Raw genomic sequence first — 109,444 nt, forward strand, 5'->3', positions numbered from 1 at the left:
GTTCAACATACATAAATCAATCATTGTAATCCACAATATAAATAAACTGAAAGACAAAAACACATGATTATCTCATTAAATGCAGAAAAGGCCTTTGACAAAAATCCAACACCCCTTTAAGATAAAAGTCCTGTAGAGATGAGGGATGTAAGCATCATACCTCAACACAATAATGGCAGTTTACAACAAGCCTACAGTTAACATCAACTTACATGGAAAGAAACTCCAAGCAATTCCAGTAAAGTCAAGAACAAGACATGGTGTCTACTCTCTCCAAACCTATTCAATATAGTACTTGAAGTCTTAACTAGCTCAATAAGACAACTGAGGGAGATCAAAGGGATACAAATTAGAAAGGAAGAAATTACTATCTCTATTTTCAGATGATATGAGAGTAAACATATGTAATAATAAAAAATCCCCTAGGAAACTCCTACTGATAAACACTTAGAGCCAAGTCACTGGATACAAAATTAACTCACGAAAATTAGTTGCCTTCCTATATACAAATGACAAATGGACTGAGAAAGAAATCAGGAAAACAATACCCTTCACAATAGCCTCAAAAATACATGACATCTTGGAGTAACTCTAGCCAAACAACTGAAAGACTTGTATGATAAAAAGTTTAAGACATTGAAGAAAGAAATTGAAGAAGATACCAGGAGATGGAAAGATCTCCCATACTCATGGACCAGTAGGATTAATATAGTAAAAATTGTCATCCTACAATAAGAAATCTACAGACTCAATACAATCCCAATCAAAATTTCAACACAATTCTTCCCAGATCTTGAAAGGACAATTTTCAGCTTCATATGGAAAAAACATAAACAAAACAAGACAAAAAGAAAAACAAACAGGATAGCTAAATCAATCCTGAATACTACAAGAACTGCTAGAGGAATCACCATGCTCAATCTCAGATTGTACTACACAGCTATAGTATAAAAATACCATGGTATTGGTACAAAAATAGATATGTCAATAAATGGGAATCAAATTGGAGACCCAGACATAAATCCCCACTCCTATGTACACCTGATTTTTTATAAAGAAGCTATAAATACACACCTAGGAAAAAAGACAGCATCTTCAGCAAATGGTGCTGGTCAAACTGGAATGGCGGCATGTAGAAGAATGCAAATAGACCCATACTTATCACCCTGCACAAAACTCAACTCCAAATGGATCAAAGGCCTCAACATAAGGTCAGATGTACTTACTCTGACAGAAGAGGGAGTAGCAAATAACCTTGAACTCAATGGCACAGGAAAAGACTTTGTGAACTGTGGGAGGGCCAGCTCCCACCTTTTCAAGGGTTCTTAGGAGGAGGAGAGAGGGATAAGAAAATATTAGATAGAAAGATGGTGAAGAGAGAAAGACAGAAAGCACAGGATAGTTTTGGGAGGACCTGGGGTCAATACCTAAAGGCCTTTTCCATTTATTCAAAAGGGCATTTTATAACAATGCCAAGGGGTAGGGCAAAAGACCTCCCCTTTGCTAGATCAAAGCACACCACACAGCCAAATGTAGACCCTTCCAAATACCTGGTAACTATGCCCGTGGTCAAATCATCCCCTTATGCAGCCCTGCTGGGTAAAGCAAGCTCAGACTCTCAAACCCTGAGTAATTTGGGCCTCCACACTGAACAGAACACCAATAGCACAGGCATTAAGATCAAACAACTAATAAATGGGACCTCACAAAACTTAAAAGCTTCTGCACACCAAAGGACACCATTGTTCAGATAAAATGACAAGCTATAGAATGGAAATTTTTTTAAGAACTATACTTCTGATAGAGGGCTAATATCCAAAATATATAAAGAACTCAAAAAACTAGATATCAAGACATCAAATAAGCCAATTAAAAATGGGGTACATATTGAAACAGAATTTTCAAGAAACAAAACTCAAATGGCTGAGAAGCACTCAAAGAAATATTCAACATCCTTAGCCACCAGGAAAATGCAAATCAAACCTACTTTGAGAGTTCATCTTATACCTGTCAGAATGGGCAAGATCAATAAAATAAACGACATCTCATGTTGGCAAGGATATGGAGTAAGAGGAACACTTGTCCATCACCAGTGGGAGTGCAAATTTGTACAGCCATTGTGGAAATCAGTGTGGCAGTTCCTCAGAAAGATGGGAATCAATCTATTTCAAGATCCAGCTATACCACTCTTGGGCATTTAACCAAAGGATGCTTTGTCCTACCACAGAGACAGTTTCTCAACCATGGGCATTGCTGCTGTATTCATAGCCAGAAAGTGGAACAACCTAGATGTCAGTCAACGGATAAATGGATAAAGAAAATGTGGTATATTACTCAACCATTAACAGAAATGAAATCATTCAATTCACAGGTAAATTGATGGAACTAGAAAAAGACATCCTGAGGGAGGTAACCCAAGCCCAGAAAGACAAATATGGTATATATTTGCTTATATGAATATATTAAGTCAAAGATAAGCAAGCTACAATCCATAGAATCACAGAGGTTAAGTATAGAGGAAGGGACTTGGGGGAAGGGACAGTTATCCATAGGGAAAGCAAATAGAGATAATTCTGGATGGATGGTGAGCACTGGATCAAACAAGGAGGGGGCTGAGGAAGGTAATAGGGAAGGGAAAGCTAAAATTAAGCATCATTTGAAGGTTGTATGGAAACCTAATAGAGTAAAGGCTTCCTAAAAGATATACACATATGAAGGTGATCTAAATGAAATCACCAAGTAACAGGGGAGACAGAGCCTTAACTGGACATCTCTCATCACCAAATGAAGCTTCAGTACCAGGAATGGATTACATCCAATCAAGTTGTTGGACAAAGGGGTCGCCTGAGACACAAAAAAGGAGAGATGTAATGGTATTTGCTCTGCCCATGACCTTGGGCTATAAGGCCTGAAGAAGGCTGTGCTTCAGGCCCCTTCTCCCTGCTGCCTGCTTCCTGATCTGATCGGACTGCCAGGTGGATTCGCTTCAGGTCAGAACAGAGGACAACTTCAGCTGGTCACTCGGTTCTGTATTTGTGAGTGTATTTCCTCAATTTATATTTTAATAAATCCCTATTACCCATTAAATAGACTCACCTGGATTGTTCTTAATAAACCCAGGCTATTGCAAAGGCTATATAGGTTGCTTTCCATAAAGAGACACTATGGTCCCATTGTTGAAAATAAAACCAATACAACTCACTGGACACAAAGTTGAGCTGGTGCCTACATAGAGCCTTCACCCCTACTGGCTAGTGTCTTAGGTACCAGAAGGTGCTCTGCAGGCTACCAAAGGAGGAATGTGAACACCAACCCAGCTACAAACCTTCAGTCTACAAGAGTGCCCTGCCAGCAAGATGCACTAGTGCAATGGTGGCACAAAGCTTGTAGGAGTAACCAACCAATATCTGATTTGACTGAAGGCCTATCCATGAGATGGAACCCATACCTGGTGCTGCTTAGGTGACCAAGAACCTGAGACTGGATATCCCGGGGACCTAAGGGGAAACCAATACTACTGTTTAACAAAAGAGACACAGAGATAAAATGACTCCTAATGACCTTCTGCTTTACTTGTAGAACAGTGCCTTCCTCCTGCAAGCAGATGGGAACAAATACAGAAACCTAGGCGATATGCTGAGAGTGAGACCTTGAAATGCTCTACCCCGGGAAGAGCCAGAGGGGATGGAGGACACCAAGGAAAGAGGCCTTCAAAACACAGAAGGATAGATGCACATAGGAACTCAGAGAGACTGAGGCGGCATGCACAGGGCCTTTAGGGTCTGTACCACATGAGGTCCCAGAGCTGAAAAGTGGACTCCAAGGGAGTCTCATTGAGGGGAAAAAAAAAACCACTCTTAAGGGCAACCGCATGCCCAGCAGGAGATAGACAACTGAAAAACAAATTCAACAGCATCTTTGGAGGTTCCTTGTCTTAAAATGTCTTCTCAGGGTTGCCTTGTTTAATTATTTTTTTTAACTTTTATTTCACTGATTTCATTTATTAACATTATAACCCTTCTACTTTGCATACGTATTATGGTTTCCTGTTTTGCATTTTCAGTGGGATTCCTGAATGTTTCTTCTGCCTTGGTGTGTGCAGAGGTGAGGAGGTGAGAGGTAGGTGAGGGGAGTTGGGGGTGTTTTTCTTCTGTTTGTTTGTTTTGTCCTATTTCAATGTGTTTGTTTTTTGTTTTATCTTATTATATGTTGTCATTATCCCTTAGATTCTTGTTTGCTTTCTAATGAAAAGCAGAAAAGGGGTGGATCCAGACAGGAGGGGTGGTGGGGAGGAACTGGGAGGAGGCAAGGGAGATAAATTGTAATCAGAATATACTGTATGAAAATAAAACCTATTTTCAATTTCTGGGAAAGGAAAACAATTTTGAGGAAATAAACAAACTGATAAAAATATAAGGCTATTGATAACTAAACCATTTACATAGGTTATAATAGTAATAAGCCCTCTAAAGACATACCATAGAACGGGTGTTTCAAATCAATGAAGAATTTGTTTGTTTATTTTTTCTGTTTGTACTGGGTAGCCTGCTACGAAAAAAACAATCAGAAGCTCTACCTCATAAACTGCATTAGACTCTAGAGAGGCCAAGATTTAAACATGATAAACTTTAAGGAAGAGACATTAAGTTCAAAGACACAGACAGACTTATAGATAAAATGTTAAAAGAAAATATGATAATTCAAACAGTAACCAAAGCAACAAAAACAGTGGTCTAGATATCAGACAAACTATTTTACATTTAAAAAAAAAAAGGAATGGGGTGTAGCTCAGTGGTAGAGCAACTGTCCAGGATGTACAAGGTCCTGGTTTGACCCCCAGCACTGAACAAAAAGTAACACAGAGGAAGTAGAGCTTTTTAGAGTGAAGGAAACAATTTCTTAAGAAGCTACGATTACAAACATCTAACAGGAAGGAACAGCTACCAGGACGAACGGAATAGACACCCAACAATGGCGACTGTTCCATGCCCCACTTTCAGGAGCAGATCCTAAGGAGATGGATCAACACTACAAAACAACTAGAAAGAGCAGACATCCATCAGAACATCCCTCCCAACAACAGAACTCTGTGGAAAATGGTCAGGCAATTCCTCAAAATACTTCAGTGTATTTTGTATGTATGGGCATTTTGAGGCCATAAAAATGATTTAATACTACATATTAGTAATGGTTCTACAACTGTGTGAATATACTAAAACCCACTCAATCTTCTCTTCCAAAGGGGAAATTTATGTTATGTAAATTATAGCTCCATTCAAGCTGTTATAAAAATAAACAGATGGAGACAATATGACAGTCCTCTCATTTGTTAGGGCGTGTGGAATATGAGTGTTACTGTTTAAACTTTAACTTTTAGGTTATAATGAAAGTAAAGGGATGCTGAGATGATATGGGAAGAACATGTTACTTCCTTACTCCCGGTAGTACAGAAAAGTGGTGTTCAATAAAATGTTTCCCATGCTCCCCTAAGCTTCCCAGCCTCCTTGATGAATATACTGGTCTCATGTGACTAGTTCAGGCCAATGAACTGTGAAAGTGATATCTGGCACTTCTAGGAAGCCAAGGTGATCCAAAGCTCTTTATGCTTATTTAGTCTCTCTTTCCCTGATAAGAATACCTTGGAATACAAAGGAAAAGATGGCTATAGTACTGGACAGAGGGAGTGTGGCATCAATGAAAAAAAATAATGCTAATTACCCCAATTAGATGGAATGTTTTGGCATAGAACGATTAGTAATAACCCAGTGGGCTCTCTTGTTGGCACATACATATACTCTAAGCACACTGACTGTGGAGAAAGGGCATGGTAGGATTTAAGATCACCTTGGGCTACACAAGAGTTCAAGGCCTGCCTGAGCTAACTAGCGTGCTCCTGTCTAAAGAAAACCTAAAGGCTGGGGATTTCCTTGCCCGGCATGTGCTAGGTTCTGGTTTCAAACCTGAGTATGGGGTGGGGTGAGGTATCCAGAAAAAGTGGGAAAAGAATTTAAAAATAATGTTTAAGATCCTAGAATGGGGTCATACTTTGTAGAGGTATGTAGAAGCCATTACTGAGAAGAAGTGAGTAGAAACAAAGAAAGGTATAATCTACAAAACAGAAAGCAGGGAAGAAAACATCTGCAATAGATGTGTCCAACTACTTCAGATCACAACAGAAAAACAATAGGGTAGGGTCATTTAAAACCTAGCCAACAGTTATTTGTGCTACTATTTATAGGCACTGAGCGTATATCACTCATCCTCACAGTGACTGTACAAGAGACATCTTGTTTCTTTGTAAAAGGGGGCAGGTGGAGGAGGACCGGAGTGAAAGCGACTTCTGGATAACTGCTACAATCATGGACTCACAACAACTGCAGAAAATCAAGGCAGTCAATATGCCAGCATGGATGGGGAAGGCAATCAGTCCCTACCCTGAGCTGGGGAACTACCGACAGCGAGGAGCATGGGAGTGCTTTTCTTTAAGGTCTGGTCCTGGTGACCAGGTAAGGTAACCAGGCTCCAGTAGTTGGCCCCACACCCATGCACTAATAGGGCTCAATGGGTTATATATAAAACAAAAACAAAAACAAAAAAGAATAAAACAGAGCCTTGGCCCTGGAGAAGAGCCTGAACCAGGCCCTTTTGGGTCTTCATGCCCTGGCTTCTGCTCCCACAGATCCTCACCTCTGTGACTTCCTGGAAAACCACTTCCTGGATGAGGAGGTGAAACTCATCAAGAAGATGGGCAACCACCTGACCAACCTCCACAGGGTGGCTGGACCACAGCCAGCACAGACTGGTATGCCCTCGCCATCTTGGAGAGGCGCACTCTCAAGCATGACCAGGAGGCCTCACCTTCCAAGGCGGCTCCCTCCTCTGCTCTGCACCAGCCAGCCTCAGGACCTTCACTGCTCTTGAGCCCCTCCCAAGTCTTGGGACCAAGTGAAAAATAAAGCATTTTGAAATAGCAAAACAAAACAAACAAATAGAAACAAAAATATTCGAGTACATCTCATACATATGCAAACACAAAAAGTTAACTCTTGAGGAACTCTGTAAGACTAGACGATTTAATCTCTGTATATATTTATCACTTTTAGTTCCTGTAACCAAAAAAACAAAAACAAAAAACAAAAAACAAAACAAAACAAAAAAAAACCCAATGGAGAGAAGACTGATTTCTCTCACAGTGTCAGAGTTTCAGTTCTTGATCAGCCATCTGAAATGGAGAGCAGAGCACAGCAGCATGTGCAAAGGAAAAAGAGGTAGAGACCAGGGACATCTCAAAACCCTCCCCCTCTAGTCTTACCACCTCCTCCTGAGAGTCAGCCAGTCAGGATCCAATCACTTCCCCCAAAGCCCCATTACTGACAGCAAGCCTTGAGACAGAACATTTCAGATTCAAATCATAACATAAAAATTTAATGCCAATTAACCTGAAGACCTGTCAGGAGCAAGGCGCACTCTGAGCAGAAATCCATGGCTTCTGGAAGGGGACCAAAGCATGCCAGCCCTCACTCCCCTCACATGGTGGATTGCTCTGAAACCTGGAGATGCCAAGAGCAGAAAGAAAAGCATGGGACACTGTTCTCACTCCAGCAACCTCCCAAGCAGACAGAACAATATTGGTGCGTACATAATGCAGGGAAATAAATAGGACTTGGGAAGCCCTTGTGAGCTGGAGATGGGGCTCAGTTGGTAGAGTTCTTGCCTAGCATGCTGGGATCCCTGAGCCCTTTATCCTCAACCAGGTATGGTACCGCATGCCTGCAATACCAGCACTCAGAAAGCCAGAGGATCAGAAATTCTAAGTCATTCTCTGTTACCTATTGTGTTAGAAACCTGTGTTCACAAACACATCGCAGTGTGGACCCCTTATATCTGGGTGAGTCCTTCCCTGCTCATCTGACAAAATGCAGGGCGGGAAAACTAAACCTTCTTTGGTCCCTAAAAACTTTCCCAGGCCATTGCCCTATAAAGCAATGATAGGCTCTCTTTCCAAAAGGATCAAGATCTTCCACGATAGTCTGTGAGGATTAGCAGGAAATGATGTGAATCCAGAACTCACACCATAAACTCCCAAGTCAGTAACTGGGATCAATCCCAGAAAGTCAACCTCTTGAGAAAGGGAAGCTGGGTCTGGGGTTCACGCGTGTAAACAGGAGTCTGGGTTCTTTTCCAAGTCAATCAATTAAATGTAACTGCAATGCTACCCAAAAGTTTCTTGATTCTAAGTCTATTTTGGGGACTGAGTTTCTTTGCAACAAGACAAATTTAGAAATATTCACAGGAGTCTGGAAAGGGTCAACAGTACTGAGTCATGTTGATTTCCCAGTACAAGGGAAATGTTGAGCATCGTGGATGCTTCTCAGCACCTTTCCCTGTAGGGATCACTAATCCCCTATCCTGCTCTCTTCCCTACCCTGGCATCCAGAATATGACACAGGTCACCCAGGTCTCAACAAGAGCTTGCTGTCACTCTGCCGAGAAGAAATGCATGGCCAGCAACTTTCAACTCTGCTTTGTAAAGGGTCTGTAAAACCAATCCACACAAAGGGGCTGAGGGTGACATTGGCAAAAGTCAGGGCATGGAGGCTGGCGGAAGCAATCTGGGGACCGCAGGGATCTCTTGACAGCAGAGAGATATGAAGGAAATGCTCAGTGGCTAGAGAGAGACTGCCCAGGGAGAGGTGCCGACAGTTTACTGGGGATAGGGGTCGGGATGTGGGGAGACGATGCTCCTCCATGCCTCAGGAAATTGGGTGTCTCAGGTCCAGAGAAACTCGTACCACCCTGGATGTCCCAGAGCCAGGGCAGGGTTGTGATAAATTAAGGGCTCCCGAAACCCCAAATTGGGAGACAGCCACAGGAGAGGCCAGGGGCCTCAGAGACCTTAAGCTGGGGCGGCGGGGGGGGGGGTGTCTCTGCTTGAGACACTCCTCCCTCTAACCTATCTCTGCCACCACTAAGCAGTCTCTGCCACCACTAAGCAAGCAGTCGGTCACATCCTGGCTGAGGGGCTGAGGGATAGGTCTTCCCAGCGGGTGGAGGTGTGGACCCTGGAGAGGCTCCTCAGCCACAGGACATTGCACCCAGCTCCACTTAGGGACAGACACCTGCAGCAGCCAAGATGGATTTTATTTTTTTGTTTTGATACAGGGTCTCACAGTATAGCCCAGGCTGGTCTAGAATCCACTATGCTGTCCAGGCAGCCTTGAATTCATAGCACCCCTCCTGCCTTACCCTACCTGGTGCTGGACTAGCTGACATCTGACTTGAACTTGGTTCTTAATCAAATGTCAACACCAACTACAATGTTTCCATAGGAAAATCAGAGATATTAAAAGAAAACCAAGCCACCAACAAGCTCCCAAATCATGACATGGAGATTTCTTATTAGGTATGAATGTTGGGTTTAGCTTAGGTTCGTTTCTGGCTAGCTCTTTTAACTTAACTTAACCTGTTGCTCTTCATCTACCTTTTACATGGAGCTTTTTACTCTCCTTTCCTTCTGTACGTCTCACTTTCCGTGGCCTTCAGTGGCTGGTTGGCGGGTGGCTGCCTGGCTTCTTGCCCGGGCAGGTCCCCCTCTCTCCCTTATTCTTTTTTCATTCCTCCTCCTCTTGGTTTTCTTTCTCTCCAGCCTAGATTCCTCCTCCTACTTATTCTCTCTGCCCACCAACCCTGCCTGCCCCTCTCCTGCCTAGCTATTGGCAGTTCAACTTTTCATTTGACCAATCAGGTGCCTTAGGCAGGCAAGGTGAAACAAATGCCACTCATCACACAATTAAACAGATGCAGCACAAACAAATGTGACGACACATCCTTACAGCATTAACAAAGTCAACAGAAGCAAATGTAACACACACCTTCACATAGTTAATGTTCTGCAGCATAAACAAATATAACACATCTTTGCCTAGTTAAAATAATATTCCACAACAATGGTATGTTAAATATATAACAATAAGAATAAACGTAAGTGTATAGTGAGACATATATGTGCTTTTCATTTATGTATGTGTGTATGGTATATATACATGTTCATGTAGGCATGTGTGTGTGTGTGTGTGTGTGTGTGTGTGTGTGTGTGTTTGTATGAGCCAGAGGAGTTCATTGATTTGGATAGGCTGGCTGTCCAGTAAGCCCCAGTGATCCTCCTGTCCCCGTGCTTCTCCCCAGTGCTAGGTTACAGAAGACCTGAGTGTGAGGAATCCAAACTCAGGTCTTCGTGTTCGCACAGTAGACCTCATATTTACATAGTAGATCAACAAGCCATCTCCTTGAGCCCTGCTCAGTTTTTGAGCACTCAGCAGTTACTAAACACATGCCAGCTTTTCACCACTGTGCCAAAGTAGCTGAGATAAGCAACTTATGAGGTACATTTGTTTGCTCGACTTTTAGAAGTTTCAGACTAGGGTTGATTGGTGCGATGGTTTGGGGAGGTCTATGGCAAGACAGTGTCACTGTGGGGAGTTTGCAGTGAAGACAGCTGCTCATTTCAGAGCAACCAGGAAGAAAATGGCGACAGGAAGGTGCAGAGGACCCAGTATGTATTCAAGGACATGTCCCCAGTGATCTAATGCCTTACATTAAACTCTGCTTTCTAAAGGTCACATACCTCCCAAGAGCGCCATTATGTGGAGACCAACCTTTCTTTTCTTTCTTCTTTTTCTTTTCTTTCTTTCTTTCTTTCTTTCTTTCTTTCTTTCTTTCTTTCTTTTTTTTTTTTTTTTTTTGAGACAGGATCGCTCTGTCTGTCATTTTGGTGCCTGTCCTGGATCTCGCTCCGTAGACCAGGCTGGCCTCGAACTCACAAAGATCCACCGCCTACCTCTGCCTCCCGAGTGCTGGGATTAAAGGCGTGCACCACTACTGCTCAGTTTGAGACCAACCTTTCAACACAAGAGCCTCTGGGAAGCATTTAAGATCAATCTTTACCCTCCTTTATGTTGCAGTTGGGAATTTAATCAATTACTAAATGACAAATTGTCCATACCCACTTTTCCTCTCTTAGTCCAGTCAGAAAGCCTCTTTAACAAAGCCCCATCACATACCACACACCGGATGACACACATTTAGTTTCCCTTATTTACTGTGCACACACCACATATGCATGGCATGCCAGAGGACAACTTTGCAAAGTTATTCTCCTTCCACCTTTCCATGGCTGTGAGGCTCCAACTCAGGACATCAGGTTTTCATAGCAAAAAGGGCCACCTCGTCAGCACAACATATATATTTATTACTAACACAGCAACAGGAAGCCCTTCAAGATTCCCAGATGTAGGCTGTAGGTTCAGCCAGTGCTTGCCTGATAGCAGAGGACCTGAGGTTCTAACCCCAGCACTGTTTTATCACGCAGCTGATTGATTCAAGTTTCTAACTATAACATTAAGGAGCCAAACTGGGTTTTTATGATTCAGTTTTCCCTCCTCAAAAAAACTTATTCTTCTGTAAGGTCTGTATCCTTTTAAACCCCTGAAAGCAGAGGTAACCAATATTTCTGGGCGCAGATGACAGACAAGAGCTTTGGTTTGGGGTTGTGCCCTCTGCAGCACACACCAGTCCTCAGCCTGCAGTCGAGCTGCAGTCTATCATAACCTGCTGCATGGACATTTGCATGAATGGTAAGAGCAGGCTCTGGGTCTGTGAACTCTGTCCTGAGATCCCTGGAAATGAGCGCTCCCCAAAGATCCTAACAATGTCCACTTACCACCCCTTCCTCCACTCTGCCTCTGAGCAGGGTAGGTGCACCAGGGTGGGGGCTGGAACTCTGCCAGGATTGTGCCAGGGGAGCTAAAGCACCTGCCTGTCCAGTTCTGATGCTACTTCTGGCTCAGTACTGCCAGCAATCAGTCCCTTTCTGTGGGACTTGGCTTCCTCAACTGCAAGGTACAACTGCTCTAATGTCTTATAACTCAAATTTCAAATGCTTGCAGTCTAGCTTTTCAGATGAGAAATTAAGGGCTCCAGAAAGGGGGGGGAAAGGCTTTAAGACCCTCCCATGCACAGCAAGAATAGTATTGTTTGAATCTTATCTTTTTTTTTTTTTCTTTTTGGTACTCAGTGAATTTCATTTGGCATGTATGCCTGTTTGGACACAAAAACATCTGCTTCCTATTTTGGATGTTGGGTGTGTGGTGTGTGCTTGTGTGAAATAGACTATTCTAATTTTTATTTCATTAATCAGAAAATATTTGCTAAAGATGAAAATGATCCATCTTCACCTTACTAAAGCATTTCAACGGTGCTCTTATACCCAAGCCTTGTTTAGAATTTGCAGAGAAGCAAAAGAAGTGTCTGAGGTCAAGTGATTGGTCTTCAGAGAAAAGGAAGCAGGAAAGGGAAGTGTGTATGTATCTGGTGAGAGGGCTTAGCAGGTGTGTGACTTCGGTCAACCCCAACAGCCTGTGTCTGGTTCCTGAACCCATAAGAAGGTGGCAGGAGAAATCAGCTCCCAGAAGTTGTCCTCTGAGCACCACCTGTGTGTGCCACAGCACGTGCACACCCATACTGTTTTGATAGGAAAACGAAGCCAGGTAGAGTGGTGTAAGACTATGATCCCAGCAGCAGAGATGGAAGCAGGAGGATCAAGAGTTTAAGGCTTTCCTTAGCTACACAGTGACATGGTGGCTAGCCTGGGCTACATGACACACTGTCTAAAAAATAAATGAGACAGTGATTCAAGTAGTACCTAACTGTTTATTAACCAGGCATCTAGTGTGAGCAGGAGGCAATTTCATGGAGGACCAATGGCATCATAACAGCAATTTATTTTTGAAAGTATCTTTAAAACTTTCTAGATGAGAGCTAACATGTCACGCTTACTACTACATGCCAGGCACTGCTCTAACTAGACAAGCTCACCACTGATTTGATCTTCACAAATCCTCCTGGGAGGACACCGTGTCACCATCCCGATTTTACAGAAGAGGAAACTGAGGTCAATTCACTCACTCAAGGCCTAGGTCTTAGTTAGCTACTGTGCTGGTTACTGGATGATCAAGCCTGTAGGTGGAGATTCTGACAAATGAATGTCGACTCTTCCAGAACCCTTCAAATGACTTGACAAGCCTCTACAACACCTGACACCATTGTGCTGAGCTAGTATTTCCTAAAGCAAGTTCATGGTTTTGATAAGAGTCAACCAGACTGGGGGAGGGGCAACCTTCCTTGAGACTTAGAGAGGTTCTGTAGAACAGTCACAGGTAAGACAGCCACCGAATTTTGCCTGACTCGGCTGTGCCAGCCACACTTACCTCTGAGAATCCTCTTACCTGCATGCCAGCCCACACCTTTTATAATGCCTATTCATATTCTGTGTTAAGGCAGGCAGGCTTTCTAGGTTAGAAATGACCAACATGATGCTATTCTCTGCTAAGTTGTGCACTAACGTTTCTAAAGCGTGTTTCAGTGTTCTGTAACTTACCAACGTCAACTAGTTACCGATAGAAGGGAATTCAATGGGAAGACCTGACTTCAGAACTCAGGCTAATCTGCAAGGCCATCTTGGCATAGAATGACAGCTTGATACCTTCCTGGACTTGAGATGAACACTATCCCATAATGCGATGCCCCCTCAGTTTGGCTACAGATTCCTTCACCTCAAAATTCTACTTGTTCTCTCATCCCTAGCACACATCTCCTGCTAGCCCCCACACCTCACTGTTATAATTGTCCACATCCAACTACTGCTTTCCTTGGTGCTCAGATTTCTGAGGTGACAGTCTCCCTTTAATTCCAACTGAGTGGCTGATCTTAGAAGCCACAGCTAACTGTGCCTGGTACTGCCGTGCTCGTCGGAATTCCAGTGTCTGCAGTCACTCTTTCCCTGGGCTGCTGGAACTATGGTTGATAAAGCAGTGTCCGTGTAGGAGGTGAGCATCTAGCTGAAGAGGCCAAACTTACCTGACACACAGGAAACAATGTACAAAGTACAGAATCATCCAAGTTCAAGTCAGGCTGGGAAAATTGAAAAGAACTTGGACTGGATTGGAAAGACAGTGAGCTGAGAGTACAGGGGACCTAGAATGTGGCAGGCAGGCAAATGTGCAGGGACCAAGACTCTGAAACAGGATGGCCAGGTGTATGCTAAGGACACAATCCCCCCAGTTCTTAACTCATAACTGGCTAGGGAGCACAGAGTATGCTAGTAAGCTAGCTTTTGCCACCAAGACCAAAACTGTTAGGGACCAAGATGTCAGGAACCAAACATGAACCATAGAAAGTACTAGCTAGACCAAAGAACTACTCATAAGCCCCTTCCCAGAGCAGTAACCAGAGGCCTCCCAAGGTAAGAGAACATCCCACAGTCAGGTGCCATGACAACCGAAGATAAAGAGCATTCCAGGGTCAGGCAGCCTAGCAACAGAATATACTGCCCCTGACCAGTGACCTTAGCCGATATCTCGCAGGTGCACTATCTGCCTCACACGTCTTGCACCCCTTCCATGTTCTACACGCCCCTTTTCCCTTTCCCTCCTTCCTGCCCCTTCCCCCCTTATGCTATATAAGCCATGTGGAGAACAATAAAGATTGGTGGCTTGATCAGAATACTGTCTTGCTGCTGTCTCTTTGTGTCGCCCTGTCCTTTCATTCTCTCCCACAGGATTGGTGGCCCCGTTGACACCCCGCTGGCCGGGGCATCTGGCGCCCAACGTGCGGCTCGACCCTTGCCTCGTCGGGAGTTGAACGTCCTTCTCCAGGAAAGTCCAGACATCTGGTGGAGATTTAAAGCGATCACCCATCGAGACCACCTGACTTGGCGTCCTGGTGATCCGGGGGAAAGCAGGAAGGACGAGGTGAGTCTGAGCTATAGACTTCACCATGGGACAGGGAACTTCTCAGGACTTGTTTGTAAAGGGCATTAAAGATGCCCTCCAGACACAAGGGATAAGGGTTCGTAATAAAAAGACCTCATAAAATTCTTTAGTCACTTTAGAGGATTGTTGTAACTGTTTTCCCCAAGAAGGGACAATTAATAAAAAATGCTAAAAAAGAGAGAGAGAGAAAAGGCAGCCAGCAGCTCTGGCAGGGTGTGAGTTGTGCACTATGCGGGATGTTTGTTTGTTTATGTGTGTATATATGTATGTATATGTATGTGCTGTGTGCTGTTTGTGTGTGTCTGTATGTGCACGCGGTGAAAGGCAGAAGGGAGCTGGGAGGGCTGAGGAATGAGAGCGTGCGGCGCCTCTCCGAGGCTCCTTCGCCTTGGCGGAAAGAGCCGAGCCGGCTTGAGTGCTCCGGAAAGAGCCGAGCCAGCCTGAGCGCTCCCTTAAAACCGCGCAATGGCAGCGGCAGTGGCCAGGTCCACAGTGTCTGGTCGGTGGTGAAGTGACCTTGCTGCTTCTTTCCCCACGGCTCCTTTTACCCTTGCATTGCTTGAAAACCAGAGCGAGGCTTGGTTTCTGAGGCTTGGTTTCCTTTGTGCGGGAGTTGGCTGCGCCCACGCCATCGGTCTGGCTATTAGTGCAGCACGGCCACAGTGCCCCAGCTCAACGTCACCACTTGGCCACTACCAACCACCCCATGTCCTAGATGTGGCCATGGTTTTCATTGGGCGAGGGAATGTAAATCTAAAACCGATGTTCATGGTCGCCCTCTCCCTCCCCGCCCGCTCCCTCCCTGCCTGTCGGGAAACTTTCCCTCCGCTCCGGGGAGTGCTCCATGGGGCTTCGCAGGCCACTCCCCAACTGTCTGCTCCCTCCAACGGGCAACCCCAGGCAGCGCAGGACTGGACCTCTGTGCCGCCACCGACACAATACTAGATCCATTACAGGGCCCCCAGGTCATCCCTACTGGAATTTGGGGCCCCCTGGCCCCAGACACTCATGTCCTTATCTTTGGCCGTGCCTCGTCCACCTTAAAAAGGTGTCCAGATCTACCCCGGAATTATTGATAATGACTATACAGGAGAGATTAAGATTTTGGCCTCAGCACTCCAGGGTCTTGTTGCCTTCTCCCATGGCACCTGCCTTGCTCGCCTGGTTACTTTCCCTGCACTTTCCTCTGACAACCCATTCAGTCCACCCAGCCCCAAGGAACTGCTCAGATTGGCTCATCAGAGGCTTATTGGGTTCAGCCTATTTCTCACTCTCAACCCACACTTACCCTTAAACTAGATGGTAAAAAAGATGTCCGAGCTTTCCTTTGTCTCCCCCCCCCCCCCCCGAGACCGCCTGTGCCATGCTCTCTTTGTCCTTAACTTCCTCACCCTGGATGGTGAAGGTCGATCAGTGGCTGACTGTCATTGACACCCCTCAGCAGACGCCAGACGCCCTTTGGCCATGTGGCGAGACCCCCTTACAGGCGTTTGGAATGGTCCAGATCCTGTACTTATCTGGGGCCATGGCTCTGCTTGCATCCTTGATCAGGCACATGATGCCCCACGCTGGCTCCCTGAGCGCCTGGTCCGATCTGTAAATTTACCTAACATTCCCAGGGGACAGGCTGTTCCCCCTGAGGACTCTCCTTCTTCTCTTTCAGATGCTAAAGCTACCATCAAAGACTGAGACCTCAAAGAGATGGAGATCACCCACAAAGCTGCCCATTATGAGTCAGCTGGCTGCCTGGGGTCTCATACTCCTCCTCCGAGCCACAGCCTCTCTGGCCCATCACAAAATACCAATCGCCACCAGCCTCTAAACCATACCTGGCAGGTGTTGACGGAGCGACAGGATGTCATCTGGCAAACCTCCCTAGTCACCCCTGGCCCTTGGTAGTCAGACCTGTTTCCAGACCTCTGTAAGCTCGCATCAGGCTCTACGGCCCCTTGGGGTCTACAAAACGACTCCCCGCCTCCCCACACACCGCCTAACCGCCCCCTACAGGCCCGTGCCCCGCCTGGATGTAGCAACGCCTTCCATCGCTCCTGCCTCACTAGGCCCACCCTCTATGTCTGCCCTGGTTACCATTGTCCCCGCTCGAGTCATTACACCTGTGGTAGTCGCCCTGAGCGCCATTGCAAGGCCTGGGGCTGTGAAACCACCGGTGATACATACTGGGGCCCTTCCTCGTCCTGGGACTTTATAACTGTTAGGGCCAATTACTCCCGCCCTAAGAATCCCTGGACTATTAGACCTGGGTGCATTAATTCATGGTGTCATCCTCTTAGGATCCGATTTACTGACCCCGGAAAGAAGGCTACCAATTGGGAGCGGGGCTATGAATGGGGCCTCTTACTCTACCAAGATGGCCATAATTCAGGTGTCATCTTCTTCATCAAACTTTTAAAACAGCCTGTTAATTCCCCTAATGCTGTTGCTATAGGTCCCAACTCTTTTCTTGGCAACAATGATTTTCCTACAACCAATATATCTCAGACATCCATGGGTTTTTCTCCCATGTTCCCACCTCCCCCACCAACTACCAAAGATATGATTACCACCCTTATCACAAAAACCTACCAGGTACTTAATACCTCCAAGCCTGATTTGGTTGACTCCTGCTGGCTTTGCTATCATTCTGCCCCACCATTTTATGAAGGAGTGGCTGTTGATTTAGATTTCTCCCTAACCACTGACCCACATGATTGTCGCTGGCAACAGCCACCCACATCTCGCCTTACACTCTCCCAAGTTATGGGCTCAGGCCGCTGCCTTGTCACCCAAGGCGCTATCATTCCCCCTGTTTATCAACCACTTTGCAATGTCACAGACAACCTAAGTACTTCCCTTAAGTCTGGATATCTTCTCCCTGCCAATGATACTTGGTGGGCCTGTACTGATGGCCTAACACCATGCATTTCTCTTCATTTAAATAATCCCTCTGCCCCCTTATTTTGCATATTGGTTCAGCTTATCCCTAGGCTAACCTATTATTCTCCAGATCAATTCTCCAGAAGATGGGAAGAGAAGACTCTGGCAGAGACAGCTGCCCTCGCACCCCCCCATCGCTTGAAAAGGGAGCCTGTGACTGCAGTCACTTTAGCCGTGCTCCTGGGGGTGGGGGCTGCAGGGGCCGGTACGGGCATAGCCTCCCTGGTCTTATCTAATCAACATTATTCAGAGCTTAGAATTTCCATAGATGAAGATATAGCACAGCTTGAGAGAGGCATTTCCGCCCTTGAATCCTCCCTCACCTCCCTTTCAGAGGTGGTCCTTCAAAACCGCCGAGGGCTTGACCTCCTCTTTTTACAGCAAGGAGGCCTCTGTGCCGCTCTTAAGGAAGAGTGTTGCTTCTATATTGATCACACAGGAGTAGCAAGAGATAGCATGGCTAAGGTCCGTGAAGGCTTAGAGAAGCGCAAAAAAGAAAGGGACCAAGAGTTAGGCTGGTTCCAAAATTGGTTCTCTGCATCTCCCTGGCTAAGCACCCTCCTGCCGTCCCTCCTGGGACCCTTGGTTGGCCTCATTCTTGTCTTGACATTCGGCCCTTGGGCTTTGTCTCGACTAACTCAATTTGTGCGCAGTCAGCTGGCTGAACTTCAGGCAAAACAAATTCAGGTTCATTACCATCACCTTGACCTCCGTGAACGAGGTCTCAATGAACCAGATACAGACTCCATATCAGCACAGACCCCTCTGCCCAGGGGAGGATGCACCTGTGCCTGGGAGCTGGAGCCCACTGCTTAGGGGATTGAGGGTGCAGCTGGGACTGCAGAAGGCAGGGAGACTAAAGTGCTCCACCATCCTGGGTGCCTTGGATGACATGCTCCATTGCATGGCGGTTATGCAGACCCTATACTCTTCCCTCCCGGATTAAAACCCGCCCCCTGTAAAAAACTACATTGTTCCAGCTTCCTTCGGGACATGTGGGGACGCCTACATGAACCGATTGATTAACAAAAGAACTCAAACTCAACAGGGATGGAGCCTCTGTCACCCCTCCCCCATCATGGCAAAAGATTTGGGCCTCCTTTCTTTGTTTTGCTATATGTATAGAAGGGGGAGATGTTAGGGACCAAGATGTCAGGAACCAAACATGAACCATAGAAAGTACTAGCTAGACCAAAGAACTACTCATAAGCCCCTTCCCAGAGCAGTAACCAGAGGCCTCCCAAGGTAAGAGAACATCCCACAGTCAGGTGCCATGACAACCGAAGATAAAGAGCATTCCAGGGTCAGGCAGCCTAGCAACAGAATATACTGCCCCTGACCAGTGACCTTAGCCGATATCTTGCAGGTGCACTATCTGCCTCACACGTCTTGCACCCCTTCCATGTTCTACACGCCCCTTTTCCCTTTCCCTCCTTCCTGCCCCTTCCCCCCTTATGCTATATAAGCCATGTGGAGAACAATAAAGATTGGCGGCTTGATCAGAATACTGTCTTGCTGCTGTCTCTTTGTGTCGCCCTGTCCTTCCATTCTCTCCCACAGGATTGGTGGCCCCGTTGACACCCCGCTGGCCGGGGCACAAAACCAAACAAAAACCAGGAGAAAATGAACTTGTAAGGACAGGTTTATTTCAGCCTGTGGTTTCCGAGGCTTTAATTCTGCGATGCATGGCCCCACTGCTTCAGAAAGCCTCACATGGAAATGTCAATTGGAAGCAGAAGTTGTTCGCCTTATGCTGTCAGAAACCGACAAGATCCAAATGTGCCTTTCAAGATCCAAATGTGCTACACCCCTAGACTTATGTTCTTTCCACAAGGCCCCACATTTTAAAGGTCCCATCACCAACAGAACCATGAATAGGACCACGCCTTCAACATATTTACCTGTAGGGGTCATTTGAGATCCAAACAATAGAAGGCGGGGAGGAAGATATGAAGAGACTGGAGGCTCATGTTCTTGTCCTCCAGAAGGTGGCAGGTGTGACTTATTGTCAACTTGACTGGATTTAGAATCACTTAGGGGACATAATTCTAAGCATATGTATATCCAGTAGGACAAGACCCACTGTTCTAGTTAGGGTTTCTATCGCTGTGAAGAGACACTATGACCAAGACAACTCCTATAAATGAAAACATGTAACTGGGGTGCTGGCTTATAGTTCAGAGGTTCAGTCCATTATCATGACAGGGAGCATGATGGCAGTGCACACCCACAGTGATACACTTCTGCTGTGGATGATTGATTGATAAATAAAATGCTAATTGGCCAGTAGCCAGGCAGGAAATATAGGCGGGACAAAGAGGGATGAGAATTGTGGAAAGTGGAAGGCTGAGGCAGCGAGATGCTGCCAGCTGCCACCATGAGGAGCAGGATGTAAAGTTCTGGTAAGCCATGAGCTACGTGGCAAGGTATAGATTTATAAAAATGGGTTAATTTAAGATATAAGAACAGATAGCAAGAAGCCTGAGCCATTAGGCCATACAGTTTATAAGTAATATAAGTCTCTGTGTGTTTACTTGGGGGACATGAGTGGGGGAGATTTGTCCTGATCATGGGTCAGGCAGGACCAGGAAAACTCCAGCTGTACAGTTCCTCCAACGAGGCCACATCTACATCAACAAGGCCCTACCTCCTAACGGTGCTATTTCCTTTGGGGGCCATTTTCTTTCAAACCACCACACCCAGCCTTAACATAGGCTGGATGCCCAGACTGCATTCAAAAACAAAAAGCAAAACCAGGGCAAGAGAGCATGGCGTGCAACACCATTCATCCCTGCTCCCTCACTGTACTGTACTGTGACCAGTCACTTTTGTGCCTCTTGCACCATAGTGGATAAAGTAAGCCGTTCCTGAAGTGACTTTTGTCAAGTGTTTTATTAATGAGAAAAGTAGCCAATACAATGAGGAGATTAACACTCCCCATCCCTGCCCTGTTGGAATCCAACTCATACCTGTTAGGCAAATGCTCTACCACTGAGCTACACCCTTAGCACTAAAACTGCCTTCTTCTGCCTCACCACACACAGCAATGAGGTCAAATCCTACTGGCTCTGCTCTTTATGCGACCTTGCAACACTCACAATCTCCACACCTGTGTCCTCGGCTGAGGTACTAGTATTTCATAAGGAACTATACAGATAATTATGTTTTATCAACAGATTAACTATCTGGCAAAAGAATATTCAAAGCCCTTTGTTTTTTGTTTGTTATTCGAGACAGGATTTCTCTGTGAAATCTTGGCACAAAGTGGAAGGGTTAAGGTAAATCACAATGTATTTCTTTACTTCTTTCCTAAAGCTTGTTATAGATAAAAATCAAACTAAACTTTAAAGGGAAAAGGATGATCCAAGTTAGAGGAAGATCAGCATGATGTAGGAGGATAGTGTGAACCAAGTCAGTGATATGTATCTGTGAAAATACCAGAATGCAACCCATTACATGGTACACCAAAAGAAATGTCCAGTAACCAGAGATCCAAGAAGCCGTAAGGGTAGGAAGCCTCCCTGGTTAGTCTGCCTTGGGTTCCAGGTCCTGGGGTCAGTCTGGATGTTCATCTCATTTCAGCCTGTCCAATGGTGCATGACTGCTTCCTTACCTCTGTAATGGGTTTGCTTAGGCCACAATTCTCAACAGGGAAGCATATGGAGATGTTTGAAAAGGTCAGTGTTGTGGAAAGCCATCCTGTGAGCTTAACAGCCGTTACTGTCTTCATCAGAGCTGCTGAGGCTACTCAAAAGCCACCTTCATCTGGGATTCTAGTCACTCTTTGCTATACCAGGGAGCTATGTTCTCCTGGTTAGGCTTAGGTTATAGAGTATATATAGTGTGGATGCCACTTTCTATGCTCCAATTTTCTGGTAGTGTGGCTGCTTTGGGTCACCCACCATCCTTTAAGTAAGCCCAATAAACTCACTGGCTCACCAAGCTGGACTTTGGGGTAGAATTATTACTTTGGTCCATTGTTGGTGCCTTCTCCAGGGTGAGATGTTTTTCACGTCTCTACAGTAGTTCACTTGACACTTAGACACTTGCAAGGTATGCCTGGAGCCTCTCCTCAGACCGAGAACCAAACATGTAGTCTTGTATATGAGAATCCTGAGGCCAGAGACAGAATTGCCAGAAGCAGGTCTAATCCCAGGCCACCTGACTCCCAGGCTGCTTTCTTGTATTTCTAGGCTTTGGTTACAAAGGCTGCCATGTTCTGAGAATCCCCTCTTCCCATTCTCCCATTCACAGGTAGACTTGGTAACTGCTCTTGACTCTCTGCCAAGCTGGTTCTGACAGACTAATAAGGGGCATCCTGAAAACATAATCCCCACACAACAGACTAGAAACAGGCTGGTTTAAACTTGCTACTTTGAAAACGTACTTAAAGGACTGGTGAAATGACCTGTTTCCAGCACCTGTGTGGGGAGGGTTATACCCACCTGTAATTCCAGCTCCAGGGAATCCAGCGCCCTCTTCTGGACTCCGTAGACACCTGCACTCTTGTGCATGTATTTACATACATATACCCTCTACAAAAATAAATCTTAAAGGAAAGGTGGAGCAGACTGACAGAGCATGATCAAATCTGGGTTTTAAAAAGCTGCCGTTGTTTCATCTTATTTTATTTATATATATATATATATATATATATATATATATATATATATATATATATATATATATATATATATAAAAGCTCATATTTCCATATACTCTGTTCCTTTAAGAGCCTGATAAGTGTGGCATATCATCTAGTCATCTTGATAACAAGCTGTCAGTAACTCAACAGACAATCAAAAGGGAACCAACTAAGGAATCCATGAATATATGTGTAGGTCAATTTTCACAAACTGTCTGGTTTTCTTCAGAAGCAGCCCCAATCACACTTCTAGAAAACTGATCCTAAAACTCATAGGAAATGAAATTTGAATCTCAGTAAATGTCCCCTGGGAGGCTTGTTGTTTGAGATACTGAGGGATCAAATCTCCAGGCAAAATTATCTTGGGTCTTGTGATCTCTGAGAATAAATGCATAAATGCATATGACCTTTACCTAATTTTAATAAAAAGGATGTTTTACATGTAAAGTTAAACTCAACATAACCTAGGTACCTAACTTTTCCCAGAGTATATTAGTTACTGCTTTGTAAAAATAAACTTAAATGACAAACACTTATGATCTGTTTCTGTGGCTTTGCTGGGTAATTTAACTCAAAGTCTCATGAGGCTGTAGTCAGTGTCAGCAAAGGTTGCAGTCATCTAAGATGTCCCTAGCACTGGAGGACCTGCTGCCAGGGTCGTTCCCTAACATTTCGGTTGGCAGGCACTCTCTGCTTCTGACCCCTGAATCTTCTCCATGGAGCTGCCTGGGTAGACTCAAAATTCAACAGCTGGCTTGCCTCAAAGTGAATGACTGGGGAGAGGAACAAGAAAGAGCAATGCCTTTTAATATCCCCTTCTGTCTATACTCGTTTGATGCCTCAGATTTGGGTACAAGAAGGAAACTGAAGCTCCCTGTCTTCATGAGGAATATATTAAAGAACATGGACAGAAACGTAGAACCAGCAGCTAGCAAGCGCATTAGCTTTTCACTTGTAATGCACCAGGGCCCACTACACCGTTTTCTTCTCCTTCCTTTTTTCTCTCCCACACCCAATATCTAGCCCAGCCCCAGATGTGTACTCATATTTTTTCTTTCCTAGACAATCCAAGGTAAAATAATATTTAGTATTCTACCCCTACCTAAGAACTACATAATCAGATAACATGTCTGCAATACATATATACATATATACAATGTATACATATACACACATATAAACATGTATATAATACATATACATATATACAATGTATACATATACACATATAAACATGTATACAATACATATACACATATACAATGTATACATATACACACATGTAAACATGTATACAATACACATATATAATAATTCTTTTATTATTATTTCCACCTAGTGGATGACAATGTTATGAAAGGGGACTGAAAGAAAATAAAAATGTTTAATTCAAAGCCAGTGAGATGGCAGCAGGTAAAAGTGCTTGCCACCAAGCCTGAGTACCTCAGATTGATCCCAGGAACCTGTATGTTTAAAGGAGAGAACCAACTCCTGCATGCTGTCTTCTGACTACAACAGGTGTGCCCCCTCTAACACACAAAAAAAATAAGTGTAAATAATAAGGAATTTTCAATATTTACTTCAGGCTGGAAAGCCGGCTCAGCATTAAGAGTATTTGCTACGTTGTAGAAGACCTAGGTTCTGTTCTCAGCACTCATGTGGTTGCTCACAACCAATTTTAACTCGTTTTACACACACACACACACACACACACACACACACACACACATGCAAGCGTGCATGCACACACAGACACAAGTGGCCCCCTAGTGGCCACTTCCTCTAGCCAGGCCCCATCTCCTAAGATTCCACACACTCCCCAAACAGGAGCAGTGACCAAATGTTCCAACAAGAAGCTCTGTGGCACATTTCTCTGCTTCCACATTTCCTGACCCTGAAATGACAAGGCAGTAAACTTGGATTAGGATAATACTGCAACAGGTCTAAAATTAACAAAGGAAAGCCTGACTGTAAATGGCTTGGTTAAGCATTATACCAGGATTTTTACATGAGATTTGGCCTCTGCAATCCTTTAAAATGTTTCTTCTCTTAAGATAAAATAGTGTAGAAACTCATAGTGATCCTACTTAGACCCTAGAAGTTTAAAAAAAAAGAAGAAGGTTGCTTTTAAAATGAGGGAGGAGGAGCTGGGAAGATGGCCCAATGGTTAGAGCACCAGCTGCCCTTGCAGAGGATCCAGGTTTGGTTCCCAACACCCACATGGTTGTTAATCACCCTTGACATTGTTCCAGGGGATCCAATGCCCTCTTTTGGTCTCTGCAGGTACCCAGCATACACATGGTGCAAACATGCATACACATAAAACAAAACTCTAAAAATCTTAAAAACAAAATCAAAACTAACAACAACGAAAGTAACACACCCAGGGAAAGGAGGTGGACCTGGTAAAGAGATGCTCTCCTAAAATCCACAACAGCACAGTAGCTTTGGAGAATGTACAGACTCCTCGGGTCATCTAGATAAGTCAAAAGTGGAACAACTAGCTAGGTGTGGTAGAGCATGCCGGAATCTGAGCACTAAAGGCAGATGGAGCTCTGCGTTTGAGTCCAGCCTGGTCTACACAGTGAGTTCCAGGTCAGCTAAGGCTACCTAGTGAGACCTGTCTCCAAAAACAGACAAACAACAAAAGTGTAAGAAATCATTTTGGCTTCGGTGCCTACAGTAGTCGCTAGGAAACGTGTTTTCACTGTCTACATAAGAACTCCCCAGAACCTAGCAATCTGTCCCTCCTCTCCCCTGCAGAGGTGATCCTCCTTCAGAGCTGATCCTCCTGCAGAGACAACAAAGGACCAGAAGGCAGAAGGGTACAGAATGCTAGTGTGAGCAATGCTTTCCTACCAAATCATGCATTTACACATGCACACATATTTCTAGGTTCTTCCTCCCACCCCCAAGGAAAACATTTCCTTTGTTTTCAGGCTGAATCTACAAAGATGCCCAAATCACTAGGTAACAGTATCCTTACATAAACAGAACCAATGAGAACCTGGAACAGTTACTCAACCTGGATTAGTATTGGATTGCCAGCAAATAGCTTAATATGTTGCTCCTTGCTTCAAAATGTAATAATTTAGATGTGACAATTACTCATTTCTGATGAAAATTCTGGAATTCATTACAATTGAATAAAATAATATTTATTGTTTTTTCCTTGTGACATGACATCATTTAGTTTTGCTAGCTCTCCAAATGACACAGTTGCAGAACCTCTTTCAGCTGGCCTTGCCTGAAAACAATAAATATGAGAAAGATATTAGATATAGATAAGCCCCGCCCAGCACACCCCCAATCATGTTATGCATAACAGAATATACCCTAAGTTAATCAGCAATGGAAAACAAAGAGAAACACAAACCCTCTAAGAAAAGTGATGCCTTAATAAGGCTACCTGAGAGTCATGGTATTTCCATCCTATCATGTGGAAGATCTGGTATGTGGCAGGTATGGAACCATCTTCATTTCCGTACATTTCTAAAAAGATACACACGGTTAAATTCTGGAAACAATCAGGTGAGAAGAAGTACCTGCTCAATAACAATCACCTACTTCAAAGAGAAATGGGTCCTAGGATAGCCGCAGGACTGAGAATGAGTGCCTCACCCAGGAAGTCTTAACACAGACAAGCAACATGGTGGAACAAGAGCTGTGTACAAACAGATACAGAGATACAGGCTCTGTGTTTGGAGAGGGAAAACATGAAGCCTGACAACACCTTACGAGAAGGAACTAGCACTGCGGAGCAAACACCACTCAGCACAAACCCCTCCGTGAGTGCAGGTAGAAAGAGTGGGTGGCTCACCTCTATAAACCGCTGCGGCTGCCGGCATCGTGTCTCGGTGCAGCAGCTTTTCTGTTCCAAGAACAGTTGCTCTCACCCATACCTAAAAATAGACTACAGTTTGAGAAAATACTGCAAATACCCTGGCAGCTCAGAATAAAGACATGACACTCTTATCTTATCCAACAGCGTACCATCCTCAGTCTCATCCACCTTTAGATTATAGCGAGGCTGTTTACTGACTGGAGCAAATCTGCTTAAAGCCTCTTCATTATTAAGTCAGGTAAGAAATTCTCAGGAGGGAAGCCCCAGGATGCTTCTTCCCACAACAGCCACAGTCTGTACGTAGTAAAGCAGCTCAGCAAATGCCACTAGACTCTAGATAGGTCACAAGCATTGACAAGTGCCTTTCAAAGAAAACCACATCTTACACCCTCCTAGCTGTGACGCTGTGACAGTGCCCCCTCCTTGTAAGCAGCACATATGATTACAAGAGGGAAACTTGGAAGAGGGCTGGCTGTATGACTCATTAGATATGACCAAAGCCATGTCTTCAAATTTTGTGATAGTTTACTAACACTAGATTTAGTGTTATTAAAAGAGACCCTTCTTTTTTTTTAAATTTTTTTATTAAGAGATTTTCTATTCATTTTACATACCAACCTCAGATTCCCCTGTCCTCCCTCCTCCCACCCCACCCCCCGCATTCCCCCCAACTCATCCCCCATTCCCACCTCCTCCAAGGCTAGGTCTCCCATGGGTACTCAGTAGAGCCTGGTACATTCAGTTGAGGCAGATCCAAGCCCCTCCTCCCTGCACCAAGGCTGTGCAAAGTCAGAGACACTTTTCTTAGCATTTTAAAATTAATCTTCAAGGCTGGAGAGATGGCTCGGAGGTTAAGAGCACCAGCTGCTCTTACAGAGGAGTTCAATTCCCAGCAACCACATGGTGGCTCACAACCATCTGTAATGAGATCTGGTGCCCTCTTCTGTATACATAATAAATAAATAAATCTTAAAATTTAAAAAAAATTAATCTTCAGACCTCTTTCCTTATTTTAAAATTTCAAACTGTTTCTCTAAGTTGATGGTCAAAGGCTATTTATTGACAATTATTATTGTAGAGCTAGAGAGATAGCTAGGTAGTACAGTGCTTGCCTAACACATGTTCAAGAGGCTGGGGATATGAATAAATGGATACAGTGCTTACCATATAACCATAATCTCCAGCACCCACATAAAAAGCCAAGTTTATCTGGTACTCGGGAGGCAGAGGCAGGAGGATCTATGTGAGTTTGAAGCAAGCCTAGTCTACAGAGTGAGTTCCAAGACAGCCAGGGCTACACAGAGAAACCTAGTCTTCAAAAAAATAAAAGAGGGGTTGGGGATTTAGCTCAGTGGTAGAGCGCTTGCCCAGCAAACACAAGGCCCTGGGTTCAGTCCTCAGCTCCGGCAAAAAAAAAAAAAGAAAGAAAGAAAGAAAGAAAGAAATCCTAGGGAAAAGAAATAAAAGAAAAGAAGTAGCAGCCAGGTGTGGTGGTAACCCTTGAAGCAGCCAGGTGTGGTGGTAATCTTGGAGCAGCCAGGTGTGGTGGTAATCTTGGAGCAGCCAGGTTTGGTGGTAATCTTGGAGCAGCCAGGTGTGGGGTAACCCTTGGAGCAACTATGTGTGGGGTAACCCTTGGAGCAGCCAGTCTAGCACACTAGTGAGCTCTAGGTTCAATGAGAGAGAAGAAAAGAGAGCAACAGAAGATGCTGACAACAACCTCTGGCAACCACATGTGCACACATCTGGAGACTGCACACACACTCATATGCACACACAAGCATATCACACACACACATAGAGGCCTGGGTTCAATTCCCAGTACTGCAAAAAATAAAGATAAAAGATAAATTAATGTAATGTCAAATTAATGTTATGCATCTTTCTTTATGGATATATTTAAATTTAAAGTTATTTGGAAAGGCCATGTTTAAGATCACTCTACAAAATAAAGGAATTTTAAAATATTATAATTATTCTTAATATTAAAATTTACTACATGCTGGGCAGTGATATGGTGGCACACGCCTTTAATCCCAGCACTTGGGAGGCAGAGGCAGGTGGATCTCTGTGAGTTCAAGGCCAGTTTGCTCTACAGAGTGAGTTCCAGGACAACCAGGGCTTCAGAGAAACCCTATTTCAGGAAAAAAAAAAAAAAAAAGAAAGACCAAGTGTCTACTACTTACTTCACTAATCAAGAAAAGATTCATTTATTTTCTTCAATAGTCTAAAAATAGTAACCTATTTTAAATTTTTATTTAAATAAAATTTTAATAATAAATAACATTTCAAATTTTATTTCCATGGATTTTTAAAAGCAGCCAACAAGGAGGCTGAGAGATGGCTCACATTGCTTTTACTAAGGACCTGAGTTTGGTTCCCAAAACACATCAGGCAGCGCACAGCAGCTTATAACTCCAGCTCCACGGGTCTTACACCCTCTTCTGGCTTTGGAGGAGACACTGATTCTAATAAATCCAATCCTGTATTTTGTGAGTTTAATGGTCCCAATTCATAAAAATTATTAATAGCTACAAACTAGTAAGTTAATAAAAAAATTGTGGCTGGGTATAAATGATAATTTGTAAATACACATTACAATCCCAGAATTGAGGAAACAGAGGCAGGTGGATGGTGATCTCAGGGTCATCCTCAGCTATATGAGACCCTTTTTCAAGTACACAAACAACCTGCAACCAAAGTAAAACGCTGAGGGCCAGAGAGATGGCTCAGTGGTTAAGAGCACATACTGCTCTTCCAGAGGACCTGAGTTCAATTCCCAGTATCTACATCAGAAACTCATAACTTCCAGTAATTCCAGTTTTGGGATCCACTGTCCTCTTCTGGCCTCTATGGGTATCCACACAAAATAAAAACAAACCTTAAAAAAATATTTTAGACCCACTAAAATCCATCTTAAAAGCATTCTCCCACTTAGTGAATATCAATCACACAGTGACCAAAAGTAAACTAGGGTTCACACTGCAACAATATTACCAATGATGGACATCATCAACATCATCACAAAGTACTTTAGTTTCTGCTCAACTTTCCACTGCCCTGCCCTCCTTACACATCACATGCAGTAAATGCATACACAACACAGAATGTGCTACTAGACATTCTAAAATGCTTTCATCACTTGCATATTCTAAATCAGATCATTAGGCACATCCCACCACTGTGGGTGTGGCCCAGCTCAGTTATAGACAAGTAAAGAGCACTCTACACAGTATCAACACAATCCCAGTCTTCCTCAGGGACGGGCACTGCCTTACTCAACACCCCTTTCCTTGTGAAGTACTCAAGAGAAACTGGACTGGGGATCACAACTTTAGAAACTAGGATTCAGCCTTTATTATACCCGGTTTTTCATCTTTAAAGTGGAATATCATAGAGCGCACTGTGGGGAAGCTTTACTGACAACCACCTAGCAAAGACGGCAGGCTCAACCTGAGCTTGGGATCAGACCAGCTGGCAGGGAACTGCTTAAGAGTCTCAGTGTTTTCATATTTGACCTTGGCCAGAAGGCTGAGACTTCTCACAGTGTTTTTAAGGTTAAGTTCAATTGCTTATTAAAAACAAAGTTTAATATGTTATTATTGGAACAGTGATGAGTATTGCCTTTAAAAAAAACTGAACTTACCTTAAAACCACTGTGAAAGCCTTGAAAATTTCTCATGTATTCATCAGCTGATAATGCAACTTGTTTGTAAAATTAGGTCAAGTTCTGGACTTTTTTCTGTGAATTAATAATAATGGCAGCTAAAATGAGACATCCCTCAACTATTTGGGAAACAAACACAACACAGATGTAGAATACAAAAGCCAACTGGGGAGATACCACTTTCCAGTGGACCCAGCAGCCCCCCTGGAAGCACCCAAGCCCCTCCAAGTCCCATCCCTCTCGGACTTTCCCACCGGGTAAATAGCTGAGACTTTAGAATATGGATGATTAAGCTGTCTGCCTCTACTAAATACAACTTGGGCACGCTCCTTACCTGTCTGTGCCTTAATTTCCTCATGTATCAGGACAGACTGATCATGCCAGTGCCATACTTACCTTACCATAAACCACGCCTTATAAGCATGCAAACAGTGCTCTTCTACTATACTCAAATCTGACTGATCTCTGTGAACATTCTCTGAACAAACTGTAAGGCTCATCTGAAAAACATCTAGAAGCTTCTGGTCTTCTGTCATTCCCCATCATCTGCCTCTTCTACACACGTAAGCACTATTACTACAGTACCTCTTCTACACATGTAAGCACTATTACTACAGTGCCTCTTCTATACACGTAAGCACTATTACTACAGTGCCTCTTCTACACATGTAAGCACTATTACTACAGTGCCTCTTCTATACACGTAAGCACTATTACTACAGTAGGTCTCCCAACATAAGATTAGGATAGACATAACAACCTCTCCACCCCATGGTTCTATACACACCGTGCCCTGTGCTACCCTCCAAATCCTCCTACACTGCATCCTCCTGGGCAACGCACTTTAGCTTAGGCTCAGCTTTTTCTATAGGTGACTCCCTGACATCCTAAGCAGATTTAAGGCCAAATCCTCTGTTTCTCTTATTTTACAGCTGAAGGTTTGTCTGTCTATCTTGGGAGTTCTTTCATCTATAATATTAGCCACTTGAGATCAGAAACTGTGTATCTCTACCACTGGCTGAGAAGTTGGCACACAGCAACTGCTCAATAAACAGTAAATGAATAAATATAAAACGCAGCAGTTAGTATATTTGTCCACTTTCTCAAATGGCATTTTTACACATTATCTTTATATAATTCTTAATCCACCTACAGATAAAGAAAACATCAAAGATATGTGACTTTTGTAAAAGGCCTCACAGTACAGATATCTCTCTCAAGGGTAAGCATTAGGAACAGTTCCTCAAAATGTAAGACCTATTAAAACCCTAGGGGACAGGCATTACCAATTGGGGAAGGGCCTGAGGCACCCTTCTGGGGAACCAGAAAGGTTTTAAAACTTAGTCTATCTAGAAGGTGGTTAAAAACACAGTGGCCTGCCTGGTGGTAGGAAGACCATGTACAGTGGTTTGAAGAAAATAGCCCTTGAATGAGAATGCCCACCGTAGCAGTATCTGAATGCGTGGTTCCCAGTTAGTGGAACTGTGAGGGAAGGATTAAGAGGTATGGCCTTGCTGGAATAGGTGTGGCTTTGTTGGAGGAGGTGTGTCACCTGGGGTGGGCTTTGAGGTTTCAAAACCCCATGCCAAGCCCAGTGTCTCTCCTTGCTTGCCTACAAGTAGATCAGGATGTGAGCTCTCAGCTCCATGCCTGCCTGCCTACCACCAAACTCTCTGCCATGATGATAATGAGCTAAACCTCTGAAACCATAACCAAACCCCTAGTTAAATGCTTTCTTTTATAACAGCTGCCTTGGTCATGGTGTCTCTTCTCAGCAGTAGAATTGTAACTAAGACACCATGTATCCCACACCTGCCTTCTTGTACCTCTTCCAGACCTCCCTTTTAGATTAAGGCATCTCTCCACCCTCATCAGAGAAGCTTCTGTTTGCAGTAGATAGTAACACAGAGACCCACAACTGGCCATGGTGCAGAGAATTAGACACTGTAGATATTCAGTTCTAAATGGAATACATATACCAAACCCTTTCCACCAAAGGCTCAGGGATCACTGAAGAGGGAGCAGAAAGAGCCAGGAAACGGATAAGAAGAAGGAAACAGTGTCTTCTGGACACAGCAGGGCAGCTGCACATTTGAACCAGTATGACAGCATGCCCAAGACCTGGCAAGCCCAAGCCAAATCAAGTCCCAGCATGGAGAGCAGAACTGGATACAATGTTCCACCCCTACCCAAGGCGCTAATAGCCATTGTTAACTGCTGGGAGAGGAAGGGTCAGTTTTCTCTAAGAGTGTAGCCACTGAGAAGCCAACCACAATCCAGCAGAAGGCCACAGATCTAAGTAGCACAAATGGGCCTTCAATTGGGGCGCTGGGGGGGGGGGGCGGGGACACAAAACTGGGCGGGAAGGGAAGGTGGGTGGATCTTTAGGAGAGTGAATATGATCAAAATTTGTTGTATGAAATTCTCAAAGAAATAATAAAATAATTTTTAAAAATACAAGTAGCTATAGCATTAAAATTATGGCATTTAACTAGACAAAAAAAAGGCCAATTTCACTGTTTTACGGATATATCTATATTTAGTATACAGTATGTGGATTCAAGCAACTAGTTCTAGGTTTACCATGACTACAGACAAGCTACTTATGCCTTGGTATGTTCACCTGTAAATCAAGGTACTAGAAAAATCTAAGCCAGATACAATGGTATATACTTATAACCCCAGCACTGAGAGGTAGAGGCAGACAGACAGTGAGTCTGGGGTCAGCCTGTGATCCGAAGCAAGATCAAAGTTAGCTTGAGGTACATAGCCAGACTGTCTCAAAAACACCAGGGGCTAGAGAAGTAGCTCAGGGGTAGACCACTTGCTGTATATGTGTAAGGCTGAGGGATTTCTGATCCCTAGAAACACACACCAATGTGGGTGGAGCAGGGGACCACCCACACGTGGAAAGAAAGAAAAAAGCGTCAGAGACCTGCAGAGAATTACTGTATTTTTAAATCAGTGGGCAGTAACCTTTTCCAACTGACAGGTCTAATTTATTGTCTCTTCTTATTTTCTTTCTTGAAATGAATCATGAGCACAGCATTTATTGTAGACCAGTACAAAATAAACAGTCTATTTGAAGAATTATCATTGAAGCCTAAAATGAGAAATAATAAGTTCATTATCATGTCTCAAGCTTTTAGATAAAAGGGCTCCATGATTCTATCAGTGTTTTCAGTATTTGAGGAAGTGTTCAAAAAATAGTTTCTGTGTTTTATTGTCTTTATCACCTTGAGTATAAATCTATAGCCTACCAGTCCTTTATTTCATGATGAAAAGGGACCGCAATGGTAAGTTTTTGGCTATGTGCATTTCCCTATATAACATGACAGTGTAAGTCCACACTCAGAAGACTGCTAAACGTGTGAAATGGGTCTTGTGATAAACAGGCAACTAACGGAAGCACATAGGGCAGAACCTTATCACTAACAAGAAACTACAACAAGCAACAGGGCAGGAGACAAGAGTCTGGCACCTAATTCTGCCACTCAGATTCAACTGTTCTCCTTAGCCCTGATGTTTCTCACTTAACACAGAAGCAACGCAGTTACCAAGAGGGCTACTGAAAAAAGCAAGTGTAATGTCTGTAAAAACCGTAAGTCTATAAATAAAAGAACAGGCAAACAATTTTATAAATTTCATTATTTCAAAGCATATTACAACTTTCAGAACCAGATAAAGGCTTCCTTAGGTAAGCATAAGTCTGTTTTACAGACCCCAACTTTAACTCCTCAAGATCATCCATGCTATTAATGAAGTGTGGTGTGTGTGTGTGTGTGTGTGTGTGTGTGTGTGTGTGTGTGTGAGAGAGAGAGAGAGAGAGAGAGAGAGAGCATGAACAAGTAGTTCACAAAGGAGACAAGTTGGAAATCTCTCGATGGAAGGTATTTATTACTTATAAGTCACAGTCATCTAAGTTGGGAGGTAGGATCTGATTCACTGTTGTTCCTCGGTGTCTTCCTGGCCATTACTTCCTCCACCTGTTAAACACCCTCTGCCTGTAGAGACTTGTTCCGCTTAGCCATAACCTTCTCCTGCTTGCTGGCAGGTTATCCCTAGTCAGTCCCCTCCTTTGCTAGGTCTGGGACCTGGCTCAGTTTTCCTGTGCACCTCTGGTCGTACCACCATTCTAAGAGGAAGGGTTTCAATGTTAGTGTCCATCAAATTCCATTCTCTCTACCTCATGCCCAATGAGCTCTGACACTCCACCTCTGCCTCCTAGGTGAACTATGTCCCAGAAGGAGTTATCACTTATGACTGCTTTACCTTCAGATCACTCACCAAGCATCTCATTTCCGACTTCGTCATCCTGCCCTTTCAGCATGATTAAATAGTTCAGCCATAACTGTTTTCTGACTGCTTGGAGAATGCTTAGCTACAGCAACTTTTACCCAACTTCCCAGCTCACTTCTGCCTCTATTTCCTTTTTCTTCCAGGTCACTATTTCAATTATATTTGGGGAGTTACCTTTCACTTTTGGATTTCTGTCATGTAAATAGCAAAACCTCAGTCCAAACCAACTCAACTACCTCCCTGTTTGTTGCCAACCACCACTGATAAGTCTGACTGACTTGAAATGAATCCTTCATGTAACTCTGTAACTTTCCCCTAGTCCGTTCACCTTTCTCCCCAATGACTATTTCAGAGTGTTTCTACATCATCCTCAAGCTTTGTACCTCTATATAGTATTACTTCCTTTGTAACAAGGAAAACAGCTCCATGATCTAGGAACTTTCACAAACACTTATGTCTAGTGGGACTATTCTCTTGCCTGATAGATAGATAGATAGATAGATAGATAGATAGATAGATAGATAGATAGATAGACAGACAGATGGATTCTTCTATATAATATTATATATATATGCCTCCCCATCCCCTAGTCAACTCTGCTGCAGTGCTATAGGAGACTCAAGTTACTACAGCAGATAAGAGGCTCATCAGCAAAGGGATACAGGTAATCAAAATTTGTAAGACTGCATTCACTAAATGCTTATTTCACAAAGGCCACAACTGATCTACCAAAAACTGTCAAATTTCCCTCCTAAATAACTGAAATACACTTACCCAAATCCAAAACACCACCTCTTAGCAAATTTTATTGCAGGAAGCTTCCTTTGCTAATGAACTCTTAAAAGTATGCATCTTGGGCTGGAGAGATGGCTCAGAGGTTAAGAGCACTGACTGCTCTTCCAGAGGTCCTGAGTTCAATTTCCAGCAACCACATGGTGACTCACAACCATCTGTAATGAGATCTGGTGCCCTCTTCTGGCCTGCAAGCATGCATGTAGGCAGAACACTGTATACATAATAAAAATAAATAAAATAAATCTTTAAAAAAAAAAAGTATGCATCTTGTACTGGGGAGATGCTTGGTGGTTTGGAATACTTGTTGCTTTTGCAGAGGACCAGGGTTCGACTTCCAGCAACCACATCCATTTAAGCTTAAATTCAGGGCATCTAACATCTTCTTCTAGCCTCCTCTGGGACCAGGCATACACATGGCACAAACACATAGAAGCAGGCAAAACACACATACATAGAAATCTTTTAAAAAATTTAAAATATTAATATTTTGGCTTCCTCCCAATTAAAATGCTTGACAAGGACATTCTTTTTTTAATTGAGTAATTATTTCATGAAGATCTGTAGTGATGTGGGAGACTCAAATTACTACAGGGGGTTAAGAGGATGATCAGCAAAGATACAGGTAATCAAAATTTATAAGACTGCAATCACCAAATGCTTATTTCACAAAGGCCACTTCATCAGGTTGGAGATACAAAAGTGAACAAGAAAAACTGAACCCTCGAGAACCTTTGTCTGATGGAGACGAAGGAATCTGGCCTCAACATGGGCATGACCACGAACAGAGAACAATCAGAAGCTCTCTACTGACATCTGGGCCACTTTGCAGGTGTGGTATGTACAAGAATGAACCTTGAAAAAAGAGCAATTACAGAAACTTTGGAAGGTCTAAGTGATAAACCTGGTACAGCTACATGAAGCCACTTTCAATGCCAAGCTGACACTCCGGATCTGAACTAATAATGATAAGGGCCTTCCCTAATTTTGAGCAGGAGACAGCAAACATGTACGTAGGAAAAAATGCATTAATTTGGGTAGCCCATGCCCAAAGAAACATACCTCTGAGTTCAAGGCCAGCCTGAGGCCAAACCATGAGACACAGTCTCATAAAACTAAATTCACCACAAATTTTAAGAATTTGGGGAGTCAAATTATCAATATATTTTGGGTACTGGAGATCAAACCCAGGGAAAGGAAAACAATGTTAAGAGGGCCTGTTGTTGATTAAACATGGAACCACCCCCCTCAACACACACACCACCACCCCCCACCCACCCCACCCCCAACACATACACCACCACCACTGCCAAAAGCTCTATGTGTTTTAAATCTCAGTCCCCAGCTGGTGGTACCATTTTGGAAGATTGTGGAAGGGTCTAGCTGAAGGAAGTGAGTAACTGGGGTGCTAAGCCTTGAGGACTGTAGGCGGGCTCCAAGTCACCTCTGGCTTCCTGCTGTGGTATCTCAACCACCTCTTTCTCCTGTCACAAGGTCTTCCCTGACATGACAGACTGTACACCCTGAACCCTGAGCCAACATCACTTCTCCCTTAAGTTGCTTCTGTGAGTTACTCAGTCATAAAGACAAAGGTAAGGAACCCCGGGACTTTAAGGTTCTGTGCAGGATCTGATTCTCACTTGCCACCAATCCAACTCTCCATCTCATGTCCTCTGCCAAATGCCCCCTTTCCAGTTCCAGCCATGTTCTCTTGCAAAAAGCTTTTGAACATGCTATGCTCTGTGCCCGAGACACACTTCTCCCACCTTTTCATCCGGTTAACTCATTTTATTTCTTCAGAACATAGCTCAAATGCCATCTTCTCAGACAAAATTCCTTCAACTTCCCAGACCAGGATCTAGTCTCAACTAAACCTTCAATCCTAAACTCATTAAACTATCTAAGGTTTGTAATGTTTGTAAATATGTGTGTGTGTGTGTGTGTGTGTAGACGTATGTGTGCATGCTTAGACCTGACATATGAACCGTTGCTACTGGAAGTCACTGAAGTATTTTACCACAAATGTACCCTTCAACAAATTCCTCCTCTATTATTCCAGAAGCAGACAGTGCTACAAGCCTCAATTTCATAGCACTAGCCACAATTCCAATCTAACTCTTCCAGTGTCACATCCTCCACTTTATACCATAAGCTCTAAGACACAGTGTGCTTTCTCTATAAGGAATGGATCCCTAGTGCTTACCCCGACCTCTAACATGGAGTACACCATCAAAATGCCTCTCAAATGGAGTCTACAAATGTCTCACCTTTTAAATCTTCCATCAACTCAAACATTCCAGGATAGTTAACTTGAATTTCATCAGTATCCTATTTTTAAAAGAAAAATGTAATATTCATGTGACAATCACAAACAAATAAAAATCAAGCTTTGGAAAAAAGCTATAACTATTTCCCAGACCACTCTCTCAGGGCAGGCAGGAAATTTCTCTTATCAGTGCCTTAGGAGTACTAGGCAAGTGTCCACCACTGAGCTCTATCTCCACCAAGAATGGTCTTGTTTTTAATATTCTTCACAAATGCTATCTTCCTAAAACTCTAACAACTGGTGCCAGCTTCTTCTTTAAAAACAAAATGAAGTAACTGTTTTATACTGTGAAGGTTACTTTATTTTTTGAGACAGGATCTTACTACGTAGCCTAGACTGTTCTGGAATTCACTATGTAGACCAAGCTGGCCTCAAACTCAATGATCTGCCTACTTCTGCCTCTGCTGAGATTAAAAGCCTTTGCCACCATGTGAGGCTTGTTGAGATACACATATTCCCCACCACAGCTGGCTTAAGAAGCTTTTGCTTCATTTTTATTCTTATTGGCTAGTGGTGCTAGCGATGGAATCTAGGTTAAGAATTTTTCACTAAGCTGTATATCTTCAGCTCAGAAGAGAGCTAAGATTTGAGGAATTAAAGGCAGATGATAGATTTTTCAGTTGATCAGTAGTTTTAAATTTATAATAAAATTATTTGTGAATTATTTATATAATTTAAAAAGTCTTAAAATATAATAACCCCTTAATGCATAACTTCTTGTATCAGTAATGTTGGTTCTTCGACACAAAGCTATGCTTTTTAATTTTTAGATGTTTAACGTCTCAAAACGACTTTTTTTTTTTTTTTTTTTTTTTTTTTTGGTTCTTCAAGACAGGGTTTCTTTGGTGCCTGTCCTGGATCTTGCTCTGTAGACCAGGCTGGCCTTGAACTCACAAAGACTCTCCTGGCTCTGCTTCCTGAGTGCTGGGATTAAAGGCATGCGCCAACACCACCAACGCCACCACCACCCAGCATCAAAACCACTATTTATTGACTTAGGCAATTTAAAGGTTTACAGAAGTCAAGCCAGACACAGGTGACATCTTGGGTTGTCTTCTGCTCTTGACAAAGCCTTGCCTACTCTCACAATCTGCTGTTTCTTCCCTTACCCCTCTGGAGACTATTTTTTAAGATTAGGGGTTCTCCCAGTTTACCCCCCTTGCCTTCTGTCAATACACAGGATATGATGTAATTTTTGGTTGGTTGATTTTATGAAATGCATTCACAATAAGTTAACTCAAATAGCTATTTTAACTGTAAGCTTATCATCTCTAGCTATGCAACTGGAGGCTTTCTTCACCAAAAAATTCCAATCAAATTTAGTTATGTTTCTCTGTCACAGGGTTTGGAAATCATAGTAAATCTATTCAACTCATCTGAGAAGAGTAATGAGTCCTGTAGAGCAACCGTGATTGAAGAGGTGGAAGGGAGATGACTCTCTTCTGGAAATCTATCCTTGGAAAGTTTCAGGAGTAGAAGGAAAGGGTGAAAGAAAAGCAGGTGTTTCATACCAGTAGTCAGGGCATCCATACCCTTTGGCCATTTAATAACAAGGGCCTCTCGGGGTGAAAAGCACTTATTTATTTTTAAAATGCTGAGAGAACTGAAGCTCCTCTCCTAAATTCCCTTAAGTAGTACAGAGATAGGGTAGGGAGTCAAGTTACAGTCACTGAAACCAGGTGTGTATGCCTGTGATCAAAGTACACCGTGGGTGGAGGCAGAAAGGTCAGTTCAAAGTCATAGTGACTTCCATATTAGCCTGGGGTATATGAGACCCAGTCTCAAAAACACCTCCCCAAAATAAAGTAAGTTATATCCAGTGTGCTATCCCATCGGTCTATGCAGAATCTGTGTTCCTTCTACACTTCCTGTCTACAGATCCTCTCTATAAAACTCTTCACTGGGACTGAAATAGAGCATGTTCTACCTCAACTAAGCCAAGACTTAGAAAATGCAGTCATTTGTGTCTGCCTGAACTGAGAGTTGGTGGTAGGGACAGTACCACAAGTGCCCCTATAATGGATACCCATTGCCACATCTGTAGTGGTCTTACCCATTATTATACCTAGCTTGGAGTTGAAGATTCTACTGGAGTATTTTTAAAGTCTCCCTTACAGGGGTTGGCAGGTAAAGCACTGAGTTCAGTACTGAAGCCCATAGCAGGAGAGAACTTACTCTCAAAAGCTGTCCTCTGACCATGGCGCACCTTCCTCCCTCACAAAATGAATACGTGTTATTTAAAGAGAAGTCTCTTCATAAACTGGTACATTTTTTGAAGCTACTTATCCCGGAAGCTAAATGCTAAAGTTTATATTCTCAACATTCAGTCAAGTTATACTTATACACACTAAAGATAGCAAGACACTCTCCCCCCAAAAGAAGATAAAAAGAAAGAGCAAGGACAACTGGCCCAAGCAATGAAGTAAGCGGGTGACGTGGTTCTCCGGGTACTCACCACGGTCAGAGTATCGAAGCCAGCTCTCCCGAGCAGATGTCCTAGGTCACTGACAGCAGTGAAGGGGAAATGTGTGGGGAAAACCCTCCTTCCCTTTCTGTTTCCGCTAACTGCAGCGAGCCCTGAAGCTCATAGAGCGTGTCACCGCCAAACATCGTACCAACAAACACCCCGTCTGGTTTTAAGACACAATGAATCTGTAATAAATACAACACAACCATCAAACTTCACAGACAGAAACATCAAAACAATAAATGTATCCAAGTTAGTATTTTATGACTACAAACCTTATTTCGCCAAATAAATCAGGAAGTGACTAACGTCAGACACGAACCCTAGAGCCAGTGCTGTGTGGTGTGAGGAACCCTAGAGCCAGTGCTGTGTGGTGTGAGGAACCCTAGAGCCAGTGCTGTGTGGTGTGTGGAACCCTAGAGCCAGTGCTGTGTGGTGTGAGGAACCCTAGAGCCAGTGCTGTGTGGTGTGTGGAACCCTAGAGCCAGTGCTGTGTGGTGTGAGGAACCCTAGAGCCAGTGCTGTGTGGTGTGTGGAACCCTAGAGCCAGTGCTGTGTGGTGTGTAGTAATGTTGTATAGTAAGAACAGAGACAGAAAACGTACTCACTAATGATTCTAGGATCTACAAGATGTTGTATGTTGTGAAATTTTATAAGATACCATTTGCTTTTTACAGTAACAAAATACTACAAGATAAAACATTTAAAGAATGACAGCTCCCCAAAATTATAATTCTTCCTGTTTGTGCCCTCTAAAAAGAAAATTTTTAAAGATGTCCCACCATCAGATGGAATTTATTTCCTACTCTTTTAATCTGGGCTGAACTTGTGGTTTCTTTTGGCTAAAGAAATGCAGTACAAGTGACAGCTGATGAGTTTCAGCCTAGTTTCGGCCCGTTCTCACGTGGCTCTGCATGCTTCCTTCAAACTGTTCTCTTGGAACACCCCTACTTGGCCACACCATCATCTACCCACCACTCTCTGCTCACTGATAAACACCAGTCTACAAGGATTTCTCTAACACTTGCTGAGAGTAATGCACAGGACAGATAGAAACATAAACAATTCCTACCCAGAGAAAGTTCACAGGCTATAAAGGGAGAGAAGGAATTTTTTAATATAGAATATGCTTTGTAGCCAGGCAGTGGTGGTACACACCTTTAATCCCAGCACTCATGAAGCAGAGGCAGGCAGATCTCTGAGTTTCAAGGCCAGCCTGGTCTACAAAATGGCTTGCAGGATAGTCATGGCTGCATGGAGAAACACTGTCTCAAAAAAAGACAAACACAAGAATATGCTTTGGGATGTCAATATTATTTTAAACAGTAATTAAATCTTTTATAAATATAAGCAATTCTACAACTGACTATTCTTAAAGTTCTCAAGGAATGGCACCTAATGTACATATTTGCAAGCCAAAGAGTACCAAGTATATCCAGCCCATAGAACATTACAAATATTTGTTTTCATTCCATTCTCTGTAAGACTTATAAACAGTGAAAACAGAAACATTTGTCAGTCTGGATAATAAACTAGCACAGAACTAAGCCAACGTAAGTTTCCTCACCTGTTCAAGTGCTCTAGGAAGGTCATTCACCCAGTGCAAACTGAAAGAGAAACACATAGTTGCTTAACCTTAATTAGTGTAATTATCATTAGGCTAAACCACAAAAATGTATTAAACTTTGAAATCTGAAATTAAAACATTTTCTATACTTCCATAACTCTGATTTTTTTTTACTGTCTTCATAATTTTGCCTTTTCCAGAATGTCATATAGTTGGAAACAACATACTCAGCTTTTTGAATAAACTTTCACTTGGTAATGTGTCTTTAAGTTTCCTACATTCTTACCATGTGTCTACAGCTTATTTCTTTTTAATTCTAAATAACTCCATTGTCAAGATATACCACAATTCAACCACTTAGTGCTGAAGATCATCTGTGCTGGGTAGTTTTGTCAACTTGACACAAACTAAAATCACCTGAGTGGAGAAGACCAATTAAGGAAACAGCTGTAGGCAGGTTTGTAGTACATTCTCTTAAGCAGTGATCAATGGGAGAGTGCCCAGCACATTGTGGGTGGTCCCAGCCCTGGGCAGGTGGTCCTGAGTTCTGTAAGAAAGCAGTGAGCAAGGCAGGGCAGGCAAGCCTGAAGCAGCACTCCTCCATAGCCTCTGCATCAACTCCTGCCTTCAGGTTGTTGCCCTCACTGCTGTAGATGATGAACTTTATAGAGAACTGCGGGTGAAGTAACCCTTTTCTTCTCAAGTAACTTTGGTCATGGTTTTTCATCACAGCAACAGTAATCCTAAGACAGCATCTTAGCTGCTTCCAAGTTTTAGCAATTAATAACACAGCCACAGTGGTAAAAGCACTTGTTGCTCTTGCTGCAGGCTGAGTTCAGTATTTAACACCCAAATGGAGGCTCACAACAATCTGTGACTGCAGCTCCAGAGGACTCTACATCCATTTCTGGCCTCCACGGGCACCAGACATGCATGTAGTGCACACACACACCTGCAGTTAAAATACTCACATACATAAAATAAACAAATTTTTAAAAAATTTAAAGAGTAATATATTATTCATGTTCATGATTTTGCATGGATATAAATTTTCATTTCTTTGGGTAAATACCAAAGAGTATCAATGCTGAAACCTAACAAAGTATGTTCAAGTTTCAAAAACATCCAACAGTCTTTCAAAGTGTCTATATCATCTTGCATCTTTTAAGATGATGGAAATCAAAAGAACAAAGCTTTCTAAACTTACACATAAGACACCTTTTAAATCTCATGTTTTCTGCTGACCCTGTTTATTCTCTAATGTGTGACAGCAAAAGAGCTTTACCACACTGTGTGTAGAAATCTGGGAATAAAAAGAAACTTAAGACACTACATCAGATTTTCATTAGGGTGTCCTGAATCCATAATAGTCCTGAATCCATAACAGAAGAATCTTACAGTTTATAAATGAAAGAATTTACTTTATCACAGTGAAGAACATACAGCTCAGTAACAGAGTGCTTGTCTTTAACCCAAGGCCTTAGGTTTAATTCCAGGTGGGGGTGGAGGGTGGTGGTATTAATCCATTATCCATTGTTAGCCTAAGAGTAAAATGTTACAACATAAATTAGACCTATTTATAACATATACACACACATGTATGTGTGTTTGTGTGTGTGTACACATGCATGCATGCCTGCACATGTGTGCCTGTGGAGGCCAGAGGCTAACCTCATGCTTGGGTCTGACCATACTGTCTTTTAAATAGGGTCTCTCATCAAGTAAGACTGACCTGCTGCTGGCCAGGGAGTGCCAAGGATCTGCCTGTCACTGCCTCTCCAGAGCTGGGATGACAAGTATGTGCCATTATGTCTGCCTTTCATGTGGGTTGTGAGTCAAATTTATGTCTTCACGCTTATGCAGCAAGCACTTTACCAGCCAAGGTATCTCTCCAGCCTCTCAAACATATATTTTAAAAGTACAAATGGATTACTAACCTTAAGCTGCTAACCACCAGGTCAAATGTATTTTCTTGGAAGGGAAGGAATTCTTCATCAGCTAAAATATTCATAGTACGAATATCTGTTTCTAAGGAATTTTTCTAATGGCAAAAAACAAAAGTTCAACACATTTACACAGTTTCGATTACTAACACAATCATTGTTAAACACTGTTAATGTTACATGTATTCAGCAGTTTCTGTCAAAAAACAAAAGGAAACACAAAGTGTGGCACACAAAAGGCACACAAGAATCTTTCTTCAATCACATCAGGCTGCGCTAAAAAATATAAGCAATACATCCATTCACACTAAAGACATCTCAGGCAACTGAATATTCCAGTGCAATAAATGAAGCCACAAAATACTAGATAGATATACATCTGGGTGAACACTTTATACTCTTAAGATTGTTTGAAAAGCTATGTAAACAAGACTAAAAAGTAAGAAACTGTAAATAAAAATAGTGGTGTTTTTTGACAAACTAATTTTAAAAACTTCTAAAAAGCAGTAATGTAAATGAAAAGTGGGAAGATATAAATTATGAAAGGTTAACGTCTCTAAAATATAAACTCTTACAAATGACCAAAAAAAAAAAAAAAAAAAAACATGTAAGAGCTCAAATCAATGAAGGGGAGAGGACAGGGATGTCACAAAGTTACTTTAAAAATTCAAAGTTAAGGAATACCAATGAGTGTCAGGTGTGGTGGCCCGTGCCTTTAATCCTAGCACAGAAGGCAGAGTAAGGAAGATCTCTGAGTTCAAGGCCAGACTGGTGTACACAGCTGTTCCAGAACAGCCAGGGCTGTTACACAGAAAAACCGTATCTTGAAAAACAAAAGAGGTGCCAGGCGGGGGTGGCACACGCCTATAATCCCATCACTCGGGAGGCAGAGACAGGTGGATCTCTGTGAGTTCGAGGCCAGCCTGGGCTACCAAGTGAGTTCCAGGAAAGGAGCAAAGCTGATGACGGATATAATCAACTTTCTAAAGACATCCTCTGATCTCCACAAGTGTGCTGTGACAGGCATGTGCTCACACACACACATACAAATACACAAGAGACATGATTATGACTAAGTTAGACGAGACTCCAACAGTTCTGACAAGATGAAGAATGACCTGGCTTATACTTTAAAAGGGTCATCCTGAAGGAAGTAAGATTGTTGGGGGCACAGATGGAAGCAGGGTAACCCATGTGGAAGCGACTACAGCAATTTAGGCAAGGGGTGGAGACAGCCAGAGCCAGTAGGGTAAGGTGAAGGACGTAAGAAGTGGAGCTACAGATAAATATGACACCAAATGGGAATTCCAGATCCAGTCACTGATCAAGTTCTGCTGGCTTTAGTAAGACTCTCGTATATTACATCTTGAAATCTGCTTCATCTCCTGAGACTGTACTGCCTTAACACTGCCTCCTAAAGAGTCTGTCTGCTCCCTCTTCTTTACTCTTTCTGACATGACATGCCCAAATTAACGGTCCTTCAGCATCACTCGACCACATTCCACAGCTCTCTCCCTTCCTCTGCCAAGCTGATTCTCAACGCTAGGAACCACCAACCGGATTCGGGGCCGCGAAGCCTACATCAAGTAACTCCTTGTTTCTCCTGCTCTTTAACTCTTGCTGCATTTCAGCAAGTGTTTTATTTCCTATGGCATTTGTTATATTCGTCAATAGTCGTGTCTGGGGAGGCCCACAATCCCCCTGCACCCCAGTCCAAATAGACGTTTTATCAAAACAGATTTTACTTCAGAAATCCCAGGGGCTTCAAGATGGCTCAGAAGTTAAGAGCATCCTCTGCTCTTTCAGAGGATCCAAGTTCATTTCCCATCCACGTCAGGTGGCTCTCAACATCTGGAACTGCAGCCCTAGGGAATCCAATGCCTCTTGTACCTGTGGGCACCTGCACTCAACTGCACATATCCACATGCCAACATACTCACCTACACATAATTAAAAATAAGACAAATAAATATTTTTTAAATCCCATTTTAATCTTTGTGTCTAGCACAGTGTCTTAATCACTAAGGCTAAAAGGATATGTGAACAAATGAATGTATTCATGGTTTGTGGTGATTTGAATAAGAATGGCCCCATAAGCTCACAGATTTGAATGCTTGGTCATTAGGAATGTGGCCCTACTTAGGGATTAGGAGGTGTGGCCTTGTTGGAGAAGGTATGGCTTTGTTGGAGGAAATATGTCACTGGGGGTGGGTTTTAGGGTTTCAAATGCTCAAGCCAGGCCCATTGTCTCTTCCTGCTCCCTGCAGATCCAGCTATAGAACTTCTTTCCCCAGCACCACGTCTGCCTGGATGCTGCCATGCTTCCCACCATGACAATAAAGGATAAACCTCTGAACTGTAAGCCGGCCCCAATTAAATGTTCTCCTAAGACATGGTTTGCATTAGAAAATGTGAAATAAAATAATATGAATACTATTAAATGCTGTCCGTATTTTATACAGTTTTTAACTAGTAAAATTAATGTGAATATATATGTATATATGTGTGTGTACATATTTCTACATTACCAAGAATCACATTCAGAGCTTCATAGATGCTTGGCAAGAATTCTGCCAGTGAGCTACAAACCAGCTTTTATGGTGAATCATCAGAAATGCTTAAACAAAGTGAGAACAAAGAGAAAAATATATAGGTTTAAAGAAATTATTGTTTTTATTGGCAAGGAGTAGGCCTACAAGAGACCTATCTCAAAAAACCACAAAGATGGATGGTACCCAGGGAGAGCACCTGAGGAACGACACCAAGGCTGTGCTCTGACCTCTGTGGGCACGAGCACACACGTACCTATACACACAAAGAAATGCTCCAGGCACACTTTGCATATGCACACATACAATTAGTCAATGCACACACACAATTAGTCAATTGTATTTTTCTTTTTTTTTTTTTTTTTTTTTGGTTTTTTGAGACGGGGTTTCTCTGTGTAGCTCTGCACCTTTCCTGGAACTCGCTTTGTAGACCAGGCCGCCGCCGCCGCTGCCACCACCACCGCCTGGCAATTGTATTTTTCAAAGTTGATTAAGCCAGTGTATCAAATACCTTATTCAAATGTTGTGCTATGTAGTCTCTTCCACAGCCCACATCCAACGCAAGAGGGAAATCTCTGAAAAAAGACATAGAAGCTAACTAAGCTTTGCAATACTGTCCATAAAATAATCAAGAACTAACTGTCTTAAGTAAAGCGATTTTAGTAAGTACACCTTTGGGGAGCCTTGCCGTAGCAGAGTATCTAGCCGAAGATAGACCGTACAGAGCCAGTCTGTCTGACTGAGTCACTAATCCACAGGCCCTCACACTGAGCCATGGAGACCCATCTTAGGCGGGCATGTAGGTGAGCGGTGCAGCGCTTTCCTAGCATGTGCGGGTTCAAGCTCTAGCAGCACAAACAAACAAAAAGGTTTAGACAGGAATTTGAAGAACACACTTAACAAAGGCATCTGAGTTCAATAACGCAAGATTGAAATCAAGCTAAATGTCAGTTAATATGGAAACAATGGCATACTTAGCAGCAAATCAATAATTATCTTTACTTTGCAAATGCTTTGAGGCAGGAGAACACTTGGAAATGTGCTCTTTTCTCCATATGAAATTTCATAAGGCATTTTAAAGCTTGGGCTGGGGATACAGCTCAGTGGTAAAGCACTTGCTCAGCATGTGCAAGGCCCTCGGTTTAATCTCCGGCACTACAGGGTTAAAACCAAAAACCTAAAACTCCAAGAATTATCGAAAACTTAGTAGTACAGTAAGTTCCAAGTGTCCAGTGCTAAGTCAACTCAAATATCTCCTCTTTATATATATATATATATATATATATATATATAAATTCTTATTTTATATATGTGAATGTTTTGATTGCAATGTATGTATATGCATACCTGGTGCCCATGAAAACCAAAGTGGGCATCCCTTAGAACTAAAATTACAGATGGTTGTGAGCCTCCATGAGGGTACTGAGAACAGAACCCAAGTGCATGCAACCAGTCTTCCTAACTACTGAGCTATCTTCCAGATCCCAGCTCAAACATATCATGTAAGGAGCAATGAACACTTGAACTGAACACCTGAATTCAGTCAATCTGAAGCCAGAGCCGGAAGAGTAAACCTCCATATCAGACTAGCTCCTCTAAATTGGGACACACAGCAACTGTAAGCCATAGGTTTCCATAAACAGAAGAAACAAAAAGAACTGTCAGTTTAATTCTCTTTAAGAATGGTTGCCAAAACTGGACTGGGGAGACGGCCTGGTTGACAGAGTGCTTGCCATACAACGTGATGACTAACCCCCAGCACCCACATGAAAGTTAAGCTTAAGTGTGGCAGCCTATGCCTATAATCCCGGTGCTAGAAGGCAGAGACAGACAGATCTCTGGGCCTTGCAAGACAGCCAGCTGTAGTGATTGGAAAAAAAATGGCCCCCAAAGGGAGTGGCACTACTAGGAGGTGTGGCCTTGTTGAGTAGGTGTGGCCTAGTTAAAGAAAGTATGCCACTGTGGGGATAGGCTTTGAGGTTTCCTATGCTGGGGATACTGCCCAGTGTCTCAGTTGACTTCCTGTTGCCTGCAAGATGTTGGACTCTCAACTACTTCTCCAGCATCTGCTTGAATGATAGTGGGGTAAACCTCTGAACTGTAAGCCAGAGTTGCTGTGGTCATGGTGTCTCTACACAGCATTAGAAACCCTAACGAAGACACCAGTCTAGCATCATATAAGGGATGGAAACTGCAGGCTTGTGCATGCTAAGCACAGTGGCTACAAATCAAGGCCTGTTAAGTACTCTGATAATAGATAGAGTATCAACACAAGGACATCTACTAGCATTTTAAATAATTTAATTCCAAACATTTAATGTTTAAATTACCCTTTCAGTCATAATCACAAGTCTTAATGGATTTGGCTTTATTATCCTCAGAGCTGGGGCATAGTTTGCAAACTCCAAACTAAAAAGCAAAATTCAGTGTTTCATTCATTAAATCACAAATAAATTCTAATTCAGACAAATGATAATAGTGAGCCATTTTTTTGTCTTTAGTGACAAAAATGAAACAAGGAGGGGCCTATTTGCAGCAAGGAAGTATTGTTTACCTTACAAAATTATAGACTCCTTTGCATTTGTAAAGATGTATCCAAAATACAGCTGGAGTGTCTGTGAGTTTATAAAACTCTCCCTGCTTTTATGAGACAATGATGATAAATTTATCCCATGTTAGTATAAGTCAATGAATGTTAATTAAAGAAAAGCCAAGCCGGCGGTGGTGGTGCACGCCTTTATCCCAGCACTCGGGAGGCAGAGCCAGGCGGATCTCTGTGAGTTCGAGGCCAGCCTGGGCTACCAAGTGAGTTCCAGGAAAGGAGCAAAGCTACACAGAGAAACCCTGTCTCGAAAAACAAAAACAAAAAGAAAAAAGAAAGAAAAGCCAACGAAAAGGAGTGATCTGCTAATGCAGAGAGCAGGTCTACTGCACAGCCATTCTTGGCTGTTCTTCCACCACAGGTGACCAGTCTGAATCAATCAAGCTTTCATTACGCCCAAAGCATACAGCACCAGATCCATCAAGATTGTTATACTACTCAAAGGGCTTTCTCAAGCCATTCCCCACAGAATTGTCATAAAATCTGTACTACCATCAGCAATGTAGTAAATTGTAATACAGTAACAGGAAACAAATCTAGGTACACTTTCTCCTTCACTCAAGTGGCAAAAGATTCTATTGTCCATTTCACTAAAACCTAAACTTAGATTTAATAAATCTTAAAATTTCACATGCAGTTGATTTTTTAGTTCCATATTTTGAGAAATCTGTCTATTAAAAAATTTGGGCTAAACCAAGTAGATCAGTAGTCATTCAGGCTTCAAGAAAGACAAAAGTTTTACATCCATACTATTTTTTTAAAAAGAATATAACAATGAAGAAAATGGCATTTGCTTTCCCAGAAAAAGAACAGCCAGGTGTGGCTGTGCAAGCTTATAATCTCGGCACCTAGGAATCAGAGGCCGGAGGCGTGCCATGAGCTAGAAGCCAGCCTGAGCTACATAGTGAGACCCTATCTCAAAAATCTAAAAAAGAAAGACCATGTTTAGAGTGACTTCAATCACCAATCCTGGTAATAAATTTCTCCGATTCGACTATTCCACATATCAAGCTCTCATGGTTTAATTCCAAGTCTCCAATCAACAGCAGATTCTGTTGTCCTGCAGGACTGGTGGGACATGTCCAGATTCCCAGATGCTCAACAGACTGAGAAAGGAAGACTGCCCAAGCTCAGTTAGAGGCAAGGCCTAGGGTTAGAGCAAGACTCTGCTTTGGAAAGAGACAGAGACAGAGACTAAGGGACAGAAAGACAAGGAGGGGGGAAGAGGGAGACAGAGAAAGCATCTCACTGTAGTATCAACTCCTACCTGGCTATGTCGTACACACGGTCTGCAATCCGACTTCCAACCTGAAAGATTTCAAGAGTCGATGGGTTAAAGACATGGAGTAGGTTTAACAGAGGAGTAACATTCTTTCTTCCTAAGATTCAATTTACGTTTCAAAATGGTAAGTACTTTGTATCCCATTTTCTATTTTCCCACAGCAACTTTCTTTATGAATACTGGATATGGATAAAATAATATAAAACATAATAAAATATCCCTGGAAACAAACTGAAGTAAATTACTTTACAGCCAATTTAACAAAACCAAATTCAACCATCTGCTGGGTGTGGCAGCTTATGTCTATAGTCCTAGCATTCAAGAGGCTGAGGCAAGAGGCCTTCGACAAGTCTGAGGCCAGTCTGGACCATATACTAGTTCCAGCCTAGTACAGATTATAAAGACCCTTGTCTCAAAAACAACATCAACACGGGAGGCTGAGGCAGGTGATCTCTGTGAGTTTGAGGCCAGACTGGTATATATTACACAGTGAATTCCAGGACAGCCAGGCCTACAGTGAGATCTTGCCCCAAAACAAACAAGACCAAAAACTACTCTAAACAATCTTAAAAACTAGGTTTAGTTTTGGTTTTTCAAGACAGGGTTTCTCTGTGTAACATCCCTGACTGTCCTGGAACTCGCTCTGTAGTCCAGGCTGGCCTCAAACTCAGAGATCCTCCTGCCTCTGCCTCCTGAGTGCTAGGATTAAAGGTGTGAGCTACTATTGCCCAGCATATAAGAGGGAATCTTAATTGAGAAAATGTCTCCATAAGATTAGCCTGTAGGCCAGTCTGTAGGGCATTTTCTTAATTAATGATGGATGTGGGAAGATCCAGCTCATTATGAGTGGTGCCACCCCTAGGGCAGGTGGCCCTGGATGATACAAGAAAGCAGGCTGAGCAAGCCAGGAGGAGCAGGCCAGTAAGCAGCACTCCTCTTCAGTTCCTGCCTCCAGTTCCTGGCCTGACTTCCCTCGGAAATGAAGTGTAACTTGGAAGTTGTAAGATAAACCCTTTCTTCTTCAAGTTACTTTTGATCATAGTGTTTTATCACAGCAATAGAAATCCCAACTCAGACAAATACAATTGATACATTAGCATGAGATACATTAAAATAAAAATTATTCACTTGGCTAAGGATTATAAATCAGTATAACTGGTCACTTAATAAAAACTTAGTACAAACTTTGTGTAACTGCTAAATGAATTAACCACGTTTTTGTTTTTGTTTTGTCTGAGAAAGGGTACCCAGGCCGTCTTTGAACTCATAACAACCCTCTAATCCCCCACCTTCAGCCTCCTGAATGCCAAGATCACAGACATGTGTCACCATACTCAGCCAATCTACATTAACTGTTTGTTTGTTTGTTTGTTTTTGAAGCTGAGGATCAAACCCCGGGCCTTGCACTTGCTAGGCAAGCGCTCTACCACTGAGCTAAATCTCCAACCCCGACACTCGGGTCTCTTATAAACACTTCGGAGCTGTGATCACTATTTTAAAGTTCAAAACATAGTTGTTTTCGTTTTGAGAGGGTTATGGGCAAGGGCTACATCGAAGTCTTTTCCCTGAGCAGAGCCCACTTTGCATGTCATTCCAAATGGCAATACTCTGCACTTACTTCAAAAACGATTTTCATATACTTTACTGAATATATTCTAGTTCTGCACATTCACAAGGCTTCAGTCAGGCTGTAAGCTGGGTGCTTTCCATGAACAGAAAGAGGTACTTATGGAAGAGCCCCTATAGGTCCTTCGGGGCTCAGGAGTTCTGTACTTATCTCTTCCTTTTCCTAGGATACTCGACCTGTCTCCCATCTCAGCTCGACTATTTATCACACTTTCCGCCATAGCAGCCGTTCTTGACCATCCTCGTCACCAATACCACCATTTCACTTTTTCTTCTCCTTACTTTATAGCTGAAGTTACATCCCTTGTCCATGCGTGTCTCGCGCTCTCTCCGTAATGCTATCCTGCGAAGGCGGAGGCGAAGATTGCTTTGCCCTGGAACTCAGGCAGTCCTTGCTAAGCGAATGAATGATTGTCATGCACACTAGCCGAGCCTCGTCCTTTCAGAACAGAAAGGCCCACAAATGAAGCTTCTTCTCAAGGTCACACGGCCGAGTGGGTCGGTCCGCCCTGCCGGGCTCCGAGCCTCCAAGCGTCGCGGTCCCGCAGTCTCACCTCCTCCTTCAGGAAATCAAATTTCCTAGGCTCAGGCTGCCCGGCTGCCCAATTTTTCTGCTTCCTCTTCAATTCCCTGTCGAAGATGTTTAGGGCTCTGGGCGAGGTGCTGCCCGAAGGAGGGGCACTGGCCGCTACCTCCCTGCGACCACAGCTCCCGGCAGAGACCCCCAAGCCTCGGGCTTAGGCGCCAAAGCACGACCGGTCGCAGCATCTCCAGGCTGGGCGTATTTTCTATTGTGCGCAGGCACCGGTGGGACTACGGCTAGCATAATGATACAAAATTATTCCAAGCGGGAAAGACAAGGTTGGAGTAGTTTGGCCCAGTTCGCGTGCCGTCACTGGCGGAGCGTCACGCGAAGGACTGTGCGTGTGTGCTCCGTGTGAACTCAGACCAGGCTCCGAAAAGTGAACTGAGGAGTTGTGTGGGTCTCCGACGGGATCTCCTTGGGATCTGTGAGTAGTCCGCCTGTTGTTTGGTCCCTTCCTGGCCTCGTTGCTCTCTTTAGGGCTGCTTCTCGAGAGACCTCTGCCGAGTAACTTTCCCCGAAGTTTGTGAGATGGGAAGGTGGTTTCCGAACCAGCTAGCCTGGGGCTCTCAGGCCAGATGGTGGACAGTAAGGATGAGGGGAAGCGTTTGCAGTGAGGTCGAGTTGCCTTCGCTCCCCTGAACATCCTACGTTTGTCGAGGGCTTCAATTTCCAGCATTTACACGCATTACCTCTGTTGGGTGCGGTGATATCTATATCGTAAAGCTATTCAAAGGTTAAGTGTTGTAATACACCTGAACTTCATAAGCGCAGCCATAAAGTTTTATGTTTTTCTCGTTAGAATGTAAAGGATTTTGAAGTAAAGCAGCCCTGGCCTGTGTGATGACGGAGCACACCTGTAAATCCCAGTATTGGGGCAGAGACTGTTCACAAGGGAACAGTATGCATTTGTACAAACATATGTTTATAGCGGATCAGTCTATCTAGACCTTAGTCACTTCGAGAATAAAATGTTTTAAGAAAACGACTTTTGGAACTGGAGAGATGGCTCGAAGGTTAAGAGCACTGGCTGCTCTTCTAGAGGACCAGGATTCAATTTCCAGCAACCTCGTGATGGTGGACAGTCCATAAAACCAGTTCTAGGGGATCAGAACTCATCAGGCCTTCGTGGGCACCAATCACAGAAGTGGTGCTCAGACATATAGACAGGTGTAACACCCATACACATGAAAAATTTTAAGAAAAAGAATAACATTTGTTAACTGTAGTATGAGACTTTTTCTTTTCTTTCTTTCTTTTTTTTTAATTTTTTGAGACAGGGTTTCTCAGTGTAACAGTCCTAGCTGTCCTGGAACTCACTCTGTAGACCAGGCTGGCCTCGAACTCACAGAGATCCTCCTGCCTCTGCCTCTCCAGCGCTGGGATTAAAGGCGTGCTGCACCACCACCACCACCACCACCACCCCCAGCAGTGTGAGACACTTAATTTGGTTCTTGATAGATGGAAGGATTTACAGAAGGAACTCTGAGGTAAATCTGGTTTGAACGCTCCCACCCCCCACCCCATTATTTATGAGAAAAGCTGTTGAAAATATAGCCAAGCGGACGCCTTTAATCCCAGCACTCAGGAGTCAGAGCCAGGCGGATCTCTGTGAGTTCCAGGAAAGGCTCAAAGCTACACAGAGAAACCCTGTCTCGAAGGAAAAGGAAAAAAAAAGAAAGAAAAAGAAAAGAAAATATTAAGTAAAGATTAACAAAGAGAATGGAACAAAAGTATGAAAAACAAATGAGACCAACTGAGATTTGAGAATATTTTCTCTCTCTCTCTCTCTCTCTCTCTCTCTCTGTGTGTGTGTGTGTGTGTGTGTGTGTGTGTGTGTGTGTGTGTGTGTGTGTTTTGCATATGCAATTGCTCACATCAGGCCACATGTCCGTGCACTGTGTGCCCATGTTTGGGAGGGTGCTTGCTCTCCACCTTATTTTTTGAGATATTAGAACCTGAAGCTCCTCAAGTAATCTGAGTTGGATGACCAGGGGATCCTCCTGCCTCTGGCTACCCCGGCCACCCAGCACTGCGAATACAGGCATGCAGGGTTTTTATGTGTTCTAGGGTATCAAATCCATATCATACTTGTGCAGCAAGCACTTCACTGACTGAGCCTTCTCCCAAGCATCGGCCTTTGGTTTCTTGAAACAGTCTTGCTATATATCCCAAGCTGACCACCAGTTCCCTATGTAACTGTTTAAGGTCTGGCCTCAAACTCATGAAAATCATGTCTCTGCCTTTAGAATCCTGATTTTACATGTGTGTGACTCCACCTTAGTAACCTTTTAATTGATGACAAATACAATCTAGAAATACAGAAATTATGAGGGCTACTAAACATTGCCTTCCACACAGCCCTAGGATTCTGTTTGCTTTGTCTTAAATTTATTTCAAGTGATCTGTAATGTAAGGACTATATTTTACCATGTTTTTCTTTTTTTAAAGTTTGACCCAGAATAGGTTGGATTGCTGAAATTAAGTTTAAGTTGCCTTAATTTTATGTAAATTTAGAGTGTTTAAGTATGTATATGTGTGTATAGGCATACACAGTGAACAAATGTTTTATTTTTTTATATTTCAGTTGTATTATTAACCATTCATCATTGTAATATTTATTTTATTTTTTAGTGTTTGGTTTTTCTGGATATTTCTTCAGTAAGACTTTAAAAATGTCATCCAAACAAGAAATAATGAATGACCAGCAGTTCAGGCAGGTTTCAAAGGATCCCAGATTTTGGGAAATGCCAGAAAAGGACCGAAAAGTCAAAATTGACAAGAGGTTTCGAGCCATGTTTCATGACAAAAAGTTTAAATTGAATTATGCTGTTGATAAAAGAGGGCGCCCTATCAACCATAGCACTACGGAAGACTTGAAACACTTCTATGAGCTTTCAGACTCTGATTCTGATCTCTCTGATGAAGAAAGCAAAGTACCAAACCAAAAAAAAGTAAAGCAGAAACAAAAACAGACCAAAAAAGAAGCAAAGTCAAAAATGCTGATTGAGGAGAAAAAGAAAGAAACAAACAAACAAAAAAGATCAAAAGGATCCTATAAATAAAAATTACTTAGATAATTCTGAAAGAATTCGGAAAATGAAAAACTTGTGTAAATCTCAGAAGATAGATTGAGAAATAAGTCCCAAGAAGGATAGTGAAGAATTTCTGCAAAATACAAAACAGAAAAGGAGCATCACTGACCACAGTGCAGACTCTTTCCTAAAGGAAAACCAAGGACCAAAGATTCCAGTACCTCCGAAACTTAAATCTCCAACAGTCACTTGTTCTAAGGCAAAAAGAGAAAAGCAGTCAGGTTGGTTGGGAGTGCTGATTCTTCTGTATTACACTATTTTATTGATATCTCCTTAAGAAGTATACAGTAATTATTTTTGTAGCATGATGAGAACGGTCAGATGTTTATTATATAATATAAAGCTATGAAAGAAACAGTATGCCATGATTTCTTCTTGTTTTGGTACCAGAAGACGAACATGAAAGCTTGGGTCAATGATTTGGCTTCTAGTGAGCCATGCTGAGAGCTGCTGTATGTTGTTATGTAGGAAGAGATGTGTTCAAGAAGGTAAGTAGAGTTGGGTACTCGTTCATGTAGTATGTTCAGCTACTGAGTGACAACTACTATAAGGCATGGGCCCCTCCTTTAGGATTATTGCTAGTTTATATGATGCCTTTTGCAAATTAGAAAATTGCATGTCCTCTGACCACATAGACACAGAGTGCTCTGTGATTCATAGTTTGGAGAGAGGATGGCAATTTTGAGTGAAGCAACATGTTGATTTCCCTGGAGGAAGCATGGCATCTGCAGAGTGCATGACTTGATGAATGGAGATTAGATTGGGTGAAGCTCTTTTTTCCCTTAGGTAGATAACAACCTGCTAAACTCTATGATGACCCTGGTCTAGTGGCACTGTCCACTAGAAATACATAGTGATGGATTTCCTAGTAGTGGCATTAAAAAGGAAAAATAAGCACTTGAAATAATTTTATTTATTTAAATCCAATAAATCAAAATTTCATTTCTATGTAATTAATGGTAACAAATTTATACTTTTATATTTTAGCATTAATCTCAAATTGAAAGAGCCATATTTCAAGCGCCAAATTGTCTCTTTAGACTGTTAGCTACCATATTGGACAGCGTAGACCTAAAGTAGGAAACTCAAACCTGTAATACAAAATTCTGTAACAGAAGGTCTGTACGTGAGATTGAAAAAATTAAAAAGTTGTTAATCAAAATATAATCAGAGAAAAATTCCTAAGGAATCCATTATTTCTATTGGGATTTAGGGGGATGGGGGTAGTGATTAGGACTAAGTTTGAGGAGCAAAGTACTTTTTGAGCAAATTTAGGATTGCATGTATGTAGATTGGTAGTCCCATTCTTTTAGACAGTAGAGTATTAAAGAGGTTTGTCGTTCTAAGCCCAGTAGTATCTGTAAAGTCTTCTTACTAGAAATACCTCCCTGTATCCTGGCATGCTGATAAATGGCTGTAATCCCAGCAGTTGGAAGATAAGTCACAAGGGTCAGGAGTTCTAGGTCATCTGCAGCTCCATCGTGGTCTTGAGGCCAGTGTCGGCTACATGAGACCCTGTTTTCAGTTAAACAAGCGAGTGGCTCAGCAAGCAAAGGTGCTTGCTGCTCAAGCCCTGCAGCCTGAGTTGGATCCTCAGTGTCCATGGAAAGGAGGAAGGAGAGAACTAACTCCACAGAACTGTGCTGACCTCAGCACATGACATGTGTGCCTCCTCCCCACCCACCATGCACAGGCACATCATGCACAGCCATGCCAACACATTTTTAAAGCTGTTTGTATGTGTATATACATGTGCTGTGGTGATCAAAGAAGAGGCATTAGATCCCTGGAACTGAGATACAGGTGGTTAGAAACCACCGTGTGGGTGCTGGAAACCAAACCCAGATTTCTACATGATCATAACCACTGAGCCATCTCTCCAGTTCCCCTGTAGACAAGTTTTAATGCCTCAATATGTGCTTTAACTCATAGATTCATTAGTCAATAATTTCTCTTCATTTATGAGCCCATCAAGGGCATAAGAGCTTATAAATTCCCTCTTGCCTTCCTTAGTTCAATGTTTTACACATTGTAGGCAATAAGTGGTGGATTAATGAATAAATATTATAAAAAAAGTATTAAAATAAAAACAAATTTCATTGTTCATCTTAAGTTTTAAGATTTACTTTACATTCTCCAAACTTAGAGCCTCTGGAGTAAGCTGAAACAGGAATACCAGCTTAAACATAGTGCACAAGATGCATGCAGAGGTGACTGCTGTTAGAAGATGAGCTCTTTCAGAGCTGTGGAAGAAAAAGGAAATCGTATTTAAACAAAACATCTTGTGTGGTTAACTAGCAGTTATAAAAAGTCAGAGTTAGAAAATTTTTATTTAGTATTTCTATTTGGTGATCTCATTCATAATGCAGCTTCTTTTGTCAGTTACGTATGAATGAGTTATAAATTTTATCTCCAGCTCACGCTTTACTGAGCACATCTCTTATAGTAAACAGATTTATTGATGTTTTCTGTCACATGACTCAAAGGCCATGTTTTGTGGTTCTAGGGATCTAACCTAGTGTTTTGGACATGTTAGGCAAGCCAGTTAAAACTGTTGTAGTTAAAACATCAGTTTGTGATCACACCCTAGTTCAAGAACTCCAAAAAACAATTTAGAGATAGTGCTTATCTCTTGTGGTTTTCCTATTGTTTGCCCCACACGCTGCTCCCTCTGCATGTTAAATCCGTTAAATAACACAGATGATTTCAGAACTGGAGAAAGACTATACTACATTGTTTATCTTTCTTTTTTCAAGCATTGAAAAAGATACAGATCCCAGCACTTGGGAGGCAGAAGCAGATAGATGTCTGTGAGTTCAAGGCCAGCCTGGACTGTATAGAATTCCAGGACAGCCCTAGACTACATAGTGAGACCCTGTCTCCAAAAAAAAAAAAAAAAAAAAAAAACAGATTCTATAATAATTAATAATGCTTTAACTTTCTCAGATTACACACCGGCTAGCAGTTTGCAACATGGACTGGGATAGATTAAAGGCAAAAGATTTGCTGGCTTTGTTCAATTCATTTAAGCCCAAAGGAGGAGTTGTATTTTCTGTAAAGGTGAGAAAATTGATTTTATTTAAAGTAAATATTTCTAGGTGTTTTAACTTAAATCTGACTTTGTTTCTAATTAAACTGCCTTAATTTTCCTCTTCGAAAAATTATTGTATTAATCTGGAAATTGTTCAGTACATTTGAGTATGAAACTTAATTAGCAGGTAGTAAGAAGGGAGAAGCAAATCATTTTTTTGCTTTATATTTTAGTTTTGTGTGTATGCACACATGTGTGTATGAAGTTAGAGAACCCCTTTCAAAAGTAGATTATTTCCTCCGACATGGGTTCTGGAGATGGAGTGCGGGTAGTTGTTCTTGATGCTTTGGTTTTGTCCCCACCCTATCTGTTATACTGTGGCCAAAATTACTTAGCAAAAACTCTTCAGTATGCTTTAACTTCATGTAGTTAGAAATGAGTTTTGCTTTCCTGCAGTGAGTTTGAAATGAGTTGTTGTTTTTGAACCTAGTGCTGACTCTTGACGTCTTAGTTTTGACAGGTCTTCATATTCTATAAGAAAGAATGTATGGATTATATCAGTCTTATTTTTTGTGTTCAGATATATCCTTCGGAGTTTGGAAAGGAGCAGATGAAGGAAGAGCAAGTTCAAGGACCAGTAGAGTTACTGAGTATTCCTGAGGATGCCGCCGAGAAAGACTGGTACTGAGTCACTCTATAATATAAAACTAACCCTAGTAAAGTCACGTGCTTCACTCGGAATTCTATTACCTTAATAGGACTGAAGTTTGCACTTACACTAACAGTTAGGATTCAGACAGCTTGATAACTGATTATAGTTGGCGGCGCATTATGCCAGCATTTTGTGTGTATGCTTGGAAATAATGATTGCAGTATTTGAAAAAAAAACAGTTCATAATTATCTTCATTGCTGTGAATTAGTGTTTTTTTATCTCCATATTATATTTTTGAGTGTTAAATAGAAAAATAAAGGAATAAAACATGGTTTTATGTTACAGAAAACAACTTAAGTAGTTGTAAACCACTAGGTGGCGCTGCATGTGCACTTAATAAAACCAGTTGTTAAGTGGATGGTGACAAAAGTGGCAGAGGAAGACCTTCAAGGAACAGAGGATAGTTAAGTGAAATAAAACTTATAAAGTTCAGATCCTGGCCAGTGAGATAGCTAATGCGTAAAGGTGCTTACCCTCTAGTCTGACAACCTAGGAACCTGAATTCAATACCCAGAACCTACATGGTAGAAAGAGAAAAGCAACTTTTGAAAATGTTGTGTTCTGACCTTTTAATGGAGAGGTTTCTATGTTCTTGTGTACATATGTTGGATTTAGTTTTTCCCCATTTGGTCCTCTAGAGAGAAGCTAAGAGACCAACAGTTCAAACGATTGAAATACTATTATGCAGTAGTGGAATGTGATTCTCCAGAAATAGCAAGTAAGATTTATGAAGATTATGATGGCCTGGAATATGAAAGCAGTTGTTCTTTCATAGACCTAAGGTAATTCAGTTCATGTCTTACAATATAGCCAGATCATAATGCGGTAAAATATTTGAATGAGTAGTACTCTCTTACATTCTAGAAAATGAACAAGAAAAAGCTAATAATAATTGAAGAAAAAGTAATATAAGAACCATTTCATTATTTATGTCCTTGAAATAATAATTCTTTCAAAAAAAAACATTTTTAAGATTTATTTATTTTTACTTCATGTGCATGAGATCCCCTAGAATTGGAGTTGCAGGTGGTTGTGAGCTGCCAGGTGGGTGCTAGGATTCAAACCTAGATCCTCTGCATGAGCCAACAGGTGCTTTTAACTGCTAAGGTATCTCTCCACCACCCCTCCCAATAATTCTTGATACAATATATAGTAGATGCATTTTATATGTATGTGGAAATAATCTGTGTAAATTATAAAAACATGATTATAATAATCAGATTATTTACCTCTACTTTTCATCTAGCCTGATACCTAAAAATTGTCAGTCACCATGGCTAATTTACATGTAAGGAATAGTTATTTGTGAAATTAAATTTTTTGGCTTAGATTATTCTTAATCAGCCTTAAACTTTTTTTTATTTTCAGTGACTTTTCATGATTATGTGCTATGTATTGAGACCACTTACCCAGTATTAATTCTGTTTGATCTTTGAACTCTAAAGTGAGTCAATGACTGTGTTATTGCATTGGGTCTTTGGAAGCTTGTTTATATTAACTAGTTCCTAATGCAAAGTCTCTATATAGAATTCTCTCAAACTTAATGAAATTTCAGATTTATAGTTTCCAAATTTCAGAGATGTGCCAAGATTGTTTCTGGCTTTTTAGGAATTTTTACATTTGTGTTCTATAGAAATTTTTGTATAGTATATAAACTATAACTAATTAGAAAAATCTGGTAATCACTACTTTTTTTTTTTAGGTTTATACCAGATGATATTACTTTTGATGATGAGCCTAAGGATGTGGCCTCAGAAGTTGATCTAACAGCATATAAACCAAAGTATTTCACATCTGCTGCAATGGGAACATCAACAGTATTTATTCATTCATTCATTCATTCATTTATTTGATGTACACTGATGTTTTGTCTGTATATATTCTGTGTGGGGGGTTCAGATCCCCTGGAACTGGAACTGGGAACAGACAGTTGTGAGCTGCCTTGTGGGTGCTGGGAATTGAACCCAGGTCCTCAGGAAGAGTAGCCAGTGCACTTAACTGCTAAGCCAGCTCCTCAATGGTATTTCTTAACTCTTAAAAATGTATAGATGGGCCAAGCATGGTGGCACATGCCTGTAGTCCCAGCACTTGGGAAGTTGAGCAGGGGTACCAGGAGCTCAGGAGTCAGCCTTGAATACATGAGACCCTGTATTTTAAAAAAGGAAGGAAAATTAAATGTATACCTAGACTCTTTGCTTTTATCAACTTTACAATTAGGTGGTATTCTGAATGTTTGTGCATTGGATACTATACTGTTTGAACATATTTTTCAGAGTGTCTTTTTGTCTTTAAGCCTGAGTCAGTCTGCTAATGTTTTATGTTGTTTGTTTGTTTGTTTGTTTTGTTTGGGGACTTTTGTTTATTTGTTTGTTTGTTTCCCTTTATTATTTTACCCATATACTTTGAACTGGATTCTTTGTACCAAGGATGTATTTCAATGGTAGAACATTTCTCTAGCACATGTGGAAGCCCAGCGTTTTATCTTAGACTCTCTTAATAGGCAGTGTGTCGGTTACTAAGATCCTAGGGAATAGGAAGGACATAGCTGCACCTCACACACAGCCACACAGAATTGTTGACCACTTGAAATAGGAGCACGTTTCTCTGCAGATGTGATTTTAAAGTTTATAAACAACAGAAGTAGAATAATTCAGTATTACTAGTTTTCATATTAATAACAAGTAGCCAGATTTCTGTGTATCACAATAGTTTGTTACATAGCTAAATGACTTCTCTCTCCCCTGAACTCTGCCTGCAGCAGTACTCACTGTGTAATGTGCTCCTCCAAGAAAGCTAGTGTCAGATGTCTGCTTCCTGGTGTGCTGTGAGGGGTATTCTGCTATTGATTTGTTACAAAGTATAGTGTAGGAATTCTAAAAGATACAGCCGCATCATGTTGTTTTCAACACTTAAGCACTTACAATAGGCAGCATGTGTAGCCTACTTGTCTGGAGATTCTGCATCCTGACCTGTATCACCAATATCTGTTTTCCTTACAGCAACCGTTTGGTCATTATCAACACAGACATAGTTTGCAGAGTAGCCAGTCCTGTGACTGGCTAGAACATCTAAGAGAGTGGCAAAGATATTTTAAGAATCTCATGGTTAATTAGTACCTAGCTTGTTGTCTTAATGTGCAGAAATTGGACTGAACAGAAAAAGCAAGGACTTGAACTCACTGTCCCTTTCACAAGGACCCTTTCACAAGGCACTGAGTAAAGCAGCGGTTCCCCACCCCTTTGGAGTTGAACAACTCTTTCACCAGTCCCTAGGACCATTGGAAAACACAGAGACTTACATTACGACTCGTAACAGTAGCAAACTCAGAGTTTCGGAGTAGCAGTGGGAATGATTTTATGGCTGGGGGTCACAGCATTAGGAAGGTTGAGAGTACAGGATAGGAGCCAGTCTCCCTCAGTCATATTATCGATGAACTTATTTGCTGTAGAGCTGCGCTGTACTTAGAATCATGAAAACCTTTGCTATCAGTAACTCAGTCTTTTTAGGAAAATGCACCTTTTGAGATGTTGCTTTATTAACAGATTTCATGTAGTCTGTGACTCAACTGTCATTTTAGTTCTCTAGAAGAAAATCATGTTCTCACTGGTTCATAATAGTGTTAACTTTTTCTGCCATATTTCTTTTTTTTCCCTACCTTAGTTAATCTGTTCAATAATATATTAGGTAATGGAATATCACTCATGTAGCTGGGGGAAGGTAAAAGTGGACATATATGATTCTCTGTCCACAAATAAGATACCATTTATTTAATCCTGCCATTCATGTATTTTTTTTAAGTGTGTCCATGTCTGAACTTTTTATGTGCATTGTAACTTTTGTGGGGGGAGGTAGGGAGATCTCGCTATGTAGCTTTGGCTGGCCAGGAACTGTCATGTAGATCATGCTGGCCTCAAACTCACAGAGCTCTACCTCTGCTTCCAAAGTGCTGGGATTAAAGCTGTGCACCACCATGCCTAGTGTGCTTTTTAACTTAATACTAAAGATCTGAGTTAACAGTGTGCTTTAATAACTATGAGTTTACCTTTGGGCTATTGTGTGGTGTTTTATTTTCATTCTTTGGTTCAAGGTGGAGATTGCTTGGGATGAGACAGATCATGAAAGAATCACAACACTTAACAGAAAGTTTAAAAAGGAGGAGCTTTGGGACATGGACTTCCAGGCCTACTTAGCTTCCTCCAGTGAGGATGAGGAGGAAGAGGAAGAAGCACCACAAGGTACTTGCTAATCCTTTCATTGGGTGGTTAATGGGACTGTGTCTTGGGCAAAACTTAAAAAGATCCCCAAACTAACTGCATAGCATATTTACATGCATAGAATTATATGCATGCATATACATAGATACATGTTTGAAGGATTAGCATGATGCTCATTGGATGAAAGCACTTGCTGTACAAACCTAATGACTTGACTTTGATCCCTGGAACCCATGATAGAAAGAGAACTGACTCACCAAAAGTTGTCTTCTAACCTTCACATGCTTGCTTTGGCATAGTCATGTCCACCTTCCACACACACACACACACACACTGATAGGTAAAATAAGTAAAAAAAAAAAAAAAAAAAATTAAATTCTAAAACCTTTGCTAGGCTAATTTTCTATAGCCACAAAATTTTTAAACTCTGGCTTAGTAAAAATGCCAAGCCTGTTAGACTTGTAAACATATAAAATACTGTTTCTCCCCACACACCTTAATTAGTTTTGAGACAATATTTCTATGTAGACTAAGCTTACCTTGAAGTCACAAATCACAGAGATCCACCTGCCTCTGCCTCCCAAGGTCTGTGATTAGATTATAGGCATGGGCCATCACATCCAGTTTTTGCAGTGCTGGGGACTGAACTTGGGTCGTTGTAAATGTTACACAAGGACTCCACCAACTGAGATGCATCCCCAACCCCACTATAGTAATCCTAAATAACTTTTGTACTTCACTGTGTAACACTGTCTTATATTGCCCTTGTTTTACATTTCCTTGGCTTCCATTGTGCTTTCTTTCTAAATCTCTTTCCTTCAGCCTCAAGTATTTATTTAAGAAATCCTTTCACTAAGAACCAGCTACTGTCAAAAATCTCTTGATAATTGGTTTGTGTGAAAAGACCAGAAAATTTTGCTTTTGCTTGCAAAGGATTCTAAAATTGGATTTCCAAAGGTTTCCCTGTATCCACACTGATAATAACACCCCATTGGCTTCTGACTTGATTGGTGTTTATGAAGGTTGTCTGGAGATTTTCTTTATTCTAAGTGGATTTTTTTATATATGTATTGAGCTTGGGGTTTTTGGTTCCATTTAATTCACAGTGGTATCTTTTTTCATTATTGATGTTCTCAGTCAATGATTTTTCTCCTGTCCTTCTAAGTATACATTAAATCTTTCCACTGACTCTTCTCTCTTTAGATGTTTTTGATTTAGGACTTTGTGTGTACCAGGCAAGCACTCTACCACTGAGCTAAATCTCCAATACATTCTCTTACATTTTTATCATTTCCCCCTGTACTTCATTCTGGATATTTCCGTCTGTTTGCACATCTTCTAGTTTGAAAGTGTCTTTTCAGCAATGTTCACTCTACTGATATACCTACCCACTGAATTCTTGATCTTGGTTGTAACCAACTTCATTTCTAGCAGTCCTGTGTGCCTATTTGTCAAGTCAACAATGCACTTTTTGATATTTGTCTGGTACTCCCTCTGGATCTCTGATTAATTCCAAGGGACTAGTTGAACTTGCTACTCTTGTGGATTTTCACTTGTGTTCTTTTGATTCCTAATAGTCTTCCAGTTGAGTTCACAGCTATGGATCAGGAACTAGGAAGTACTCAGAAATAATATAGATCTTAAAACATCCTTATGGTATTCCATTCTCTATTCTTGATTTTGACATGATAATTCTGCATTAACTTGTCAGTCCTTTCAGACTTTAATTTCATTTTGTAATCTCTGCCTCGCCACCTCGCCGCCTCTCCCCTCTGCCTCTCCCCTCTGCCTCTCAGACTTGGCCATAATCACCTTTACCCACTGAGCCATTTTGCCAGCCTCTCTGCCTCTCCTCTTTTTTTTTTTTTGACCTGAGGATCGAACCCAGGGCCTTGCTCTTGCTAGGCAAGTGCTCTACCACTGAGCTAAATCTCCAACCCTCCTCTTTCATTTTTCAAGATAGGGTTTCTCTGTGTAACAGCCCTGGCTGTTCTGGAACAGCTGTGTAGACCAGTCTGGCCTTGAACTCAGAGATCTTCCTGCCTCTGCCTCTTGAGTGCTGGGATTAAAGGCATGGGCCACCACACTCATTGGTATTCCTTAACTTTGAATTTTTAAAGTAACTTTGTGACATCCCTGTCCTCTCGCCTTCATTGATTTGAGCTTTTTTTTTTTTTTTTTTTTTTGTCATTTGTAAGAGTTTATATTTTAGAGACGTTAATCTTTCATAATTTATAATATATCTGGGAATCAAACTTGGGTCCTCTGCAAAAGCAATATATTTGCTTAACTACTGAGCCATCTCTCCAGATCCCAATCTTTGTTGTTTTGTGAAGCAGGGTCTCAGTTTGTAGCCCAGGTTGTCCTGTAGCTCACTGGGTAGCCCAGGCTGGCCTTGGACTTCTTGATCCCCTTCTCCCACTTGCCAAAGGCTAGATTTGCACATGTGTCCACCATGCCTGCTCTTTAAACATCGTCAGTTGCTTACGTATTTGGAGATGAGGAGAACGTGCAGATGGGAAGAGAGCGAATTACCCATTTTGGAATGGACAGATCAGGAAGGGATGTGGTGGACAAGTGTGTGTGCTGCTCTTGGTGAGCGGCTCAGCTACAGCAGTGCAACTTACTCAGGCTTACTGTTCATGCATGTGGGTCTTTCCTGAGCTGCTTGGGTTTCTGTACAGCATGGTGGCTCCTTCTAAGAGAGGACCATCCTGAGAGGAAGGTGAAAGAGCAAGACTTTATGGTCTAGCCTTAGGTAATACTGCCTCATATCTACCACCTTCTGTGTGTTGAGATAGAGTCTCTCTGGAATCAAGGGGAGGGCACATAGACTTTATCTCTAGACTTGGCTATGGAAACACTCAAGAAGACTCTGGGACAGATAATGGGGTTACTGTCTTTAGAGGGCCCATTATGCCAATGAGAGTCATCTGTGCTGTAAGGTAGTCATTATTTTCTAGGTTTTGCTTTTTTTTTTTTTTTTTTAAACATGGATCTCATATAGCACAGGCTGTGTAACCACGGCTAACCTGGTCTGATGCTCTCGCTTCCACCTCTACAGTGCTAGAATTACAGGCATGCACCATCATCTGTCAGTTTACTTGCTTACTTTTTAAATTGCTGTATAGTTTCCCTCCCCACCCTGCCCTATCTCCCTCCCTCCCTTCCTCTCTCCCTCCCTCCCTCCCTCTCTCCCTCCCCTCCCTCCCTCCTCCCCCCCCCTGGTTTCTTGTGTAGCTCAGGCTGCCTTCAGACTCATTATGTAGCCAAAGCTGGTTTGAACTCCTGATGCTTCTGACTCCACCTCACAAGTACTGGTGTTAGCGCTATGCCACCACCTAGGAAGTAAATTATCATTCTGTCTCCCTGCCCCAAGGGGTCTACATAGCCCCCACTGGCCTGGAACTCACTATGTAGACCAAGCTAGCTATAAACTCACCGAGATCTGCCTGCCTCTGTCTCCTGAGTGCTAGAATTTAAAAAACGTGTGCCACCACACCTGGCTTGTCGTCTTCCTTTTGTGACAGTCTCACTGTTTAATGTACACTGGCTTGGAACTTAGTCTGTAGCCCATTCGGGTTAGATCCCGTGATTCCCTGACTCTGCCTCTAATACTGTTGTTGCAGGCAGACACTACCACGCCTAGAAAATTATTGTGTGATATTTCATTGAGTGTGTATAGTCCAATTTATGTATCTGCACTTCTGTTAGTTATCTGTAGTCTTGGCCATGTTGGAGAGCTGCTGTGAATGTCTTTGTTTGGTTGGTTGGTTGGTTGGTTTGTTGTTGTTGTTGTTGTTGTTTTTCGAGACAGGGTTTCTCTGTGTAGGTTTGGTACCTATCCTGGATCTCGCTCTGTAGACCAGGCTGGCCTCGAACTCAGAGATCCGCCTGGCTTTGCCTCCCGAGTGCTGGGATTAAAGGCATGTACTACTGCTGCCCAGCACTCCTGTAAATGTCTTTATCCAAGTCTCTTGGTGGATGAAAGCCACCTTCTATCATCAGTGTTGCTTTGAAGAATTAAAACATACACACACACACACACACACACACACACACACACACACACACACACAATTAACTTTCTTTCCCTTTTCCAGTCTGTCAGGTATTGTAGCTATAAGTACTTGAATAGGTAAATCTGTCAGTATTTTTAAAACTTTTCTTCACTTATTTTATGTGTGTGTTTGTGTGTGTGCATGCAAGGATGTGTGCACATGTGCCTCGGTGCATGTGTGGCATTCAGGGGACAGCTGGTGAGAGTTGGTTCTCTCCTTCCACCACTTGGATTCCAGGGACTGAACACAGGCAATCAGACTTAGCCACAATCACCTTTACCCACTGAGCCATTTTGCCAGCCTCTCTGCTTCTTTGCCTCTCTCTGCCTCCTTGAGGAGTGAACCCATCTCTTCTCTTTTTTTTTGAGCTGAGGATTGAACCAAGGGCCTTGGGCTTGCTAGACAAGTACTCTACCACTGAGCTAAATCCCCAACTCTCCTCTTTCATTTTTCAAGATTGGGTCTCTCTGTGTAACAGCCCTGGCTGTTCTGGAACAGCTGTGTAGACCAGGCTGGCCTTGAACTCAGAGATCTTCCTGCCTCTGCCTCTGAGCAGGCCTTCCACAGTGTAGGGTTAGAGGGCTTGAGGTGTGATGGGTGCTGAAGGAGCCCATGTACAGGGCAGAAGAAGCATACCATCTCCAAGGTAACGTTTCTGCAAAACCTTTCCCAGAGGACCAACATGTCTTCATGCAGAGCTGAGGGGACCTGGTCCAAATATTAGAGAGCAAAGGAGAGAGACACCGATCCAGGCCTCTTGTCCCATTCTCATTGCCCATCAGATAGTTACAGGCTCAAATGAAGGGCCAGTGCTTTCAGCAAATGCAGCCTTCAAACTTCTTCTGTTACCTAGGCAACTGTCATCATAACTCACACCTCAGAAGTGCCGTCTACAGGTATGCTAGAGTCGGAGCAATGATGTATTGCCAAGCTGTGTGACTTCCAAAATTCAGTGCTAAGTCAGTTAAGGCCCAGTAAGCTGGGGTGGGGCAATCTGGGTTCTTTAGTGACAGTTTCCCGGTTGTCTTTGACGTTTGTGCGGCTTCTCAGCCCCCTTCAGATTTGTAACGGGCATCTGTGAAGAACTCAGAGGTATTTGTGTTTTGCCCCTTCAGCAATCTCTGCCTGTCTCAGAGTCGCATTTATTCCTTTTCTTAACCTCAGATTCCTCTCTAGGGGACTGGATCATCATTTCACTCTGATTATTGTCATTTGTGTTGTCGTCTGTCATAGTACTCATTTCCTGTTTGTTCCTGCGTGTCTGTGTGTACATGTGTGTGCACATGTGTATGTGTATATGCACGTGCTCAAGTGCGTGTGTATGTATGTGTGTATGTATATGCATGCTCGTGTGTGTGTGTGTGTGTGTGTGTGTATATGCATGCTCGTGTGTGTGCGTGTGTGCGTGTGTGTGTGTGTGTCTGGTGTGTGTGTCTGGTGTGTGTCTGGTGTGTGTCTGGTGTTGTTCCTTAGGAACTGCCCTGTTGCTGAGTCCGAGTCTCTCACTGGGACTTATACCTGGCTCATTAGGCTGGGCTAACTGCCCAGGGACCCCCAGGGATCCCCTTGTCTCTGCCTCTCGGGTTGCAAAGGTGCACCTGCACAGGTCCTCATGTTTGCACAGCAGGCGCTCAGTGACTGAGCTAGCTCCTCATTTGTCTCCTTCTAATGTCTTTAGGTTGCAGTTGGTGCCCTTCCATGTTTCAGTGTCTTCTGTTTCAGGAAGCTGTCCTTAGCTTATCTTCTTGGCTCCCGTCATGTCTGTGCTGACTGTGCAGCTTTTTTCCTTGTCTCCGTTTCTCCTCAAGACTTTGAGGTGACACTTACACACTGTTCTGGATTTAATGTCTTCCCAACTGTTCCTGAACCACCTTTCCATTTAATATTCCCAGTATGCTTAGAATTGCTTATTGTCTGGTCTGAAGTGTGTGTGTGTGTGTGTGTGTGTGTGTGTGTGTGTGTGTGTGTGTTGGTTGGTTGGTTGTTGTTATTTGTTTTTTGGTTCTTTTGTGGGTCGCCACCCAGCTCCCAAATACATCACACACGGAGGCTTATTCTTTTTGTTTGTTTGTTTGGTTGGTTGGTTGGTTGGTTTTTTGAGACAGGGTTTTTCTGTGTAGCTTTGTAGCCTGTCCTGGAACTCACTCTATAGCCCAAGATGGCCTTGAACTCACAGAGATCCCCCTGCCTCTGCCTCCTGAGTGCTAAGATTAAAGGTGTGTGCCACCAGCGACTGGCTGGAGGCTTATTCTTAATTATGAATGCCTGGCCTTACCTTGGCTTAGCTTCTAGCCAGCTTTTTTTTTTTTTTTTTTTTTTTTAAATTTAGTTTGGGGGCTGGAGAGATAGCTCAGCGGTTAAGGGCACTGACTATTCTTCCAAAGGTCCTGAGTTCAATTCCCAGCAACCACATGGTGGCTCACAACCCATCTAAAATTCTAAAATGAGATCTAGCACCCTCTTCTGGCAAGCAGAACACTGTATACATAATAAATAAATAAATCTTTTTTTTAAAAAAAGGGGAGGGGGTGGGCTGGAGAGATGGCTCAGAGGTTAAGAGCACTGGTTGCTCTTCCAGAGGTCCTGAGTTCAATTCCCAGCAACCACATGGTGGCTCACAACCATCTGTAATGAGATCTGGTACCCTCTTCTGGCCTACAGGGACACAAGCAGGCAGAATACTAGATACATAATGAATAAATAAATCTTTTTTTTTTTTTAATTATTTATTTATTTATTATGTACACAGAAGAGGGTGTGTATATGAGATGGGCAGACACTCGTCAGCACTTAACTGTGTCAGAAGGTCCTGGGAATGGATGGAAGTCTCACTGTATTGGATTTACACTTGTTTTTTCTTTTGTTCTTTGGTTTAGTCTTGCATGCGCTGCAGGTTTTGGTCACCAGTATGTGTTCCCAAAGCCACCTTCCCATCACTGTATGAATGGTGTGGGCACAGCGAAGAGGCTTTACTCCGCCCTTAGGGTTTCCCATCGTACTCTGAAGTAGAATCTGGGGAGAATTGAGGTGCAGGGGATCAAAACAGCCATGCATACAGCTCCTCACCTGGAGCAAACAGTGCAGAGTGGGGCACCTCTTCTGTCGTCCTTGGCGTCAGCTTAAGTGGGCTGGGAAAGGTAGAGTCTTTGGTGAAACCTGTAGGGTACCTGAGCTACACTGAGCTCCTTCTAATACCCTGCTTCTTTATTACAGTACCATCTGCCAGCATGACCCGGCTTGCCCGATCACGAACATACTCAGCCCCCAGTAACATCGGATCTGAAAAATTTTATTTCACCCAACCTGTGACCAGCAGTCAGTCAGATGGAGCTCAAGAAGTCTGTGGGGCCTCTAATCTCCTGAGCACACTCCAGACCATGGAGGTGCCCTGCTAAGCAGATGGGTCCTCCCTGGACCATGCAAGTCCCTCCTCCTTCAGATGACCGCTCCATAATAGAACATTTCATTCTGTCAGCTGGCCTCCACTTTCACTCACTCACTCATGGCCACAGCACCTCTTTCCAGTAGCCTGGATTTCCTATTCTCTCCACACACCCCTTTTTGTCTGTACCAAGAACCACACCCATGCCATTACTGTAACATTCCAACATCTTGATCCGATCTGATCCCCATATCTTCTCTTGCCAGCCTTTCCCTATGCTCCCTCAAATATGCATCTGATGAGATTCTTTGATTCCCAACTCCATGTGTGTGTGAGCACGCGTGTCTGTGTCTGTGTGTGCATAGTTCTGTGATTTTAGACGTGCTTTCTTGTAGTGCTTCTGCAAAGGGACTTTTTTTGCATTCTCAGTGGCTTTTTAAAGGGAAATATGCAGAGCAGATATCTGGATGGCTTGGACCACAAGATTGGATTTTGGTTCCACTTGGACAATATTTGCAGTGATTTCAGGAGACAGCAGGTCTGAGAGATGTGAGGACTGTAGTTACTGTGTGGACCATTGATTAGCTGTGACCAGTAGAGGGGTCTGTAGACAGATTCCACAGAGCCATTGCGTCTGGCTTGCATTCCCGAGTGACAGCACCCAGGCTTTGAACACCTTTTGTTTAAAGTCAGTGATTGCAACAGAGCCAACCTTGGCACAGGTAGGTGAGCCAGCCCCAAAGATGTAAGCATGGGAGACTTGTCCCCATTACTCATCTGTCTTGTGGCTTCATGGGCAAGGGAAAGATGACCTCCCCCTCCTGCCCATCAGTACCTGAGGCAGGTGAGAGAGCTGGCCCTGTGGTCATAAGAGAGGATTCATATATGTTGTTGTGTAAGTCAGAGAGAGGGATCAGAAACCCATAAATGATGTCTGTACACCATGGAGTTTTCTCCAAAGACTTGGCCTAAGCTCTAGATTAGCCAAGGAAGATGGAAAACAAAACGCCAGGCTCCACTCTGCAGACAAAAGTGCTGTCCCTGTAACATCTGTACCACTTCCCAGACACCCACACTCTGCAGGAAGTGCCTCCCAGTCTGGATGGAGAGTGGTTCTCCATCCCTCTGTTCCAGGAAAGGAGACAGTATGGCTCTGACCACTACGTATGGATTATGGTATATATGCCCTCATATACACAAGCATAGAAACAAATACAGAAAAAAAGGAAAAAGGACTCCTCAGCCTGCTACAGATGACATGTGGAACTGTGTGTGACTCTGTAAGCTCCACTCATGAATCTGATGGGCCTCAGAGTTGCCCAGAGGCAGGCCCTGGAGGGTGAGTCCACACTAATTTCTGCTGGAGGCCGTGGAAGTATACAGCAGATGGCAATTAATAATTCAGGTGTCGACCCACCAGGTGAATAACTCTGATGGAGGAACCTCATCAAGCAAGGCTTACAGGACCACAGGCCCTGAAAACTGGCTGCTCTCTGGAATTTTTCTCTTGTGCCACTAATTTCTTCCCTAAGAGCAGCTGTGGGTGTTTTCCCCATTGCTTGTGTTTACCTTGTGCATACTCCATCTGTTGGGCACACATATATCTATGGATGGTCAGGAAGATGATTTCTGCTTAGGCTGTATAATCCTGATGAATAGAAATAATACTAGGATATTTTTCATAAACTCAGACTGACATAAGAAAATGACAGTATTCTCAGCTACAAAGCCAGCTTTTTCTAATCCAAAATAGACTAGTTGCCCCTGGAGACAAATTACACAGGGCTGAGTTCCCAAGGGCCTGTTGGTTGAACCAAAGTCAGGCTGATAACATTAAGACATAAACTCCCTGCAGCAACTGACTTTCTGCACACACTCCTAACCACAAGGTTCAGCCAACTAACTGTTTATTGTTTAAGTCCTGAATTTCAATGTCACTCTCTGTCTGGGAACCCTGACCACTCAGAGCTACATGCCGGCTTTCCTCACCGTGCCCAGTCAGCACAAACTCCCTAGCCTGAGGGAAACTGTGACTTATCATGTGTTATTAGAATGGGTCGGCCCCTGTAGATGTAACTCATAATTGTCCAGAGTTTGGCTGCTGAAGGAGGTGTATGTGGAGAGAGCTATGTAGAGAGAGCTACTGTAGAGCTGCGTGTAGAAGGGGCGTGTGTGTGTGTGTGTGTGTGTGTGTGTGTGTGCACGCGCGCGCGCGTACAGAGAGAGCTTTGTAGAAGATGAAGAGCTATATAGAAGAGAGAGCTTGTGTAGCTATATAGAAAGGAGATGTAGACGAGAGATGTGTATGTAGGAGAGAGATGTGGATAAAGAGATGTGTGGAGAGAAGAGATGTAACTGTGTATAGAGACGTGTGGCTGTGCAGGAGAGAGATGTATGTATGTAAAGAGAGATATGTAGCTGTATATAAAGAATGAAACTGTAGAGACAGAGACTTTCAGAAAGATTTTTTTTAAGGTAAAGTAAAAGAGGTAATTGCCACCAGAAAGTGTGTTTCCTTCCTCCCTCTCAGAAGTCTAGTCCTCGCCATTGATGTTTTTGCATACCCTGGAGGCAGTCTTGGAGCTGGCTCTCCCAAAGGCTGCCAATAAATTTCCCTTCAATAAACTTATTAAACAAATATAAGTTATAACCTTCCTACAGAGAATATGCTTCCACTGCTGGCCCTTCTGCCCTGCCTGCTGAGTGACCACCATGTTGAAGATCCAACCAGCCTCCTCAGGAGCAAGGGAAGACTGGGTCCCCAGAAGAGGCTGCAGTACCTGAGTTCATTCTAGTGTTGGAGTGCAGTGAGTCTTCATGTTAAATAGAGGCCACTAAGGAGGAGATAGTAGGCAGGTGTGTTCCTTGTTAGTAGACACAGTCAAGGTAATTCTGTCAGTTCTGGATAGGACACCTGTGAGTTTCAAGCTTGAGCATGCAGCAGAATCACCTGAAATAATTGTAAAAAGTGAATGCTGAGCCCTACCAAGGTGTTTCTGACTTAGTGGGTCTGACACAGACCTGCACACCTAACACACTCCCGGGCAATTCTGTGGCTGCTGGAAACATACTTAGAGAACCACTCTAGATTTCCTTTTAAGTGCTTGGGATTGAACCTCGGATCTGGAACACAAAGCACACACTTTCAAAATTACCCATAAGCTTGTTTAAAGTGCCTTTGTTTTTGTTGTTGTTTTGTTTTTCATTTATTGCTGTGCTTGAGTGGAGGTCAGGAGGCAACTTTCAAAGATCCTGCATATTTGGGGTGGTATGGCCACATGCAGAAGGTAACTCCCAAAAATCAGTTCTCTCCTTCCACCATTGGGTCCTGAGGATTGAACCAGGGTCACCAGGCTTAGTGGCAATCATCTTTACCCACTGAGCCACCACTCTGGCCCAGAAATGAGTCCCACTTCAGAGTCGTTAGTTGAACAAGGTGCCAGACTTCCCCTCTGAATGTTTGGACGTGAATTGCTAAGATTGAGTGCTCTGGTGATAACTGGACAGACCTGCATGGGAAACTCCTGCTCATCCCTCCCCATTCTTTAGTTCTTGGAGCAGATGGAATGAAAAAACAAGAACCTCCAGCATGAGAATGGGGGGAGGAGGAGCTGCTCCCTAGAACAGGAAAGGGGTGATGTGGTGCCTCCATGGTGTGCAATGCCGTCAGAGGAAACAGAGGCGGGGAGCCTGTGGGGCTGTGAGAACCACAGAGTCTACAGCTGGGAGCCAGAGCTCTGAAGAGTGGCACCTGTGTCTACAAGGGCTCACATCCCCAGGCCTAACTCTCTGGCCTCTCAGGGCTGGTTAGGACTGCCGGATCTGGTTTCCCTGAGAGGCAAAGGGCTGCTGCCCCAGTATCATGGAGACGCCTGTCCACTAACGAGCTTAGCTACCTGAGCTTACTCCAAACGCCTCTGGTGACCCTCCAGGCTGAGATCTGAACGTGTAGTCTCTAAGCTGACAGCCAACTGAGTGCCCGCGGAGGCCTGACCGTCAGTCAGGCCAGTGGGAATTGGCTGAGTGTCCTCACCGAACTTCTGATGACAACCTGTAAGTACACTTGCCTTGTTCTCTGGTGGACTTGGGACAGGTGAGAACGGTCTCCTCTGGGACTGGGAGTGAGCTTTGCAGTCAGACTTCAGGAGGACGATAGTAGCTGTACAGGTCTCTAGGATTCCTTAGAGACCAGTCTGCTCTCCCCTCTGACTGCCTCCAGGAGACTTGCATGTTACCAAGGTCTCATGCCTCTGCTGGTCTCTGCTATCCACTTTCCATGTGGAGGATCAGCTTCTCCAGGGCCACAGTCTTAGAGGTCACCAAGGGAAAGGACTCTATTCTCCAAAGACAGCAGCAGCATCTCAGTAGCTCTCGTAGAGTGAGATTCTCAGTTTGAAAAGGGAATAAGCCTGGGTGGGGGTAGAGATCACTGAGCCCCCAAGTTCTGTTCCCAGATACAACACAAGATCCACAGAATCCCAAGAGAAGATGGCCGTCCTATCTCTGCCCTGTCTGTCCTGCCGCCTGAGCGGCAGGCAGCTCATCCTCTAGATGAGGTCACTGCACCCTCCAGACATGGCCATTGCGATGAAAATGGGATTAGAGAGAAGCACAGCAGCCTGGGCACTGTGCAGTTTCTACGGCCTTTCGCCAACACTGCCCACCCACTCGCCAGGACACCACAGACAGTGCCTGAGCACATGGTATGCTTCTCAGACACGTGACAAATGATCTAATCTCCTCTGCTAAGGTGGCCAACACCTGTTTATCCTCAGCCTCATTGCCACTGTCTGGACCTCATCTTCCCCAATAGTTTACCATGCCTTGGCCAGACCAGTAAGAGAAAGTTACAGAGTCCCGGAGAAGTGTCCAGGAAAGAGCAGGTCCCTTATGGCCCAAGGGTCCTAAAGGTTATGGTCTTGCTGAGCTACAGCCAGGAAGTTAATCACCTCTAATCCCTCCTTCAGCCATGTGGAATCAGTATTATCATCCTTCCTCACGGGAGACACTACAGGCTGAAGGCTTTGCCTGAGGTCACACAGCTGGTCTGAGTTAGTCACCCATGCTACCAGTGGCAGGCATAAACCAAGCATTTAGCTTAAACCTCATACTCATGGCCAGCTGAAATGGAAGAATTACCCTGGTAGGGAGCAAATCCCATCCCTCAGGAGGCAGCAGAACTCCCGCCACCACCAAGGCTGTCCAGTCCCCGAAGTCTGAGAGGAAGGGGCTGTCCAGAGCCATTCCCGGGGTACCCGTCTGCTTGGTGCTCCTGAGCTCTGTGCTGTGGACTCTGAGGTCCTGCACAGGGGCAGCAGAGAACACTGTTTCTCCAGTTGATAAAGCAGGGCTGCAGGACAGATGGGCAGAAGAGTGGTCCTCCCTGCAAGACAGGGTCCACTCAGTGGGGACTGTTCCAGGACATGGATGCCACCCCATGGCACTGAGGGACAACACCCTCATCCAAGCAGCGCACAGCCCTAGGGCAAGGAAGGTGCCCACTGTGTCCCCATGCTGTTCTGTGAGCTGCTCCTTCCAATTGTGAGCCCTTGGCAGTGCCTGACACACACCACCACCTCAGTGGATGACTTGAATAGAACCTCCAGCATGAGAATGGGAGGAGTGAACAGTGAGACCATACCTTGTCCTGCTGAAAACAATGAGACCATCTGAAAAGGATTAGAGCCAGCACCCCTCACCGAAACACTTAATATAGTAGTGGGAAAGCAGCATTGAGACCAAGGTTTGCTTAGTCTGAGGACAAGACACTGTGCACAGCACTCTACTCACTTTGGTTCATTCTGTTCTGTGTGTTGGGTGCCTTGCGGGGGCGGGGAAGGCTAACAATGCTGAGGACAGGGCATGGAACTGTAGGGAATGGTGGATTGAACACATGTTCCAGCTGAGCCTGGTGGCGGTCACAAGCCTATGAAGCAAGAAGATCACCTGAGCCCAAGAGTTTGGGGACAACCTAAGGAACATAGTCCTCAGTTCATAGTCTCATGAAAACAAAACACAAGACAACAATAACAGAGTTTGTAACAGGATATTCAAAACCAGGAAGGAAGTATGTTCCCAGGGCTAGCTTTCCCAGGCATTATCTACCATGTCCAAGTGTTGGGTGTGGTTATCCCCACTTCTCAGATGAGGAAAAGGGGCACCGAGAATGGAAGTGACCAGTCAGTCCCTCAGAGTTCCTCAGAGTCACCACTATGTCCCATAGACTGACAGACTCCCAGCAATCTTACCCAGTGCTCTTGGTACCAATAAGTACTCGCTGTCACCTCTGCTTGTGACTCCATCCCAAGGCCTCCTGGCTGCTCCTTGGTCCATCTCTAACCCTAGCTGTGGTCCCTGACGTGCCTGGAGAGAGCTCAGTGTCTTGTCACTATCCCTGCCACCAACTAGCAGAATGTGACCCTAGGTGAAGGAATGGTTCTTCAGGCCACGGAAGTTCAAAGGAGTCAGCAAAGGCTAAAAATTCCTAGGAAGCTTCCTGAGAAATGCTGGGATCCAGACAGACACAAAGAGAATGGAAAGGGCGGGCTGGCCCTCCAGAGAGGACACAGGAAAAGATCTAGAGGACTTGAATGGAGCACCGTCGCTAAGAAGGATGGGATACAGGGAAAACACCTCCAACTTGCTGCAGCCTCAGCCTGGTATCTATGTTGGTCAGTCCAACCCAGTGATGGCTGCAAGGCCCTGAGAGACTGGTTGTGGGTACAGCCTTTTCGATGGCCCTGGTGGACTAGATCATTTTCCTGTGAGAGCCACGTGTCTGGGTCCATGCTGGGATCCATGGACTGTGTCTCCAGAGCAGCACCCTTTTCAGGTTTCTTTCAGCAGTGTGCTTCTGAGAGTCTGCTGAGGAATGATGGGAAGTTTGCCCAGCAGAAGGAAAAGCCTGCCCACAAGCGCTAGCCCCAGTTCCTCTGGTCCAGTCCAAGGAGCTGTGTCCACACAAGCAGGTAAGTCACATCTGTGGGTCTACAGACCTAGAGCTCGTCACTTCTGGGTTTTCGGCCAACAACCCCAACACAACCCCAAACTTCAGTGCGAGCCTACGACTATCCTTCCCAGTGAGCCACAAGCTCCCAGCTTGTGCTGAACTTGCAGGAGTGCTGAGAACATTAGATGTGAGGGGTTAGAAGTGGAACACGGGGTTAGAGGGCTTGGCGGGTAGGTAGCACAAGGGGGCCTGTGGTTCCATTCCCAGCACACGTGCCAACATGCGTTTGAAGGTGGGCATCAAGCTAGCTGCAGCAATACGAGCCTATACTTCCTTCATTTGGAAGGTAAAGAGAAGAGAATTGTGGGTTTATGTATAGCCTGGGCTACACTAGAAGAGCCTGTAATTCCAAATGGGGGTGGGGCTTTGCCTTGTTTGAAAACTATCTTCCCAGAAATATCCAGACTGTTTTGACCAGATACTATCTAAATGCTGTGTGGAGGGCTGGAGGGATAGCTCAGCCGTTAAAGACTAGGCTCACAACCAAAAATAAATGCTGTGTGGAGCCCTGCTGGGCCAAAGGAGTAACCATCACAGATAACAAGATCACCAAAACCCAGCAGCACTGTTAGGAGGAGTGTGGTGGGCATTAACTAACCTACACTAGAGACTGCAGAACCAAGACACTGCTGGTCCCCAACCCCCAGATCCCTTAAAGTGGCAGGGTTTCTTTTCCTGTTCTGCACTCAAGCCTCTTATCTCCCCAATACCAGCCCCCACAGGGCCCTGACACCCTGGGCGCCCCCTCATCTGCAGGGAGAGACCTGCAGGAAGAGCCCTGAAAACCACACCTTCCACCAAGACGGCAGCAGGTGGCAGGCTGCTGAGTCATCCTGTGCCTGAAGATGTACCTGGGCTCAGGGGAGCTGTTCTTCCCTCTGCCTGGTCTCCCAGGAAGGGAGGCCATTTCTCAATGGAGCTGCCTTGTCCCAGAAGACTGTGAGTTTTCACTAGCCTAGTCTAGAAGCCACTTGCCCCTGCCCCCCAGGCCTGGTCCATCTGAAGCTCACTGAGGCTCTGACAGGAGCTGAAGACACAAGAGAGGTCTGTCCCTGCCCAGAGACAGTCACTGAACCATGATGAGTGGCGTTCCTGTTAGATTTGTGGCTGTTGAAGGGATGAGTGTGCAGAGGGGTGGGTTGGAGTAGCCTTTCTGAAGAAAAGAAAAGTGGGCCACTGGGCCAGTAGGAGCTACTGGGGAGCCGCGCCTGCCAGGCATGAAAGACCACAGCTTCCAAGAGGGCCAGGAACCTTACAGGGTTCTTTGTTCCACGCTTATGAGAGGGAGACCTCCAGAGCAGGGAGGTATCAGGCATTCGGCTGCAGGACACCGTCTCTGGGCAGGCAAGGCCCTGGGATCTCAAGAGCTTTCTGCTGGGAGGGTTTCTGCTAACCTTTGAAGAGGGCAGAGGTGGGAACGGGTGCCTTCCTACCTACAGCAGAGACCCTTCAGCCTCCACCTACCTCCTGGGTTCTGTGTCTTCTCCCCCTTCCCCACTCCTGGGTCTCAGCTTCCTCTTGAGAGCATCCCAGAGTCCTGTGGGACCTTGGTGCTTTGGGAGTTCCTTAGGGACAAAGAACCCTTCCTGTGGACCTTGACTGCTTTTCCTGGCCTCCTGCATCCGTGTGCTAGCAAGTCTCTTTTTTGGGGACCCTTACTGAGAAAGGACAGGAGGAAGGAAAGAGGTGAGATAGCTAAATTAGTTAGGTTTTTTTGTTTTGTTTTGTTTTTGTTTTTCTTGGTTTTTTCTCTGTGTAGTTTTGGTGCCTGGATCTTACTCTGTAGACCAGGCTGGCTGGCCTCGAACTCACAGAGATCCGCCTTACTCTGCCTCCTGAGTGCTGAGATTAAAGGCATGCGCCACAACCACCCAGCATGAATTGATTTTTGACATTAGCAGGCCCCACAAGCTTAGGGAGGATTGCTGGACTGGGTGGGCTGATGGGAAGCAAGTGTGAGCCCTCCATTTGCCACCTGATGCCCCACCCCCAATTGGACTTTATGTCCACTGAGTCCTTAGGACCATTTCTAGGATGACTGGTGTCTTAACTTCACTCTGGTTCCATGACCCATGCCAATCCCTCCTCCACTGGAACCTCTGCCTCCCAGGAAGCTGGGGCCCTTGCTGAGTGGTGCAGGTGTCAACCAGCCCCTCACCCTCCCCTCCTCCCCAGCCTGGGACTGTGAACAGGGTGGTATGGAATTGGAATTATGCTCTCCCCTTATTGAGTGCAACATCAGTGCCTAGAGACGACTAGACACACCAACATCAGGACAGTGGTAAGGGTCCAGTAAGAAGTAAGGTGATGAGTTGGGTGGTGGTGGCGGTGGTGGCGGCGGCGGCGGCACGTCTTTAATCCCGGCACTCAGGAGACAGAGGCAGCCTGATCCACAGAGTGACTTCCAGGACAGGATCCAAAGCTACACAGAGAAACCCTGTCTCAAAAAAAAAAAAAAAAAAAAAGATGATGTACGAAGACCCCAGTACGGCCCGATGTGCAGGGTACAGCCAGGGTTAACAGGACTCTTAGTCACATGCTCCTGTGGGGCACTTGCCCTGGTCAGGCCTGCAATAATCACCTCTGGTGGCACCTCTCAGGGGCAGCACAGGCTTTCCCTCACCACCCTGAACATAGGCCATTGGGGGTCCAGCCCGTGCCTGTGCTCAGTGCTCTTGAATTATAGAGCCTGTTCACATGGGCACCTCTAGGACCTGATGTGGGAGTAACAAGGAAACCAGTCAGGTGTGTGGGAGGAGCCCGCCCTGGAGAGGGAGGCTAGCCTCAGCTCACAGACCCTGCTTTCTGTCTCCTGACAGCATGGCAGCCCTTCCTGGGGCCCAGGCAGAGCTGTTAGCCTTCCTGAGTCCTCCACCCCGCCCCCATCCTCAGAGCTACCGTGTGGCCCCACCACTACCTTTCAGAGGCCCACTCAGATCCATGTTGATCTGGGCTTCTAGCTGCAGTAGGGTGTTTGTTTTGTCATGGGGCTAAGGATGAAACCCAGGCCTTGAACAGTCTAGACAAGTGCTGTCCCATTCAGCCATAGCCCCAGGCCTGCAGGTTGTTAGTTCCCAGCTGTGGAGTCCTTCCTCAATGTCTCTGTGGAAGTTGAACATACAGGGAGGCCTGGCCAGGAACCTGCTCTGCTAGCCACACATATTGAAGGTCCTCCTGGGAACCCCCAAAGCTATCTGGGCTCTCCCAGGTTCTGTAGAGCCTTCTGGAAGCATTTCAGACTCCAGAGTCACCCCCCCCCTTCAGGGCGCCTGTGGGAGGGGTAAATGAGGGGAGCCAGACCAAGGCAAGAATCAACCTTGAGGGAGGACTGACCAAGAGGATGTGTTTATCCCTCTATCTAGAGAGAAGCAAGGTCACAGCTGTGGCCCTGGGCAGTTTCCCAGCAGGCGAGCAGGCTGGACTGTCTCTGAGACTGGGGGAGCCACTAACCATCATCTCTGAGTAAGTCAACAACACTGGGCCCTGAGGTCGCACTGTGGGAGAAGAGGCCCTTCCACTACCAGCGGGAAGGCGCATGGCCGCTTTGGAAAGACTCCCATGTGAACATGTTTGTCTCTGGGTGGCTTTCTGGCAGCCTGACATACTTACAGGGAGAGAGGAAGTGGGGTCAGGCCTTGGATCATGTGCCACCTGCCAGGCCTTCACCCAAGGAGGAGCCTGGATCTGGTGTAGGGAATTCTGGGAAATGAGTAGAAAAGGGGCTGCAAGTTTCATTGGGAGAAGGAACTTACAAACTCCAAATGAAGGTGGCTCTCTGTGATCTCTCCACAGGGAAGGAGACTGGTGGACAGTCATATCGGAAGTCTCGGGCAGAGAGTATCACATCCCCAGTGTGCATGTGGCTAAAGTCTCCCACGGGTGAGGACCTGGCCCAGGCCACCTCCAGGACCTTCCTACACTCTTTCCATAGTGTTCTCTTTATGCATAGCCACAAGCTGAACAGAGCCTGGGCTCTGCCCTTCAGAGCAGCAGACAGCAACTGTTGTCTTGTTCAGCTTGGCCCATGAGACCTGGGAGACCAGAGAAGACCCCGTAGAGGAGGAGGTGTGGGGCTTTGGAAGGTGGTCAGGATCAAGGGTCGAGAACACTGAAGGGGTCATAGAGGGACAGGCACAGTCTATAAGGACATCCCAAAGCAGAAAACAAGGGGCACTTCTGGCAAGGGTGAGTGGATTAGCAGTGGAGCTGGAGGACTGGGCAGTGAAGATAGGCTGGGACAGCCTCTGCTGCCCTGCCCCATCCCCTTCTACCTACTACCTCCCAGACACTTGGTAATGAAGTCTCCAGGCAAAGAAAGCCTGAGGCTCCCTTCATAGGGCTGTTCCCCAAAGTCTCTGGAGTCAGGACCCTGAGAGCAAGGCTTGAAGGGAGTCTTTGAGCCTCTGACACCTGCTCTTCATGGTCCAGAGGTCAAGGGAGGCCAGAGAGCACGGGAGGGAAGATCTTGTCAAGGTCATGCAGAGGCATATTAAAGCCTTTTACTGTTCAAGCCCACAAGCTCACCCTGTCTCTCTCCTTGCTCCACCAGGTGGCTGTATGAGGGCCTGAGCAGGGAGAGAGCTGAGGAACTACTCTTGTTGCCTGGAAACCCCGGAGGGGCCTTCCTCATCAGAGAGAGCCAGACCAGGAGAGGTAAGCTCCATCCCACACACCTCTCCAGAGTCCGGCTCTGGAGAGAGGACAGGCTATTGCCCGGAGCAATCAAGGGGAGACTTTGTGGAGTGGGTGCCTAGGCTTGGAGTTGAGCCACCTTGCTTCCATGACAACAAAGCAAAGTGGGTGTGAATCCACTGGCAGGGATCCAGGCTTAGTTTATATTGTGACAACTGGGATTGCTGAGCCTTTAATCCCAGCACTCAGGAGGCAGAGGCAGGAGGATCTCTGTGAGTTTGAGGCCAGCCTGGTCTACAGAGCAAGTTCCAAGACACCAGGGCTACACAGAGAAACCCTGTCTTGAAAAACAAAACAAAGCAAAACCAAACAACCAAAACCCACCTGGGATTTACTCTCATCAGCAGTGACGACCTCCTGCTTTACAAGAAAGGCCATGATAAGATCACTTGGCAAATGTTCATCACAAGTCAGGCACCCAGGGAAGACCTCAGGGGACAAAAATACAGTTTGCTAGTGACGGTCTAGGTAGGAGATACTGGCGTGCAGACAGACCTCCTGTGTCTGCCCTGATTGAGCTTACTGGATGGGCTATCACGGTCCATGCTCTATACCTCCACCCTACATGCATTTCCCTCAGGAGCTTCCTAGATTAATCTTTCCCCAGCCTCTTTTGCTAATTTCCAAGAAACATCAACCCCTCCGAAACACCCACTGGCTGGCTGCAGATGTGGTAGGGCTGCTGGCTCCGAAGCAGCAGCTGCAAACAGGAAACCTCAGTGCTGGTGGTGACTGGGACAGGAGCCCTTCAGACCTACCAGCTGTGAGCTAGAAAAGCCACAGGAAGTGCTCGGCGCTTAGCCACCCCACCCCGCCCTACCTCTGGCCTGGTGCAGTCCTGAGGGTATAGTGACCATCCCTTGTGCCATTATTCTTCCCTCTTCATTAAGAAGGAGCATATACAAGGGAAATTCATGGAGATGCCAAGAGGGATCTGTGAAGACCTTCCAAGGACCTGAAAGGATCCACAGGAATTCTGGGACTAGCATCCCTGTGGCCAGCACCTAGTGAGGGTCAATCAGAAAGCAACTCTCATCAGAAACAGAAGACCCTGACTGAGTTAGAGAAGCAAGTGTTCTGTCACTTTCCGGTACATAGAGTTCCAGGCATATGCGTTCAATTTAAGACCCTATCTCAATAAAGCTCTCAGAAGAGAAGCAGGAGAATCACCTAGAAAGTCAAGATCAACCTGGGCTAGGGGTGAGTTCCAGGCTAGCCAGAGGTACAGAGTAAGGTACAAAGTAAAATAATACAAGGCAAAGGGGCCTCAGAAAGTGTTTGCTTTGCAAGTGTGAGGTCCTGAGTTTGAGCCCCAGCACCCATGTAAGAAGTCTGGCATGGTGGTGTATGCTTGTAATCTCAGCACTGGGGAAGCAGGACAGGAGGATCCCTGGGGCTTTCGAGTTTATACATATAAAAGAACCAAAAGCTTCCAGTGCTGACCTTGGAGAATAGTTGTCCCCCAAGCATGACTGCAGCCTCTCCTCATGACTTCCTTTGGATAGCACTGCTTAGGCTGAAGGGCATAACCTGGCAAAGACATCACTTCAGTTCATTGCTTGTAGACCAATGGGTCTCTGTCCAGGAAAGCAACAGAATTGCCTGCAGGGCGGCTACCACACACCCAGCATGCTAAGTCCGAGTTGGGGGCTGAACATGCTCCTCTCTTACACTGCTGGCCTGGGGAGCTTGCTTAGGAAACTGGATCTTAGCTGTACATTGGAATCATCTGGGAGTAGCCTGCAACATGGATGCTTACACATCAAGCTTGAGCTTCTGATTTAATTGGTCAGGAATGTGTCCTAGGATCTGGAATTGGAAAGAGTGCCCTGAGGTGAGACTCCTCAACAGACAGGGTATGTTTGTAGTGAAGTAGAACCAAGAACCCCCAGTGTGTGCTGGAGTCGGGGTTACTGGGGGGTCAGACCTGCTTCAGATGGTTAAATAAGTATATCCTGAATAAGTGACTGAATTTTTATTCTGTGGTTCCTGGGCCAAAACCAAAATCGATACTAAGTTCTAGGGTCCAGAGTGATGTCATAGAGTGCTGGTTCTCTGATCTTAATGCACAGAAGTCATTGGGATGCTCTGGACTTGGTGACGGTGCTGGCTCTCGCCACCACAGACCTACTGGAGACAGAGGCCACACATCTGCCTCCCTCTCTGGGTGGTTCTCTGTTCTTTCAAAGTGACAGAGGAAAATCCAGAAGGAAGCAATAGAGAAGTCATGTTGCCTGTAGATCACTGGGAGGGAGGGAGGGAAGAAGGGAGGAAGTGAGATAGTGAGAGACAGACAGACAGACAGACTTACATCCTGTGCATTTTGTCACATATGATGTCATAACCACTGGGTGACAGTGGGATCATCTTTTCGCCTCTTTTTCTGCAGTACTGCGTATCGAATCCAGAGCCTCAGGTACTTTTGGGGACAGTGTTTCACTAGGTTGTTCAGGCTGGCTTTTGTAGTGGGTAGCCATCCCAGCCTTGGCCTGGAAGTTCCAACCCCCATTGAGGCTCCAGTAATGGTCACACCTACAAGGCGGGGCTGAGAGAGGACACTGAAGATCCAGGATAAAAAGGAGAGGCCTCTCTTGGTTCCAGGACCCTTTCTGTTGGACTCAGTAAGGGAGATCAGTGAGCAAGATGTGGCTCCTCCACCCAGGGCTCAGCTCTGCCCACTCGTGGGTGGTCAACACTTCCCCAGTAGTGGCCGAGGCAGATTTCCCACACTGTGGCTCCCAGGGCTGAGGGGTCAGCATCTCTTAGGCCATTGGCTCCTAGGTGGCCTCAGTGGAGGAAGTGTAGGCAGGGTCTGCCAGGCATTTCCCCCCGGGTAGACCCTGATGACATCCCTTACCTCCCCCAACAGCACTGGAATGCCCAACTCCACAAGTTCTGGGCATGAGTGCCCAAGCCTGCTAGAGCATCCTGAGTCCAGGGCCACCCTCACTGCCCTTGGTCTGGAAGGTCATCCTCTCGGTCCTCTGGGCCCTCTAGCTTCACTGCTTACCAGGTACTCTTAAGAATACACCTCATTTTTTCCATTGCTTCCTGACACATAGTCCCACAGCCTGGACAGCCCCACCCCCCACTTCTCCCCTGGGCAAATATACACTCACCCCTCAGGTCTAAGCCATTATCACCTCCCCAGGCTGTGGCTCTTCGAAACGCCCACAACATCTTGAGCAGTTCTACCCTGGCAGCTGTAGTGAACTGACTTCTTGTAACAAAACAGAAAGCTGTGCTCTGGAACAATGGAGCTCACTGTCTAATGAGGACAACCTGTGAGGAGACGGGCCGGCAGACAACTCCTGGCTACCCTTCCTTACACCTGCCTCTGGGCCTGTGTCTGGCATTGTAGTAGGGGCTCAGCAGATGTTTGTTGGAGAAATCAATGAGTCTGCCTGGGTAGGCAGGATAGATAGAGAGCTGAAGTAAACTGCCTTCCAGACAGGAAGGAGGGAGCCATGTTTAGTACCAGACTGCAAAAGATGGGCCCAGACTTGCCTCCCACACCACCAGCTCCCTCATCCCCATTCAGGCAGCTGGGCCTGTGTGTACCTAAGCACTCAGCAAGGGTCTGGCTCCTGAAGGGCCCTCTAGACCCATGGCCAGTAGGGGGCAAATGTTCAATGTGTGTTTTCTACAAGAAATGCAAGGGTAGTGAGTCTTCAAGTGGCCCACTATAATTCTAGCACTGGGAGGCTGAGGCAGGGGGATCACAGCTCAAGGCCAGATTCAGCTACATAGTGAGTTTGTCAAGAAACCAACCAAGGGCTGGAGAGATGGCTCAGTGGTTAAGAGCGCCAACCCCTCTTCCAGAGGTCCTGAGTTCAATTCCCAGCAACCACATGGTGGCTCACAAACACTTGTAATGAGATCTGGTGCCCTCTTCTGGCTTGCAGGGATACATGCGGACAGAATACCGTGTACATGATAAAAAAAAAAAAAAAAAAGAAATCAATCAATTAGTCAACCCATAGGACATCCAAGATCCAAGGTATAAAAAGCCAGATCGCAGCCATAGTCTCAGTGGCAAAGCGGACAATGAACAAATAAATGCCCAGCACATTAAAGCAGAGATGAGGATGTGTCTGTGGGTGAGTGTACCTGTGCCCTGAGGAAGGCCTTCAGTCTACAGCCAGTGGGGCTGCACAGGTCCAAGGAGGGGTCAGATTCTGCAAAGCCTTTCAAAGATGATGAGCACTTTACTTATAAATGTGAAGAGAGGGCTCCAAAGAGAGTGACTTACTACTGTATGTGACAAACTGCAAGTGGGAAGCCACAAGGGAAGCAGTCACAAGCTCTATCTGGTTGAGACGTGGTCAGATCCCAGGTTGCTCTGAATGTAGCCAGTATCTTGGCTTGTGGTTTCAGAACTCTGCTGACAGTCACCTGGCCCAGTTGCTTTTAGGGCTGAGGCAACAAGGTGATTTGCCTCATGGTGAAAGAATGTGGAAAAAAGCTGCTCGCTTTGTGGCAGTCAGGGAACAGAAAAGCTTGCTGGGAAAAGGCTGAGCCCTCATGATCCCATCACCTCTGAATACTGCTGCAGTGGAGTCACACCGCACTGCAGGGCTTTGGGAAGGCATTTCCAGACCCAAGTCAAGACAGTGTGAGAGGAAGCAATCAGAGACTCAAGAGTCCAGGGCTTAGTGAGGGATGGATGGATCAGGGCTGTATTCGAAGACAGGAAGATGGTAGATAAATCAGAGCCATCCCTCAGGGGGCTTCCTTTTTTTTTTTCCTTCTTCTCAGTTTTTCGAGACAGGGTTTCTCCGTGTAGCTTTGCGCCTTTCCTGGATGTCGCTCTATAGACCAGGCTGGCCTCGAACTCACAGAGATCTGCCTGCCTCTGCCTCCCAAGTGCTGGGATTAAAGGCATGTGCCACCACGGCCCGGTGAGGGTTCCTTCTTTAAAGGAAGACATGCATCTTGCAGGCAGAATGTTCTGCATAAAAGGATGTCTTAGGGTTTCTATTGCTGTGAAGAGCCACCACAACCATGGCAACTCTTATAAAGGAAAACATTTAGTTGGGGCTGGCTTACAGGTTCAGAGGTTCAGTCCATTAGTGTCATGGCAGGAAGCATGTCAGTGTGCAGGCAGACGTGGTGCTGGAGAGGTAGGTGGCTAAGAATTCTACACCTGGATTGGGAAGCAGCAGGAAGAGACTCTGGGCCTGGCTTGAGTATTTGAAACCCATCCCCAGTGACACACCTCCTCCAAGGCCACACCTACCCTAACAAGGTAAAATCTAATAGTGCCACTCCCTAATGACAAAGCCTTCAAATATATGAGCCTGTGGGGGCCACTGCTATTCAAACTACCACAAAGGAACAGCAGAGACACAGGAAATACTTATGGGTGCTTGCTGCGTGACACACATGGTTCACCACCTCACCGCTGTTGAGATCAGGGTAATTGTTAGCCCCCTTCACACAGCTAAAAAAAAACAACCTGTGTGGCCAGGTGGTGTGCCTTAGCAATAGGGCCGGGGGGGGGCATGGGTGGCAGGGGTACTACAGACTGGCTGTGTGACACTGAAACTCAGGCAGCCTGCATTATAAAATAGATGCCTTGAGCAGCTGCTTCTCTTTAAAACCTTGCTGTGTAAGTGTCCCCGTGCAACACCCTTGGCTGCTTCCGAATTTTAAACAGTCTTCCTGAATGTTTACTCCATGACTAGTTGTGGCTCATTTTTTTACTTTTGGATGGCTTCACACAGCTGAGGTTGGCCTCAAACTCACCATGTAACCAAGGAGGGCCTTGAATGCTATCCTCCTGCCTCCACCTCCCACATGCTGGGATTATATGTGCCACCAGTCTATGCTACATAATTAGCACTGCATTCTATAAGGCACCATTCGACTTTGTGTGAGGCAACGGGACTACCTCACACATAGTGTCATGCTAGGCCAGTGCTTTACCACTGAGCCACATCCTCCACACTTACCATACCAGTGAGCTCAAACAGGCTGTTTATGAATGTGGTGTCTACTGAAAGCAGTTCTGTTTTTCTCCCATTATGAGATGGGACTGCTGGGTTTGAAGGTAACGGAACTGTCCTACTTGACATTTTCACATCCCAACCCTTCTGCCACCTGAGTCTTATCTACACAGCCAATACTAATGCTCACTTACACCTCACCCTTCCTGAGGATCATAGGATCCGATCTATTACAACCAATAATCTTTGCCCTACCTTTGACCCCAACACCTCTCTGAAGGCTGGACTATGACCATTATTTTTTTCTTCCAACCTGGGTGGGGCTGGGTCTCCAGCAGGGCCTTAGATGTATCCCTGCACCCTTTCCTCCTCAGGCTGCTATTCCCTGTCCATCCGACTCAGTCGTCCTGCATCTTGGGACCGGATCAGACACTACAGGATACAGCGCCTTGACAATGGCTGGTTGTACATCTCACCACGCCTCACCTTCCCCTCACTCCAGGACCTGGTGGACCATTACTCTGGTATGGCTTTTTCTTTTTCTGCTTCCACAGTAAACTGGATGAGGGGCCTCAGAGGTAGTCAGTTATGCCCTCAGAACCTGCTGGGGCTACCTAGACAGAAGAGGCACGTCTATCTGTCCTTAAGCAGCTCCTGTGCTGAGACATGGGTGAGAGTGGTCTCCAACCCACGCTGACAAAGAACTAACTAGAAGCCAACTGTGAGCTTGGCCAAGATCTCAGCAGCATGGCGGTGGTTCCAAATCAAAGTGCCTACAACAGTTTTCTTCACAGGAACCAGATTGTGCTGTTCCTGGGTGCAATGCAAACTTTAGCATTTCTGGTGCCCGCCCTGTAACCAAGGCAGTGTCAAGGAGACAAGGAAAACCTCATTTCGTATGGTGGCACACGCCTTTCATCCCAGCACTCGGGAGGCAGAGGCAGATAGATCTCTGAGTTTGAGTCCAGCCTGGTCTACAGAGTGAATTCCAGGACAGCCAGCACCACATAGAGAAACCGTCTCAGAAAACAAAGCCAGTAACAAACAAAAACAGTAAAAAAAAAAAGGGGGGGGGACCTCTTGAGAAAGCTGACTGGGGATTTCTACAAGTTGGCTCTCCACAGTAGCTCTGACAGGGCCACAGGCTGACCACTCAGCTTGCTTTTCTTCAGTTTTACACCGAACTAAGTATCACATAACTTAACCCCAGCCGAACTTCTACATCACAGCCTTTGAGACTTCACTTCCTATTATGTTTGGTGACCATGTCCCCAACATGCCAGGGCAGATAATATACTAAGGGTTTGGGTCTCTCTCTCCCACAGAGCTGGCAGATGACATCTGCTGTGTCCTCAAGGAGCCCTGCGTCCTGCAGAAGCTTGGCCCACTGCCTAGCAAAGATCTACCTCTCCCTGTGACTGTGCAGTCGACATCACTCAACTGGAAAGAGCTGGACAGGTAAGGGAGTCCTGGGAACACGAAGACACAACACACTTGGGCTCCCAACCCAGAATGGACACCTTCTAGAGCCCACCCAGGCTTGAGCAGTGCTGAGGACAAGGCAGTATCAGGGAAAAAGTAGGCCTGGACCTCAGGGCAGCCTGGGTGAGAGGAAGGTTGGTGGAGTGAGTGGGTCAAGAGTCCTGAGTAGGGAGGTCAAGATGGAGCTGGATCAGTTAGGAAATGAGGAGAGTTTGTCAGCAGGAGTAATATGGTCCTGTTCTAAGGGTAGTGAACTGTGTGGCAAATACAGAGGTGGCTCCTTACCCGCTTTCTCACATTCACAGCAACCTGTTTTTGGGAGCACCTGCCAGTGGGGAGGCATCTCTTCTCAGTGAGGGGCTCCGAGAATCCCTCAGCTCCTACATCAGCCTGACTGAAGATAACTCCTTGAATGATGCCTAGTCCAAGCAGAAAGTCAAAGAGGAACTGAGGCTGTGTTATCACCTAGGATTCCAGCTCAGTGGAACCTGACCAAGCATGCGAGGCAAGGCTGGGAATGCAGAGAGGGCTGGGCTGGGACGCAGCCATATCCAGGGTCCCACCTGTACCTTCTGCTCTTACCTCTCTAGATTATAAGAAGTCATTTATCTCCTCCCAAGGCCTCGGACCCTGCCTACAACCTCTGGTCCACGAGCATCACAATTCAAAGCAGGGCGAGGCCTCTCTACAGAGAGTAAATTACTTCTAAGGTTTGATAAGTCAGTTCCTGAGAGGGATGTTCAGCACGACTGCAGAGTCCCTTCCCCCATTATGACTGCTAATCAGCCCTACTGAAAGGCAGAGATCACCACTAGCATGAAGGACAGAAAAATATTAGGGACATTCACAAGTCTCTTCAGAATGCACACACATCTCAGACAGTAGGATGGTCAGAAAGAGAAGCAGAGCACCTGAGGGCTTACCACAGCGGCCCCCACCTGTTCCCCAAGCAGAGCAAGACCAACAGTCTAGATCTTCCCATGATCCCTCACAGCAAGTCTTCTCAGACAGCCAAGCTCTCAGATCTACTCAGTGTTCACCCACATACAGCCCAGTCAAATCCGTCCTGCCATCTGGTGGTCAAACACAAAATGACAGCCTTTAAGTCTCCCATTGTAGACCAGTCACCCATCTCAGTGCTGGGCTGGGCCATCAGGTGGTAGACCCTCTGCAATGTTAAAACCAAGGCAATAACCTTCACCAACTCCAGCCCCTCATCTCCCTGACAACCAAAAAGGAGAATGAGGCCTGGCCGAAGCGGTAGGAGCTGAGAGGGAGGAGGAGGAGGAAAGTGGGGGCTCTGCCCGACACTCCTACTGGGATCTGAGGGTCCAGGTGGGTGGGTAAGCAAGGCTTTAGTTTACCAGGCATGCCAACACTTTCAGTTAGACTTGTTTATTCAAGTATCCGAAAACACTCTACAGTGGAAACCTATCAGACGGCTGCCTGTACTGTGCTATGGATCACGCACATGGTGTTTTCAGAAGACTTGAGATGCCACTGATAGTTTAAAAACTGTACACCTGATGGAGAGAGAACTAAGGAAGACAATTTAATGTTTCATCCGGATCCAGAGGTGCATTAGATTAAACAGCAGCTCCACTTGGCAAACAGCTGTTACATGATGGTATCCAAGAAAAATGGTTGATGATGGACAAATTCAGAAATGCGTCCCCAAAGGCAGATGGTTCTTTGAAAAGTTTCACAACCCTTGCAGAAAACGCTGATGCCCAACACGCTGATTCTAAATCCAAGAGACATGGGTCTTCTCAGTTCCATGTGGCGGGAGTGCCCCAACAAGCGTGTATCTGTGTTCTAATAAAAGGGTCCTTTGGACTGGACAGAAGAGATGGGAGCAAAGGCCATCAGTCATAGTGGATGGCAGTGTAAAAGATGATCCAAATGACCTAAGGGAGACACAAACAATGTTTATGTTGTCACCTGATCAACACAGCCGCCCCCATGTGAAAATGACAGCGTATAAATCTGAGGTCTTTAGGGTGTTTATAAAGAGTAAGAGTCATCAATCCCAAACACCAAAGAGAAGACCCGTTCCCACAGCCACTTATTTCCCCTCCCTCCTTCCCCTCACTAACCTACTTTCTGTCCCCATGGCCCTGTATATTCTGGACATTTCACTAAGGGGAATCACGCAGCCTTTTATGTCTGGAAGCACTTAGCATAATGTTTTTAATAATGTACCATAGCAAGTACATTTTACTGTGTGGACAGTAAACATTTTACATTTCAGATGACAACCATTGAGTGGTTTACTTTTTCCTATCAGGAATAATGTGCTTATTTTACATATACATATCTATCTACATTTTTGTTTTTTCCTTTCTTTTGGGACAAGGTCTCTATGTAGTTCAGTCTGAATTCAACTTATAATCCACCTTGCTGGTAGTACAGCTGTGGATGACCACACCCAGCTCCACAGCATGTATTAAAACATTCCCGTTTCTAATATGTGGTTGACAGTGGGACTTGGATTTATACAAGTGTACAGCACTGCAGTCCACATCTTTTGGAGGACACGCTTGAGGGGGGTCACTGAAAAGAATACTAGCTCAGCTGGGCGGCGGTGGTGCACACCTTTAATCCCAGCACTCAGGAGGCAGAGGCAGGCGGATCTCTGAGTTCGAGGCCAGCCTGGTCTACAGAGTGAGATCCAGGACAGGCACCAAAGCTACACAGAGAAACCCTGATTGAAAAAAAAAAAAAAGAACAGTAGCTCAACCACATAGCATAAGTCACCCAGTGACTGACCAACATCTCCTAAATTGAATAGACAACGTATAAAACTACCAGCCACACATACCATGAACAAGGCAAATGAAGTCATAAACCCTTCTTTGGTGAGCTCCCATGTGCCACCATATTCTTCCTCATCGATTTGTAGGTAGTTGCTGAAGTAGAGATACAGGACTCCTGCATTGATCAGGCAGAATCTGGAGTGAGGGGGAAGCACCAAACATACACTGTAACTTTGAAGCTGCAAGCACTCCCAGCCCTGTCAGGAGTCCCAGCCCCAAGTTCCAGTTTATTCTTTGCTTATGTGGTTGTCGTCCCCTCACCCAGGCAGGGGATGACCTGGACAGAGAGTCTCTAGAGGGACCTCAGCTCCCTCATCTGTAAAATGGGGTGGGGAGGTTGCTTGGATAGTTATTATGGTGGGAGGGTGAATGAGATACACAGAAATGGCTAGACCTTCAGTGGAACTGCCCACTTGACTAAGTTGGAGAGTTAAGGAGGGAACAACTCCTTTTGGTCAAAAGCATGTGCTAAAATATTTAAAGCATGGGGCAGGGGTCTCAATGGCAGAGCACTTGTCTAACACGCACAAAGCTCTGGGTTCCATTCCCAGCACTGCCAGTTCTTCAATCTACTTTTTTTTTTTTAGACAGGGTCTCACTATGTAGCCTTGGCAGGCCTGGAACTCTATATGTAGACCAGGCTGGCCTCAAGCTCACAAGTGACCTGCCTGCCTCTGTCTTCTCAATGCTGGGATTAAAGTCACACACCACTATACGCAGCCCACTCCACTCTCCAACTTAAAGTACACAGAACTCCTCTTAGCCTCCTGGAAATGAGAACGGCCACAGTGCCACCCCAAACAGGGCCAGCACCAGCCATGAGCCTCAGCACAGCTCCAGCGAGCACTGGACAGGGGACAGACACATGTTTAATTGCTTTATAGCCTGGTAAAGCAAGCAACACACTGTTTCTCTCCACACAATTCCTAAAGGAGGCCATTCATGAACTCCTACTGCTTGTGACTGACTCCATGAATACATGCCCTTGCCTTCAGCTTACATCTACTAGGTGGCCAAGAACAGCAACAAGAATAGAGTTCAAACTTTTATGACACCTGCCCCCACTGGCCTCTGACTCCTACGATGTATTGAGCTGATGCAGGGATTGGAATACATGAGCAGAAAGGTCAGGGGAGGAGGAGGGATGCAGAATGTTTCCAAAGAGTGAGACATAGACTGATGTAAGAGAATCATCAGTATCCTAAGGAGGGGAGAGGCTTCACGATCTGGTTTGTACGTTTCTCATGAGTGGAAGGAACAGGAATGCGGAAGTCTGCTTTACACCTGTTACTAACATCTCAGGACTTAAGAGGAAATTAGTTCCAAAGGCTTTTTAAACCCAATGGCCTGGGAGGGCAACAGTTCTTGGATTTCACAGGAAACACAGTTCTTGACTATGTTGTAGTCACATCCGTTCTCCTGCCAGAAATCTTGGCACTGGGCCAAGTCTGGCCACCTCCTCTTCCCAAAAGGACTTTTATTTTGGACAGGCTGACTTACTGATACTGGGAGGCTCAGATAATAAGCTGATGCTGGTCATGGTCACTCATGTCTGTAATCCAGCACTTGGGAGGCTGAAGCAAGAAGGATAGCTGAGGTTCAAGGCCAGACTGGACAGACAGATGTACATGCAGACAAAACATCCACATACATTTAAAAGAAAACAACACAAACAAACAAACAAAAAGCTGGGTGGTAGTGCTCAAACTCTGTGAGTGTGAGGCCAGTCTGGTTTACAAAGTGAGTTACAGGACAGCCAGGACTGTTACACAGAGAAACACTGTGTAACACTGAAAAATGGGGAAAAACACCGACAAATCAAACCAACCCACCCCACAATGATAATAAGCCGCCCTGGAGAAGGACCATGGAGTCAGAAGTGGGGACAACAAGAAGAAAAGGCTGACATAGGCACTTCCTTTCATAAAGGCGAGGTGAGAGGCAGGGTACAGAAAGGACTAAGACTGAGCTTCCAGGATGAGGACCATTCTGTTATAGAAATGAGGAAGAGTTACAAAGCTGTCAACACACTCACATGTTCCCATGGGGGACTGGGGGGACTGAAGGTGAACAGGGTTGAGTACCAACTAGAGGCCAGCCTAGCTATAGAGCAAGATCCCAAAAGCCACAGGGTGAGCTACAGTTGGCATATGCCTATGAGAGGTGGAAACAAGATAAAGGGTTCAAGGCCATTCTGGTATTTGGGAGGGGGTATATGCAGGAGTCCAAAGCAGCCTGGGTAATACAGTGAGACCCCGTCCCAGCAGCTAAGGGCCAAGCCTGCCAACCTGAGTCCAATCACTGAGGCCACGTGGTGTGGTAGAGAACCGACTCCGAGTTGTCCTCTCAATTCTACATGGGTGTCCCCTTCATATACACAAAGTAAGTGCATGCAATATATACATATAAATGGAAACACCAGTTTAAAAAAAGTTCAAAGCATTAACTGAGTGCATATCAATCATGTGCTGAGCTGAGAGACCCAGAGGTGGGTCTTCAAAGCAAAACCTTAGTAGACAGAATAGCCTGTCAGCCAGTTCTCGGGCAAATTACAAATCAGGAAACATGAGAAGTTGTCCTGTATCTGATGCTAACTGATGGCCACAACAGAATAAAATAAAGCAAGACAGGGCTTGGACAGAGGGCAGCTTACAGTTACTGGAGAGAGGGGGACATTAATAGAAATGAGCACCAGGAAGTCATGCCTAAAGCAAGGGACATTAGGGAGGGTTATGAAACAAAATCAAAGTTCTTGTCTGTCCAACAGCAGGGGCAAAGTGCCAACCCAGAGGAAGGTAGGGTTTGTCCAGAGAGAAAAACTGGCTATGGTGACAGTATGGGACTGAATCCCAGAAACAAGCAACTGTGTAATAGTGGTGCCACACACTGGGCAAGCCAGTCTAAAGTACACTCAGTTTCTTATTCTCTCAGCCACATTTTACTATTTTTTTATAAATCTAATCACAACAACAATAGCAATAGCAGCGAACTGACTCATGGGATGCCTGATGAACTGAAGTCTGCATTTAACAATTTATTTATATCATCCTATTTAATTCACCTGTCACTCCTGGTCCCCATTTTACTGATGAGGAAACTAATTTTAGGTAAACCCAAGACCATACAGCTTCAGCCCGGCAGTGGTGGCACACTCCTTTAATCCCAGCACTCGAGGCAGAGCCAGGCAGAGCTCTGTGAGTTCGAGGTCAGCCTGGTCTACAGAGTGAGATCCAGGACTAGCACCAAAACTACACAGAGAAACCCTGTCTTGAAAAACAAAAACAAAAACAAAAAAAAAAAAAAGTTTTAATCATTGTAGAAATAGCTCAGTAGCTAAGAGCACTGGTTCTACAAACATGAGTGACCCAGAAGGGGTCTTGTTCCATGGAGTCCTTTGTGCAGAATGTCCCCACAATCCCTACCACCCACATAAAAGCCCAGTCATGGCAACATATGCCTGTTATTCCAGTATTGGGAGTTACAGACAAGCAGACCCCAAGAACTAGCTGACAAGCCAGACTAACCTGGGACAGTGAACTACTGGTTCAGGCAGAGACTATGGCACAAGGCAACACTGCACAAAGCAATAGATGAAGACACTGGCATCCTGTTGTGGCCTCTAAATGCACATACATGGCACACTCTTGTGCATGCACCATACACCAAAGGGGAGAATCTTGTAAGATCTGATAGGTGCAAGGGCTCTGAATTAGCACCATCCCTCCCCTACACTGGTGGCCTTGAAAGATGAGAACTTGGTCTTTAAGACAACCTCCACTTCCTCTGGCATTACTCTTTATCTGCCTTTTTCTTAGCTCAAATAAGGGGACTGTCTTTAGTCACTCCGTCTTCACCTAGGCAGAGCTGTATGGACCCTAGGCCAACCAATCTTGTTTCCACTCTGTTAAGACCATGCACAGCAAGCCAGGCAGTAGAGGTGCTTGACTTCAATCCCAGCTCTCAGGAGACAGAGGCAGTCAGATCTCTGAGTTCAAGGCCAGCCTGGTCTGCAAAGCTAATTCCAGGACAGCCAGGAAGGACTGTTACACAGGGAAACCCTGTCCCAAAAAACAAAAAATACAACAACAACAACAAGATCTCGAACAGCATGGACTCTTAATGGTTTCCTTGTACAAGGCCTTGCTCAGTATTAAACAATGTAGAAAAGCTTTTAGTTAAGGGGCACTGAATAGCAGTTCGTTCTTACTCATTTTTTGTGTGGTTTCAGTTATCTACCATCAACAAATGGGAAGTTCCAGAAATAAACATGTCCCAAGTAAGTAAAATGCACAACTGTCAACTCTGGGCTGCTGCAGGCAGTGTGTGAGATCTCATGCAGCCCTGCTTCTCTGCACCACCCTCCATCAGCACCTTTATGCTGTGCATGCTCCCTACCAAGTAGTCAATGGCAGGCTTGGCTATCAGACCTGTTAACAGTATGGGTGCTTGTGCTCAAACCCTGGCTTTACTTCGTAACGGTCTCGGAATTCGAGAACAGCAATGCTAGCAATCTGGATACACCATAAAAGCCATGAAGTACTTTCTTTAAACATCTCACACCATCACTAGCAGGAGTAGTATAAAACTATTAGGTATTTTGAGACAAAGGAAAGGATCATGCAATTTCATTACAGTATATTGATGTATTTTATTAGTTACTGTTGTTAATCTCTCATGGTGCTTAATTTGTAATTGTTAAAAATGTTTTTGTTTGTGACTGCCTCTGCCTCCCGAGTGCTGGAATTAAAGGAGTGCACCACCACTGCCTAAAAAGATTTTGTGTGACAGTCTTATTCCACATCCCTGCTGACTGGCCAGGAAATCACTATGTAGCCCAGTTGGTAACTCATGGAGACCCTCCTGTCTTAGCACAAAGATTACAAGCATGCATCATCATGCCCAGCTTCTCATTTGGAATTTAAACTTTATCAGAAATATGTAATTAGTTAGCTGTGGGTCTTGGAATAGATCTGTCAACAGGAGAGACTACTCTATATTTCCTTTGGGTGCACTACTATCCAAGAGATTACCCAAATCTGTTTCTGAAATATACTACTCACTTCTCACTCTCTAAAGAAACTTGTAAGATATACCATTAGCCCTCAAACAACCAGCATGGCTTTCCATGGGAGGAGGGGTGAGACACAGGAGCGCTCACTTGTATTCCTGTGTGAAAAGAGACAAGGCAAGCCTCCTCACTTCCAGAAGAGCTTGCTCAAACCCTACTTCTGAGTTTTAAGCCTTTTAAGTGCAGTTTCAGAGTACAGGCTTTCTTTCAGTAACTCAATAAACTGAACCATGCATGAGCAGGTAGGTGTCAAGGATGTTGCCATTGGCCAGGCGTGAAGTAAAATGTGCAAGGCCAAGGGGTGAGGATGGTGCTTTTAAAACGTAGGGATCTGAAAATAACTCCTGCCAAAGTCAAGAGTTGGTACATCAGCAAAATACAGAGCATAAAAAAGGTCTGGGTTGGGGATTTAGCTCAGTGGTAGAGTGCTTGCCTAGCAAGCGCAAGGCCCTGGGTTCGATCCTCAGCTCAAAAAAAAAGTCATCAACTACAAAGCTCTATTACCTCAAATTCCACAGGTACCAAGGTCAGGCCACAATTAAGAATACTTGTGGTGGCGCACGCCTTTAATCCCAGCACTCGGGAGACAGAACTCTGTGAGTTCGAGGAAAGGCGCAAAGCTACATGGAGAAACCCTGTCTCAAAAAACCAAAAAAAAGAATGCTTGTTGCCAGCCATTTGCGAAGAGTCACAGTAGAGCCATGGAATGAATAAACTGGCCCAGCCTTCAGGACAACACCCTGACATGGGATGCTCCTGGGCCTGAGAGCTAAGGAACACTGCACCAGGCCGAGGAGTGCTAATGCTGACATTTTTGCTTCAGTAACCAGATGCACATGATGTAGTCATAAAAGGAAAACAGAGCCTCTATTTGAAAAGAAACCACGAGCCAAGCGTGTTGATGCATGCCTGTAAGCACCTGGGAAGTGGGGGCAAGAGGATCAGGAGTGTAAGGGGCAACCTGGGCTACATGAGACCCTGTCCCTAAAAAAAAAAAAAAAAACAACAGAAATGAGGATCCTGAGCACTTATTAGGCCAAGGCAGAGCTACTCAAAGTGTTAAGCTCCAGAGAAAGGTCCTATCTCAGACAAAACTACAAGAATAGCTTACCCTGCTATTCCCAAGAAGCCTCGCAAGGGCAAAATGCCCCAAATGACACCCAAGACCACAGCAATGATCTGTCGGAACCAGTAGATCACGTCTAAAAATTCATCCTATAAAAGAGACAAAAACGTATGCATTAGCTGGAGTGGCTGCCACAAGACAGTTTTAGGTGAAGAAACAATAGCTTATTAAATTTTCTTTCTATCTTTCTTTTTTTTCCAAGACAGTGTAACTATATAGCTCTGGTTGGTCTGGAAATGCTATGTGAACCAGGCCTGGGCTGTGGAGTGCTGGATTAAAGATGTGTACCACTAGGTCCAGCCTAGTATGTGGTTCTTTTTAGATTCGTTCCTTTTATTTGGTATGTATTTGCCTGAGTGCATGCATGTGCACCACATACGTGCCTGCTGCCTATGAACGCTGGATGGAGAAGCAGGGCTTTGGATTCCTTGGAACTGGAGTTACAGATCATTGTGAACCACCATGTGGGTGCCGGGATTCAAACTCAGTCCTCTGCAAAAGTAAGTACTCCGCTAAACCGGGGAGCCATCTCTCCAGCCCCCATATGCGGTTACGTCATCACTTCTAAAGTGTGGTGAAAGACCATGTATTTAGACATTAGGTGATTAAAGAAATCTTTAAAACAAGTTTCATGAACGCAGTGACTATGGGCACTGTGCTCCTGGCCACAGGTAACCCTTAGCTGACCAGGTTAAGTCCTAGACAGTAACGGGGGGAGGGGGAGGACACGACTATTAACCTCCATACCCACCCTTTCTGTTACAGTGACTTTTGAGAAAGCCACCGAGGAAGGAAAGTATGGTGGTGTGGGAAGTTCCGGGAAGTGCTTTAGGCATGTGCACAGAGAGCACTATTGGTCTGTGAACTGACCTGGACTCCAAACACCAGTCCTTGGACCAGAGAAGAAGGGGGAAAAAATGACACAGCAGATCACAAAGACACTGCAGGTTTTGCAAGAGCTGGGCAGGGCTGGGGGCAGGCCAAGGGCACCTTCAGAAGTGCTTCCCATCCCCTCCCCCATACGGAACTGAAGGAAGGAAAGCCCAACTTCAGCAACCCAAACAAGGCAAAGATTCCAAATAAAACATTCTTTTCACACTATCTGTATGGTGACAGTCTTGGAGATCTCCGAATGGAGCAAGGGTGGAAGCGTCCACTCTCAGATCCTCGGAAGGTGACCAGCGGGAGCATCTTGAAGTCCCCAACCACTTCTTACAAATGTCTAGCGACATTTCTTCTTCCTAACACACACCCTCCTAAGGTGGTCTCAGACCTGGCCCTCGAATCTTAAGCTCACGGGGCCTCTCGTCTTTTCCTCCCATCGAGCAAGGGCAGGACCACCCCTGCCAATGTGCACACTAAACACACTTGGGGGATTCCGCACTCGGCACGCCGCGCACCGTCTTCAGAAGCTCTAACTACTCCGGATCCCGCGGAGTAAACGGCGCAGGACCACGGGAGCTCCGCTCGCTCCGGCCCGCACTCGCCGCTTCCGCGTGGCCAGGTGGCTTTCCTTTCCGCCAGGCCCGCGCTCGTCCACTGTGCGCCGGCACCCTAGCCACCCGCTCCCTGCTCGCACGGCCGGGCGCGGCCGGGGCGAGGAAGACCCGGGCCCGTCCCCCTGCCCCGCACCCTCGCCTGGCCTTCCGCACCTTGTCGTCCCAGGCCGCGTCGCTCCGCAGCACCTTGCTCCACACGGACACCTTGAGGGCCCCGTTGGCTAGCTGCGGCTGAGACGGCTCCTCCTTCCGCCGCCCGCCGCTCATCCTCCCGTCGCGCCGCCCGAGCCGGGCCTGGGGCGCGCGGGCCGAGCCGAAAGGAGTCGGGGTCTGGGCTGGCGGGTCTCGGCGCGCGGGGCGGCGGCGACAGTCTAGGCACCGGGGGTTCGGAGGCACGCCGATGATCCCCTCGCTCTGCCAAGCCGCCGGCTCGCAAGCCCCACGGAGCAGGCGCCGCGGAGGGAGGGGCGTGTCCTCTGCGACGTGCGCACGCAGCCAATCGGCAGCCACGCAGCAGTCTGGCCGAAAGCTCGGCCACGCCCCCGTGCAGGCGCCTTCCGCTCAGCGGAAGTGACGGAACGCTTAAGTCAGGCGCTAAGTAGGGTGAGCGAGAAGGGACAAGAGAGGCGCGGAGGCGACCTGAGCGCGAGGGGGCGCTGTGGAGACCGAGGAACGTTGACGGTGCCGAGTGAGCGGCGGCTCGTCCCCTCGGGCGACAAGTAAAAGTGGCCTTGCAACCTGCCCGCCAACAGAGCCAGGTCCTTAGTCCCCTCGGAGCTCCAGGCTGCCCCGCTGAAGTCAGCGTCTGTGCATTCTGTCCTAAACCTACAAGCCACTCACGACTTTGTTCACGACGTTAACTCATCCACCGTCTTGACTATGCAGAAAATAAAGTTACTTCGCCTGGCGATGGCTCAAGTCTACCTACCGTCGGAGAATGGTGAGTCCCGGGCCACGTCAACCTGAGCTACAAAGCAGGCCGTGTCTCAAAAGGAAAAGAAAAAAAATGTTTTCTGCATAATTAACGACTCGGCTTGCCCAGCATTCTCTTCTGACCAACGCGAGGCTAAGATCCCAAGAGAAAAACTTCTTTGCTAAGGATAAGGCAAGTTGGAACCAATGGAGGACTTCGGCAGGGAAATAGAAAAGTAGTCAGTGTCAGGATATCATTGCGTCCTCACGGTGTGGTGTTAGCATTTCACAGAGGAGGTCTTGGACGGCCAGGAGCAGCTGCACCCTTTGCGAACTTGTACATCGGTACAAATTCCGAGGCGTCCCATGCCGTGTGGTGTACCTGTCTGCAGTCCCAGCCCAGGCAGGAGTTTTAGGGTGGCCTGGTTACCTTGCAAGATCCTGTGTCACAGCTAACCTGGGTTACGTAGCAAGGCTAGCCTGGCATACAAAGTAAGAGATTCTGTCTCAAACAAGCGATGAGCAAAGCCAATCCCCACCTTCCAGATGGTGCCAGACACAGTGTGCTAAGCCAATAGATCAAGGAACAACACTTTTATGCAGTGAGTTTATAGAGGCAAAGTAATTTACCTCGATCCACGGGACTAGTATCTGGGTCTATTTGACTCTAAACACACGTTTTTCTTTCTTGCTTTAAAAAAAAAAAAAACTAATTATTTCATTCCATGGTACGGGTGTTTTGCCGGCATTGTATGTCTGTACACCATTTTGTGTGTCCGGTGCCCAGAAGAGAGTGACCTAGAACTGGGGTACAGACAGTTGTGAGCTGTCATGTGGGTGCTGGGAATTGAACCTCCCAGAATTCTTAATCACTTAAACCCTGTGCCATTGCTGCAGCCCCCACTATGTAGCCCTTGGCTGGCCTGGAATTTCCTATGTAGGCCCAGGCTAGCCCGAAACTCACAGAAACCCACCTGCCTCTGACTCCCCAGGGTACTGAGATTAAAAGCATTCCGTGTGTGGGTCCATGCCTTTAATTCCAGCACTCAGAAGCAGGTGAATCTCTGTGAGTTCAAGGCAGCTGAGGTGAAGACCCAACTATAGGTAAAGGTTGACAGATACAAAAAACGAGGTTCTGGGTTTTGTTGTTGTTGTTTGTTTGTTTGTTTTTTTGTGAGGCAGGTCTCTTTATATAGCCCGGGTTGTCCTAAACGTACTATGTAGACCACCAGGCCAGCCTCGAACTCACCGAGATCCTCTTGCCTCTCTCTGTCTCTCAAGTACTGGGATTAAAGGCTTGTGCCACCTACAAACAATGACTGAATCCCACTCTGTAGCTTAGGCTAGTCTTGAACTCCTGATCCTTCTACCTCCACCTTCCAAATGCTAAGATGGCTCCAACTCTGAGTAGTCCACATGGGCACATCTGTACATGCATGCACACACTCACACAAACACACACACATAAATAAACCTGGAGGGCGGGTAATGAGACAGGCTCTCATTATGTAGTCCTGGCTGTCTTGGAACTCACTGTGTAGACCAGGCTGGCCTTGAACTCAGAGAGCCTCCTAAGTGAAGGGGCCCGAGGCCTGCAGCAACAGAACAACTCCCTGAGGTTTTGATGGACATCTCCCAATGGTCCGGGATGCTGAACATCTCTCCATGTGCACCCTGACTGTTTTTTGGTCTATTTGTTATCTGATTTTTCACTATAGGTATTACTAACACTGTGTGATTTACATTCTGGGTCATTCTGTGGGTTCTTCTGTTGCTAATGCCGTTTATTTACTACAAGGGTTCTCTTTGGTTTTGTTTAAGACAGGTTCTGATATGTAGACCGAGATAACCTGGGACTGGCTTTCATCTTTCTGCTTTTGCCTCTTAGGTTCTGGGATTACAGGCCTGTGCACCCATATAGTCCAAACTTGTTCGTTATATTATGAGGCCGAGAATGGCGTCTCCCCAAGTTGCCCAGTTTAGTCCCAAACTTCTAGGCCCAAAGGATCTCCTGCTTCAGTCTCCCAGGTAGCTGGGAGCACAGGTGAACAATTTCAACATTACTGAAGTCTAACTTTGCCAGTGTTTCTTCTGCCAAGAAAGTATTGGCAAGTCTTCTGTTTCATGAGGATTTCTTCTATTTTTCCCCTAAGAGTTTCATAGGCTAGCCTACCCCACAGGTAATCCTTATGGCTCAGCCTCCCTAGTGCTGGGACTGCTGATAGGAGTCTCCAGTCCCAGGCTCCCCCACTCCCCAAGTTGCCCTGGCTAAGCAAGCCCTTTCTCTAACAGAGCTACAACTTCCCCGTCTATTTTGAGTTCATTTCTGTGCGTGTTAAAGCTCCACTTCTGTCCTTTTGCCTGTAGATGTCCAGTCTGCTAGCACTGTTTGCTGAAACAACTGTCTAGACCCTGGTCCCCTCCCAGAGTCTTCCACACTGGCCTCACACCCTTACTGAGAATAATGTGACTTTATACAGGTCAAGGCTAATTTCAGGGTTCTCTATTCTACTTTATCGGTCAATATGCCAGTGCCATATTTTTTTTAGTTCTGTAACTTTGTAGTTTTCTTTTTTTTGGAAATTACTGCATGCATGTATATGATGTATTGGTCATTTTCACTGTCTAATTACTCTCTCTCGTCCTGGCCCCACTCCCTCTGAACCTCCCCAAAAGGCCCCTCATACTTTCGTGTCCATTTTTTTTCCAGAAGGTTTTCATTTTATTCTTTATGAGTATCTTCACTGCACGTATCTGTATGTAGCACTTTTGTGTTTGGTGCACATGGAAGCCAGCAGAGGGCACTGGATTCCCTTGGAACTGGAATTGTGAGCAGCAGCATGTGGGTGCAGCCTGTACTGTAAAAAAAAAAAAAAAAAAAAAAAAAATTATCTCACTTTGCAGCCCTGGCTGTTCCTGGAACTCGCTCTGTAGACCAGGCTGGCCTGGAACTCAGAGATCTGCTACCTCTGGCTCCCAAGTGCTGGGATTAAAGGCAGTTAAAAAACTTTAAATTAGCCAGGCCGTGGTGGCGCTCTGAAGGCAGGGGCAGGTGGATCTCTCAGTTCCAGAACAGCCAGGGTAACAGAGAAACCCTGTCTCAAAAAATGAAAACAAACAAAAAAATTAAATTAAAAATCTTAATATACTTTGTGTATTTGGGTGTATTTGTCAGAACCTGCATATGGTCAGAGGACAGCTTGTGGGAGTTCTCTCCTTCCACCATGTGGGATCAAACTCACGATGCCAGATGTTGGCAGCAAGCACCTTTACCCACCGGGCCAGCTCAAAGGCCCTCTGTAGGGTTTTCTACCTTGTTGCATCATCTTTGAACACAACTTTTCCTTAAATGAGACAGGTTTTTATGTAGCCCAGGATGGCCTTGAACTTGCTTCATAGCCAAGGATGACCTTGTATTTCTGATCCTCCTGCCTCTCCATTCCAAGTGCTAGGATTACAGGTATTTACTATCATGCTGGGTTAGTTTTATGCTGGGATAAGGCTCAAACGCAGGACTTCTTGCATGCTCTTCCAGCCAAGCCACATTGCCAGCCTGTTTATTAATTACTTATTTGTTTATTTATTTATGCATTCATTCATAAATACAAGTATTACAGAATTGCACCACATGCACCACATATCCATTCCCAAACTCCTGCAAATAGTTTCTACAGGAGGGAAAATTCAATTTTAATTTTTTTTTTTAATTCTGGTATGATCAGACACATGACAGCCTGGGAACTGAACCTGGGTCCTCTGGAACATCAGTGCTCTTAAGTGCTGAGCCATCTCTCTTTCCCTCAATTTTAAATTCTTAGATTTATCAGATTTTATTTTTACATAGGAGTCTGGGATGTTTTTGAAGGTTTGTGGTTAGAGGATCTGGGATCCTGCCGTGTAGCTCAAGGTGACCAGCAAATTAGAGGTTAAGAAAGCTGCTGGAAACCTGATCTATGCTTCAGGGTTTTGGAGGAAGCCTAGCTGGCAGCCCAGGTAAGCCCTAGCCTAGAAGGTATGTGACTAATGGGTGAGCCTGGCTGGTTCCCTTTCTGAATTCTCTCAGGCTTTCTTATCTTAGGAAGTGAGGAATCTGGCTGAATCCCAGGGCATCCATCTGGTTAAAATAAACGTCTTGGGTGGTCTGAAAGACTGGAAAGGAAGGTATGCCCCACTGGCCTCAGATATACAGAGGGATCTCAGAACCTGACATACTGTGGGGAAAGCAACTGCCTGCCCATGCTGTGTAGAAGACGCAGACAGGGAAGGAAGGTGTACTTGTGTAGTGTAGTTTTGGCACAATCTGTGATGTGGAGCCCATGGATGGGAGGGTAGTGATTAAAGTGGTAATCCCAGGAAGGTGACCTTCAGGTCATTCTAGACTTTCGAAGGCTCAGAAGCCACAAACAGTCCAGGGAGGATCCATCCATCCATCCAACCATCCATCCATCCATCCATCCATCCATCCATCCATCCATCCATCCAGTTTTTCTAGAAAGGGTTTGAGTAACTTTAGCTGTCCTAGAACTCAATCTGTAGATCAAGCTGGCTTTAAACTCAGATAATCTCTTGTCTCTGCCTCCTGAGTGCTGGGGTTAAAGGCGTTTGCCACCACTGCCCAGCTTTACTTATTTTATTATTTTCTTTTTTAAATTTATTTTTATTTTATATTCATTGGTGTTTTGCCTGCATGTATGTCTGTGTAAGGGTGTGGGACCCCTGGAACTGGAGTTACAGGCAGGTGTGTGTGAGGTTCCATGTGAGTGCTGGGAATTGAACCCAGGTCCTCTGGAAGAGCAGCAGTGCTCTTAACTGCTAAGCCATCTCTCCAGCCCCTAAGACCTTTTTGTTGTTGCTACACAGACAGGGTTTCTCTGTGTAGCCTTGGCTGTCCTAGAACTCAATCTGTACACCAAGCTGGCCTTGAACTCAAGAGATCTGCCTCTCTTTGTCTCCCAAGTGCTGGGATTAAAGTTGACCACCACCACTCAAAAGACCTTTTTCCTTTTATCTTGTAACTGCTGAGATTGGAGGCTGGGGTATAGCTCACTTGTAGAGTGTGTACCTAGCAGGTGGGAAATCTCTAGTTTGGTCCCCAACCCTCGCTCCCAACACACACACCAAGACTGATGTAGTGTCTTGGGAGGCCGAGGCAGAAGGCCCCTGAATTTGAGGCTAGCCTGAGCTATATAGTGAGATTGAAAACAAAACAGAAAAGCTGTCCTTACCAAATGAGGTTGTTCTACAGCAAGGGCTCATATACTCAGCTTCGGGAAGAGGCATCAGTCACATTCACAGGTCAATTCATGAGTATCATCAACCTACGGCTTAAGGTTTTGTTGTTGTTTGATAGACAAGGCCTTATATGTCTCCTGTAGCCTCCAACTATATAGCTGAAGATTATCTTGACCTTTTAAAGTTGTGTGTGTGTGTGTGTGTGTGTGTGTGTGTGTATGTATGTATGTATGGGGGGAGACACATGTGCCATAGTACATGAGAGAGCAAAGAACAACTTATGGAGTCAGTTCTCTTTACCACACAGGAGTTGAACTTGGTGGTTAGGCTTTGCAAGCAAACACCTTTACATGCTCCGCCAACTCACAGGCTGAAATTTTGATTGTTATAATGCTACCCATAAGAGTTCTTCGATTACAGGTATGAGCTACCATGCCTGGCCTATGATGCCAGAGTGAGTGCTGGGGAGCGAACCCAGGGCTTCATGAACGCCAGGCTGTGTCTGCAGCTCCCAGAGCCAGTTTTGGTTTTAGTTCTAAAGGTATTTCTAGAAGCCATTTCTCCTTACGAAGTGAGGCCGTTCTAAGCACTTCTCCTTCCTCGGGTGCGTTAGTCACATTCTCATTACCATGGCCACATTCCTTGAGAAATCATTTTTCTTAACATGTGTTTATTATGTATACAGTGTTGTGCCTGCATTGTGTCCCTGCAGGCCAGAAGAGGGCGCCAGATCCCATTACAGATGGTTGTGAGCCACCATGTGGTTGCTGGGAATTGAACTCAGGACCTCGGAAGAGCAGCCAGTGCTCTTAACCTCTGAGCCATATCTGCAGCACCCCCCCCCCCCCGAGAAATAATTTAAAGGATGAAGGTTTCTGTTAGCTCAGGCTTGACCAGAGGTGGAGCAAAGGTGTTTACTGTACTCTAGCGTGGAAAGGAAAGGAAAGCAGGGAAAGGATGGGACCACCGTGTAGACTGCTGGGGCAGGCCCATCCAGTGACTACTTAAGTCCCTCTCTTTAGTTCCTACTCCCCTATGTCACTAAATTATAAATCAGCTAGCCAGCTATAGCTTTCATGATCTGTAAAAAAAAAATTTTCAAGGGGTTGGGGATTTAGCTCAGTGGTAGAGTACTTGCTTAGCAAGCACAAGGCCCTGGGTTCGATCCTCAGCTCTGAAAAAGAAAAAAAAAAACATTTTTAAAAAGCCTCTTCCCGAGGCTGGAGAGATGGCTCAGTGGTTGGGTGCAGTGGGTAGCCATTCCAGCTTTGATCTGGAAGTTCCAACCCCCATTGAGGCTTCGGTAATGGTCATGCCTACAAGGCGGGGCTGAGAGAGGACCCTGAAGACCTGAGATCAGGATGGGCCAGCTCTCTTGGTTCCTGGATCCTGGAGGTCGACAGAGCAGAGTTCTCCAGAGAACACCACCGGACTGCGCCATACCTTTCCCAGACCCTGCAACCTATCCCTTCATTTGTAAGTTGCCCCACAAAATAAACCTCCCTTTTAACTACATGGAGTGGCCTTAATAATTTCACCAATACCAATAGTTGGGAGCACCGAATGCTCTTCCAGAGGACCCGGGTTCAAATTCCCAGCACCCACATGGCAACTAACAACTGTCTGTAACTCTAAGAACTGACCCCCAGCCCCAGACATACATGTAGGCAAAACATCAATGTACATAAAATAATAAATTATATATATATATTAAAAAAGCTCCTTCCCATCAGGTTGCAATAGCTTCCGCCCCCCACCAAGACAGGGTTTCACTATGTAGCTCTGTCTGTCTTGGACCTGGCTTTGTAGACTGGCTTGCCTCTGCCTCCCAAGTGCTGGGATTAAAGGTGTGTGCCACACTGCCCAGCCTGCAACAGCTTTTAAATGAAGGGCCTTCAGGGGACGTTCAGACCCAAACCAACATACGGGACTACTACTCTTATATTTTTGGTTGTGAGCCTGTCCTTAAGAGCTGAGCCATCTCTCCAGCCCAGGCATATTACTCTCGATGCCATAGCATCTCGATATGTAGCCCAGGCTAGCTTTGGAGTCACTGATCTTCTTGCCTCTACTCCTAGAGTACTGGAACTGTATTAGGCCCAGCAAAAACAAATCTCTTTTGAGGTTTACCTCTTCCTCCTGAGCCTAAATGTCTAGTTTGGGGTTACTAACAGGCCCTGGTCAATGAGTAATGATGAGTATTGGAGTGCAGGGGTTTTTTTGTTTGTTTTTTCTTCTTTTTGGTTTTTCGAGACAGGGTTTCTCTGTGTAGTTTTGGTGCCTGCCCTGGATCTTGCTCTGTAGCCCAGTCAGAGATCCACCTGGCTCTGCCTCCCGAGAGCTGGGATTAAAGGTGTGCAGCACCACTGCCCAGCTCGAGTTCAGTTTTTTTAACTGAAGGATCAGGAATTTAAGGCCAGGCTGTGTTCACACAGGAGACACCGTCACAAAAAAAAAAAAAAAAAAAAAAAAAAAAAAAAAAAAAAAGCACCCCACATGGTGGCTCAAAACCATCAGTAATTTCTGTAACTACAATTCGAAGGCACCCAACACCCTCTTCTAACCTCCAGTGGAACATACGTACAAGCAGACCACTCATGCACATGAAAGAAATCTGAAAAATATTTTTAAAAAAAGGGCAAAAACTCCCAACCAGCCACTTGATTTCATTGTAGAAGTGGGTAGCCTACACTGATGTTAAAGACAGCTGGATGCTTGGCAGTGGGAAACCACTCACCACTACTTGAACTGGGTCTGGACATCTCTCAGTGACCTTGAGGCAAGAGATTTAATTAAAATCCTAAATTCATACCTACACTGGCTGAATTCAAGCAAGTAACCTAAACCCTCACTCAGTAACTGTGGGCCTCTCTCTTATATTCGTGTACGAAATAACCAACTGATCACTTCAGGCCAGGCACACAGCACAGCTGTTAACTACTGTTGTTGGTTTTACACCAGTTACCATCCTGATGTGACAAAATGCATGCAAGGCTAGTGGAAACAAACGGGAATTTACAGGCTAACACAACAGGGAAGTGGAAGTCAAACTGATCAGCTGTGGCTGAAGCAGATGTGGTCCAGATCTTACACCTGCTTTGTGGGGGTTGTCAAATGGTAATATGCTTTTCCTCACTCAGTGGACTTGCCAGCTCCCGTCCACTCATCATTTAGCAAACCCAGTGTTTACCAGTGATCAGAAGTGGCTGG

General features: G+C 44.9%; 2 protein-coding genes, 1 long non-coding RNA gene and 2 pseudogenes across 3 annotated transcripts; 3 read left to right on the forward strand and 2 right to left on the reverse strand.

The window, feature by feature from the left end:
- Nucleotides 1-25,427: 25,427 nt before the first annotated feature.
- On the reverse strand, nt 25,428-52,273 carry LOC118582289 (annotated as a pseudogene).
- LOC118582290 lies at nt 52,211-58,761 on the forward strand (annotated as a pseudogene).
- Nucleotides 58,762-59,249: 488 nt separating this feature from the next.
- On the forward strand, nt 59,250-71,213 carry LOC118582291. The gene is made up of 4 exons (XR_004944756.1): nt 59,250-59,575; nt 60,496-60,610; nt 62,881-63,028; nt 70,282-71,213. It is a non-coding gene; the product is annotated as an uncharacterized LOC118582291 (long non-coding RNA).
- A 2,576-nt stretch (nt 71,214-73,789) lies between these two features.
- On the forward strand, nt 73,790-91,829 carry Sla2 (Src like adaptor 2). Its single transcript, XM_036184959.1, has 7 exons — nt 73,790-77,418; nt 80,822-80,921; nt 81,252-81,338; nt 82,009-82,112; nt 88,474-88,623; nt 89,425-89,557; nt 89,887-91,829. The coding sequence occupies exons 1-7, from the start codon at nt 77,322-77,324 to the stop codon at nt 90,002-90,004; spliced, it is 789 nt and encodes a 262-aa protein (XP_036040852.1). The 5' UTR covers nt 73,790-77,321; the 3' UTR covers nt 90,005-91,829.
- Rab5if (RAB5 interacting factor) lies at nt 90,961-100,568 on the reverse strand. The gene is made up of 4 exons (XM_036184961.1): nt 100,244-100,568; nt 98,577-98,680; nt 92,403-92,532; nt 90,961-91,488 (listed from the first exon to the last, which is right to left on the reverse strand). The coding sequence occupies exons 1-4, from the start codon at nt 100,355-100,357 to the stop codon at nt 91,447-91,449; spliced, it is 390 nt and encodes a 129-aa protein (XP_036040854.1). The 5' UTR covers nt 100,358-100,568; the 3' UTR covers nt 90,961-91,446.
- Between the last annotated feature and the right edge of the window lie 8,876 nt (nt 100,569-109,444).

The sequence above is a fragment of the Onychomys torridus genome, chromosome 4 (genome assembly GCF_903995425.1).
Source record: "Onychomys torridus chromosome 4, mOncTor1.1, whole genome shotgun sequence".
NCBI classification, from domain to species: Eukaryota; Metazoa; Chordata; class Mammalia; order Rodentia; family Cricetidae; genus Onychomys; species Onychomys torridus.

Bases quoted from the DNA above. Each gene is read 5' to 3' on its own strand.
- Sla2 (XM_036184959.1), top strand. From the start codon at position 77,322: ATGATGGGAAGTTTGCCCAGCAGAAGGAAAAGCCTGCCCACAAGCGCT. The intron at 77,419-80,821 runs GTAAGTCACATC...CCCTCTATCTAG, and splicing joins AGCTGTGTCCACACAAGCAG to AGAGAAGCAAGGTCACAGCT. The intron at 88,624-89,424 runs GTATGGCTTTTT...TCTCTCCCACAG, and splicing joins CCTGGTGGACCATTACTCTG to AGCTGGCAGATGACATCTGC.
- Rab5if (XM_036184961.1), bottom strand. From the start codon at position 100,357: ATGAGCGGCGGGCGGCGGAAGGAGGAGCCGTCTCAGCCGCAGCTAGCC. The intron at 98,681-100,243 runs GTGCGGAAGGCC...TCTCTTTTATAG, and splicing joins ACGCGGCCTGGGACGACAAG to GATGAATTTTTAGACGTGAT. The intron at 91,489-92,402 runs GTATGTGTGGCT...TGTCTCCCTTAG, and splicing joins CTTCATTTGCCTTGTTCATG to GTCATTTGGATCATCTTTTA.